Below are 121,896 nucleotides of genomic sequence, written 5' to 3'. Positions count from 1 at the left end.
TCAGACAGACAAGTCAAAAGCTTAAGCACAATTTCTAGAAGAGCCACCATCCTTTTTGCCCTACCTTTGAACTGCGTATACCCATAACTAGGTGGTTACAATGGCAGAAGCTCTGTGCACCCCCAGTTAAGCAGGACCACGCAGGAGGGGTGGTTAAGGACATCACACCCTTGGCACACACCTTCCCAGGCGTTACCATCACCCAGCAGCACCCTTCACACACAGCGCCCACTCCCCAGTTCTCTGCTCCGAGCCCTTGCCATTGCTGCTCCCTCTGTTTTCTGCTCCCCCTGACACTCACACCTCTGGTTCCCATTTCACCCCCCAGCTTCTCCTTCCTCCCTGGCCACAGGAGCCCCAGGACCCCCAGCACAGCAGGCAGTGCCACGAGTCAGCAGCCAGGCTGCAAAAGGAAGCTGCAAAACCTCCAAGACTGCCTCAGCCAGAAGAGACCATGTCAAGGCCCAGGCAACGGGAGAGATGGGTGCAGAATAGCTCAGACTACCCCAGAGGTTAAATGAAACAATCTCATGGTCCTGCAATTTGTTTGTCAGGGATAGCACCCAGAGACGGGACCTGGTCCCCAAGGAAAAATCACTGAGATTGTTCACGAGGTCAGCCTGACTGCAGCATCCTTCCTACATCACAAGTATGTTTGATGGTTGGACTTGATGATCTTGAAGGTCTTTTCCACCCTAGATGATTCTCTTGATTCTATAACGTTCAGCACACCACACAACCTGGGACAGTAACAAGAACATGTAACGTGCTTGAAGATACACCTGGGAGTTGCGCAGTGTAAATGAACTTTGGAAGTGCGTTCCTCTGAAATCTCCCGAAGCAAACTGATCCCCTCAGGGCAAACAGCAGGGTTATTACCTCGAGTTTTGTATTCATATCTGTTGTGGATAAGCACTAAGTAATAAAACAGTAATAAAAAGATGTAACAATTAGAAAGAGTCCATTTCAGGTTTGTACAGCAACTACTTTATTATTTTCAAATGCAAATGTTTGCATTGCTATTTTACAATTTTACAAACTAGGTATAAAAGACCATAAATAAATGACATAAGTTATGTGTACCTAAAATTCATGGAAGGGAAAAAACATTACAAATTAAAACAAAATAGAAAATCTATATATCTAACCCAGAGATCGTTCAAATGCACGAACCAAGAAATGCTGTTAGATTTTTTCAGTATGAACTAAATTATAATATGCCTCATACATTCTAATTTTAACCACAGTCCTTGCATATTCCAACATACTTGCAGTGATACAAAAAAATAAATGCACTCTCTTTTTATTTGTCTGATTAGTATTTCAGTTCTTTTTTTTTTCTGGTTATGAAAATGTCACAAAAGAAAAATACTGCTTTTTAAGTCCCCTTTACTGGTTACTTACCAGCCTTTTGTATTTTATACATATATTTTTTAATACATAGATCCATCACAAAATTAGTACAGCAAGAAACCCGGACAAACATCAACCAGTGGGGTGCGAGCAGGACAATTCCTTAACGAGCAGAGGCCTGTGGCGCCAGCCAGTCTTCTCGATGACATCTTGGGCAGCGGTGAAGCTGCCCCGGGTTCCCTTCACCCCAGCTGCCTCTGGAGCCGTGGCCCCCAGTGCCCCAAGCCTGCGGCCCCTCACTGCCTGCCCTGGCTGCCCCCAGCCCAGCTCCTTCTCCTCCTCTTCCTCCTCCTTCTCCAGCACGGCCACTGGGGGGGATGGTCTTCCAGTGCAGCACACCCGGATCCCCCCATGGGGAGCGAGCCCCCATCCCGCGACATTTGTTGCGCTGCTCTGGGCACCGCGGTTGCACCTCCCGCCCTGCTCCCAATCCCCAGCGCCCGCACGCTCCCTGGGCTCTAGCGCACGGCTCCACTCAGAAACTCGTTTACTGTAAATTAGCAGTGAATTCTCTGAAGGTGGAAGGCTTCTGTAGGTAGCACCAGCAAGTCGCAGGACTGCTCCCTGGGCCACGAGAGGCGCCTCCTCCAGCACTTCACCGCGCGCTAGGAACAGGACACGTTGCAACTCTCTGGCTCACTACTGAAACCTTAACAGTCTTGTTGTGACTGTGTTCCTTAACTGTGCCGGGAGCAAAAGAAGTGTTTTGATTATTAAAATTACAAGATTTCACAGCTTGCACACAGAGCAAGGTGCTCCTGTGAATGGAAGAATTGCATATATTTGTTTGCATTCAACAAGTCTTTAAAACCCTCCTTTGCAGATAAAAAAGGCTACTTAAGAATGCAGTTTGGGGTTACCAGTAGATGGATGTGCAGGTGCTGCCTCCATCAACTTGCCATTGAGAAACTGGTTGCTCTTTATCATAAACAGGGCATTAGTAAGAATAAACAACATTTACGAAAACCTTTAGCACCCTTATGGATCCTGTAATCTACAGCTTGAAAACTAACTTGAAATGGTCCCTCTTTCAGGCCGCAGAACTACTCATTACATGTAGTGTGGCAGTTAAAAATACATCTATAGACACAGAAATTTCAACATTTTCAAATGTGTGTGTTCTTGCTACCACTGCAGACACGAGCTGTTGGCCTGTGCTCACGTGGCAGTGGGACTCCTGCGCTTGCAGGGACGCTTTCGGCACATTCACAGGCAGTTCTACGCGAGGCGACTTGCACGCACACGCACACAGACACACATACGCACCTTTCAGAGGAGATAATAATCCATTATCCATTCAAGGAAAAAAAAATATATTTATATCACTGCAATGGCACGTTTTGTGTAAAATGTCACTTCAGCAATGTATATAGGCAGCTCACAGGAACTGGGTTCTTTGCTGTGGCACCTGGCCTGGTGTCCATGGTAGGATGTGTAGTGTTCTGTCACCTGCATCCGTCTGAGATGCAGCAGTGACAGCCAGGGGGATAAGGAGAGAAAACAACAACATATATAAATAAAATCCAAGGTAGGAAGAGAAAGCAGAAGGGGAGGAAAAAAAATCAAGAAGTCTGCAGGGTTTTGACACAGTACATTCCTCCAGTGACAACTGGGTGCTGAACCTCATCGAGTTAGTTATCTTTCAATTAATCAAAAATGGAGTGAGTGGCAAGGAAAAAAAAAGAGAAAGTAAAAGTCACACTCTCTTCAGGGCCCAATGACTGTTCAGTGCGTGGTTTCCAGGATCAGTGCTAGGGAAGACACAACCGTGGATCCAGAAGGCTTCATGTCTGGTCTGTGTTCCTCCGTGCTCAATATGATCATCAGGATGGGCTATGAGGCCATGAAAGCAAAATCTAATTTCCCTGCACAAAAAGAAAACACAAATATTTAACCAACGCGCAACACAACAGACACGTACACCTGCCCTAGTATCTCCTCTGAGGTTTCCCAGCAGAAGCTGCTGCTCTACCTTGGGCTAGCCAGCACCTCCTCGGCTGGTGCAATCCTTCATTCACATCCATGGAAAAGAGCTGAACTCATTCCTGCCCTGGCGAAGAGCTGACACGGGAGCAGGTCAAGCTTCCATGACACACCTTACAACTGGCTATGTAAGGCACCTGAGCTGCCTTCAGAGTTTTCACTTTATATGGACACAATTTTTCATTTTGGGTAGAAAATACTGGCGTGTTTTGAATGACTGTCACTAGACTCCAAGAAAACATTATTTCAAATTGGCCAGAAAATTGGGTGTATTTTATTTTAACGTAAAAGATAATCTCAACAGAATGCAACAGATCTACAGCAAGGGGAAACTTAAATGTATCTCTGCACTTAAGCAAAAGAATTTTTGCTGCTGAAAGTACAAGTGTCAGATCTTTAAAATGAGTAACTGCTTCTTATGTCGCCTGGCAACGTGACATTAAAACATGCTGGTTTAAGTAGTTTCTTAAAAGAAATATTAAAGTTCTCCAAATGGAAAAGCTTTTATAAGTAATACTGCAGAACAGTTTTTACTAAGCTGTCATGACATGACAGGATCTGAATTTAGCATCCCATAATCTGAACAAGTTGTTTTCTGAGAAAGTTGGGGGTGAGGGAGAGTTAGTGGTTAAAATCAGCAAGTTATTGTTAAAAGTGACAAAAAATGATGTGAGCAACACTGTGGATGCAGTAAGTGTGACTTGTCCAACTGAGTGAGCTGTTTTGGATTTAGAATAAATGCAATCATTAAAAAGAATCTGACATATAAAGCTGCTAAATTATTTCTGAATTTGCTGTCAGGTGCAAAGTGGGACCAAAATATTGCAGATCAAAGAACCAGTTTTAGCACCATCAAAATATAAATCTCACCTTCTTGACATTGTGCCTGGCACAGCTGAAATGCAATGTCTCTTCAGGAGCACGTATCCTAAAAGTCCCCCTCTTCCCCATCACAGCATAAGATCCTGTCACTTTTCTAAGGTCATCTCACCCATACAGTCCTCAAAAGGACTTTAAAAGACATCCGATATGTACAAATCTCTGGTCCCCTTTCACTGACCAAAAAGAGTTACAGAAGCCTCAATATAAATAAAATTCCGGATAACTGGATTTCTGGATAAAATGCTGGATAACGCTTTGTCCGATGTGATCTAACAAGGACAAGCACGTTCCTACAGCAGTCACCTCCACCTAGCGAACTAGGGGATGCTTTCACTCGGCTTCCTATCTACTACTTAGAGGAGTGAGAGGCAGCTTTTCCAGCAGTTGTGGACCACCTTCTTTGCCATACTCACAGAAGGGTGCTCGGCCATGCAGCCTACAGCCACTGGTAAAAGAAACTGAGGCTGCATTTGGTGAAAAATATTCCTCTGTTCAAACTTGGCATATGCCTGGCATTCAGACCCACAGCTGCTTTGATAATCCAGGCTATGGGGTTGGTCTTAAAGTGGACTGTGCACAGAGCCTTTCACATTTCCTTCTACTCCCACTCAGATAAAACCAGTGACAGCAACTGAGACTGGTCTTCCTGAATCACACATACTGGTTCTACCATTATAGACAGGAAAAGCCCTAGTCCCCCTTCTGTGAACACTTATGTGTATACGTACTTTAAAACACTGCTCTTCCTTTTTATGGGATCCACATGTGGGTTTTTCCACCCCAAAAAATAAAGGAATCCCTACTGCTTACACTGAGAAGTGGGGTCAGGCTCTGAGCACTGAACGGCCTGAGGCCCAAGACACTTTCACTGCACCTTGTCTGCACATCCCAGCCTGCAACAGCTTGTGAGCAAGACTGGGTTCTGGAACCCCTAATAAAACATACAGGTTGGTTGGTTTGTCTTTTTACAGTGATGAAATACTAGCAGATTAAGAAATAAAGCACCATGAACATGTTGGATGCTGTACTTCCACTGACCTTCTCCATGTGGCAAAGGGAATCACTTCTTGAAAGAGCAAAGATGTCCGAAAGCTCCACAGCCACGATTGTCACAGCTGACTACTGGCAAGACGTTCACAAAAAGTCTCTATGTGGTAGGATTCAGCACAGCACAACAACAGCCAATGATCTCCCCAGAAGTCCAGTTTTGCCCAGTAATCCACGAGGTGGGTCATTTCATGTCTCAAGCCCGTAAGTGGGCAGATCACTAATCGACAGGCACTGATTAGCCGAATGATATTCTCACTGAGGTTTCTGCAAGGTATTAGTGATGCATCAAGTCTGCAAAAAATATCCTAGGGCAGATTCTTCATTCCAGTGAAAGACGCACAACTGTGGTTTCACCCACAAATAAAACACTATGGTTGTAATCCTACAGGTCACAGGGAGAAGGAAAGTAATTTTTTGCTGTTTTTTTTTTTTTGTTTTTTTTTTTAAAGGACAATATCTGGCAGCAAACATAGCATCAAAACTTGAATGTGACTTTATATTTATATAGATACATGTATTTTACATATCGTTGATCAACAGAGAAGTATGTTCCAAGAAACAATTTGTTCCAGGTCTGGTTTAAAATGACGGCTTGTCATTTCTGGAGGCCCCCCTCCCAACACACACGCTCGGTTTCCACAATCTGTACATCAAGCAATGCTGCAGATCTCTATTTCAACGGGCGAGGAGACGAAGTAAAAAAAGTGCAGTTCTTCAATTAAAGTGCATGGATGAGGTAAACTAATTTCAAGAGTTTTGAGTTTATTCAGTACTGGCTCAGACTGGCACCATCCTGCCGTGCATCTGTTGCATTTGGGTGCGCATGGCTTGAACGCTGCTCAAGATCTTGTTCTGGTGCGCGAGGGCAGTGATCCCGATCCTGGCCAGGTCGCTGCAGGAAGCAAGAGAAGAAGCAGGGGGCTGAGAACTGTGGGTCAGATGCTGATGCAGAGACAAATATTAAGAGTCAGCCACAAGTAACACAGCAAAAGCAAGGCAGATGTACAGAAATGTTTAATTAAATAAGTGAAGGCATTGTGGAGGCATTTTAAAGTTATACTCCGTCCAAATGAAAGGCATTCCATTCCTTTAATGAGTGTAATGATATGCAGCACAAAGCAAAGGAGGCTGATTAAATCCAGATTTACCAGTTTTTTTGTTATAGCGCTGAGTACTTACTCCTGGTTCATATGCACCACAGCCTCTAGGGTGGTATAGCCAGCAGCTGTGAAGTTATCCTTGTATCGCTCCATTTTAATGGCTTGGAGCCAGTCACCGACAGAAACAACCGCCGAGAACTCCGGGGAGCTGGGATCCAGCAGGGCTGTGCTAGGCCTGCATGCCAAACAGTGAAAGGACAGACAGACTGCGTCAGCCGGAACGTGACTTTCAAACCCAACTTTGGTCTCTGCAATGATTATTCTAAGTTATTAGGAAAAGTAAGGGCGACAAGTCGTGCCTAGCGAAACTTGTAGCCCTCTGGACAGCCAAGCAGATCAACTGCAAGGAACTTAAGCAAGTGCAAGGTAATAGGCCAACTTTTGCCAAGAATGAACTTGACCTTAGGTTTTTATTTTTGCTTTCATACGTAACTTGAACCACCACGCTGCTTAGTTTCCACCTCAGATGCAACAAAGGTCATAGAAAACGCTTTTACTCCAAACACCAAAAAGATGGCATTGCCGTGGCACGTCTGGCCAACTGGCCCTGCATCTCACTGGCAGGGGTGGAAGACCAGCCAACCCTGCGTGTGTCAGCCCTCAGCTCGGCAGCTATGGAAACCCCACTGAAGTGTGCGCAGGGGAAGGGTGAGCTCACAACCCGACAGACGGGTTTGGAGAGCAAAACTCAGGGCAGGTTCTGATAAGCCCTGTTCCTAGCCAGGTTCACAGGCAAGCTGGGTGCATTCAATCAAGCTCAGGCCAGCAGGGAGTTAATCCCCTCTTTAATCAACCCATTCCTGACCAGCACGTGTGCCAGGACTGGCGGACTGATGCGGGCTTTGATCTTTGTTTACACTGTGGAATGTGCTTCTCATTCGGCCTTGCACAGATTTGCAAATAATTATTTTCACAAAATTCACTCCACTTATTAGTATCTCATTTATTTTTTCATGTATATTCTAAATCACACCGTTTCATTAAGCCATTATAAATTACTACTGTCTATCTAACCCAAACAATTATCATCTCGCAATTTGTTTGAAAACGCGCATCATCAAAGATTAGGTGTGCAACAGCAGAGTTATGTGCTGCCTAAGGCACTGCGTTCGTGGCGGTAATGCTCGGTACAGCTCTCTTACTAAACACTATCTAACACAAGAGCAATGATGGCAACCTAATTATATACAATTATGATTCACTTATAAAGTCATATATTATATTAATAAAGTTTTATGCAAATTTGAAATTCATATTCCAAAGAAAAAAAATATAAGCATCTAAAAATAGTCATGCATGTGGAATGACCTTAAACAGGCCTTGACCTTTTGCAAAATACGTGTATTTACAGAAAGCACCTGTAAACTGGAAACAAAGCAAAATGGAGTAGGTTCATACGGCAATTCTCAGATTATCATAGCAGATCATATCGTGATTCTCACCATGTAAATTATTTAAGTCTTGAGGGCGGATACATGTTTGCCAGGCTACCGCTGCAATTAGGGCAGTTTGGAAGGTAACTGGTGACAGTGGCCTCACAGGATTAATAATCCCTCTTCTGATAATGCTAATTGTAAGTAAGAGTCCCAAAAGGACCTGGGAGTTTAAAAAATGAAAATAGCCTTTTCAGGTTTTTTTGTACCTTCTCTTCTTCTGAAAAATTTTCCTCTTCTCTTCCTTTTGTTTCTTCCCTGCTAAGCTTCTTTCCACATTTGTTGTAAGCAAATTCACCTTACAAACCAAAGGCATTTGAAAACAATAGAGCAAACCTGGTGTAAATTAGTATAGCTCCTATTACTTCAGCAGTGTTTCATTAGCTCAAACAAACTGCTGATCTGTCCCAACAAAGATTTGTCGTTTCTATAAGTCTGGGAGTTTCCTTCCTACTGTACTTCTTTTGCACGTACCAGGTATACCATGGCTCAGCAAACAAAACAAAACACAAAAGTAATGTGGGATCAGTGGAGACATGAAACTGGCTTTCCACAAAATTAAATTCAAATTCACATAAAAATTAATCCACACCTTCCCAATGCCCGCAAGGTGTTGGCTGTAATGCCATAATGCTCATTTGCAAATCCTACACAAATCTAGGGTTTATAAAACTTGATGATGTACTTTTCCTACAGAAAACCACATCACTCTTGTTACCTACATTGCATTAAGGAAACCCGTTCAAGCCCTTTTACTGAGGTGGGAGAGGGAAAGATGCTGCAAACAGGGCTTGCCCGCATCAGAACTTTTTCAGGACATAGACTGCGTTAAAAACCTGGCCAGCACTGGTGTGATGTAGCTCATTTGAGTTTCCTTCTCACAGAGCGAAGACAGTCTGAGGTGCCCAGCTGGGTTCGGCAGCGTGCCAGGACGGCCTGTGCTCTCTTGCACCGCGCAACGCCTGCTGCGCAGCCCGGCTCGGCAGAGCACGCTATAATCCCGGAGCAGCAGCTTGGGTGACTTGCAGCTCTGCCTGTCACCTCCACTCTGCTCCCCCATACATCACCGATACAAAAGCACAGCTGACCTGGAGCTCTCACTGCCCGTCCTCTTCAGGCTGTTGGGGTTGCGGATGAGTTTGTCCAGCATGTTGACAATCTGTCCAAATTTAGGCCTGTCGCTGCGCTCCTTCTGCCAGCAGTCTAGCATCAGCTGATGGAGAGCAATGGGGCAGTCCATTGGGGGTGGCAACCGATACCCTTCTTCAATGGCTTTAATAACCTGCAAATGGCACAATTAGGAAGACATTAGAGAACATCAGACACTACTCACATCTACCAGCTGAGTATCATTTATCCTAGGGCAATCTGAAGTATGGAAACAAATCCACAATTAAGTGAAACAATATGGAAGATTGCACTCAGACTCAAGCAGTTGGTGGTCTCAGTACTGTCATTTCTCCTCAACAGTTCAAAACTGAAAGGGTACAGCATCTAAAGCAGGCATCAGATACCGCACAGCAATGTACCATGAAAGAGCATCATTGGATAAATGGAAGACAAAATAGAAAAAAAGACAAAACTGTCCTCGATGGACAGAAAGTTGGCAAAGCAATAGATCTACAACAAATCTTTAACATCCGTCAATTTTGGGTACATAGTTATGTTGGTGATGAACATTTTCCCATCATTTTTAGGGGACAGCAGATCATCCCCTCCTTCCTCTTCTCCTGGGCTAGCTCATCTCTGTCAGTAATACAGGCCTGTAGAGAACTTGTTTGCTCACCACTGTGCGTTTCAAAGAAATGCAGAGATAGGAACCCTTTGGTGCAACTTTACCAAAAAAGTTACTGTAGTCCTATGCAGCAGCTCACTTATGCAACTCATACTTAATAGGATCCAGAAAAACTGCAAGCTGCTGGCATTTCGAACCCTCCAGAGACAGCTCCAGAGCTCAGTACTTTGATGGCTTGTTAGTTCTCTCAGGAGAATGGGACATGACCAGGGCTCAATTCTGAGATGACAGGGACTTGCTGAGAAGCCTTCAGGCCTTAATCAATATGAGTTTCCTGGCAGGATTCAACAAGAGACTAAAGACCAAGAGTGCACAGGGACTGAATTGCACTAAATTCCCTCGTTCTGGTCTTGTCCAATTAGTGGCGAAAATCCACTGGGAGAACAGAGTGGGGGGAAAATGCTTGCACTATTAGCAGCTAATCAGTGACCACAAAGTGGTTTTCACAAATTCAGGAAGTAAGAAGATCCTTTTGCCTCCTCTTTATTCAACAGACATGGAGAATAATTTCAAATCCACTTCTGCTTTGTTGTGAAAGCACGGCTTTCACTGCTGTTAAGGAGAAAAAACATGGTATGTCTACGCCAGGTACTAAAAAGGGGATGCAAAGACAGTATTGTTGGCTTTGATTGTCCTCTTCAGACTAGCTGTTTGACATGGTCTAGCACTGCACATTAGCAGTGTGTATCAGCCTAGTATGTTAGCTCCGTGGTTTTTGCAGAGCTCCACTGTGTTGTGTAGACATGCCTGATATAACTCAGACACATCTGGTGTTTTATTTTCTTGCTAAGTCTTGATGACTTCCTCTTAGCAAAGGAAGGCAAGATTGGGTGCCAGAAGAGACATTTCACATCAGAAGGAAATTAAAATTACATCCCCCTGTTTAGATTAAATGCCATCACATCTAGACACTCTTTGAAAATGTTCGGCTCTACATAAGAAAGCAGATGACTTGTAAAATGACTTAACCACTCCCGTGACCATATATATTCAGATTAACATTTTTTTCTTCCTTTTTATGTTTGCAAATTCCATGGGAAAAGTATTATGGATAATCTATGTCTCATTTCCACTGGATTTTTTTTTAATTTAATAAAAAATCTATTAGCAAAAGCTCTTATTAGTATTATTATTAAATATTCTTCTGGAATAGCAGCCATTGTGTGCGGTCCCTCTTGGAATACACTGAAGTAGTCCAGATGGTACACTTAAACAGGACATACATAATTTAAGAACGGTCATTTAGGAAAGCTGCTCTTTAATGTCCTCAGGGGGCACCTATGCAATTGTCACAAGGATGCTCTGATAATCAGAATTGGATTTTGGATGTGTTGTTTCAGATTTCCTACAAGAAATAAAATTATCTGGAAGAATTACAAGTATTTTGGGGTTTGAAGAATTAACTACTAATAGGAAACCCCATTAAATTCAAGTGTTTTTTTCATATAGATTTTCAATAAACTTGAGATTTAGAATCAATATTCAACTTTTCCTTCTCTTTACAGTGTTATGATCTAATAGTTTAAATACATTCATTTCTCTTTTCTCCATTCTCCTCTGTCCTCTGTTTTCTTTAACTGATTAATAATTTTCCTTAAAAAAAGAATAGAAGAAAGATATGCGCACAAGTTAGATCCTAACTAGAGAATCCCCTATTCCCTTACCACAGACGACACTTGAAGTATTCAGGGAACTCTTTACTCTGGAGAGGTTCCCTGGGAAAATGAATCCACCACTCATGATAACCTTTTAAAAACCTGGAGTGTTTTATAACTGCACAGCAACAGACATAGAAACACATCAGGGAACATCTACAGAAAAAGATAACAGTGTGGGGGAAGAAAGTGAGAGAAAAGGAAGAGGAAGCCTCAGAGGGAAACTCACATCTTGATTGGACATATCCCAGTAAGGCCTCTCTCCGTAGGACATCACTTCCCACATGACGATGCCGTAGCTCCACACATCACTCGCCGATGTAAATTTACGGTAGGCAATTGCCTCTGGTGCAGTCCACCTGATAGGGATCTTGCCACCCTGTCACAAATAAAAGAAACCGCAGGCTAGTGAGTCACTGACCCAGTCATGTGCGTGGCTGACACTGTTCTACATTGCCATTACAAATACAAAATGGTTTCCTGTATGCAATTCCAGATTATTCTTTAAAAGGCCTTCACTTTCCCTTTCCGTGCCATAAAACTGTCACATCCAACCAGGAGGCAATGCTGCCCATCTGTTTTCTTTAGTCACATGGAGGGGAAACAGTACATTGTTAAGTGTATTTTTATCAGTCCTCTACAAGATCTCTGCTTAGGGCTATGCTGAAGCATGAGAAAAAGCCAGGAGTTGTACAGTGTATTTCAGAGATTTGGTTGACAAAACAAATAAGTATATGCTGTTAATTGCTATTTCCTTGCTTGCCTGTCTGACCTGTTTGGCCTGTTTCAGAAAGAAATGGGATTATAAACGTTTTGCTTTTCAAAAAGGTAAAATAAAGAGAGGATAAACTGCAAAGATTTATGAATACTGTGGTGTTTCCCATGGGCAATGTCCCAGCTCCTACCAGAGATGTGAGAAGGCAAGCAAGCCCCTGGGCTCTCCCAGTCCGGCTGGGAGGAGTACCACACCAGACCAGGTTGCAGAGTTACTTTTGATACCTGTTGGAGAGAGCTGCCTCTTGTTACAGTACTTCTTTCTAAACAAGTAAGAACACTTGGGCACCTGACCCGGGCCACTGAGGTCCTGCACTGCTTTAAAAGGAGTTCACTCCATCCTGTTTATCCGATTTTGCGTTAGCTGAGCGATCCCAGGCCACAGATTTCTCCTCTTGTTTATGCTAATATACAAGGTGTTTTTAATTGAGCTTTTGGTTTCCTGCAGTTTCATCTGGGGAATGACTTAAGCCAAACAAAGATTTCATTTATTTTTTTCATTTGCTTTCATGCTTTTTTGATTAAGTTTATTTTGGCATTTTTTTTTCTCAGCAATCCTGTAGATAGTTTTTATCCAAAACTGAGTGCAGCATGTGCATGCTTAATTGTCCTAGTATCTCTCTCAAGTGTTTAATATGGACTTGTTCCAAAGCCAACTGAAATCAAAAGGGGTCCTTCGTCTGGCTCCTTTGGCCTTTGCATCAGTCCCTTTGTGAATCAGTTCGTAGCAGCAAGTGCCTCATGGGGCTACAGGATGCTATCACTTTAATGAGATATTACTAACGGGGAGCAAAACGCACCATTCTCTTAAGAAAGGACGCTTTAAAAATTGCATTTGACTGCATCGTTTCTGGTTATGAAAAAGCTCTATTCCCCCTTTCAGACACAGATGCGTAGACATTGTTTATAAATGGTCGTCATTCTAAAAATTGTCAATAAGCTCCTTTTATTTAGCTGTTTGAGTACAGTGGAGTTTATCCAAATTTTTCTGATCCTTCATTGCTGATACCAAATGAAGACAATGCACTGTAATGCAAATTGCATTGATTCCCTCTAGTTTACTCGAGAACAAACATAATACTGTATCTGCACTCACTAAATTCAAAGGGAGGCTTTTCAATCATTTCTTTCTTGTCTTTTTGTTTGACTAAACTTTGATTTCCCCGAATACAGCTTTCCAGACCTCTGCTTCTGCTTTTTCCACTTGCCATCCTTAAAAGTGAGAAATACCAAGGTTGCCCAGCATTTAATAGTACACAAGTCTATCTTTCCCTGTAATGAATGTGAATCCATTAAAGGATGTGTGCTGGGATTAAACTGCAAAATGTGAATGCTGCAAACAAACTCTGCGCTAGGGAGAACAGATGGAGAACGGCAGATATTTAAAAATGAAGAAAATAAGCAATTTAAAAAAGAGACTTAATAAACTGAGATTTTTTTCCACGCACATGTTAATTACAGAGGTATTGGTACAAAGGCTGGTAAGAGTCGAGATGTTGTTCTGTGCCCAGAAGTACTTGCATTAGCACTACTCCACATGCAGCATATTAAAATGGCTTAGCAAAATTAGTGGGATGCAGGGAAATATAGACAAAACAGGAAAGAAACAAACAAATAAACAAACAAAAAGTGAGGCAAAAGCATTTATCACCTCCAAACTTGGGAATGCAGGCCCCACACTATTCCCAGCCCGAATTATTTGGAGTCAAAGTTACGAGATGAGCTTTGTGATGGGCAAAAATTGATTTATTTACTTATTTATTTTTAACTCTATTTTTTGGTAGCACATCTAGACTTGCTGTATGAAACCTCACTGGGACTAGCCAGTTGCAAATAATTATGCGTATGTGTAGATATCAGAAGGAATAGAAGCCCAGGCTCTAATTTCTGGCATCAGATTCTTATCACGCACTCCTAGCACACTGAGGAAACCAGATGAGTACATGGGTCACAATCTCAGAGAAGAAATACTGATGTAGCCATTGATGGAGCAATAACACTACATCAATTTATAGCAGTTATGGAGTCTGGGCCAATGTTTATTTTTATGCTGTGATATAGGTTTAACTTTATGACTGAGATTATTTTAAAACAAACCACTGTAACCTCTCACAGTCAGACAAAAACATCAGAAAACCCACTGGACGTTTTCTCTCCCTCCTTACCCGTGTGGTATAAGCTGCCTCGGGGTCATCTTCCAAGACACGGGACATGCCAAAGTCAGACACTTTGCAGACCAAGTTGCTGTTGACTAGTATGTTTCGAGCAGCTAGATCCCGATGCACATAGCTCATGTCAGACAGATACTTCATTCCTGAGCCAATGCCACGAAGCATCCCTACCAACTGGATTACTGTAAATCTGCCATCATTCTTCTGTGTATGGGGAAAGGAAGAAAATCACATAGCATTAAGCTAAAAGCTACATTATTGCCATTGCTGAAATTGGCCAAGAGAATATCGCTGGATCCTCATCTTCTCCCAAATAAAATGCAATGTTATGTCCCCACTCTCCTGACTAGCGTCTATAATTCACCCGTAAAGTACAAACTCAGAGATTTTGTCACAGCTTCCACTGATGCAGTATCTGGGTTGCTATATATCCAGTTTTAATGAGTCTATAGCATTGCAATGCTTTCAAAAATGGAGAAATCAAATCTGTTCCCATTAAACATGGATTATTTAAGACCCTGCTATTTTAAACATCACATTTATTCTGTATTCATCCACATTGCATTTACTCTGTGTTTTTGATAGGAACAACACCAGAAAAGAGAAAGAATTTCCCAAGTACAAACGTAATTCCTTTTAGAAAGCTGAATTTTCAGTATCCCTCGGCAAACCAGAACAAGAAACCATAAGACATTTCCCAGTATAAAATCTCTTTAGCTTATTATGAAGAAATCACCTACCCTGAGGAAGGCATCCAAGGAGCCGTTCTCCATGTACTCAGTTATGATCATTACCGGTTTACCTAGAGTTCACAGAAAGAAAAACACAATTTCTTGATGAACACCGATGTTAATGGGATAAAAATGGGTTGCACATGATTTTACTGCCAAGACACCTGTCTTGCACAATCTCATTTAATTTGAAAAGCACCAAGCTTATGCCTCAGCTGTGGGGAGCAAGAGAAGAAATATTATAGGTTGGGAACATTCAAAGAGCCCCATCTGGAAGGTTAACCCTTTGTCTGACTCATTGACAAGGTCTTTAACTAAAGTGGCTCCTGGTCTCTAAGGAATACATGAATTGATAATTGAGAGCTCAGAAAAAAAGATCTGTTCAAACTTGACAAAAATCTTTAGTGTAATTAAATTGCTTACAGACTAGAAAGCTTTCCTTTTCTAAAATGGAATTCATGAACGCTTTCGTCTCCCTCTCTTTCAAAAGATCAACGCTTTAGGCGAGTTAGAAGTTGTCAGCAGCTACAAGGTACTCGAAGACAAGAGTGCAAAATACAAACTGTTCCTCTCAACTTTCTCTGTCTCAAGTCTGTATCCTTTGTCTCTCGTTATTTATAAAAAAGCCAAAGCCATTTGCCTCATGAATTCAACTACAGGATAAATGATTCAATGAATTGTGTCACATGAGTTAAGATGCTTCAGCAGCACTCAGCTTTCCCCTCTGCAATACAGAGAACCAAGCCTGGGCAATCTGAAGAGAAATGTGATGCAACTTCGCTGACATGGGGATGCTTTCTAGGCACTCTGCTGCCTATAAATAACAGCAGATATCTAAGTAATGCTTGATGTTGCCTCAAGTGCTTCACAAAGTCATACAGTGCTGAAACTGGAAGCATTTAGGTACATACAAGTAACGCTAATTATTTCAAGGGGTTCATTATGCTCCATATTCAGCATCTGGGTATTTGCAGAAAAGGATCCAGTATCATCTCCATTCTAAAAGTGAGCAATGGGAGTAGAGAAGGTAAGTGACTTGTCAAAGACAGAATGGCAGAAGCCCAGTCCCAAGATGAGCACTGTTAAGCCCACCTGGAGTCAGGGGATCACCTTATCATCAACACCAGGCTGGCATGGCAACCCAGTTGTTTGCTTTAGCTACTCGAACTAGCAAGTTTCTTCTGATATAAAAGGCACTGACCAAGAAAAATGCTTCTCTAGTACTTTCTGTGGCAGCTCTGAAGACGAAAACATTATGAAAACAGAAGGGATCAACGGACACATCACAGACTGCACATAGCTCAATTCTGTCTTGGTATCACGTTTCAGAACTGCTCAGCTTTTCCATGCTACTGTCACCAGCAAGTCTTTGCTCCAGAACAACACGGTTTGAAAACATGCAATATTTTAGCACTGAAAGTTCCCATCCTCATTTATATCTCAGTGAGTTTTTCGTCAAGATGATTTTCCCTTTATTTTTGAGGGATTTCCCTTTTTGAAGCAGTCCTTTTCTTCTTTTTGGGGGGGGTTAGAAAACTATGTACTACAAGGACTACTGACTGGTTTTACATCATTTCACTTAGACCAACATATATGTGAGACACATCACTTATTTCACCAATCATTAATTTAGTTCACCTTTCCAGTTCCAATCTAGCCTTTGCAGGCCACTTACTGTTCCGATTCTCCTTCCCCTTTCCAACCAGTATCAAAAATCTTAGTGTTTTGGTCACAAGCAAACTGGTATGCCTGTGAAATGCCAGTCTGGCAGCTGAACCCTTTCTGACTTGCATGAACAAAGTAGGGGAGAGACAGTATGGCATAAAGCAAACTATTCTGGATGTAGGGCTTAGTGACCTTGGCTGAGTACTCGCATCCTTAAGGACAGAGATGTAGTACAATAATATCCTCTCTCTAATTCACCTTTGCCAGCATTCTTTGGTAAAAAGAAAGAAAACTCCAACCAAATCTGCATGTGTCACTGTTTCATTTATCCTTTGCAACTGTGACCGGAATGCTTCCACTGAACAAATAGAGCTAAATGAGTTTTAATTAACCTCCCTCAATCAAAAGACACTATGTCAACATAGAAAGGAAGAAAGGGAGACTCTTTCAGTGCATTAACACATAATTTCATTACTCAGGCACTTCTTTAGCAGAGAAGAGGGAAAGAGAGAGGAGAAGTTACCATCAGTGAATCAATTATTAAAGTACTTGACTAGCAGCCAATAATGTATTCACGGTTTTTTGCTGCCTCTCTCCCCTCAACCCCCACCTACTCCACTATTTATCTCACATTTTAATTTTCAGTTTATTAAATGCATTCATTTATCACAGCATTCAGAAAACCTATGGAGAAATTGAGATAAATGTCTTCTTAAGTAGCCCTGTTTACCAAACACGCGAGCTCTGAGGTAAGCAAGCTGGCTTGCTGCAGGAGCAGTGCTCACTGCGAGCCAGGCAATGAAGCGTTCTTGGGTCAGGCTGCTACCTCCTCGGCGAAAATTTCAAATCATTTTAATTCAGTGACAACTGCATTATGCAAATGCATACAGCCATTTATAACTGCTAAAGCTGTAATAGCTAAGGGGGTTCAAGCCTCAGTGGGTTTTCAACATAAAGATTCCCATGTTGCCTTGCTTTTACAGAGGTGCTTCAAAAATCATTGCCTGCAGCAAACACTGTGAGCTGACCACAAACACCCCCTCTTTGTTACAGCAACAACAACAAAAGAGAGACGAGAATCAGACCTGAAAAATTTAAACAGAGCATTGTTTTAAATTTCAGTTTTGAGGGAGGCCTTCAGTAAATGACAGGCAAAAGAAACCCAAGCACCTATTTTCCCTAGCAGAATTTATCTTGAAAACCAAACAGTGACACTCAATACGAGCCCCTTTCCACAACTGTTAGAGGGGTGAGATGTCCAGAAACGTTACGTGGTAGAGTAAGCAACCAGCTCCTGCTCTAACAGCAGCTCACAAGCTCACTGTCTGCTTTCTTTTTGCTCTTTCTGCCCTGAGAACAAACCCCTATATGCAAAGGGTCTCTTAGGATTAGCAACCAGTGTCAGGCTTTGCCAACACGCTACCTAGTGCGGTCGGAGTAGGGACAATAACTACATCATTTCAGTGGTGTTTCATCAAGTCAGACCCAAGTGCATCTGTCTCACAGGTGTATTTTCAGTTCAAGCCTGGAAACAGCATCCGGTAAGCTCTGTCGTCTTTCTAAGGCAGGGTTCATGGTACAGTGAATGCTAACAGACTTAAAAATAAATAAATAAATAAATAAATAAAGCAAAAATTTAATCAAACCACCAAACAAAAAAATAAGCCAAGTAATTTCTGCAAAGTGAAATTATCACACCTGTAAATCAGAAAAAAAACAAATAAGAAAGTTTCATACTAAAACAGAATACTTCATTTCAAAGGCTTGCTCCTTACATCTGTGCTTTGCACCTTAAACATATGACTCCGTAGTTTTGTTTTGGGATTTTTCTCCCAACTATTTTAAATTCTTTGCTCACCATCTGCTTTTGCCTATCCTGTAACAATCAGCTCAGACTAGCAAAGATGTGAAAGATGCCTGCTTGGCATAGCAAAAAGGAAAAAAAAATGTGAACCCCTGCTGTATTAATTCCCCCTACAAAATCTTGTACAAGCTGCCTACAGATAGAGTATCAGTTGAAACCATAAACCCATTTATAGCTGACAACGAGATTAATGACTTGTCCCACACTGATTTCCTCCTATTAGCTATCAGTGGATCTGTTCCATCTGTCATTTCACAGGAAAGAGGGTAAAAACACAACAAAACAAAAGAAAAAAAAAACACCCACAGACTTTATTTCTCAGTGACTTCTAAATTGGCCATGTCATGAAAATGACCTACTTACATTTAGTAACTACTCCTTCCAAGTGGATGATATTGGGGTGGTCAAATTGTCCCATGATGCTGGCCTCACTCAGGAAGTCCCTCCGTTGTTTATCAGTGTAACCGGCTTTTAGAGTCTTAATAGCAACACAGATCTCTCTTTTTCCTGGTACTTTGAGACGTCCACTGCATACTTCACCAAATTCCCCTTAAGCAAAAAGGCACAAGAATCCATGATCATGAGCATGAAGCACATGTTTGTACTGTCAAAATGTTAAATCGGTTCATTCTGGGAAACTGTCATACAAAGATCACAGGATCCCACGTTTCCTAAAAGCAAATTTTAAACTATATTTACTGCACAAAATGCAAAAGTTCTGGCACTTACCCACACCAATAACTTTTTCAATCTTTATGCAGGAGGCATCAATTTCTTTGGCAAATTCCCTCACAGCTTGATTTGGATCCTCATATGTAAAAGGATCCACATATGTTCTAACACCTGCAAGGCAGAAATGTTTTATTTGAAGTCACTGATCTACATGCTGCTGAACACATAACATATGAGACTGAAGCCTTAATGATATACAACAGCAAAGAGAGTGCACAATAAAAATGTACTGTAAGCCAGGAATGACTGATGAAAGAAGGAAGGCCTTAATGTATTTTTTCCTCAACGTGATTTTTTTTTTTTAATGTCATCCTTTAATATTTCCCAATATTGACGTAAGGAAACAGCCTTTTGCCAATAAATGAATTTCACAAGTCATTGCCATCAATCACTGCCAGGCCAACAGCCTGGCTATAGACCTGTGAGAATAAAAGATATCACATTTCCTTTTTGGGATCCAAGAGCTCAGGTAATAGTTTTAGTAAGCGGATAAGTGGGGTGGAAGTAACACTAGGATTCAGCCCTGGAAATAGGGTAGCAAAGTTCGCATTTCCTTTCCTGCAGGACTGCCTCTGGTCCATCCAAAAGCTGCCTCTGCAGAATATTGTGGTGAAAAGTCATGCCTAGACAGCCTAGATAGCATGATTTTTCATAGAAATCGAAATCTTTCAGTGGAAAGGAATAATTGAAAAATTCCATGGACCTTTCTCCCAACTCAAAAATTTTACCCAGATGCTTCTATTGCCCCTGTTACTAAAGTGCCTAGTTTTGAAGGAGGATGGTGGGAAGCAAGGAAAACAGAAACATATTCATCTCATGAGGAATGTTATCTCTTATTTGCCAAGCATCTGAACATGGAACATGTTTTGTGAACCGAACCAAAAAAAAAAAACACACCAAGCACCACTGCCTTTTTACCTTGGTTCAAATGTTTCTCCTCATCTGCCTCTTGCTTAGCCTTACTGTATTTACTGCGCCTGTCAGAACAAAAAAGAACATTACAGTTCAAAATAAATATCTTACTTTGAGACAAGCTCTGTCTTCTTAACCTGCCGAGACTCGAGCTGTTTGCACCTGCCACAACCTGTGCTTGGCAGCTCCCCTACAACAGCCCATGACACAACTTACACTTTCCAGAAGGGTAGGAGACTCCTCTCCTCAAACTGCTCTAAGTGTTATTGGCATCAACAAAGCATTAGGGGAAACACAGATCTCCATATTTGCATCTCGGCATTTAAACAAAGAAAAGAAAGCTTGTGTTCCTGCTACTTTTTCTTCAAATGCACATTTGCAATACTGTGAAAAAAGTATTTTTCACAGAAATTGCTTTTTAGCATGAACTTATATAGAATTAGATGCTACGACTGAGGTGCTTTGGTAGATTGATTTTCAAACCCAATTAGGCAAATGCCAATACCAACACTCTTCTTTAACTGCAAATTTAAAGGTGGAAGCAGTCTATTAACGCAGAAATCAGGGTGGTAGCAAAAAAAAACCCTGACCATCAAAAATGCAGATCCTGAGGATTTTGTTTGTTCTTTTAATCACTGTACAACTGAGGGGAGTAAAGAACTCCTGATGTCAGAGCTCCTCTACTAAGCCCGAGCTGGACACAATAATACAGTGTAGTATGTTAATTCTATAGATTATTATTTCTACAAGTACACACATGATTTTGTATCCAGTTACATAGTTAATTAGTCCAGCTTTAAACTTCAGTGGACAAGCTGCATTCATAAAAGCTAATGCAAGAGGTTAATCCAATAGAGAGGATATGTAGCTCAAACAAATGTGTATTGGGATTGCCCAAAATCTAACGGTATGTACATGTGGAGATTTGATTTTGCGTATTCATGGAAAATTCAGAACCAGGCACAAAAACAGACATTGCCAAAGAGAAGGGCTTGTTGTTGTTTACTCCTCAGCTTCCTTGTCCCTATGGAAGTCAACAGCAAATCTCCCAGCACATCAGACCCCAGTTAGCCACTGACAAGAGTTTGGGTTGGAGTGAGGAAGAAGGAAGGAAGAGAAACCAAGCCCAGAGGAAGGACGGTGAGACCGGTGGTGCCTGCAATGCGCAACCTGCTGCCTGGAGCAGGGCAGGAGCCAACCAGGTCTGCTGGGGCCCCAGGCCGAGACTGGGTTAGACCTCTGAAAACAGTGAATAGGTAGAGGAGAAAAATGAGAATAGGTGAGAGAAAGACCTACCGGCAGATGCGAGATTAAGAGGTTAAAATTTGGAGAAAACATGTGACTTTGAGAGCCTTGGTTTCACCTGCCTTCTGCCCGGCCTGCAGGGAACAGCAGCTTCCCGCCACTCTCAGCTGAAAGGCCAAGTCCTAGCTTTTGTCTTTGCAACCCTTTATTGTTGGGGATTAAATACACTATTCTAGTAATGAAAACTATAAATTGCACATGAACAGAAGGAAAAAAATCCAGTTCAACATGTGAAGACTACGTGATCTTTGAACCAAGCCTCGCAGCTCCCAACATCATCAACAGGACTTGTGTTCAGACATAAGAAGCAGGTACATACCCAACCATAAGTGGTTGGGAGCTTTTTTTCTTGATGAAAGTCAATTAAACACAAATGGCGCCAAATCACAAGAAGAGCCTTATTAAAAACCACACTGGATCCAAACACCAATTTAAACCTTTTTTTTTTTTGCCTGAGGACTTACGGCTCTGGTATAAAAGAGCTGAGTGAAACTGAGGGACTACGTTCTGCTCCCAGTGCCTGACCTGAATTAGGAGGAGAAATCTCACCCAGTGCCATGCAGGGCTAAGTCAGCTTAGGGGGGATTGCAGAAAGGGTTTCAGGTACAACATAACTTCTCTCGGAGGAAAGAAAAAAAGAAGGAAAAAAAGAAGAAAAAAAGATCCCGCAATTTAAGCAGGACCCCTTCAAATTCATATTATTAGTCTTCAGATACAGATGGGAAAATGAAACACAAATGGCTTTGCATGAATGCATTTTAAGTAGGTAAAAATGCTTTTAATCTTATTTCTAAAAAGTAAAATCACCCTAACAACAGATAAAAATAACCTTCCCCCACTAAAACCCAAAGACATGCAAAAAGCAGAGGGAAACAAAGGGATTGCTGTTCAAGCAATATAATTGTAGCTTATTAACTTTAAATAATACCTTCCAAACTAACTACCTGCTTCCACCTCTGCCCCTGTCACCTGCTGACCTTTCCTGCCTGGCTTGGGGCAGGCCACTCCTGCCTGCCATTGTCCCCCGGCCGCGGGGCCGCGGCTGCTCGGGGCACCTCACCTGAATGGCAGAAGGGAGCCTTTGTCACAGGCTTGAATTCCGTAATTACAGGGATTTGGGCAAGAGTGATTAAATAGCCGTATTCAGGAAAAGAACACAGAAGCTTTCAGAAGCTGCAGGGGTCAGAGACATAGGGAAATCCACAGGTGGGGCCTGGAGATAAGGAGGGGAAGGCCTCTGCCCAGCCGGAGGTAACGGCAGAGGGTATTAGCACACACTGAGGTGAAGCAGCATGGAGCCCGTGCCCCACAGCCCATGCTGCCGCTTTCTCCACCCCAAAGAAGAGGGCTGGAGGTGCTGCAGTGCTCGGGCACCCAGCTGGTGGGGCGTGCTGAGCCACAACCGGGAGCAGAAGCGTGTTCAGCTCCCTGTATGGAGCAGAAGGTAAAGCAACCTATCGATCAGAATTTCTGATGGTAACTCTTGGATGACCAAAGGAATCTGTAGGGCCAACTTACTCCAGCCAAACCCCTCCAGAAAGCAGCTTACTGTTTTACACTTTCCCAAATCTTTTAAAACTCTGTCACTGTTATTTTACTCTGTGCTACTACAGGGTAGGGGTTAGAAACGCTCCTGCTACCTCTCCTGCATCCTGCTGTATGGTTATGCCCGTCCTAACCTCAGTAAATTTAAACTAACATTTAGGCAGCTTAGTTCTCACATTGACACAAACACCATGGTCGCAGGACAGACCCAAACAGCTTGAGCTGCCTGAAGGCAAAGTCTGTTGACAAATTCTGCTGAGAAGATGAATTTGGGGATTTGAGTAATGACTTGAAAAAACATAATGCTAAATTAGTAATAACAACCTAGAGTTCAAAACTGGGCACCTCCAGCATATGCCCAGTTCCCACACTTGGCTTATGGATGCAGAGAGGCCATGTCCACAGGCCAAAGCACAGTTTTGATTGTACAAATATGACTTCTAGGTCATAGCTATATTACAAAACCTCCTCATAGGGACTGTATGGACAAAGAAGCATTTCCTCAACTGAAGTAATTTTGGAACAAAGTATAATTATTTTGCTATTAACTTCAGCTGGTATAGGAACATCACGAAATATCCCCAAAGCCCACACCTCTAAATGACATTGGTGATGTGGTTAAAATCATTTGTGTAATAGTGAATATTAAAGTCGATTCTGTTTATTGAGAACTACTTCCAGCTACTGGAGAGCTGTGTATTGAGGAAGGCTGCTAATTAACAAGGCACATGCATTAGTATGCACAGAGCAGTTTCACTGTCGTTCATCTTGCTATTATATCTTTCCCCTTCCACAGCTTCCCTAAGACCTACCAGTATGGAACTACAGGGCATCTCTGAACCCACTGCCACCAGACTACTTCTACCTCCAATCCCACCAGTGCTTGGACCAACCTCTTGTCCATACAGCCCACCTGCCTTTATTTTTATTTATTTATTTATTTATTTTACTCTGTCCAAGTTAAACACTTGTGGGCAGAGATAACTGAACAGACAACCTGAGCAGGGAGAAGACCTGGCTGAGCAGGCACCCACACCAGCGAGTCTGTCAGCTACCTGGCTCCAGGCAGCCTTTCCTTTGACAGCTTTATGGCTGATACTAAAGAGAATCAATATGAGGGCAAGGGGCTGACATTTCATTTTCTAAAAAGTGATCCATTGAGGGCCAATCACCAAGCAGTGTTTATCAGCCTTGGGAAGTGACATTTTTTTTATAGGGGGAGGAGGGGAAGGAATCATCTCAAAGCAACTCGACAGGCTCAATTCTCCAAGGTGGCGACTCATAATTAGAAATCCAATGCATCCTGCTATCAATCCTGCCTTAAATAATAAAGTGATCAATAAAAGCGGAGAGGAGATTAAGTCATCAAGCTCAGTGATGCTATTTTCTGTTGCAATGGCTTTTAATAAACCTGTCTCTCCACATTACATTTTCATATGGCCTGTTCTTCCTTCTTATTGCCAGCATGGAGGCTTTGAGGTGAACACCCACAGAAAGCTGTAACAATGCTTGACTACTTTCCAGATATTACAACTATAGTGACTTAACTGCTCTTTAAGACAATTTAAAGTGAGAGAGTAAATCAAGAAAATTTGTGTGCATTTATGGCTGATGCCATTAAACTGATCAACAGAGATTGACAAAATTTGCATCCCTCAGATCCCACACCTCAGATGCAGTAACGATACGTCCAATTTTATCTCTGAATTACACTGAAGCAAAATCATGGGGATCTTTTTAAATGAGACTGAACATAAACTTGAAGACAAACACTCACACTGTGTTTCTGCTACACTGTCCTCCCATTTGCAGGATTGTTCCTGATGCACTGGTTGAATTTGGGAATGAACAAGTACTTGGTAGAAGATTACGGTTCTGCTCTGATCAAATAACCATCAACCCATTCTGCTGTGTTACTGTGTATGATGCTGAACGACTGCAGCTTCTGCCTTACCGTCATTTCCACACACAGTGGAAGGACTAACCCAAAGACTAATGCAGACTCAAACAGAGTAAGACAAAATCACAAGCACAGAAGTCTGATAGCTTAGTTCATAACAGTGTGGTTGTTTATTCCCTGTGTATCAGGAGTCAGTCCAAGAAAATCTACTGTACCCATACCCATTAAACTTAACTTCAAATTACACTAACCACAAATCTCTAGCTGGCTTGATTCTCAGTGCCAGTTATTGGAACCAGCTTTGCATTTCAAGGGCAAATAGAGCTGGAACTATTGCCATTACATCACATGCTGCTGTGGTACTAATGTTGAGAAGATCAAAGCTACATGGGAGAAGGCTTGTAATGCAAATGCACTGTTTATGATGCTAATCAAAGAATTTAGCTTTGTTTGGAGGAGACAAAAAGCTCCCTCATGAAAGAGAGAAGGGGGGAGAGAAGCTTAAGTTCTTACCTCCTGCTGATGACAAAGGCTGCAATGAGAATGACCACAAGAACAACACTGCCAGCCACTGAAACAAGCAGCACTGTGGGATTGGTACCATCGCCAATGATGGGGGAAGGAACTGGAAACAGAAAAGAGAGCATTAGCGTCAGACACCCTCAAAATATCAACCTGGGCAGCACTCAATGAGGCTTTCTGGCTTGTGAAGGTAGTTTAGAGTAGGGCTCAAATCTACTTTCAGGCCTTTATTATATAGTCATTTCACACAATTTTCCAAGAGGGCCCTAATTAGCTGAAGACGTGACGTTTGATAATGATTTGGGGGAACTTCAGTTCACTGGGAACAAGGACTCCCTCTCCTTCTCCCCTTCAGTGTTGCTCAGAGGGTATAATGGCTATTTCTTTCACCTTCCTAATTGCTCTCCACTCTTCTTTCCTCTTTCATTTTCTCAGTGGGGCCAGATGATCACTCCCCAACTGACACAAAGAGTAAGCCATTTTAAAATGTCTTCCGTCTTCCTGCTGGATTGATTATTTTCAGCTGTTAACATCCTGAAGGATGTTGCCACTGACTGGCATGACCTTAAATTGATTTAAACAGACTTTTATGTCCAAAATAAAACAGGCTTGGTCACATCACCTTCCTACCACTGAAAAGCAAACATTTTGGGGGGAAAATTTGCATGTTACCCTGAACAAAAGGAAAAGCTGTACTAACAACATAGTTCAAACATTCTGTCCTTATATGACTAGGCAAGGGAAAGTGCAAATATCTGAGCTGATGCAGGACAGCTAAGTGATCTATGTCAATAGCTTGCAAAGGAGAGCAACAGGGTTCCATTCCCCTGCAAATGACATGCTCCAAAACACATGTGCACACATTAAACAAAATAGACACATGTATCTCTGAAGCATCAGTAGCTTCCAAGTATTTATAAGCTGTATGTCTCCTTAGGCCATTCTGAAGTATTTTCATTGTTAGTGTCTAGAATATAACATAGATGTCTAAGGTCAGGTTTATCACACCACTAAAAGTCATGCAGCCATGGAGGAACATTTTCCCAGAATAGATACACCACAGTCCAATTAACCAACGGGAGACTCCCAACACACAGCTCAGTTACATTTTCACTCCTCGCTCAAAGAAAATAAAGATATCAGCGGGCATGTTACTACCTGTGTTAGTTGTGAATTCAAACGGTCCACTGAAGTCTCCGTATCCTGCTGCTGTCCTGGCCCGCACATGAAACACATATGAAGTCAGGGGGTTCAAACCTTTGATGTCAGTATTCCTGGAGGCTGTCTTCACAATGCGATAGCTCCGCTCATTTTGGTCCTAACAAGAAAAGAAGTGATCAAGTAAAAATGCCTCACTGCACCACGAACCATGGAATCCCACTTCCTTGCCAAAACTGTTATGATGAAAGAAGATGAGTAACAACGATGGAATTCTCAAAATACGTCCCGAGGGCTTCTGCTGTCTGCCTTGCTCAATACCCCTAGCGCTGAGTGCTGCATGGAGCTCTGAGCAAGCCAAATAAGGGTGGTGAGACAGTAGGTATGATGCTCATATATCACTGATTACTTAAGAAATCACACAATGAAATCCTTTGGAAAATAGCCAAGCCTTCAAATATGATCCTCCTGATGAACAAACATTTTACTCATACATGCTGGCACTCTTTTTCTTCCTACCAGCCAGAAGCTGTATCAAAAAAAATGGTAATGTATTTCAAAAAAGAAAATGTTCAGAAAATGTCTTCCACGAACCCAATCTTTAAAATTTTTCCATTTTTGGCTGGAAAATGCATCAGAAAATGCATTAATCTAGTTTCCCTGAAAAATCGGTTGCCTTCTTCTGTGTGTGTTAGGGAAGCAAATACACAATTATCTTTATTAAAAAAAAAAAAAAAAAGTACACATATACATGAGAGAGTGTGCAAGCAAGACCAAGTAATTGTCCATTTCTGCAGAGGACCTTCAAAGAAAATAGCTTTCTTCATAGTTCCATAGCTGAGAAGTTATTTGTAGGAATAACATCTCTGTGTAACTTGGAAAGTATGAAGAATGTAATTTTCTTTCCTTATTCTCTATTAAAAGCCATCCAGCCCACACCATTACTCTAAGCAGAAGCTATTGGCAAACAGATCTGATTACCGTATTATATACTTCATTATTATACTTCTGTCTATGATGTAAAGCTAATGTCTCACTTCTGCCCAACATTATTGATTCTCATTATAAATATGCTTGCTACAAAAGCTCAGTTCCTAGGTAAGAAAAAAATAGCAGAATAAATTCCTACCATACAGCTGGAATAGCCTATAAGTCTTACTATTTCAAACAACCATTCAAGTGCATGAAATCCTTAATTGGATATTATTAAACTGAATCTGTTCAGTTTCAAATGATGGAATACTATCTGGAAATAAACTGAAATGGAATGAAGTAAAAAACTCTTCCCAAATTCAAACAAAGCTCCTCACTTGTCCATTTTTGAACAGTACCTTTTCATAGTACTTGACTTCGTACTCCAGAATGACTCCATTTGGCCTGTCAGGTTCCAGCCAGGCCAAGGCAACGCTGTGCCTCGTTATCTCTTTAGCCTGGATCAATGCAATCGGGGATGGAGCTGCCAGAAAAAAAAAAGAGAGAGAAAAAAAAAGATATAAGCAATAATTTAGTTTTAATAAGACCTTTTTTCTTCAGCACAACACACGCACTTTCAGAAATTGTGTTTTTCTTGTGTGGGGGTTAGAAGCATTAAGTGTTTTTCCTGTTTTCTCTAACAAATTTGCATTTAATTTCTCTCTAATAAAGGTTGTTCTTAGATGCTGGGCCATACTAGACAGTAGGATTTGGGGTAACACTGCAGTTTCCTAAACACCATGATGTTCATAATGCATAGGTACAAACCTTCACAACAGGCTAAGATACTAATAGATTCTGTTTTGTTGTTGTTGTTGTTGGTTTTTGTTTTGTTTTTAAACCTTTGTTAGACACAGCACACAGACTTGTCCCTATGTTTTGGTCCATAATGATTCTCTTCTTCCATGTCCTAAAATTAACTGGTGTTACTGCATTAGCTATTCATTCTACAGGAACTATGAAATTCCTGACAGACCAATCTGGTTTTCTCTAAAGCTGAGAAAACTTTGCCACTGAATTAAGTAAGACCAGAATAAAGCTGAATACATATGAACTGGGACCCTCCCATGAAAACCAGAAAACTTGTATTTCAGGAGTCTGAGCCAATCTGTGCTTCCTAACCTGCCCTGCTTACACCCGCCCATGTCTGTGAGCAGTGCCTGGAGAATGAGGAAGCTCAGCGCCCAAGGGCCAGATTCTGCCTTTGATAGCTCCTTCCCAGCCAGGAGATACCAGAGACTGGCCCATTGTGCACCGAACTGGCATAACCAGACCCCGTCCCATGTGGCACTGTACAGATGTGAGGAACAGAAAAAGCAGGACTGCACTGCCATGGGTAAGGGCTGCCTAGTTTGGGGAAAAACTTGACCTAGCAACGAGCTACACGCAAAGATCCTTTAAACTGTATCTGTGTGCAGTAATAAGGGCTGCAATGCAGAAGATAATGGGAAGCATCTCATTGTGCGCCCTACTCAATAGAGCCCCTGCTAATGCTGAAGTTCAGGTTTTTGCCTGGCTGGAGGACAATGCGTTCTCCCTTTGACTGTGATAGCAGCAGATTCATGGCAGTGCAGGAGGAACGGGGTTTCTGAAGATTTATGAACCCGGCTGCCCCTTTCTTGCTGTTGTGTTGCTGTGTGGTCACGTCTCTAGCCAGCTGTTATCAAGCTCTTTTGATGCCGACAATAGCTGGAATAAATGGTGGAGTCTCCAGGGATAAAAAGGGACATTCATGAAATTTTTAATCTTATCTAACAAAGCTGTCCTGTATAACCAGAGATTAGAGGTCTTCCTAAATTGAATATATTTCTTCTTTTGTCCCCTGAAGCTGTAGACGTGTTGCTCTTTTTTGCCTCCTTCCCTTTCTTTTTGTTGCTTTTTTCTACCCTTAACTTTGGGATGACGATCCATGAAAGCGTTAAAGAGAGAAAAAAGTATCCTTGAAACATATCCTTGAAAACTACCAAGAAAGACAAATAAATAAAACAGTCACAATAAATGAAAGGAAAATTGAATGTTGAAAGCCTCAAACCTACTTGACCATATCAGACAGTTCTGATGGAAGTGAAAATAACCAGTAGACGCCACAAAGTCACCAAAGGGTGTCTCCTCTTGATGTGAAACCATCAGGGAGCTGCTTCCTGATTTACTAGCTGACAGTTTGGCATCTCTGTTAGAAATGCCTCCAGAACCTCTCTCTTTTTCCCTGTCTGTCTCTCACATGCAAAGGCAAATACTGGATGACAGAGGAGACTATAAACACAGCCAACGGGGAGGATCCAGGTGTGCTCCATCAAGTTGTATCTGCGGCGTGACTGAAAACCTGCTTCATAACCTCACCATTCCTCAACAGAGAATAGGACTTTTTTTCCCCTTCGCAGCAAGAATGCCACACAGATAATAAATTACAGATCAGATTTGTTACCCTAAAACATACATGACGTTGCTGATAAACCAACCAGAGAGAAATCTGCTTAGTTAATCCATGCCTCATGCCAGGCAGACAGGCAATTCATTTTACTGAGAATCTTTCACTTATGCTGGTCTGACCTCAAGAATTGCAGAGAGAAAGTTCACTTTCCTTCCTTCAACCTCTTTTTAACCTCCTCGGTATCCCATTTCATTTCTTCAGGCATTTATATTGGAATTTACTGAGTCCTTCAATGTTGGGCTGGTAAGTGCTGTATGGAAACGCATTTCTCCTCTGTTGTAAAATGGCCATTTGCAGCAGCAGAATATGCATTAACTTCCAGCCCTTGTGGAAGATGCTCGGTTTTATACAGTTTCAAAAGTGCTTTCTCAGGTCTCTCAAAAATAGACAGTTGATCTCAGGCACTACTCCATACTGGAATAAACGACCTGCTCCTTGCCTCCAGGACGGGAAAGTACTTGTACATCAATTCCTTTGTTAATTCTTACTATTAGAGTTGTAAGAACAACCCTAGTTTTACCCCTCCTGTCAAATACTAACCATTATGCAACTTTGTGCTACTTAACTTTAGATCTATTCCTTTGCCTCTTATTGTGCGGATGACCATTTGCTTCCTATTTTTTTGTTTTGGCTGTATATCCTGCCTCTCCACACGCATTACAGAAATCCTCAGAGTGCTGAAGTCCAAGTACAGGACAAAGTACCAAAAGGACATGAAGCAGTCTGGGAGCTCTTTAGCATTTCTGCAACACAAACCTAGAGGGGTCTACGGAACAGGATGACTATCCACACCTCTGTGGACCTCGAGGAACTGGACTGTCAGCCACAGGGAGTACTACAGCTATCCCACTGCGTGGATAAAACACTCCTTAACCAACTCTGACATCTGCAAATAGCCCTGCAACTCACGTTTGTTTGTTCGTGTGTTTTCCAAGATCTACCAGGTGACCAGTACAAATTACTGCTGAAGGGCTGGGCTTCTGAGAGAACATCAGGTCTGGGTCTCCTTGGTCATCCGCACGCAGAAGGGCGAAGAAGCCAAGCAGGAGAGTGCTGGACAGACAGGGCATCACTGTGCCAGCTCTCACAGCAACCCAGCCGGCACGGACGCTGGCGGCTCCTGGGTGAGCTTGCGCACAGTATTTACGTTCTTTTTTCTCCTGCCTTTTGCCTCTATATTGCCTCAGAGATGATGTGAAGATAAACATGTAGCAGATTGTAAAATGACTCTTTGATCACGAGCAGAATAAAAGGCAGAAACTTCTCTCACACACGCGTGGGCTAGCTGTTCGTTATACACATGCGTTCCTGCAGAAAACATAGTGAGCATGGCCTGACCCAAAGAACAGTGTGCACAACCGAGTACCCACAAGTTCTTCTGCCCCACGCACACAGGTAGCACGCACCAAGTCCCACCAGAACAGTCCATTTCACAGGTGAGAATGACGAGGCCTCTTGGTGTTTAAAAAGTGGTCCCCTTGAACAAAAGCACTGAGTGTAACTTTTCTTAGTTCAAAGCTCAGCAGTTCCTCTCCCTCAAAAAACTTCACGCCCTACTGATGTGAATGTTGCAATTTTCTTTTATCTACTTCCTCAATAACCTACCATTAAACACCTACTAGTAGTTTTATTACTGCAGTTCTGAGCTTGTGGCGTACAGAGAGAGAAGGAGCACAGATGTACTACAAAAACTTCACCCAAATGCCATAAAGCCATATCCCAAGGCTAATAAGTGCTGAATTATAACAGTTTTGAGGCACTTTAAAGGATGGCAGAGGCAGAGTGTCAGTTTTTCATTACTGGTTCAAATTAAGGGGGGGTGGGGGAGAGAAGGAAAAAAACAGGAAATAAATAGATGCAATAAAGTCTCTGGCATGTAGGCATCCATGAGTGAAAACAGCCCTTTATAAAACTAGGGAACATCAGTACTCGGCTATGGAAGATACACAATGCCCAGTGTTTTAGTGAAGATGCCTTCTTAACCACAGCAGGGTTTACTTTCCACTCCCCATGATTTGAATTTAAATGGATCATGTTTACTCAAGGGGTCTTTCACTGATTGAAAAATATACCCACAGTTTGTACATTATCTCAGCTAAATTCAAATAACATATTTAAATTTAATTACTTGAAGCTTAGGGGTTTTCATGCTTTTCTTTTTTCCCTCAATTGCACACAACAACACTTATTTGTTCTTATCAATGGCTATGCGCTTTGTCAAGCATCAAAATTAAATGCTTGAAAGCACTAATGATGTTACTGTGATTAAGGGTTTTTACCTTCCAGGGTAGATACTAAAAGCTTGCTCCATTATTAATTACTTTTAAAAAAAAGAAAGAAAAAAAAGAAGATTTCTGGGAATCTAACACTGAAAAAAGTCCTTTTGGAAATCCAAACAAGAAAATAAAAGATCTTCTATTAACTGGAACAAAACACATTTAGGGAAACCTGGCACATTTCAAGTTTTCTCTTTAAATATTTACCTTGTAATATTGTGGGTTTTTTACGTGGCATTTTGTAAATTATATTATCAAATAATCTCACAGCAGGAAAAGGATACACAACACAGGGAATCAAATATGCTTTTAATAATTTCTAAAGGCAACATTCTCCAGGCCAGATCCTGATAATTTTATTCACGTAAGAGAGCAACCTACTCCAGTAACTGCTGTGCTGAGTTCAAGTGAAGGGCGAAGCATCCAGCCCCAGAGGGCTGCACGTACCAGACTCTCAGTCCCTGGGGCCATACACCCACACCTCTCTCTTGCCCAGACAAAATTGAACCGCTCAAGGACCCCTGTTTTGGGGTACCACCATCCCAAGCTCCAAGTACTCCCAGCAATCCACTTTGCAAACGAAGGGGAATGCATTTTGCCATGACCAAATTTCCAAGCATATGCATAGCATACGTGTAACCCATATACGCGCCCAAGGACAAGAACATGGAAGGCTTTTGCGTTTGTGAACCTATCTGCACACAGAGTTTAGATGCGGACGCACATCTGAGGAACGGAGCTAGAACCTGGCGTCCCTGTTCCTCGCCGCCAGGCCGACAGCTACGGCTTTCTCCTAGGGGCCGGCATGAGCCTGCAGACTGGCCGTGCACTTCAACAATGAACCGTGCACACACTTCCATTTTTTTCATTAATCTTTGCGAATAAGAGGAGCAAACATTTCTCCCAGTGATAACTGGACCGGGACAGGACTTGGACAAGGACGCAGAAGCCTGATTGCTCAACCGAGCCCCTGGAAGGCTCCCAAGACATTCCCCAGCCCGCTGTCTGCCCACCGTCTGCCTCTCCCTCCCCAAGGAGGGACAACTGGCGAGGAACACCTCCCAGCCTGGAAATGGAGATGCGCCAAGACTCAGGCCAGCGTTTTCAAGCTTTAGCATTTAAAGCACAGACTTTAAGTCTACACCACTGGAGAAAAATGCCTAAGGTTATTCACCCGCATTTGAAAGTCCTGGCAACACAGCGTGAAGCGGTGTGACAGCTGAGCGTGGTCTGCTTCTCTCAGTCCTTCCAGTCAGTCATAACGCTTCTGCAACTCAACTTTCTTTCCTTGTTACTAGAAATTGCACTGCTCAGGAAAAGATCCAGCTCACCCAGAGAATACTCTCACATGACATCTTCATCCCCAAATGAACAGCACACAGCATCCCTCCTTTCTTTCCAGGCCCACAACCCAGAGCCTATGAGCTCTAAGAAAAACAAGGGACAAGCTCTCAAATCCAGGGACCAGCCCTCATCAGTTATGTTTATAATGATGTGTTCATAAAGGAAGGGGCTTGAAAATGAGATTTTAAAGACTGTTAACACTGCATTATTATGTTTTAAACATTTCCTCTGTTTTAAAGTTTTCATTTCTTGCCTCTCCCAGAAGAACCTGCACTGCAAATCTTGCCAAACCACAAAAGCTGGCTCTGACTTGCATCAAATCAAAAGCTCGCAGAAAAAAAAACAGGCTGTTAGCAGCAACGAATAGTAGTAGTTGAGGATTATTAGAGTACTTTATATTTACCATCCTACTCCAGCTTTAGCTCTTGGAGACATGCAGCAACTGCTGAGGATTCAGAAAGAGCCTGGGCATCTTCTGGGCTGTACACGTCAGTTTTAGCACAGACTGCTTCAGCATACCAAAACTGCCCTCATTTAGACCGAACCCAATCCAGGAGCTGAGGTCTGACCACAGCTCCCCATGGCTCACATCAGGAACTGCAATGAGACAAGGGTGATGAAGAAGATTTTGCACACCCAGGAGGCAGCTCACCCCGGCTGCCCATTTCTGGGGACCAGCTCTTGACACCGATATATCGCTTTCAGGTACTGGCCCTCCAATTCTGAAGGCCACATCGTGATGTCAGCTAACACAATGCAGGTCTGGAGTAACTCCAGAGATCTGAATCTGCAACCCACAATCCCAAAGATTGCCTTAAAGCAGAAGAATCTACATAACATTTAGCAAGAGATCCTTATTACAGCTCAAGCACAGGGTCTGTTTAGTCTGAGAACTGCTTGTTTTCTTTCTGCTAGCTTGCTAAGAAATCCTGTTGGCATGTTCTGACAAGGATAACTCAATAGTTGCCAACAGAAACATGGCATAATACTGTGTGTGTATTTCCTGTATGTATGAATGCCAGTTTAAAACAAACAGGAAAACAAGGCTTTCAGTTGGAAGGCAATTTATAAAAATCTGTCTGAACATTACAATCAGCATAGAAACATTTCTAAATGCTTAAACCAGAATGATTAACACAAGGAGGGTGAACGTACTTAGTGCTGTAAATTGCTCTAAGAAATCCTACTGCTGTAAGCAATTTGTTAAGATTTGGAATTAGTCAGCAGCTCTCTGACCTGAGCAGGTTGAGAGCCGCTGGTCACAAAGCAGGTCACTGCCGTTAGCCTTCCTTCCAGCTGAGGTTAGACCCTGACGCAGCATAAACCAAAATAAATCCTTTAGCCTAGAGAAGCTAGCAGTGATGCTCCGCTGCCTTACGCTGAATTGAGAGCCGCAGGGAGAAGGGGCCACACAGTCCGGTCGGAGCGTGCTGGAGCTCTCAGAGCCCTCCTTTAGGGCCCGGAGCAGTTGCAGCTGTAGGCAGGGTCCCACAACCCAAATTTGGGTTGAAAACTTCTGGGAAGCACACGGTGTAATCACCCTGCTACTTCCCAGAGGCTGAGCCCGCAAGCACCTCCAGAAGCCTCTGGCGGGGACACAGCGTGCATCGCCCCGGGGTGCAGCGGCACTGGGGGAAGCAGAAGGAGGACTGGAGACCATAACCTCCTGTTACTAAAACAGACCGTGCTGTTGGAAGCAGGGCATTCCCCAGCCTCTCAAAGTAAGCAGTCCAGAGCAATCTGACCCACTTACCACCATCCCCACAGGCCAACTCCACCTCACCCACACCAGGCTGCTGTTCCCCCCCAGAACCAGCCTGTCCTTCACCTCTGCAGTGCTGCACAGGAGGGGACTGCTGAGCTGTCTTTGCAGAACAACCTCCCTCCAGCTCCTTCCACAAGGAAACCAGAGCTACCCTCGAAGATGCACCAGGTGCCCCCGAATGATGCCCGTGTCCCCAGCCCCTCCTCGAGTCAAGCAAGCACCCAGCTACTCCTGTTCACCGTCCTCCCACAGAGGAGGTGGGCCACGTCCGCACGCGCTTCGTGAGTTAGCCGACAGCGGGGGCACCGCTGTTCTCAAATTCCACAGGGCCAGCGAAGCGTCGTACTGTTTCTGTGCCCTGCAAACCACTTCTTGCGTGCAGCTGTTCAACCACTTACAATAATGCATCAACAATCAATGAAACAATACTGAAAATATTGACTCTGCTCTATTACTATCCCAAAGGGACAACCCTTTGTCTCACGTTGCAAAGAACAGCTCTCTTCTGATGCTTCATGCCTGCATCTGTTAAGAGAAAGACTCACGTCTGCTCCTTGGTCCTTTCTTATCCCAAGCCACCTGAGCACGCGGTTTCCTCAACAGTTATGGCATCAGGCACAATCCACCGAGGGGCAGATGGGGGATTCAGTACCTAAGGCAACACATCTCCTTCATTCTCACACGGTTCCTTTTTATTTACTCGAAACATGAATGTCTAGATATACACCTGTTAAATAACCTCCTCTGTCACTTACTCACAGCATTAAGAATATGAGGTTTTGTAAAAAAAACTGCTCAAAAGCCTCTTTGAAATCCAGACAAATAAAAGCCTCTGTCTCTACTCACTTACATGCTTTGGAAATATTGAAGCATCTTCTAAACAAAATAAATAAATAAATGTTATGACTCATTTTCCCAAAGCAGCATTTTCTATTTTAATAAATAGATTTGGCCATGTTGTCTCATCCTGGCTTCTGAAGTGTTTCAGTAATAGCAGAGAGTTAGACTTTGCCATTTGGGTTTCTCGGATCAATCACCCAACATCAGAAATGCCAAGAATCTTGGAGGAAGAAAAGATAATAAAATCAGAAACATTTTCCTCCCACGGTGACACACCGAAGTGACAGGCTCTAGTGGCAACTGCAGGCTGGGTTTCGAACGTGCCCTCCTGAGCCTGTGGCACCTGAAAGAACCAAAACCCAGGGCTCACCTGACAATAAAAAACATAATTCCCATTTTAACACTTGAGTGTAATAACTTGTTTTGAAGTCACCAAAGATAAGGAACTTCACTTTAAGGTCCATCACGCAGAAGAAGCTGGTGCAGAAGCACCAAGCATTTATGCATTAACCTTTCAGCTGGATGACCTGTACATTTTAATTATATTTGACATTCAGAGAGTTCACGGCAACTCCGGTAAAGCACCTTCAGTACAGCAGTTAGATGGATTCAACATGATACAACCTCCGTCTCTGGGCTGTGGACTCTCAAGATTGAATCAAGGTTTAGGTTTTCTGTGCTCACATCGGTAGCACTTTGTGAAGGACACTGCTCTGACAGCACATACAGCAGTACGTGTCTTCTACATACAGCAACAAACCCTTCTGTGCCATCAAATATCCTCTCTTCTTGAGTGGGAAAAAGAAGATACTTTGTGCTTTTGGAAAAGTATCAGAATTAGAGAGCAGCACACCACGTTCTCCTGGGCATTCCCAACCACAGCTCTTCTCACAGGTCCTCTCATCAAAAGTGAATTAAGCCCATTTTCCTTCATCTGCAACAGGCAGATTTCTTCAGGAAATTAAAAATCCTAAATAGAGCTGCTGAGAGAGAGAACTATATTCTGCACACAGTGCTGCTGGAAAAGCAAAGCTACCTGAAGTTTGTTGTGCAGTTAAAAAAAAAAATAATGTGATGAGGGACAAACTGGGGAAGAGCCTTAAGCTTCCTGAAACACACAAGCCTTGAAATTAAAATCTTAGCTCATGATGTCAGTAACTGATTACATCATAGGTGGCACATAATTAAACTTACATAGGGGTTTCATTATTTTGGGTTTATGCCGGATACTGAAAACTAGTGTATTATTCATTTAAAACTTGTGTCAATTGGAAAAACCCCAAATGGAGTAAGCAATTAAATATTAAAAGTGGCTGCCTCAGTGGAAAATGGTCAGAAAGACGGCTGGTAAAACTTCCTGTGCAATGCAAGTGCCATTACAAAGTCTGAACAGTTTCAATCCTGAAAAAAAAAAAAAAAAAAAAAAAAGGAATAAAAAAATAATCAACCTCCGAAGGTTATGAAGATTTGGGGTTATACAAAGAGATCTGCCACGCTTATTTCCTAGAGGAGTACTGAGTACGCCAGGCAAATAAAAGCCTGTGAAAACACTAATCTCAGATTAAGTCAGCCATCACACAGATAGCTCTGTATCCTGAGCCGGGACTCTCATTTTTAGTGCCAAAGCCGTGGTACAGTGGGAGGAGGACCCCGAGAGCCTTCCCTGGCTCCTGGTGAGAAGAGCCCTGAGGCGCTGCTGGGGCAGGCAGGGCTCAGGAGGGTACTTACGGGGTGCAACTGAGAGGTGGCCAGGATGGGGATTGCAATGAAAAGTACAATCTTCACCCAAAATCTTAAATTCAGAAGTAATTTCTTCTTCTGACAGCATGCAAAGCACTTTTCAGTGTTATGTGTGCCCTCCCTGTAAGGCTTATCCTTTTGCTTTCAGGTCTGTTTTGTCATCTACAGGTCCACAAATTTGATTATCTTCTTACTTGATCCAGATGAAGCCAAGCTGATAACCTCCATTAAGGATCATTCTGACTCTAAATTAGCTAGGAAACTCCTGTGCTGCAGAGCCCCTCTTGCCAGTGATGCTTGCAGCTCCGTGTACAAAAATACTCTCCGGTTAAAGACAAACTGTGCATTTGCAAGCAGAGCTAATGAAGCCTCCCTCCAAGCCCAGTCCACTCCTTTCAAAACCAGTCCTTCCCAGCACGTGCACGATCACAGCTTTAACTTTCAGCATCAGCAGCCGTGAAAGTAAGAGGCTGAAATGCTCTTGGAAACACACCGCCGGGTCTGCATGTCCTGCCTCACGTACGACAGAGAGCCCGCAGATCTCTGCAGCTCCCCAGGACCGCGCTTGGCCACCTTGCCCCCGAGCTCCCAAACCGCGGGACTGAACACTCGGCCACTCGCATGCTGCACTCACCTTCTGCCTTATTTATGTACACGCACGGGAGCCTGATAAACGAGAGGGAAGGATGCAGCCATTCCATCTGCATTCCCTTGTATGCTAAGAAAGATAAATGGAGGCTGATTCAGAGGACAGATTTAAAGAACGCACTATGTTATCTAGACAAGTGCAATCTTCCCAGGGAGCTGTTGTAGTGGTTGTCTCGAGATCATGCCTTTATTTGTTAGCTAAAATAAATGGACACCACACAAAATTCAATTCATAGAGGAGGTATCTTTTCCAGCCCACTATTCCTTCCTATTTTACTTAGCCAAAACTGTCTTGTCCTATTATTTATTGATGTGACCATTTAATAGCATATAGAAAATTAAAAATAATAAAAAGCTAATTAAAAACTTCAGTGCTTTCTTTTTAGTCTTCAGAAATCTTCCGAACTGAAAGACATTTATATCCACAGCACATTACAATTTAAGGGGTTTTCTCTCTGTAATAAACCATGGATACTTTCAATGGATTTTAATGTAGACAAAACCAAAGAGATTTTCTTGCACAATAAAAGCATTTAATAAAAAATCAGAATCAGTCAATCTTCTTTTTAAGACTAGGTGATAGAATTCGATAGCAGTGATAAAAATCCTAATAAATTCTAGAGGAATAGTTCAAAGAGCTGAGAAAGAACTTATAATTTCCTTTTAAGTTCATAAGGGATTTTTCTATAAGGGATGGTTTAAAATGTAAATGACCTAGGGGATAAAAATACAGATGCTGTAGCTTCCTATGCCTCTCTAGACCGTATTAAAAAAATCTAAAACCACATAACTTTTGTTATTAGCAGTTCACAAATTACAGCTTCCATAAACCCTGAACCTGTTTTTCGAGTGCACTGTATGACTGCTGGGATCCCGGTTCTTGAATTTAGTAATGAGGGCAGATTACGTTAATCTAAGGAGACGCCATGAAATCCTTCAAGAAGCTGCAGATAGAGCCTATACATTTGCCTGCTTTGTTTGGGAGGGGAAGCCCAGTGGAGCCTTGCCGTAATAATAAAGTGCTCCCTGCATGCCAGTTCACACGTGGGGCTAAATCTGAAGTGACATTTCTCAATGAAAGGAGCAGTATTCACTCGTGTGCTCAGCATTTTGATGTCCGCCAAAACCTGGCAAACATGATTACAGAGATCCAGCAGACATGCCACAGCTCTATTTAGTCCTCATGGCTCAACGCAATGCTATGCAAAAAAATAAATAAAAAATCACTGGCTGCCTTGGGATGGCATTCTGGGAATAGGGCTTCATGCATATGGATGGGCTTGACACGCTTTTTGCAACTCCTTGTACAAAGGCGGAATATCTGAACCGACCGAGGCTGCTGTACCACCCTCGCCAGGCCAGCTCAGCATCCTGCCCTTCAAACCGTGCGCCAGGGCAGAAACTTGGGCGCTCGGGGACTAGCTGTGTTTATTTGTGCTACTCTGCGTGGCATTTTAATTAGTAACTGTGCGGACTTAAAACCTTTGAATGGACGCACAGGGACAGTTGTGCAGCCTAGCTTTTGTATTTCCACTCTCTCAAAAAAAATCCTGTTTGAGGACATCAGCAGGGGGTTAATGGAAGCTTTGATAAAGTTCTCTGAAGCCTTTTCTTGTTGCTCAACTACAGACTGGACTCTGCTGTCTTTCTGGCTGCTTTCCAACTAATTAATTTAGTCAGCTGCAAAAAGAACTAGAAAAGTTAGAAGCCCAGCTAAACATTTGGTAGCCACAAATACTCCTAGGCGAAGCCTCCTTCCGTATGGAAGTATTTCCTTGCAAACTGTTTAAGAGGAGCGCTCAGGCTGCATGGCAAACTGGGAGAATGAGAAATGTCAGCACGCTGCCGGTGGAAGGAAACGAGCAGTTAAATAATCCACTGCAAATGAAAGCTCCAGGACCATGCCTTGATCTCTGTCAGGTTAGTAACTATTCATCTGTACCTACAGAACTGAGACCAGAATTTGATCGGATTTGATGCCTCTTAAAAGTTAATTTATATAATTACAAGCATGTTCAATGCTAACCAGTCCTGAAATTAAACACCTTTTTCCTGAGGTAACAAGCCCTATTTTCCACAGCAAACCGTGAGATCCTTTTAAAAATGTGACCAAACTTTTATTTAAATGCTGCAATTACTTCTTGGCACTATCTGACACGCAACTTGTCTAAGCTGCTCACTGAACCCTGAAGCTGGTTATTTACTAAGGATCTTTAGAAAGCACTTTTTTTTTTTTTTCCTTCCGAGCAAGACTTGTATTCCCCACCTTGAATACAAATTCATGGAAATGGGTGGTGCAGGTAGCCTTGCCAGCAAGCAGGCAGTTGTTATTTTAATTATTATTTCTTTGTGGAAAGCTGCAGTTACCTTAAAATAATAATGTAATCCCTCCCAACAATAGTTTTCCCGGTTTTGTTTTGAAGACAGTAGCACGTATACTTACAGCTAGGCATTTATTACAGGCCATCAGCTAAAGCCTGGCCAAGAACACGGAGTCGTTAATAAGAAACTCCCACTTGCATCTGCCAGCTTGGAGAAGCTCCTTACTCAGAAACATTATCTTACACATGGAATTAAACGTGCAAGAGGAGAAATCTGAAATGGTCAACACTTGACATCCCCGAGACACTAAGAAATCCCACACTAAACACTGAAAACTTCCAACTTGGAAGTATTCCCGACCGTTTGCTTCCACGCAATTCCCAAATTTCCTGTGCTGGGATCACTTATCTTCCTTGCGGATCTCCCACCACGTTTCTATTTGAAAGGTCTGTGGTTTCCCAAAAGACATTATTTGGTTTGCTTCAGAAGCCCTTGCGGTAACTCCCTTGGATGTAAATCTGCAGAGGGAAGGCACAGCTCAGCTCCCTCGGACACGGCCGCTCGTCCTCCCGCGCCACTGGCACCTCGCCTCGCTGTCTATGGCAGGTGAAACCCCACGGCAGCTGACAGCTCATCCCAGCCCTTCTGCTGGAAAAGCAGGGGAGGGGTTGCTAATTATGTCTAGCAGATCAGTGCAAAGCCTTAGAAAGCACACTGGTTTAGATTCAAAATGAGAAAGTTGCATACAATTAGCCCGGAATTCGGCAAGATGCTGCAACAAATCACCCGGAGTGTCACGCTCACGTATCACCCCTTTTTTAAGTCTCTGCTTACGAGTTTTGAATCTCCTTCCCTATTGAGTAGATGCTTGACACAGCTCCATTTGAGGAACGAGGAGATTGCTGATCCATCATCCTCAGTACAAACACCTTTAAAGCAAAATAAAAACACCCCTTTGCAACTCCCCTTTTTCCATTAGCCTGGCGTTTTGCAGGCAAAAAAAAACACAGCAGCCAGAAGTATCGAACACATCCAGAGCTCTGGACATCTGGCACACACGCCGTTGTTTGCCAAGAGATTATTTTAAATCAGGCTATGGGGGAACGGAGGGAGCCAGGGCGCTGCGAGCGTTTACACACCCCAGACACCAGCACCAGGAGCCCCCCCCAGGTTGTGTGCCCAGGGAAAGGCCTCCTGGAACAGGCTGTTTGTATCCCTTGGCCGCAGGGAACAAGGAACTGGAAAGGGTGGGACCGTGCTGGTAGCAAGTCCTTTGAGGAAAATTACATCAACTCCAGGACCAGCTATCGCCTTGCCCCGCAGCGGGGGCCCTCGCCCACCCTTGGCAGCGCCCAGGATTTCTTAGGAAAAAAGGAAAACCTTTGCAAGGGCTGAGCGTAAAACTGCAGGACTCTGAACAACTAGAGAGCTTGCTACTTCTGCAAGCAAAATTAATTTCTTGGACCACCTCCCTGTTGGTAAGATTCTCAAGATGCACATAGGTATCAATAGCTCAATACTGCTTTGCCTCTGTCCTCCACCGTAGAAAAATCAAAAAATTTTACATTCCCTCTCAGGGTAAAGAAATTATTTGCTGTTATTTCTACTGAAACCAGGACTGTACTCAAAGAACACGATGGAGTTTAGACAATCAGATGGATGGATTGATCTTCAGACTATCTGCTAATTTCTCTTTTCTAGTAGTAGTTTTAACAGTATTCACGCAGTCACATAAAGAAAATTCTGCACTTGAAATCTAGTTAACAATGGCTTTTGATGTTTTGCTATATAGCAGTTCTTTATAGATAAGCTATAAATATCCAGGAAAGTAACACATTTAAAAAAAAAATACCGAAAGCCTGAGGTTTACTGGCTTTGGCATGTTTTGCTTTTGATCTGCCTGAGCAACTATTACTTTGTCGATATATGCAGTGCGCACTGACCAAGGGCAATGTATGGCCATGAATTTTTACTGACTGCAAATTCAGTTCTGCACGGGCTAAACCACGCTGGCAGCATGTAAGACCTTATATGCATTTTCCGTGCCGTTCGGCACAACACGTGAGGAATGCTAATCAACGTTTGAAAGGGAACGTGGGCTTTCAAAGAAGACCCACCGACACGCAAAATGGGAATACATTCCCCCTACCAACGGGTCCAGCGGAACTTGCGGGTCATCTGAAAGCAAGCAGCTCCCACTTCTTCCCCCCTCATTTCTAACTTGAAACATGATCAGCATCAAGGCGGGGTCGGATTTGTTGTTTTTACCAATGGAATTCAGAAGGTCCACAAACAAGCAAGCCTAAAGGCCGAATAAACCCGAGCAGCAGTTGACATTTTCCTTCCCTGCACTGAACGTCCGCGTTTCGGGTTCACCGCAGCTCGGTCATCGCACGCGCCGCCTGTCCCAGAAGAACACGGGATTCACGTGGGTCTTCTCAGCGGGGCTCGGGTCCTGGTGGCACCGTGACCCATTTTAGCTCCTGCCTGGAAGCGGCTGCTGAACAACCGCAGGGCTCTGAGTGACAGTGAGGGACCAGGGGAGCATACAAAAGAGGGGGAAGGACTGCGGCACAGCCAGCCGCGCCGCTCTGCCGCGGAGATGAAGCAGCTCTGAGACAGGCGAACAGACAGCTAGACAGGCAAGGTGTGGGGGATCGGAGACAAAGGAGTGGGGAGGGAAGCGAGAAGAGAAAGAGGAAAAAATGGGACGGGGAGCCTGAAATATTCATAAGAAAGATCCCTTCTTAAACCTGAGCACAGGCAGCGTAAACATTGCTAGTTTTATGCAGGGGGAGAAAGAGGAAGTTTATTTATTTATCCTCTTTTTTTCATCCTAATTGGCACATCCTTCCTCTACCTAGCTGAGATGGTCTACTTAAAGACCACCGAGCCCAAGGTACCTAACAAGGCAACAAATCACCAGGCAGCCTGTTTATTCAGAAACATCAAGCGTTTAACTCCTGCGCGAAAGGAGCAAGCAGGAAGCCCATCCCTCACAAAACACAAAAAGAAGGGAGGAAAGAAAGCAGCAGAATGAGTTTAGATTTTAAATCTCATTTAGAGCTTGTGTAGGTTTCCCCCCACCATTGCTCCCCTGCCTTATGAACTCTTTTAGCATCCGTACAAAAACGTGGTCCTTGCTGTGCGGCACCCTCGGACACGCACGCGGCTCACCTGACAGCGAACCTGGCTGGACACCTAAGAAGTCAGGCTGTAGTCTTTATTAAAATATAAAGTGTGCAGTGCCTCTTTGGGGAAAAAAAAAAAAAAAGAAAAAAGAAAAAAAAAGCTTCCTGCTTGCTGTGAACAACGTCTCTTTATTGAGAGATTTACTTTTAATTTTGAACAGCTTCGCAGAATTATCCTTAGTAGGGGAAAAAAAAAAGAGCCTGGAGATTTTTGAACTGTTCAGTCAGCTGCCTGGCAGGGATTCTCATTGAAACCAGCCTCTTCACAGCACCATATGAGAACTGCTGGTTTGCATCTCTTCCACAAGTCGTTTCACATTTTTAAGGGATGGGCAAAGTGCTGATTTCATTTGAGCAAAAAGAGCCAGCCACAAAAGCCACCACTGCTAGTAGGGACCCTCAGTATCAGTACTTCCCAGTACTCACGGTGATGAGGTGCTAGCTGCAAGTTTCCACAGCTCAGGGCTTCATCCTTTGCTTTTTTAATTTTGTTTTAATCTTATATGGGAAAAGAGCGGCAGCTCCCATCTCAAAAAAATCAAAAAATTATTATACTAAACATGCATAATACCGAGCTGAATTCACCATTCACAATTCTTAAAATGTCACAACACTGAAGTGTTTCACTAAGAGATAGAAATTTTTACTTGGTTCAAAGCCTGAAATTTAGATTCTCTTAAAAAAAAAAAAAACAAAAAAACACCACTATAAAAACCAGGACCTTTTCAAAGGAAGCAGGAAAAATACTTTTTCAAATGCTTTTTGATCCCACTTTGAATGGCAAAAGCTTATTTTCATTTAAACATTTTTCTACAGAATTGGAAACTGAAAAGAGTTTCTAAACAAAGGTGGAAAGCAAACAGCCTCATTTCACTATCTCCAGGAGTAAAGTGGCAAAAGCAAACAAAAAAACACCTGTGCCTTTCAACTGCACCTTTTATGCCATTGCAACACATTTCTTCAATTTCATGCTGAATACACCAGTACCTGATTTCCCATTGTTTTCTGTCTGCCTCCAAACGCATGCCTTCTTTAGGGGCTGGCACCAATGCAAGCAAACATACAAATAATAGGATTTCTGATTCCAACATTAAAAACTGTGTTCTAAAATTTCCATATATTTTCTTCAGATTACATGGTTGCATATCTGGGAGGTCAGCTTGAGACTGTATGTAAGATGAAGCATTTTTTAGTCCCAATCATCCCCATTGATTTTATCTCTAGAATGCACCTCTTGCAAGCAATTCCCCGGGATATGACCCAAAAACACTGCTCACATCACTAAAGAACCATGCTAACAACATTTCATTTCTATCAAATGTTGGAAAGCACAACCATAGATAGCGAAAACAGTAGAGCAGTTTATAGATTTTCAGTGTTGGTAGCCTTGTTTTTATTAGCAAAAGAGAGAAAGAATTTTATTAAAGGAGGAGTTTGGCTCTAATCTTTCTTAAATTAAAAATTGCTGCAATGAAACCAAGGTAGCTTTACATTAGAATGAGAAAGGTGCAAGATCGAAATCATACCTATGGCAGTGCTCTATCATGACATGATTTCTTTATAATGAAATATAGTGAAAGAAAATGAGTGGCACTGGAATTTTACTGTACCCCAGACACACATTTACAATGATTAAACAGATCAGTACTTGTAAAACCCAAGGGTCCAACTTTATAAACCTATACTCAAGCCAAGTAGTTTCACTGAAATCAATAGGATTATTTGCATATGTAAGGACTATTTATCTTAGTTGAGATCTATACGTTTAGATCACACATTTCTATTTAGATCTTCTATGCAGCAGAATACACAAAGATGTATGAAGAACAGGAGAACACTAGCACCTTGGAGTTAATTTTCATGTGTACCGGTACAGTTCTCTCCAGCCCTCTGAAGCATTTGATAGACTGGGCATGTCTCATAATTGGAAATGCTGGCAAAAATACAAATTTCCTGATGTGAAGAACTGCTACTCATGGATAATAAACAAAATCAATTCTTATTTGCATATTCAATCAGATTTTGGTTTGCATATTAAAGCGTAAGATGGTAGAATTTTCACACGGTAGATGGATCCCACTCACTTATTCATGCATATATGCATCCACTAATCCTTACACATGCCAAAATCAGTCAGAAATACTCTCTTTGCTAGGCGTTCGTAGTACAAAAACACTGTCCCTGCTGCTGTTCTCAACTTTCTCTTTTCATATAGCATATGACAGCATTCTCCCCGAGCTTTCTCCTACATCTCTGTAATAGTTTCTGTTCTCTATTAATCATCTTTTCACCGGGCAAAACAATAGTTTGGATTTTTGAATTATAATTTAAAAGGGATACTGTATCACTGTACTGTCATCTGTATGCGTAAAGAACAAAAACAAACAAAAAAAGAACCAGATTTTCAAAGGAGCTTCAATGTGGACTTGACAATTTTACTTTTAACTGTGACTGCAAAATTAAACACACCTCTCACAGTTAATATTGAAGTGCAGTGGACTAGAGCTAGGATTTGCAAGTTTTGATTATGCATACCTATTTTTCACATGCTTCTACTAGCAAACAGAACTCACAGTATTTATGTAGTCCAGTACTCTCAGAACATACAATATTCATATTGTCCCATACACCAGAACTCCACAGATAAAAGATAACCCCACAAGCTACGCTTTAAGGTGCTGAATGCCTGCAATGTTTATGGGACTTGAAGGCAATCAGTGCTGCAAGTGATTAGATAACAGGTTTGACAGTCTTGTAGCCAGTCTGACAGTCTGGATATCTAATTTGCATACAGAAGAGTGTCATATTCAAATGTACATAATTTTGTGCATTAAATTAAAAATTGAACTGGAACCCTGTGCTTGAAATCCTAGCTATCTGCAAACAATAAAAGTTTTCATGTAATTAAATAAATAAAAAAAAAAGATGTGATCATCAGAACTAAAACCCATTCTGCTGCAGCCTTTGCTAGGTCAAACACGGGGAACTGAAAAAACTGGAAGCATTTAGGGTATCTGAAATAATCAGGTATAGACAGAAATAGTGTTTCACTCTCCCAGATGAGCAAAATGTAAAAATCAGGCAGCATGAAGATGAAAGCTCATATGGGATTTCTCAAGTAATGCCAGGTCTGATCAATTGAAATGTTGTTAGCAGCAGGTTAAGGAGGTATTTATTTAACAACAGGACAGAATCTAATTGACTTTGCAGGGAGAAGAGCGCTAGCATGCAGGCAAGCGAGAACCGACTCATTCTTCTTTCTGAATCGTACACAGTGCTGTTTGGGAGCAGGCAGAAGCACAATGCTGCGCTCCCCAGCCGCGTATTTGTCCCTCTGCAAACTCCAAGGGCACGTCCACGTCCACGTGCAGCGTCTCCCTGACAAAGGGCAGAGCTGCTGAGAGGCTCTGGCTCTGTCCCCTCCATGTCGCTCACGGCAGCTGTGCTGTTCTGCTTCTGCAGAATGCCTCCCAGTGTCCTCGCAGTGTGGTGCAGCGCAGCTCTGCAACCAGCTATGCTAGTCAAACCCTCCTCGGTTTTTCTAGCTTTACAGAATTTAAACTATCCATATAAATAACCCAGAAAATAAGGGTTTGACCCAGTTATGCATCCTTGTGTTCATTTGCTCGTGCTAAATTTAATGGAAACCACAGCTTTCCTAAAAACAGGCAAAAGAGACAGGAATAAAATTTGTATGTAGGTTCCTACCTGCTTGGTTAGTTGTCACAGTGACTGACACAGCTTGGTCCTGGCTGGGATTGTGCTTGGAGACTCCATTCACTGCCCAGACTTCAAAGGTATAGTTTGTGTGCGCCAGGAGGTCAGTAATGGAGACCTTGGTGGTTTTCAAGCCGTTCTGCTGGGGGCTGAAGTGCACACCACTGCCACACGACCGGCAACGGCTGAGGTCACCCGCACCGCACCTCTTGCATACCACGTTGTAGGAAATATCTTCCCGACCACCTTTGTTCTGCGGGGGGCTCCACTCCAAGTTCACCGATGTCTCATTGACGTTGGAAATCAGGTTCTGGGGAGCAGACGGAGGGCCTAGAAAGAAAACGTCCACATTATTAGTACCTGGAAAGACTGTGTGTACAATCCCAATGAAGTCAATGACAGCAGAGACTACGCAGAATTTTACTTCTGTGCTCTTCATGAAGATGAAAAATTAACTAGTGAGTCAAACTCTAATCTCTTCATGAAGTAACAGTATTTTCCAGCTCTAAATTAACCTGAAAGCCCAGTACTGCAATCAAACAAAAACTGTATTCTTCACTTGCACTATTTATACTCCTTATGAAATCTTAAAAACGTGTTTGGTCTACTTTACATTCATTTTTCATGATCTCACAAGCAAAGCATTAAATGCACAAAACTCCTGCTTTATTTGAAATTTTCAGGGTCCTCCATTACATACAGGCATATACCCACTGAAAGTCTTGATCTCCCAATATTTTTTCTTTTCTTAACAATAGAAGTGTAGTATTTTCCACACAAATTGATGTCAGATCACCTTCAGCAAATACTGAAGCCAATCAAGCAAAGAGCTGGACATGGCGCTCTGAGAAGATACAACCTGTGGGATGCAGGAGGAAGGCTTGGGCAGAAAGAGAGCTACAGCCCTGAAGGAGGGAGGAGGCTGCAACAGTGCAGTGCTGGAGAACGTTAAAGAATGGAGGAGAAAACACAGTGAAAGGAGAGCTGAAATAAGAAAACGAGAATGAACAGGAAACTATATAGAAGGCTCAGAAATAAGGCTGCATCAGAGATACAGGCTTAGAGAGATCAGCTCTGGCACCACAGAGACAGGAGACTGAGGCCTGTGCCTCGCCAGCATGCTGCCCAGTAGCTGCCAGTTGGCCCCAGCATGGGGACTGGGGGATCGGGGGAGAGAGGCAAAGGCAGGAATCCAGCAAGGCTCCCTCCACACCAGACAGGGCTACCCTGGGCGCAGGGCAAGGGCGGCAGCCCCTCGCTGCCCGTCAGGAACCTGCTGTCACGTTCACGGTCGGCCCTGCCCAGCCAGGCACACTGCCTCCAGCGCTGCCCTGCCCGCTCCGCAGCCAAAGCACAGGCAGAAACCGTATTTACATGCTCCAGTCCCCGCAGGCACCAAACCAATATGCACATCAAAAATGCAGAAGAGCTAATCCTGTGATCCTTAATCTAATTTCAATACAGTTGAGGTGAGACACACTTTTTCTATCCTTAAATTTAACAGGAATGATTCATAGCAACCCCATGAAACAGATGAAGCATTTTATACAACACAGAAAGCTTCACTGATCATCAAAACGCAGCCACTTCTGGGGCTGAGCACAATGGCTCTCTGACTACACGCACAATACTGAGGTACAATATTTTACCTTGTGTCCTGTCCCGAACAGAAATGAAGCAGAGTGAGAATGAAGCATGCAAAATGTAATGATCCAAACCAGAATGCAGTGAAAATGGCAGTCCTTAGTAATCACGCATGGCTAGAGCTTTAAATACAGATGTTATTACTGGCAAAATACTGGAAATGATTTTGTAGGAAGTCACAAATTCAATTTTTATTCAAGACACAGGAGAGCTTATGAAAGCTTCTTAAATTTCCCAAAATATATTTGATGGTTGGAATTCAAAAACATTCAACTAGATCTGCAGGCAGAAAGGAAGGAAAGATAAAGTTCTTACGAGTTTCATTCCAGGTTTTTCATTCTTGTTATTCGTTAAATGTTGTGAAATTGAAAAACAATTCAGCCAGCACCAATAGCTTCATTAAGCGTATAAATAAATTAATCTTAATCTCTCGTATGCCAAAGGTACAAAAGCACCCATCAGGCTAAGCTGGGAACTGAATAAATTGTGGTGAAATTCTGCTGAAACCATAAAGTGACTCAAGTATAGCAGCAAAGAGGTTAAGCCGTCTAAAGGTGACTGTGGTGAAGATGAATTTTGGCTGCCTGGATTCATCAGGGCCTCGACAAGGAAGGCTGAGATCTGAGCACGCTGCAGAGGTGGAGGTTTTGAGGGCTGCATCATGTCCTGGGGTCTGTGCTTGAAGCTGCCAGGACGTAACAGATGTTCAACAGGACAAAGAGTATTTGGATTTTTTAAGAAGCAGCTAGGTAAGGAAAAAAGTCTTAAATGACACAGAGGTCAAATGTACCTACTTATCTTCAGCACCTAGATGAAAGGCTTCTGCTGCAAAAGTGGCTGAGCAAGGACTGTGTCTCTGTGCTCAACTTCACAAATCCAAAATTAATATATTCATTCTGAGAGGAGGGAAATCCTCCCTTCCTGCCAAATCTTTGAAGCACAGTCTCTGGGCTAAGCAGAGCTGGCAGGCAGAATTAGTGCCACAAGAAGACAGAGCACAGGCCAGGCCCTGCGACAGCGACTCCTCCTGCCTGCCGCACCACGGGGGGGGCTGCAAGCCTGGAGTTTGGTTTATACACTGGCAGCACACGGGACTCCTAGGGACAAAACCCTTTTACCCGAGGGTCAGCTAGCGCACAGCGAGACCCTGAGAGGAAAAAGCAAGCAGCTTTTTCTTACGGAGTGCTACCTGGCCGCATCACACTGCCCAGGGCTGGGACACTGTGGGGCCAAAGCCCCCTGCCAGGGCGGCCCTGCTCGGAGGCCAGAAGATGTGCCCGTTAGCTCACAGACAGCAGCCGATTTGGGGTTAATCTCAGACTTGCTCTGACGTCCATTAAGATATTTTCCAAGGCTCTAGGTCCAGTTTCACGTGGGAAAATGTGCCAGAATGAATCAAGCTCCTCAGAAGCAAAAAGTCAGTAATTAGTATGTGGGACAGGGCAGAGCAGTGTCTAAACAGAGACGCAACGAAGCGGAAAACCAGGGAAGCAGATGCTTGCAGGTCACAGAGATGAGCGCACCACCTCCAGCATGAAAAGGAAGATGCGGGGGAGTTTCCAAATGGTGGGCTGACATTGCAGTGAGGGGAAAAGCAATTTCCTTTCTTTCTGGAGCATAGTTGTTAATGGAGCTGTTGGCACCGGGAGTGGGGAATAGTTTCAGATTGATGGGCCTGGTTTCAGATGTTGAAACACAGGGCGTATCTGCTCCTTCAATGGTGATCAGGATTTGCTTTGTTTCTGACAACAGAGCCACTGCTGCTGGAGGAGAGGAAAACCCTTTCATGGCCGTGGGAGGCTGGAAACGCCAGCACGGGGGCACCGAGACAGGGACCTGCGGAGCTGCCCCATTCTGGCACTGGGGGGACCCCAAAGAGGACCCGGTTTGACCATGGGACCTGAGAGCAGTATCCCTCACCCACCTATTCAGCAGCACCATGAGCAGACACGGGGGAACGGAAGTTTTTAATTTTATTCCTTCTTTGGGCTCCATAAATCGTGCTTCACAATAAACCCATCGAAATCAACTGAGCCATGAAGCAAATGGAAAGGCCTTGGGTGGAGCAACTTCGCTGTGTGTGTCTGTGCTCAGGGAAACACCAAAGAGTCTGTTTAGCAACAAATAATCTTTGTCAAGCTAATCTTGCTATCTTCCTCAACCCTCCTATTAGATTTACTTAAATGCATTGGGCAATGCAGATTGTGTATGGCTTTCCCTTGCTGCAATAGGCTACAGGCTTTATATCTTTTTATCTCTCTTTCATCCACAGATAGACTGATCTGTCTGTCTTAAGGACACGTACCCCATGTCAAATGAATATTCAGGAAAACTAGAGTCTTTAAGGAGTTAACAGCATGAGCACTGACTTGCACTAAGGATATGTTTTCGCAGTCTTACCTGCATTTTAACTTTCCTATCGACCACTATTTCTCTCCCTCCATTCCTACAACGTACTAAGGTCCCACTCCCAGTCAGAGGCCTCGTGAAAGCCGCTGCAAGGCTGATAAGAGGCTGTTGAAATCCATGACAAAGACACGAATCATCACCTGACCAGCTCCCTCCTTCCCACCCTGTGCTACCTTATCTGAGCCATCTCTGTGGATTAAAGGTCCCCCTGAGCAAACTTAAGGAGCCCCCTGCCCTGTGCCAGGGACTGACTGCTTCCCCAGAGAAGCCCCAGGCACGCTCTGCAGGACTGAAGGAGCCCCTTTGCAGCGCGGACACAGCTGTCAAGTGAAGCAGGGTGCAGACGTGAGGACATTTCATTAAGCTGTTTGTTTGCACGAGAATAACGTTTAGCCTTTAAGACAGCTGCCCTACACGTTGCAGGACCGCTAGAGGTTGCAGGCTCAAAGTGTGCCCGTTGTTCAGACAGCAGCCTGCCGAGGAAGTCACCCAAAGCCCCTTTCTTCCTGCCACCAAACAACAGTACAGCCACAGGAGGTTCAACCCAGTGGAGGTGGCAGGAAGAAGAAAGCCCATCCTCAACGCAGCGAACAATTTCAAAAGGCAAACAGCACAAACAAGATTAGCAGCAACCGAGTGAAAGCTCCTCCTGCCCTCAGGGATCCATCTCGCCCAGACCTCCAAGCGTGCCAAAGGGAAGGTGCCAACAGGACCCTCAGCGCGCCCCGGGACGGAGCAGCCACGGGTGCCCCAGCACTCAGTAAACCTTGCTGAGCACTGAGCCCGAAGGAGAAAGCTTCCTCCTGAGCAGACTGGGTGTACCACAGACCTGTGGGGAAGGGGGTGCTGGAGCTGGAGGGCCCCCAGCCAGCCAGCCAGGCACAACCTGCCCTTCCTGCAGCTGCGAACCTGCGCAACTGACAAATACCTGTGGAAAGAACTGCCCTAGGATCTGAGGGCAGAACTGTAAATGTGCTGTGCAACTGCATTTAAATGGCTGTAACCAAGGTTTTAATATCACTGGCTTTACATCTTGCTTTTTTATTTTTATTATTACTGATCTGCCCAGCACAGTGCTTCTCTGAAAGCCTCTGTGGGTGTATGCAGTAAATTCAATTACAGTTTTCTACATCCAGACCAGACAGACTTGTTTGACATAGAGAATACTGTCTTCACTAAACCAGTTAATTTAGTTCAGCAACAGTGTATGGTTAGAAGGCGTGGATTAAAGGACAGTGAAAGGAGACGAGAAATAAATGATTCCAGGCAAAACGCCTCCCAAGTGACTTTGCTGTCCCACAAAACAACAAGACACGAAGAAGAACTTGCAGCTGGGTCCTGTGCTGCCCCAGGCTGACAGAAGTCAGAACCCCAACACTGACAACCAGCAGCCCCATATTTTGGGCAGGCCTTTAGAGCAGCCAGAGCAGATTTCATCCCCTGTTAGGTGCAATGGTGAACAATGAGGAACAATGGTGAAAGAACAACTTTTGTTCACCAAAGCTATATGTGACTAAAATTTTTTTTTTTTCTTTTCCCAGAGGTCCCATGGACAAAGCATTGAAGACAACAAAGCTGCAAGGCTTTGGCCCGGCCAATTTTAATGGACCTGAGTAACCATTACAAGCTATTTTCACAGGTTGAAAAACAGAAACATCACAAAACAAACCAGAAAGCACTTCAGCAGAAGGTTCTGATACTACTGACTTAAAGTGAATTCAGGACTTTGAGAAACCCACTGTGATGGCACTGAAGTAAGGCTCTCTCCAGCCATCCACAGCTGTCCCAGCCCAGCCCCTGGCAGAGGGCTCCGCACCAGGAGCTCCTTTCTTTGTGCTGACTGCGTCCTCAACCACTGATGGTGGTAGTGGATTACTTTGGCAGCAACATTACCCATTAAGGACTACGTAGATTTTATCAGTATTTGGACTGTAACCACATCTGTTTACTATTAACCTATGTTACGGTTAATATTTATTACCTTGAAAGATGTATCTGTGGGAGGACATCTATTAAAAACGCAAGCTGAAACCCACACTCTCCACGGAAGTGCTAATGGAGATATTTCAAATATATACCCTCAAGAAGCCAAGACTTCGTTATGAGCATCCTGTCAGTCACCAGATCAGTGCATTTAAAGTGCAGGCTCTTTTAAAAAAAGAAAGATGCTTTCAAAACCTATGTACGCAGCTGAGTAACAAGCAGGATGAGGTTTTTCAGACCTGGAAGGAGAAAATGATTTAAAAAATAATTTAGTCTGTATGTGCATGTGTGTAAAAGCACATTTCTCTATCAGGTAACGGATGCCTCTGCAGCCAGGGCAATGGATAATTATTTTCAAGTGGGTTGTCACCCTGCATTCAGCCTGCGTTTGCCTGACAGTGTGAAATCGGAAGGAAGCTTCATTGGCAATTCCCACCAGACATCAGAAAACCTCAAGCATGTAGAAAAGACTTTAATCTTCTTTAACCATTCCCACACTCTCCTTGAGGAAAATATCAGCTCTTTTTTGAGGCAGAAAAAGCAGACCTTAGCTTGATAAGGATTAAAAATTACTCTAACACTAAAATAATATGATAGCCTGCTGCAGTTGGAAGCTTTTTAACTTCACCCTCAAACAGAGAAAACTCTATAAATGTACTGTTAAGTGCAGCAGAGTGCCAATTATATGGTTGTTAATCAATCAGACGGACAAGTAAGCTACAATGGGCCTCAGACCAGGACTAACAAAAGGATCCTCTTTACGAGCCTGCACCAGAGAGAAGCTGACCCTCTTCATCTGCAATAATTTCAAAGGGAACTCAGGGTATTCAGAAATCTTGAGCTAATTTGCTATATAATAAACAAGATTCGTACAACAGGGAAGACTACTATGACTCACTGTACTGTAAAAGCAGCCTAGTATGAACTGGACTGATTTGAATCAGCAACTTTGGCTTTGGTTATACTACAGACATGCAGTCAAAAGTTAAGTCTTTGATAAGTTACAGGAACAGCAGGCACCTGGAAGTAAGCTTCCAACTACCTAATAGCAGGAAAACCTAACTGGAAATGCAGTATCAGAAACAGTGAGAAGTTCAGCACATCTTCTGCTATACAAGATCTGAAAGCCAGCTTCTGTGTACAACACAGCAAGAATAAAGAGAACAAATACAGAGGTGTGCAGCAGAAAGGATCCATACAACGAACAACTCCAAAGATCTGTGGAGCATATCTACAGAGAGCAACGAAATGTGACGGGAAGTACATCACGTCCCTTTGAAGGGGTTAGCTAGGGTTCCAAGAGGCAATGGGGCTGCACGAGGGCTTTCTGCTGTCCTGTCAGCCTTGTCAGTGTGACCACACTGCTGCTCTCTCCATGGACCTCACGATGCCGTTACTGCACAGCGAGCCTTTAACAATTCTAATCAATACTGTAACTCAATCATGAGCCGAACATTTGTCTCCCTGGAGGCAAGGCTGAGTGTGAAATCAAGAGCTTACTATTTTTGGAGTGGATGCAAAGAAAGTAATTATTAAATAATCAATTAAACTCTTTAAGTTGCCTTACTGAAATGTCTGGCAAAGTGGTGCCAGGCACAGCCTTCAAGAAAAAGCACCTCAGCCTCCTCTTTCCATTTCATAAAGCTTCATTAAACATGGACAACTGTGGTGCTGTCAATAAAGCTTCAGCATGTGAGATGTCAAGCCCTTCAGATAAACCTTTCTTGTTGATCTCTACCCATCTGAAAGACAAGTTATAATGCAGAGCAAACTCCTGGGCTGTGTAGTTTGAGCTCAGAAGCAAAGCCCACGCTCTCCTGTGACAGTTGTGTATCTTGTGGCCACTAATTGCTTCTTTCAGCAGTTGTGGACAGGTCTCCTGTTGCTGCGGGCCAGTTTACACAAGTGCTGACAGTTGGGGAAACCCTCGCTTCTTGTCTGGCTGGCTACTCCTGACCATTTATCATTATAGATCATGTGTTTTTACAACTGGTGAGACTAAAGTCAACAGTCTGCAAGACGCAGCAGCCACTTGAAATATCAGTCATCTGCTTCCCCCTCCCTCCTTTCTGTGCATGGTTAGCATTGCAATGGGGTTTTAATAAGGCATCTGATTTGGTAAACAATTCTTAATTTATTTACTTGGGCAAGACTCCTTTGACTTCAGTGGGAGTTCTGCCAAGCTAGGGATCTTGGGCCGGTGCCAGTGATAAAATGCCCATTTCACTGGCATGTACGATTTCCTATTTAGTTGCCAAAGAACCCTGGTTACCAGCTTCACAATAGGCTTTGTTTCCTTTACATGGAGAACAATGCAATTGATATTTCCTCTTCTCTCCAGGCAAAGGGAGTTAAGCAAAGAGGTCCAGTTACTGCTGGCAGAGGTATGGGAAAACTGATGCTTGCAGGTGCTGCTCTGTGGGCTCTGTGTTTCTCTCCCCAAAACTGCCAAACAGGAACACTTTGCATTGCCACATATGCTAAGACACATTACATCTTCTCTAATATGCTGTGCTGCAGACAACGTCACATGTGTCCACTCATTCTTGCAAGATAAAAAGAAAAATTCCACTGTGAATACCAGAAGGTTATCTGACAGTTTGACAGGAAAGAAATCCAACCAGAGAAACATGTCATTCTGTCACTGGCCCAACTGCTGGATTTCTTATTGTTAGTCCTCTAATTTACTCCAATGACTCTGCAGAACTGGGGCCTGACTAACCAAATCAAAGCCCCCACTTAATTGAGTAAATGTCTCAGTTAATTTAAGGCTCTGAACAGAGAAAATCAGAAGACAGCTAATAAACGGTTGCTGTATTTAAAGGAATGATGATTTTAAATCTACTGATTATAAACACGCATTGTCAAATTACACCCGTCTCCTCTCTTAAAGCCATAACCACTCCCCTTCTTATTCAGTGCTTTCTCAGTTCCTTCAGTCTGTCTCCACAGACGACAGGACAGAGCCTTCTCCTCTGAGATCCCCATCAGTCACAATCCCAGCCCTTCCCCTCGGTCTGGCAGCGATGGAGGATCTATTTTCCCAACCTACCTGTAAAAATTGTTCTTTCCATACCGCTCACCCACTGCTCTCTCTCACGCTGCAACTGCCATGCTGTACCTTACAAGGCACTCTGACATACTGTTTACACAATGAACAACCTTATAGGATGTTTTAAGAACAAAATCATTTACTAGAGGCATGGACATACAGAAAGGTGCAGAAGAATTATTACGCAGTACTTTTCACTTCTGAAGGTCAGGGGCTGTGCTGGCAGATAGTTCACGTTATAGAGAGGGGGCTCCTACAGAACCAGGGCCAGAACAACTGTGCAAAGCCCTGCGTAGGAAGCAAGGCAAAGCCAGTGCAAAGCTACCTACAACATACCAGCCATTATATGACCTTGTGCTGTATCCTACGTTCTTACTCTTCTAAAAGCCAGAGCACTGATAATCAGCGTCTGTCTGGAAATTCAGAAGAGGCACAAGTTAAGTTGAAGGAAAAAGAGCGCACTTGTTTATTTAGAAGTCTAAGCAATCATAATAAACATATGCTCAAATAATCAGCTCCCGTGTAATTACTCATTTGCAAGCACAGTTATTAGGTAGGTAAATTCACTCTTTTTTGGAAATGCAGGTCAAATATTTATCTCTGAGATACATTAAATGCAACACAAGATTGAGCTAAGGGCATATATTAGAGTGTAATATTTACGAAATTGAAGTGTTTAGACCTTTCAAACCTCTTTTAAAACCTTGACCTTGGAAACAAATAAGGACAGTGTTATTTTAATGTGCATTCAAATTTTAACAACACAGTCACACAGCTCTAGTGGAATCCACATCGAGTTTCCACTGTAGATTGCTCATCATTTCATTATGGTTCATTATGCTGATAACTGTCAGAAAGCATTAGAAGCAGGGGCCTTGAGTAATAGCACTGAAATGGTAATTTAAAAACAATATACTTTCTGGAGGAAATACAGCAGTGCACTAAATTCAATTAGAAGAGGCGAATGTAAAGACAACTAAGTGACGTTTGCTGTTTCAAGTCAGGCTCTTCGATTTCTTGATAACCTAAACTGGAGAAAGACGTTTTAAAGCAGGCACTTTTCTCTTGCATCTCACTGAATTTGCCCTCATTATCTCTAAGCTTCTCTCGTATAAACTGTCTTAAATGCAACCGTTTCAGAAATATTTCAGGCCACGCCAAAATACCAATCAACCAGTCACTGTTTGGGTGGCACAACGGACTAAATTTTTCAGGGTCATTTACTGAGACAAATTTCAAGCTGGACAGCCTGTGCTGGTAATCTCTCTTTTGTAAAGGGCTTCCAATTAAAAATCATTAATAATCGGAATCAACCGGACAATATAAACAATACAAAACCATCCCGTACTTGCTCATAATGTGAGCATTGTTTGTTAAGAAATAGTCTGAGAACCCAACTCATTAATGGTGGGGACGTGGGACCAACGCCCATTAGCTTGGGCAGGAACTGCACCTGCCTGCACCAGGCTGCAATTCAGAGAGTCTCCTACCCGCATCCTTACGGAGAAGGAAACTTGGGAACAAGGATCATGATTGAGACTGATTGTTCATCAGCCTTGGGGATGTGTGTGCTGGTAAGGCAATTTATTCCCCATTAGATTGCTAACCCTATGAAAAGCCCACCCCCTCAGCAAGCACTGAAACATAATGAAGGTCTCAGTATTTGCCTTAATGCAACTTTTGCAGTGCTTCCAGAAGGGAAAAACGTCTGTGTTTTCCACAGTTTGTGCTCGAGTGTACTACGGGTCAATCATACCACCTCCATGCCCAAGCACACAGCTGACAAGCCCACTGTGTCTCAAAACTCAGAGTCTAAATTCTCGACTTAGGTCAATGAGGCAGATCCAGGGCAGCTCTGCTCCTCAGTGGTGACAGACACGATGATGAATATCCCCATGAGGCAAGAGTGAGGGAAAAGAGGCACCAGTAAATGTGTATGTCAGGGTTTCTATGCCCGGCCTTTCGACACAGCCCACCGTCTCCTATGCTCACATCCAGCCATGTTCTGCCCTTTCTTGTAGGAGATTTAAGGCAGACATAACCACTCACTTCTGCAGAGATAAATAGAGCAGAATGCTAAAAATGGAGCACGAGTTATTTGTTGAGATTGTATGCCTGGCTTAACTGAAGGTTAGGTACAGTTTTTACAACTCAACAAGGGACAGAGATGTCAGATCGTGGTGTTAAGGAGCAGGAAAACACTGGAGCACCTCTTCTGACCAGCGCATCAGGAAGCGGGTATTACTCAGTACTCGCCGTGGGAGTTGTGAGAAGGGAAAGGAAAGGGAATTCTCCAATTCCCCTTCATCCACTAGCACAGTCAGGCTAATGCAAAGTCCTAACAGTCCTCCTCCCCCAACCCACAAGGCTAGATAAGTGACGAGGCCAGCCAGTCTATTACTAAAGGAAATCAATAGCCAAAGGTCAAAGCTCTACACAAACACATCCTAAGAAGCCTGAAGTTCTTCATCTCAAAAATTGTTTAGAAATAATAAAGAAAGTATCAATCCTCAGTCTATTCCAGGTGTTCTCTCCAAATTACCTGATGTTACTTATATTCACCTGGTCTAATAGTTCTCCAAGTGAACAGAAACCTGATTTTACAGGCCAGTGGAGCAGAGTCTATCTTTTTGCTAGAAGAATGGATCTCAGGTACTGCGTTTTATTTCTTCATTAGTGTGCCGTCACACTGAGTGATTACTAAATGCTGGGCTGAATGAGAATACCAGGGTTAAAGAGAGCATAATGAACAAAGAAGGTGCCTGATTATTATGGCTGTCAGCACAAGGGAATTGGGTTTGTCACCTGGTTTAACCAACTGGTAAGAACTGATTAGAGTCTGAATCCGTCTGAACGAACCTTTGATGTTTATGCTCCCTTCCGTCTCCACAGCTTGTCAGGAAAGGCGGACAAACGGGGAGTTTCTTCCGGAGGTGATTCCTTCAGCAGGAGCCCTTTAAACGGTTTCTGTCACTTGCCTCAACTTGGGAGATGGCCACTTGGTGCGGGGAGCACGGCAAGCAGCGGCCCCCCCCGTCCTTGTGCGCCTTGGGCCTGCGCCACACAGGCTGTGTCGTGCCCGTGCAGGTACTACCACCACAGCCACGTTCAAGCTCTGCTGAGGCAACCTCAAAGAGAAGGTAGCAGTGAGCAAAGCAGCGGGTGGGGGAGCAAAGCTGCCCCCACGAGCCAGCTCAGAAATAACTTCTGGATCTTCCTTCACCTTGGATCACAGAAAAAGCAGCTTTTAAGCTGCTGGCGAATTCAAAGCTCTGAAATGGGATCTCCAGAGACAGGCCTGTTTCCCAGGGCCAGACGGCCGTGGGATCGTGCTGTCGGCCTGCCTCTGCGTGCCAAGTCCTCGTAGACTGCTGCAGAGATGAAGACTGAGAGCAGCACCGTGGCCCTTGCCCTCTTTTTCACTCTTCATACTTGCAGTGTAAAAGACCAAGATCAGGGACTTCAACTTTGACTGACCTCCGAAGACCAGAGGGGGGAAGGCTGCCAGAAGCAGGCCCAAGACTTGACAAAAAAGGGCTAAGCTTGCAGGAGAACATGCTGCAAGCAAACATACATATCATTTGTTCACAATTCCCCCATCTGGAAGCGTTTTGCTCTCTCTTCAGACTTTGGTCCCTGCACATGCCTAGTTAAATCCAACCAGCTGATTACTAATTTGATTTCGGTTTGGTCAGGATATCACTCACTGCAACCAGGGCTTTATGAGAAACTTTTGCTGGTATAATGTTATTTAGGATGTATCTTCTGACAACAGTTTTATTGTTGCAAAAAGACATTTTCCCTAACAAAATTGTCAGGCTTTACATCTTCCAGTGTAAATTGTGTTATAAAAAGCATGATCTTACCCACTTCAGCGAGGTTTCACAACACAGCTAGACCTCCATCCCCAGTCAACGTTTGGCAAGGGTTACAGGGACCTCTCTGCTTTCCTGCTAAGCAAAAGCAGCTGCTCCTGGCTATGCCCAGACCTGCTTAACCACCACCCAGCAGAGCTTACAGCTGAAAGGAAGGAGATTGCTGAGGAAGAGCTCAAATCAAGGGGGTGTGGGGAAGGGATGAGTGCTGCTGAGTTATGGACATGCTTTGTTTCTGCCTTGTAAGGGAGAAATTAAGATTTAAACAAATGTGAGTCATCTCTCTAAAATGAATTTGGAATATATTAAAACGTTACAAAAGAAATATCTCAGCCTTCCCTCACAGACACACACACACACACTACATAAATATACAGCTGAGCTCCAAAAATCTGGAAGCATTTCCAATGGCTTTCAGGGAAAGCCACACATGGATATCCCCTAGCTAAACACAACCCTTTCACTTATTGTTTCAAACTGCTCTGCTCCTATAGAAACAAAAACCAAAGCTCTAGATGATCACGATTTAACACCAGGGCATGTCTAGAATCCCAGGTCTTTGGCTGCCTAAACCATTAGCTGACACAGAGGACAAGGAGCTGTTCCAGTAACTCTGCGGGTGCGCTCAGCGCGCTACGCCTCTTACTCCCCATGCTCAAAACGTTCTGGTGGAACTAAAGCATAATTCCATTTGCTGTGCATGATGTATTTATATACAAAGGATAAAATAAACCCTACTTTTTTGGGTTTGTTTCATTATGGTTTAAGATTTATTATTACCATTCTTTTCAGAAGAACGCTTTTTTTATGCTCCTAAGGATCACCAGCAACATTTTGAGTAAATTAGGTATATAATATTTATAATTTCATTAAATATTTACCCTATGTAATATGAGAAAACCTGTCACAATTTCTAGAAATATCAACATTTAAGAAGATGAAAGGTGATGTGATCTGTGGAACAGGTGCTCAGACTGGAAATTAGACCTGTAATTAGACCCAACTCTGTTATTGACATCTGCAAGTCACTCCTCTTGCAGCTCCTCATTTATTTAGACTGTAAGCTCTCAAGGGTCAGCACAATCATGTCACTGTTAGGAATTCTGGGCTGAAACTTAAACGTTTTCTCTCCCAGAAGATGATCCAAAATGCGGACTGCAACTGCAAAGGACTGCAGGAGCTAGCGAACACTACTGTCAGAAGTTGGACACTTCCTAGACAGCTCTCCAGGCAATGTGTCACCCATGCACATTTGAAGAAAGACAGAGGAAATAGATGACGAAAGGGAAAGAGACTGTTTAAAGACAAACTTACGAGTGCAGGGCATGGATGCAGCATCATTTTCAGCTCGGAAAAAGCCCCGGTCGCAGGTGCAGGAGGTAGAGCCTTCCCAGATGGAGTAGCTGTGAGGCGGGCATTTGGCACACGCAGCATCTGTCGAAAGCGCCTTGTAGTATCCGATTTTGCAAGCTACATGGAGGAACAGGAAGGGAGAGTGTTACTTGCCCAGGATGCGATCATAAATTGCTGGCTTACTTATTCAAAATCTAGGAAGGAGACATTTCAAAAAGATCTAATGATGTCCTCTTAGCCCCAGGTGAAGAATTAACAATCATCACACTCTTAATGAGTACTCCTATGTCAGGATATACTGATTTCTAATTCCAAGAAGAGCCATTCTAAAAGCTGGCTTGGAGATGGTAAAAAAAAAATTACGGTCTTGTGTTGACACTGCCAGAAAATCAGCTGCCTCTTTGTGCTTACCATGGAGTTAACACATCGCTTAACCCATGTCCACCTGCATTCACACACACACAGAGCACAACAAAAGGGGTGCAATTGCTTTATTCTATGACCACTTAAGGAATGGCAGCTGACAGCCAAACACTGCCAATTTTGAAGAGGGAGTGGGATAGGAACCCACTGCGATTGGCAGCGAGGCCCTCAGCCTGCCATGCCCGGAAATGGCTCGTCTCCCTCCTGGCAAGGCAGGATTCATTTGGCTCCTTCCCCCCCGGGGAGGAAATCAGTGATGCTCTCCCTCCCTGAAGCCAGGGCCCATCAGTAACTGCACCACTGGCACGAGGACCCATGTGCGGCTTGGCAAGCTTTCCGTGACATCATCTTCATAAATGCAATGCTTACACGGATGGCTACTTCTACATCACTTGGAAAAAAACTCATTAGTATCACTAATAACACATTTTTAATAGCGGCTAACAGGTATGTCATCCCAGAAACGACCCCCTCGGCTACAGATAAAAGCCCACTGTCACCACTGGCATTCAGCGCTATGGAGAACAGAGAAGACGTGAGCACGCAACTGTGCAAAAAGGAAAGGTTGTTCCAGCATTTGCTGCATGACTCACTCTTGCCACTTATCACCTACAGTACCTTTAGGGCTCGCCACACGCAGCTTGCAGCTCCCACCTGCCCCGTGCCCACCCTGGGCCCCCTTCTCCTGCTTCGCCTTCCATCGGCCCCTCTCCTCCTTCCCTCTTTCTTTTATGAAGCTGTCCAAATTGGGAACGGGAAGGGATTTCAGGAACACATTTATGAAGAGGCAAGTTCCTTCGCACGCTACCCAAAGCCATTTCTGGCACTTCCTTACCGAGCCCTGACTTTAGGACATGCCGTGCGCCACCTGTAAAAGCGCTGGGACATGAACCCGCTTTGGCTGCCCCTGGACCAGAGGATCTTACAGGAACACATCGCTTGAACGACTAGGACTTATGCTCCCAGAGTTTATATACGTCACACAATCAGGTCAGGTTCAACACGCAAGGTGCTTTTTGGCCACGCTTCCAACGGCCTTGGGGATCCCGTGAAAAACAGAAAGGGGAGCGCTGGAGGGAGGAATTGCAGGGAGGACAATTACCTTTCCTTTTATCCTATGACTGCAATGTGTGGAGAAGGAGCTGTGCTATCGCTACGTGTCCTCCTGTGACAGGCTGAACAGCAGCAGCCAAGAGACAGGTTCTGATCTGAGATCTCCCTCCCAGTTTTTGTTGTTGTAGCTCAGATAAGAAACATGGCCAGGCCCGTGGACAGCCGGAGCAGATACCCACGGATGGGATCCTATGGCCACACATAAAGAGAAGGGATAGGAAAAAAACAGTACAAGAGGAGAGCAAGCTAACTGCTCCCATCCATTATTCAAGTTTTTTAAAATAAAACACGCAAACTAACATTACTTTGAACATGAGCATGACAGTACACAGAAATTATTAAATGATGAGCCGCCTTGTGCATTTTCACAGTATTCAAGTACTCAGAGACAAACAACCCTGCACAAAGTGGAAGGTTCTGCACTGGCTGTAATGTGTTATTGGAAAGGTAGAAAAATGTCACAGGTTTTTGGGACCATTCCTCCCCCTCTTCTTTACAGGTACCAGATGGATACAGTGGGTACTGCAAGGTCAACAGACTCTAATCCAAGGACTTTTTCCCCTTTGTTTCATGCGCTGTATTTTGTTTTCAACTATATTAAGCCAAGATCATTAATATTTCAGGACCTGAAGAAAGCTCTCTGAAGGCAGGGGCTGCTCCTAAAGCACACACAGCCATTTTGCTTCAGCTGTACAAAATCAGTGGCTGCTGAGCAGTTCGCCGTCTTCATTTTAGTGTGCCCGTGTCAGCACGTGGCAAAAAACAGCCTTAGAGAACATGGTGCATTAAACCAAGAGACCTCCGTGGTACCGTCACTTAAAAACTTGAAACTGATCCTGGAGGAGCAGCTCTTCGCATGAAGAGCTTCGCTCTGCTCAGGCTGCGGACAGGCTTTTGGGGAGGTTACCAGTTCAGCAGGCAAACAAGCAGCCTGGACAGAACCTGTCCCCTGAAATTCCTTACGGCTTGCTCAGGACAAATCTCCATTCTGCTGCTTTTCCAGGAAGGATTTGCCGGGTGAGACAGGGCATGAATGGTGTCCTTACACAGCTTTCGAAAGATACCATTGTAAAAAGATTAGTTCACATGTGCAATGCAAACTTTGAGTTCAATTCCTTAGCTTTGCCTTAATTAGTTCTTGCTGTTAGCTTAAAAAAAAAAAAAAAACAGAAATCTTTTCTCACATTCAGATCACCCACAACCATAACAAGGTTACAACCATCTGCACAATATCCAAGGAAAATTCTCAAACAAAAATATTTTCAATATGAGAAAGCTCTCGGCTTTTTCTCAGAACAAACCACATTGATTCTAAATGGACACCAGCATGAAGTAATTACACTGATATCTTTGAGTTCCAATGTGTAAATCTGTTTAATTTGTATTTCTCCTAAAGTGAGACAGGATTTATCAAACATTGCTGGTCAGCACTATGTGATTTTTTATTTTTATTTTTTTAATTTACCAGTGATACGTGTTCAAACTGCAAAAACTGTTCCAAAGAATCATGGAGCTTCAGTCAAATCTCTATGCAAATTTTTCTCAAGCTGTTCTTCAAACTCTATTTTCTCATTAAAAGCTGATTTTCTGACTCTTATGGTTTTCTTTAAAAAAAAAAAAAAAAAGAATGCATGTGTGGGCTGGAAAGTCTGCTTGCTTGCTCTCGCCAAATGCTATTTTCCATTAGAAAATTTCAGCCAGCAATTTCAGAATTTAAAAACCTATCTCATAATGGATGTAGTCCTAGTCACATTGTAGTCATAGCTACAATAAAATCTAAGTATTAAATAAACCGTAAATCCCTTTTAAATAGGCTTTAATTTTTCTCTGATTTGGGGAAAAAAATCTTTAAAAAGCTTTCTTCTTGCATATTTAAAATTGTTCAAAAAAAAAAATTGGGCACACGAAGCCTGGGCTGCAGAGCCGTCCCCTTATCACTCACTATGCCGAATCCGCGACCTCCAAACGCGTTCTGCAAGGGAAGCGCCCGCAGCCTGGATGGAGCCCAGGGTGGGAGCAGACCTGAATGAGAAATGGGCTCCCGCGGCGCCCCCCTGCCCAGGAGGAACCAGCGTACCACTAAGAACATTTATTATCACAGGCAAGCGAATAACACAGCTAACAATCTGTGGGTTTAAAGTCAACGAGGGTAGCCAACTTTGATGAAAAACCCTAGAAAAATATTCTTGGTTAACTGAAGGACAAAGCAAACAATTTAAGAACAGATATGTCAGTGTCAAGCTCATAAATTTCATCGAGAAAAGAAATTTGTGCGTCAAATACTTTGATAGCGTATTACATGTTTTTCATCAGTGGTTACTTTTTCTACAGCTCCTGCCCGTGTGAAAATATTTTAAGCTCTTGTTTTAATTGCACCCTTAGGAATAAAAAGTTAGTTTTATTTTCCCTGTCTAATGTTCTTCCTATTCTTTAAAAGGATGGATTTTCTCTCTCGGATTGTAACAAAACCACATCTGCCACATAAGTAGGCAGCATCTTCTCAGCTCTCTTTTACTGTTATTACCATTTCTGAGCAGATTTTTGTGTGTTAATTATAGAACTCAATTGTTTGGATAGCCTCTTTTGATGAGCTTTCTGCCCCGAACCATGAACCCCTCTGTTATTGTACAGCTGTTTTAGTTCCAAATGCTCATCAGGGTTTTCTAATTGTCAAGCTGTCCCAGTGACTAGTTCTTTTGACCTAAAAGTCAAAGAAAGGGAGTCACCCTTGTCTCCCCGACATGAATACCATGGGAGTCCCAGTGGCCCCCCTCACGCCTGCGAGACAATGCCTTTCCAGATCATTGCCACTACAAGCATAATTGGTTTTTGGGTGAAATGAGAAGATTTTAAATAGGATGAATTAATGAGTTTCTTGTAAAATTAAGTCGTTCTCCTGGTCCAATCTAATTACTCACTGTAATGCCCCTGAGGGTGATAAATAAAGGTCCTTAGAAGCCAGCGGGTGAAAAGAAAAAAAAAAAAAGCGCCTTCTCTTTCTTAAAAGTCAGGTTGCAGAATTAGATGCGATGTACCAAATGCTGTTTCCAAGTAAAGTCAGATTCCTTTGATGTTCATACTGGAAGATCTTTACCCCCTATTTTGCCTCTTATTAATAATGACTGTATGATCTCTACAAATTAAAATGAGCTCCACGTCTTTAACTCCTATCTCCAATGGGAAAAGCTGAGCCTGTATTTCTGTGGCACTAATGCCGCGCGGGAACACCAACGCAGCCCCACCAGGGAATGACGACTGTTGGACTTTGGGGGCAGTTTTACTCCACTGGGTGCAAACCTGGGAGAGGCTTAACCAGAGCTTCAGAGGCACCTTCACCCGCCCAAGCACCCTCACGAGGCACCGCGGGAGGACTCAGCGGAGCTGTGCTGAGCGATGGTGGCCCTGCTACCGCTCCTTGGCCAGCAGGAAAGGCTTGGCTGCAGGCAGCGGGATGCGGAAGAAGGCGGCAGTGTCCCGAGCACAGAAAGTGCAGTGGCTGTAGGGGGTCACAGCAGCACGTGGAAGCCTTCAGCAGCCCAGCGGTGCGCTGCCTCAGCCTGGTTGGCACCCATGGTGAGGCTGATCAATGATCGGCCAGATGTTTTTTGCCCCCTGGGGAACAAGAAGCTCAACTGCTTACTTGTGTGGCAGAAGCAAAAAGACACGAGGAGCAAGGAACTAGGGAGATCTTCCCTGGGGAAATGAACCACTGGCACCTTCCAAGATCCCTTCTTGAATCCTCGGGAGAAAAAGGATGAGGTGCTGACCGCTAACTGCAAGCCACTGACTGCCACAACCTTCCAAAGCCGCTGGGCAGCAGCCCTGCACTGACATCAGCCAAATCCCTCAGCACCCTCAGGCGCATCCCATCAGGTCCCACAGACCCGCCTACGTCCCACGAACTTACGCGGGTGCCCCTCAGCTCAGCCTCCTGTAACACCTCACTCGCACAGACTCTGCTGGACCTGGAGGGCCAGGCAGCCAACCCAATCGGTAAAACCACGGCAAGACAAAGCATCCAGCATACCTCAGCCTTTCCCGTGCCCCGGGTCACTAAGCCACTGAGCAGAAGGACGACCTTTTCCTCAGCCTTCCTTCTGGTGTCTGCACAAGCAGGTGCCCTTCACATCCCCCGCCAGGTCCAACTCCAGCCAAGCTTTGGTTTTCCTTACTTCAGCAAAGTCCTGAACAAATCTCATGAAGTCCAGGACTTTAATTCTTTTAATATGCAAGAACTCCAGTGAAGTAAAACAGGGGGAAAGGAAAAGCCTGTAGCTCAGCAAGGTGCACGAGCACAGCAGGACAGGGCATCACTGGCATCGTTACACTCCCACATCTGTGGTTTAGGGACAGAGTTTGCATTTCATAGGCTGTATCAGTTCTCCAGGTTTTACTGACACTACACTTGCCCTCTACAGAAAATTTTCAAACTTGTATCTCACAGAAACAAAATATAGTTATGCTGATAGCCCGATCATTTTAAAAGCTGAAACCTACTTGCTTCTATTAGTCACCGTTTTCTAAGGAAATGTGCTCGTCAAAAGCATAAAAGAAAGAATTAAACATATATGTAATTCATATGTTAAATAAATTCAATAGGCAGATACACGGAGAAACTAAAAGATTAAGAGTTAGCTTTTATTCTAAAAACTATTAAGAATTATTCTTAAGTTTGCCATGCAGTTGATAGATCAACTGCTAAAAAAAAAACTCTCCAAAAATATACACACTGAAAATATCATATTTGTATGAATTAGCAAAAATAGCTTACATATGCAACGCCCATCTTTGCTATTACTGTATTCTACTCGCTATGCTTTGTAAGGTGGACGTTTTCCACATCATGATCGCTACTGATCTCTGATAGTGGCCTGATCTTCCATTAGCACCGTCAACACTGCCTGCACGAGCTGCTTCCAGCCCCACGCTAGGAGGCTTGGCTGAAAAGGCTCCATCATCAAGACATTATAAAAGGAAAAGCAGCCCCTGGACTTAATATTTGCCGCATTTATTTTACTTTTTTGTCTGAAATTAAAACAAAAAAAAAATAGCTAAAGATCTGCAGTTTGAGTAAAAACAACAATGACAAGAACACACAAATCCTTTCTCGGTGAGAAGGCAGCACTTTCCGTGCAGAAGGAAAATCCCACGCTGCTCGGCTCCCCGCAGGAAGATGCTTGCTAGGAGCGGTGGCAGAGGCAGGAGGCCGACACCCCAGCCACCTGCAGGTGTCCCATCCCTCTGGCGGCTGTCCCACGCAGCTCGGCAGAGGCCAGGCAGCAGCACGACAACTTCAGCGCCTTTACGCAGTTCAATGAATAGGGACGTGCTGCTGCACTGGGCGCTCACCACCTCCACGGTTTTAGTAAGAATTAATATTCTCATTCATTTATTAATCCGATAAAAACAGAGTTAAGACATTGTTTAAATGTGTATTCAAGCAATAAGCCCTGGTGTGGTGAGTCCCCTCGTCCCAGAAGGTGACGTAGGGCTGCTGTTCCTCGCTCAGCGCGGACAGCACGGGCGCTGCTAACGCCGCGTGCAGGTGCTGAGAGCATCGTCGGGAGGCTGCGGAGCCAAGCCCTCGGACGCTCTGCGTCTCTGCTCGAGCTGCGGCCGTGCTCTGGCACAGGCTTCATCTAACTTTGAAAGTTTAATCACCTTTCTACAAGCTGTGAGGTTTAGGAGATGAGTCAACTAATCAGTTTCAAATAATTACTCAATTAGAAAAACAAGTTGACACTTTCCCCCGAACAGAAGCAGCAAGAGGAGAATTTCTAACAGATTTTTAAGCGAATCTAAGATTTTTTTTTAAGAAACAGAAGAATAATGGATTTCTTGTTCTGCTAAGAAACTAAATTTTACAGAAAAAAAAGCACATTATTACTAAAGTTTTACAATATACTCTAGTGAAAGCTGATTAATTGTCCTAAATCTCCACATTAACTCTAATCCTCTTGTCAGGAGACCTGCTTACAAGCTCCTCTCCCCAGCCGCCTACCAGCACTGATGGGAGCAGAGATCTGTATCTCAAAGCACTGTCCGGCCAGCCTAGGATTACCTCTCATCTCCTGAATTTTAACAGCTCTGTAAAAAGGCAATTAAACTTCCTAAATTAGATAAAGCCTGCGATACAGCGTAGTAGCAGCTTGAAATGGGAAGACCTAACACTATTAACACGGAGCCCCAACATTACTGTTTAATGCATCTGCTTGCTCCTAACCTGGGCATCAGCTGTCATCATCTGAAGTCTTGTGCTAAAAAAGAATGAGTGCTGGTGAGGTGTTAAAGCGCATCCAACGTGTTATTTTCGGTTATTTTAAAAGTGCCTTTACTTTATATACGCTAACGAGGAATTGCAATTTGCCTCGAGTAATTATTACATTAATCCCCTCTAAGGAATTGTCTATTGACAAGAATTTGTGGATTCATCCTTCCTATAAATCCTTTAATGCTGCTTCCTTTGTGCAAGAGGAATGCCGCTCACTGCAGCAGAGCTGGGATGTTTTCTGCTACTGTTTGAACTTGTATCACCACTGCGACGGAGCCAAGTCCTGCCAGCAAACCAGAAACTAGCTTCTTCTGCAAGTGCACGCACACACATCTGTGTACGCACGCGGCTTCTTCCTTTTGATACTTGGGTTAACTGGGAACCGTCCGGAACAAAGTTCAAGCCGATCGCTCTGGAGCTACAGCAAGATGCCTTAATATGGTTTAATCGTCACATCCTCTCTAAATGGCTGTGCCACGCGCCTTAAAAAAGAAAGAAAAGCTATTTTTATCTCCCCGGAGAATTGCTTGACACAAAGGTTTTGGAAGATGCCTAAATATAGACAGTTCTGGTGAGATCAGGGTGTATGCAACAAGATAACAACTGCACTATTTTTGACCGTCTCACACAGACCCTGGAACACAATGGCTTCAAACGCACGCTGCGTCGGCTCTGCCCAGCTTTAGAGAAAATAGGCAGAGGTACTTCTGGGAGCCTCCCATCAACATCACTGTAAAAAACTATCAATCCTCTACTAAGTAGTACATCAATCAAAATGGTGGCATGCAAATCATGATCCATTAAGTACTTCACACTTGATTACCCATGACATTTTAGAGAGGGTCATACACTGATGAGTTGCTTCTCTCTTCTTTGCCCTTTGCTATTTGGAGTGCATGACCACTTTTAGTTCATTACTGATGCAAAGATCATCATGAAGCTTAATTTCAACAAGAGAGGAAAACAGCAGCTCGATTGTTTGTCCTTTTCTCCTTCGACACCCCAAGCTGTAGGTTTCTTCATTCTATGCAGATCGCACCTTTTTGGAGGAGGTGCCCGACACGGGGCTGTGCAGGTGCACGTTTGTTTAGATTTGGCGTTCTCCACCAAAGATGTTCTGAAAGCGAAGGAGAATGACTCAAACCGCCCACCGCTTCTCTTTTTTCCACAATTCTAGCCTAGATGTGAAAGCGAGGCTGCAGATTTGCTCCACACTGGTCTAATTCACAAAACCAAAAATACTCAGGGAGGCATCTGGAAGCTGTCCTTCTGCACTTGCTCTCATTGCAGCCTGATGCCTCGCAGCAAGGTGAGATCTCGTGGCTATGGGGGGCACCTTGGTGGTCTCCCTGGTCTAACTCCTGGCTCTGTCAGACGCTGAGGACAGCGTGCCTAACCTTCCCCGTCCACATTCACGGGGCCGGTGAGTATGGTGGTTTGAAGAGGAAAAACCATTCTTTTTCTTTCCAGCTGGTCTGGCCTCAGCCTCTGCTCAGTAACCTCCAGGTCATCTCCCTGAGGACGTCGGGTGCGGACAACCCCTTCCCACTGTGGCAGGAAAGCAGCAGAGAGCAGAGAAGGGAAAGCAGGGCTGTTCCTTCGCGCCCCTTATTTGAAGGGAGCAACTGCACAGACACCCAGAGCGTAAACTTCAGTATCCCTGCCTCAGTTTATCCACTTACAAAGTGGCAATAAAATTCACAATAGATGCGTTGAAAAGCTGTTGTGAGGTTTAATTAAGCAATAAGTGCGTACAGAGCACTCGGAGATCTCCAGATAACGAGGCGCCCGTACGAGAGAGGAGGTGATTACTTCTGATGAAACAAAATCTCATGGCAACAGCCTGGCAGACTCAGCAGGGAATATCCAGGGCTGTCTCAACTCTCCTCTTCCAGCCTTGGCAGAGGAAGCTCGCGGAGGTTGTTTACCTGCTCTTTTGCATCACAGGCTTTGGCAGGATGGTCGGGAGGAAGGCAGAGAAATGCCAGCATGGGCTGAACGCTCCGAGCTGTGAAACGCTGTCCCTATTTAAAAATCAAAAGAGCCGTGAATCTGCTCCTGTCAACAAGCCTTTCAATAGAGAGAGAATAATTTAGCAGGAATAGATGAAATCTCCCACCTTAGGGTGATCTGGGTGGCTGCGAGGGGAAACGCATTTTGGCAGTTCCCACATTCTTTTGTCAAACGTCTCTTGTCTGGGAAAGAGCGGAGTGCCAAAAGCCCTTGCAGGTGAATACCTTGGCTGTTTCAAGTTCAGTTGATTTAGAGCAATAGCACGTTTATCTGGGTGTTTGGAAAGTTATTAATGAGATCAGCAAATCCTTTCCGTGTATAAATTATAAATCACCTTCAGCAATGCCACGTAAATTATCAAGTCAAGTGCGAACACGCTTATTTATCTGTGACAGTCTTTTATCACCAACAAATAAACGCAAGAGAGAGAATTATCTGCGGAGAAAGACATCCCTCGGAGCACAGATGCCCAGCGTTAGGTCCCGACTGGCAGCGCAGGGCTCTCTATCGCGACGCCCCGAGGGGTCAGCGAGGAAGAGCGATGGAGCAGTGTGCTCGAGCCTCGGGCAGGTGCCGCAGGATGGCTTCCAGCTCGCCACGACCGCAGTGCTGCAGTGCTCGCCGTGCCCAGAGCAGGGGTCTGCAGCCAGCACCCCTTCCCACCATCACATCTCCTGCTGAGACGGGTGCTGCAAGTCTCGGGCTGGCCTGCAGGACCTGCTTTAATGGCCCCAGCAAAAATGAAGCTCCGAAAGAGAATAACCAGACTTACTCTGGTTTTATGGGTGGCTGCCAGGAGTTTTGGATAAGGAAAATAACAGCATGAGCCGAACTTAGCTTTTAAATCCTCTCCTATCCTGAATTCACGAGACAGACCAGGTGCTAACTCTTTTTAGCTGAAGTACAGTATCTTCATATTGCGACGCAGCCCATCCATCTTCAGGGTCCAGATAACCCACAGATTTACAGCACAGCTGCTACTCTAAGAGCACAGGATTTGGCCCAGTTGTTCAGCAGGCATATTGCTCGGTAATATTTGAAAGCTTTTTTGTTTGTTTGTTGAAATGTAGGCAGCCATTTGATGAACACTTTAAGCCAAGCTTTTCTTCAAGAGTTCTGGGATGAGAGAAGCTTCATTTTGTATAAGGCATATAAGTAAATGAAATTCAACAAAATCTCAGGGAAACAAACTGCAGAACCTGATGTTTGACATGAACAATGATCGCTGCGATGGGTCTCCTCTCTACCAGCACAGCCTTTGCCCAGCAGCCGCCAGAGCCAGGGGGAATGCAGAACCAGGAGCCGGGTGGCAGGGGCCCTGGGCTCACCCCAGGTGAAGCACCTTGGGTAGGAACCTGCCCGGCCTGAACAAATCCATCCTGACCGTCAGCTTACACAGTGGCAGTGTCTGCTGCTCCCAGGGGAGATGGAGCTCACGGTCCAGGTGTTTACAGAAGCGTACAAACCAAGGCAGGCCAACAGCATTTCTAGGCGAGTAGCTCCTGCTGCAGTTAGGCGCCCGTAGCTGACCCAGTCACCGAAGCAAAGACTCCTCAGGCGTCTGGGTTACTGCGATGAAGAACAGGAGGTTTCTCCCCTCTGGGAAGAGTTCTCATTTCCCTGGGGGAGCTACCACAGAGCACCACCAAGCCCCTGGAGGACCCCAAGGGCACAACCCAGGGCTGGGACACGGCTGGCCCCGGGTGAGCAGTCTTCTACCCGGCAATGGGGTAAAAGAAAAGCTTCCTTTCCCATTCCTGCATGTTGTCATGTGGCTGCTAATTAGGAGAAAGTGGCAAAACAAACATAATTTTGCTTGTAATCTGGAAAAGCATCTTCTACAAAACTATTGGCAAATAAGCCTGACAATAACATCACATTTTTGGCTCAGAAGCCCTCATAGCTGACATGATGGATCTATTTATTCAAATATCTACATGATACATAAATTAGTGCAAGATAATAAACACAGAAATTAATTGTGGTAAGCAACAGCTATTTAGAAATGGCCAAAAGCACCACTGACTTCAATCCAGGCCACAAAAATTCACCCTAGGAAAGGAATTTGGCCCCAAGTCTCAGCGAAGCCTCGCGCACCGGCGCGTGACTCACACCCTCGCCGATCGCCCCGCGCTCCTCCTGCTGCGATAAGCGCTATCAGCTCACGGCTCTTATGAGGAGCACGACTTATCTCATGCACTATACCATATCGAGACTTAATTTTGCCTCAACAGTTAACACAGGGTGCTATCAGTAGTATCCCAACTGCATTTCGGATCGTCTAAGAGAGCGAGGTTTTAAAAATACTGTCAGTAAGGGAACCTCATACCTGCTCCACAAAGACATGCGGGTCTGCAAGGCCAAGGCCGTCTCTTATCAGCGCACACATCTCACTTTCCTTTAGGTCCCAAAATCACACCGAGTAACCTCTGCTTCCAAACCTCAGCCGAGCAGAAACGTTCCCCTTTCTCTCTCTCCCTTTGTCAGCTATTAGTCAGCGCATCTCAAATTAGAGAGCGCCACGCTGAAAAGCTTCGCTGCCTTCCTGGTACGTCTGTGACTGTCAGGCTTCATGCGTGCAATGTCCGATGAACAGTCCTCGAGAAGAGCCCCACAGCCATCGATGGCCATCAGGGACTTCTCCCCTGTGCCCACCCCACAGCAGCGCGACCTGCACTTTGCCTCTGACCCCAACAGCTAGTCACTGTCAATCTGTTCAGTTTCCCCAGGCAGAACTCCTTTGAGGACCGCCGTTTGCTTGAATTTTCAAACACAGCATCATGAGATTACCAAATCTGCCTTAGCCCATCACGACAACACAGGAGAATCTGCACTTTTGAATGCTAGTGCTCAGACCAGTATAATAATTTTCCTTGTTTATTATTTGCAATTACTTCAAACCTTTTCTTGCCTGCATTCTTTTGTTAAGAGATTTACACTCAAACAGGCAAACTTGGGATTTTCTAACAGAACCAAAACGAGAAATTTGTTCACAATGAAAAATTGGGGCAGTTGAGCAGCACAGAGTGAAGAAAAGCAGCGGCTGCAATGCATTGGTTATGGCGTGTCTGATGTGTCAGGTTTATTCCCTAGATGTATTTTTCCTTTGTGAAGGTGCAGTCAAACAGCAGCCACTAATGGGCCAGTAAATTTGCACTGTGCCAGGCAGAGCTCCGAATGCATGAGATCAGCCACTAGCTGGGGGAGGGGGGAGATGGATATTTCACCATATTTTACTTTTATGCATTTGCTTACATTTTGTAGATGTGCCACTTAAAGAGAGCTATTTTTTAAGTTGTGCCCAACTCATCATGGTACATAAGCAATCTTTTGAAAGACCCATATGAATCACCTTTGTCAACAGTAAGTGGGTTTTGACATTGCGAATGCTTGGTGACATTACTCAGAAATACACAAACACGCCTTTTCCTCAGTGCAGTCATTTTAGGGCTTCAGAAGGGTATGACGTTTAAACATATAACTGAAGGAGAGGAAATGACACATCTAAACTAGAAGTACCCTACCCCAGATTGCCTTCAAGCAACAGGGAAAGTTGCTCCCACATAGGAGCAGTCACGCTGGGCTCATCCCTGGCCTTAAAAAACCAGCTCATGATGTCCCCGTCCCATGGGCAAGGGTGACCCAGGACAGTTTCTACCCCTGTAACGCACAGGACACCCAGACACCGACCAAGGACGCAGAGTACACAGGACAGAAGAGCTGCCTGCTGCACCAAGAGCGTTCCCAGAACTGCTGCAAAGGAGCAGCCTCAGCATCCACTTTAATAGTTACCGAACACTGGCAGAGCTGACGCTGACTCAGGAGCCAACTGCACTCCGAATTCTGCAATCGGGGATTAGGTGCGCTGCCTCCGAGCTCGTCCACCTCCTTACACGCGCAGCCGACAACAGAAAGCATTTGCAATTCAAAGCACTCAGATTCAAGGTCAGAGTTTTCCAGTCTCAAGAATTCTTCATACGTGCAGAGTCTAAAGCACCGATCCCAACAGATTGATTTTTTACCATCTCTCTCAGGAAAGCATATATGAAGGCGAGCATTATTTCAGCTTCTTGAGGGGGACTTCCCTGTCAATGTGTGTTAGTGACTTGTTAAACAAAATGTTTTGCAGTAAATCACATGGAAATGTGAACTCAGCAAATGCCAGAGGCAATGACAGGCGGATACAAATGACAATTAGAAAGGTGTGTCCGGATGCTTGAGGTATGAGCAATGATAAAGTGCTTGTGAAATTTCACCTGCCTGGATTGGGACAGAGGTTGTGGCCTTGGAAAAAAAAAAATCAGATGTGCTAATTAAAAAGAAAAATATATGTCTGAGCAGACATCCAAATATTCCAGCCTCAGCAGGGAATAAAACCTACAGATTGTGGGAATTAGTCTGAATCAGACCTCATTAAATGGTCACAGCAAGGTTGGAGAAAGAGAGTACAAGCCAATGGTTACTGCAGGCATCTCCTTAGCTAGTGAAAAAAAACACAAATTCTTTTCACATAATCACTCATTTGCACTCATGGGTTTCTCAAATGGATTTAGCAGACCTCTGTTCACCTTCTCTGTGCTGCTTTTGACTTTTTAGAAAATATACGGAACTGATAACAATCCTCTCAAATTCTGAGAAAGAAAAGCAAGACATACTTTAGCTGATTAAATGTTTAACATTAACAACATCCATTACCATCACCAGCAGCTAGCGATGACTAACAAAGAACATGAAATCACATTACCGCATTCAGCAAACCTTTAGAATATGCCACTTTTCACAGTCAAAAATAGCATACCTTACCAGCCCAGACTTCGTCAGCCCATTCTGTCAGCAGTAAAAGCTGTTTTCTAGGCCACAGCGTTTTCCATTAGTACAATGTGATTTGCCACAGCATTTTTAGAAAGCTGAGGTGAACGTGTGATACAGAGGGGGCAATGAGTAATCCAGAAATGAAAGTCTTAAACTTCTCATGTAGGGCAAGGTCACAGAACAGCTGCCTATGGAAAACCCCATGCAGAGTCACTTGCATACCACGCTGTAGCTGTGTATTCCCAGGAGCTTTACGCTAAGGATATTTTAAACAAACTTTAAAACACCTCTCAACAAATGATTTTAAAAGGTGGACATAATGACTTCTCATATGGCTTTATATGCTTGCGCTTATAAATTCGTCACCTGGGTAGTTTTATCTCCCACATTAGCCGATGTTTGAGAAGTTTTGATCATTACTCACATTGTTTGAGTGTTATATCTGTTCCTAGTAACAGGGGGAAGAAAACAAACCAAAACAAAACTGACGGTATTTTTGAAGCTACAGTATCTAGTTATCTAGAATAAAATCCTTCCTGAATACTTGTAAGAGATGTCGTACCATGCAGAAGCAGTGATGAAAGAACTGGCAGCGTTTTTTGATAGAGAAGATAATCATTTATAAGCTACTAACAAACTAAACAAAAATTAACAAGCTCCATAAACCAATTAAAATTCAAAATGTAAAATGGATGTAATGACTCAACAGCCTGATCACTACTCTCATAAAACCAGCTTAATAACATACGGTCTGAGTCTCTCCACATCGACACCAACATAAATTTAAGTAGCAAATTGAAATTCTCGTAATTAATGGAGTTTCACTGATGTAAAAGCTGTAAGACAGGAGAATCAGACCCAAGGGCTGTGCACAGAGAAGACTGACACGAAATCAGATTTGTGCAACGCACTATGTCGGAGAGTGGCTGTGCTACATGTCACTGCATGGGTTAGGGGCCAGCTATCAGGAGCGTGCTGCAAGATCTGTGCAGCAGGTGCTGCATTATCGAAATCTGTCTGAAGGCAATTAAGTGGGCACTGTCACTCTCATTTAAGAGTCCATGCACATCCTCCCTGGCAGCGAGAAAAAAAAAAGACGGAATGACGGCCTAAATATTCTCCAGTGGGTTTAAAAATAAAAAACAACAGGAAAATACAAGGCCGGGAGGGACAGAACAGCATGTAAACTTCCTATTTCTGTACTTTAAATCTGTCTCATCACTAGGGAGGAGAGCCCTCCCCTGCTCTGTCCCCCTTTCTGCACTTGGCAAGTGATAACTGCTTACACCTTGCTATATGCAACTCAGACTTGAAAAATAATTCTACTTCTAGACTTAAAGTTTCAAAGATGTTGCAAGTCTGAATACAATACATCTGTCCTCATCTCCCAGATAACAAAAGCAAGGCTTTTTCAGGTGTTTAAAATAATCAATAAACATTCTATGCATGTTTAAGGACATCTTCATAATGCTTCTTTATAAAGACAACCTTGGCCCTCACAAGAGAGGCTCTTCATGATCTTAGACAAGACAGGGTATATTAACTGGGCAATGCCTCACATTTATGTGGGTTTTGGTTTGTTTTTAATTTGGAAAGGCGCTGGCTCTCACTGCATTGACTGGCCATTTGCTAACTCTCAGTGAAGGAGGAACATAATGGGGGCGTTTGCAGGGTGAATTTCAAGCATGCTTAGTTGCCACAGTATGGTTTGAGCAGTGCTCCTGAACCATAAAGCAAGCTGATAGGTTGAGATTTAACAATCTAGCTTACCTGCTGGATGTCACTGACCGCCTGAGATCAGCTTTTAACTTTGGATGGAGGAAGAAGAGTTCAAAAATTAACTAAATGCTCTGTCAATACCTGTCACCAAAGACTCTGCCAGGAATGAAGCAGCTATTATTCATCACTTACGCAGCCCATATCAAAGTTAGCCCTCAAACTCATGCTATTAAAGAGTCCAAGCTACGCAGTAATTTGGGGCACCGCTTGCCTTCAGAGAAGGCAGGCAGGATGTTTAAGCAAATGTTGCAGCCCATGCATCAGAAAGCCTCCAGAGCTGGGGTTTGAAGCGAGCAGCTGAGGCTGTGCACCCCTCCTTCGCTCCAACCTGCCCTCCCTGAGGCTGCACCCCGAGCTGAGGAAGCAGAGCTGGGCCAAGCAGGAGGAAGCACGGCACCTCTGAAGTCAGGGGCTGCTCAAGGAGCCCCAGGCTCCAGGCATTAAAGGAAGCGGCCTCAGGCTCCTCCTGGTCTGTGCTCATCTGCACTGGCTTCTCAGACCAGAAAACTTGCTGAGGGCAGCGGCAGCCTGTGAGCCTTGGGGCTGCAGGTGCTGGCCCTGCGGCGCTCGGGGCTGCGTGTGGGGGACAGCCCTGTGGTAGACACAGGGTCTTACAGTGCTGCCAGATCTGGTGCTTATCAAAATCTGGTCCTTAGCCCTACTCCCTCCCTCCCTGCCTTTCAGGATTTTTGGACCAAACCAGTGTCAGCCAAATACCTTTGCTATCTGCAACAATTTGCTCAGCTGGTACTGCCCCAGCACAGCCAGCAGCTACATGCAGGGCTTGCAATGTTACCCCCTCATGTGTTCACAGCCATACCTCATCTTCCCTCCTCAACAAGGAATTTTTAATCACTGCAAAATAAATGCAAAGAACCAGAAAGACATTTCTTTCCTTTAAAGACTTTCTGCTGATAGCAGAAAAATACTTCTTGTGACTTAATGTTTTTTAGAGTTGAGCAATCATACGTCAGTTTACAACAGTCCTCTTTCAGTTTTCCATTATTTACACAATCCTTTCTTAGGAAAACAAGCAGATACGCCTGCAGGCAGGCGAGGGCTCCCGGCTGACGGAGTCAGGCCCCCACACGTACACTTCAGGCTGTGAGTGCTGCGCTCCTGGCGCCTGCCCCACAGCCAAGGCCCAGGCCTGGCACCGCCATGACAGGCCTTCTGCGCTGCTGCAGGTGCCCCTGCCGACCCCAGCCCTCGTTTCCTGCTACTGCCTCCTTGTAGGAATGAGATTCCCAGCAAGAGCTCCCAAGAACAGCCTCGGGTACAGAACAGTGACTAATTCTTTACGTTTCATGTCGTACATGGAGAACCCCTAACACGCAACAGCGCTTGCAATCCCTTCCCGCAACACTCTGCATTGCTGATGTTTTTCTCTGGAAGGGTGTTTCTAGCAATGTCTTCGGGCAATTAGAAACCCAAATTGCTTTCCCCTTTCCCATCCTGCAGCCCCAGGCTGGCTGGGGCAGCCACAGAGGTGAGGGGCACCTCAGGAGTCCCCAGAAAAAGTGGCCTGCAGGATCCACCAATATTAACCAGCATGTGGGAGCTGGGGCAGGAGGGCTAGTAAGACACCGAACAGTTAAGCAAAGAAGGAGGGCTTATGCAAGGAAGAACATCACAGCAGGCAGGGCAGGAGAAAACTGGAGAGGTCTACATGCTGTCCCTGACGGTGTCTGTGAGTTTTCAGGCAGCACTAATGGGAGAAGCACTCAGCACAAAGCACCTTCAGCCCTTCACATTTACACAGAACAGAGTGATGTTTTACTGTCAGGTAAACAGGGTCACTGTAAATGCATCATCTATCATTGCTCTGGTATTGCGAATAACACATTGAGCCTCTTCAGAACTCTAGAATAGTCTTTATGAGTTAAGAAACTTTAAAATGTTCATAGTAAAATCAGTATGATCTGCCAGCTACAAAATACACTACCAGCACATTAAAAACTAAAGCCCTATCATTTGCTAGAATTCACTTAATTCAAAAGAATAATCTTTCTCTGGCACTTCACTAAGCTCATGAGTTTATGCTACCAAACAAAATGAGTGCTGTAGACTGAAGTTACTCTTTGATCTGGAAAATAAATCCGTAGTGAATTCAGGTTCAATTATAGCATTTAAACATATGACATCCACAGTACTGTAACAAGTTAGCAACAAATGCCACTTTCATATAGAAAACATGCATTAACATGCACAAGCTACCAAGAAAGTCAATTGGTTCTATGCAGGTTTATCAAAAAGTATTTTGGCACTTTTATGCAATCTTTTATATGTATTTGTCAATACATTATATTGCAGTTCTAGTTACTATGCACAATCCACTACTACAAAGAAATTTCAAGTTTGGTGTGCTGAAAAGTAAAATCTGCTTTACTGATATTTGTGTGCGCGTGCTTACATGCATATTCACAAATGCAGTTGTTGCTACTGCTGAAATTTCATTTGCATGCAAAATACCTCTGGTGCAAATTACCAATAACATAAGGGAGTCCATGAAATGTTAAAGACTTCAAAGGATGAGAGAAAAACTATTTGCATTTTGGGATTGATCCAAAGCACATTAAAGTCAAGGGGAGTCTTTCCATTGGCCACAACAGATGTTCTGACTCGAGGAAGTTTTGATGCAAGTTATTGACATAACAGTAGACCAGCAAGACCACAAAATCCATTTTCTGAAGAAACTCAACATTAACATCGATAAATGCTGATTTACTGGTTTTTGTCATGGCAGTTGTCTCCCAGATTCATCTGGGACAATCCTTGCTGCATCTCCTGCTGTCTGCAATGCTTCCTTCTATCTGGATACCCCACATTCATTCCAGTTTTTACACCTACACATTTTTTTCTGTTGACGGCTTTTACATTCTTTCTCCCTCTGCAGATACCTAACTTTGTAATAGTGTTAACTAATTCCACAAAAGGGACTTATGAGACAAGTACCTGTAAAGGACAACATTAAAACTGCCAAAATATGTTTTGATAGATCGCTAACTATAGAGCATACAGGTATCAACTGCTTTCGGTCTTTGAAAAACTACTAGTGGCTTTCCTGACAAAAACAGACAAGAACAGCTAGCAGTTTATTTGAGAATAATCAGCTTAATATTGCTTCTGTGATCTATGTTCCATTCGATCGATGTTTTAATGCATCTTCTCATTTGGCTTAAACATAACAATGCCCTCTACAACAGGGCAGAAATACTGTTCAAGTGAAGGATGGGAAGCAGAATGTGGTAAAATAAAACAAGGGACTGAGCTTGCACAAATGCAGGTACCAGGAAGATAAATAATGCCATGTTTATTTAAATAAGCTTGAATAATTTATTCATGTTAGAAAGGAACATTTTTCCTGGCATGACCCAAAACGAAATGAACTAGTAAGAGGAGCATTTCTCTAGCAAAAATGCTATTAACAAATGCCATATCTATTCTATACGTGTCACCAGTAAACAAAATCAACCCCTCTGCAAGAGAACAAAAAACGCACTAGAATGTAGTGTGCATTTTTCTTCTTCTCTATACTTCAAAGTCATAAGCACTCCTCATATTTCACGGTTAGAGGTTTTATTTCTTGGTTCCCACAGCTCAGGTAATGATATCGTAACTCAAAGGTGGTGTAAAGCTCGCTATAGCTCTGACCTCGTAAACAATTTTAACACCCTTCTCCATACCCCAACAGATATAGGACTGTACCTGAGCAGTCAGTATCTCCTTAGGAGTTACCTGTTTATTCAGCTTGTAAGTGAGCTCGTGCTACCCATTAAAACCAACCTGGATGCAAAGAAAAGGTCGCCATTTGCGCGCAGGAGGCCATCTTTCAACAAGCCAAGAGAAATTTGCCAAATACCTGAGCTGCGTGGGAGGGAATGGGAAATTAAGCCAAAACACAGCACAGCCTCACACAGCAAGGCACACGGCACCACGTCTGAACAACATGACGGAGGCGTGGGCACTGCCAGGTGCCTGACGAGGCCCTGGTTAGCTGGAACCACCTCGTTAGCAAACTTGGAAACTGAAGTGTGGGGACTGAGCTCTCAGAGCCCAGAGACCTCATCAGATGGAAACAGCTTCTCTTGGAGGCAAGAAGCCATGAGGGAGTGAGACCAGGTCTCTATTTCTAGGCCAGAGCTTGAGGGCTACATGTCAGCTACAAGAAGATGGTGATCCCATAGCAGCTGTCCAAGAGCATTTACTGCAGAAGTCAGGTGAGCCCCCCAGTTAGTCTATTCTCCTGCCCCACAGGAGGAGAACATGTACCTAAACCATGCCACCAGATTTCAGCCGTGTTGTTCTGAAAATCCTCCAGTGTAGAGATCCCTCCATGTCCCAGGGCAACCTGTATTGGCGATACAAACTTCTACAATTATGATTTTTTTTCCCCCTCAGGTCTAGCTTAACCTGCTCTTTTTTGCAATTTAAGCCCATTATTTCCTGCCCCATTACCAGCTCTCTTCATAGCCAATTCATACACACCTCTGCTTAAAGAAGAGAGACATTTCAAGATCTCTTCAGCTCTAAGCAAGTATGAACTTCCAACTCCTTGAAGAGATCTGAACAGTAAGTGCTAACATAGCCCTCATGGCCTTTCTGCCCGTGTATTCAGGAATCAAGGTCTGAACTAGTTAAAGACACCGCCTAGTATTTCAAGTATTTCCTCCTGGAATAAAGCCAAAAACATTCTAGGTGATGTGAATAGGAAAATCAGAATTCACTACCTTCGGAAAAAACTATGAGTAGCAAAAAGGAAAGTAGTCCCTTAAAGAAAATTAGGTACCCCATATCATGTGCATTTTATCTGTTATCAAAGGTCTACTTGCAAGACTCATGACTGATGAATTCATGGCATTAAACAGTTTCTTTTGAGAAATCACATACAGGCTGAAAGAAGGATACAGGAATTAACAGCTAACACAGAAAGAAAAGGCAGGTCAGAGCAACACTGGACAATATTGGCAGTAAGTCTACAGAGTGCGTACACTTCAAAATTAATTTTATACCGAGCTTGTGTTTCTTCAAAGGATCTTGACTAAAAACCTGTAAGAGGACAAGGGGATATTCTCCAAACATGGTTGTGATGTGTGATTTTCTGAGTGCTTGCTTCATACAGCTTATCCATATCCTCACCTCTGCAGCTGACAACTTCCCTGTACAGAATCCATCAAGGTGCTAGCACCAGCCAGCTCCAAGTTTACAGACTGCAGAAAAACTCCTGGGAAATATTTAAAGCTTTCTTCTCCCCAATAACTGCTAATGCTCCAATGCTGCGGCAGGGGAGCATAGCAAGATTTTGCCTCTTTTATCGTAAGGAGGGCTAGGGTATTTCCATGTTTGCTTCAGATTGTATTATAATGGGCAAATTCTGCCCGCCCTCCATTGTACTTTGATGACCTCCAGTCAATCCATCCAAGAGATGAAGGTGTAATATTTGACCCAATTGCATTTTAAAGCCCACGTAAGGCTCTCACACTCTAAGTCGAGACAGGCAAGTTTTGTCTTTGCCCTACCCACAAGTTACTATGACACAATACTTATGACATATTGCAAATTTCTGAAGAGTTATTCCTTCCAAACACCTATCTTCCTTGTTATTCAGCTGGCTGAAGGGCAGTTTGCTGTCATTTATGACGGAGGCACAGAGACAACTGAATAGCAATTACTCAGCATTTGTTAAAACGAAGGCCTCACCTTTAATAATTGCACAGTCACATTTCTTTGTGCAGGGTCAACCAGAAGTCCGGAAGGGAGACTTGCTGATTGACACAAATATGTATTTCAAAGGGCAAACTACAAAGTCAAATAAAAGGCAGTGTTTGCCCAAGAGTTAACTTAGCCATTTGGCATTAGCAAAGAGCTCAACAATCCCACGGAAAAATGTCTGTTCTTTGCTCTGCTACAGTGCATTTTTAACTCAAACTTTAATACAGGTATATAGAGAGGTCACATTACCATGATCCCTGCAGAAGGTTAGCTAAATGCACAACCACAAGAAAGGAGTTAATAGTGACCTTTGAAGAAGCAAAGCAACATGGTGGGCAGAGCTCCATCTCCTGAACATACCCACAGTGAGCAGGCAGCAGCTAAAAACTCGGTGCAAGTCAGGGCTACAGAGCTCCTCTGACTGCATGGAAGAACAAACCAAACTCCAACAAAACAGGCGAGATGGAGAGGGGACCTTACCTCACACTTCCATACACCAATTACAGCTCATCCTGAACCCAAAAGATCAGCTCTGCACAGTCACTGATCCAGTGCAGCCTTGAAGGAAGGTGACGTGATGCTCAGTAAGGCCACATACTGCTGCTGGGACTGCACCAATCATGTTAAAACAAGAGCAGGTCCCCACAGTTGTGGCCCTGCAGCGCTGGATCAGACCTGCCGTGCACCTGCTTCAGCCTCCACTGGGAGCCAGCGCTGCTCACCGCTCCCAGCCGTCAGTGCCTCTTGCCTGCTCAACGCTCCTGTCCCTTCTGCTGTCACTCCGAGCTCCACTGCAGGTGACATGCAGGATTTTGTTCTCCTTTCTCTCACAAAGGAAAGTGCTTTATCCACCCTATAACTATGAATGGGTGCTTTCATAGCACCCAAAACCCTTTGAGCTCAATTTCCCAAGCTATTAGGTGCATTGAATTCAAGGTCACTGGGTACATTAATTCTGGGTACATTAAAACCAGGTACCAAGCGCTCGTCTTCAAAGAGGCACTGAGAACTTTAAGGTGAATCACCTAGATGGATAAAGCCTCTGCGCACAGGCAGATTCAGCCAAAAGAATGGAAATACTCTCACGGGTGATTAATGACGCACCTGAAGTTATACATGCTGCCTTCACATCTTTGTTGATTCCTTTCAACTTTCCCCCTACCTAGACAGGCCTTTGAACCTCAAAGCGTTACTGAACAATGTACTTTATCAGCCATGTCTATGTGTACGCACATTCACCCAGCACTCTCAAAAATGTCGTGTCCAGCCTTCAGTACTGGAACCAATAGTTAAACTGGCATGCATTTTCAGAAATCATCTAAATTTGAGTCAGCATGACAGGAGTGGGTATCTGGGATCAGCGCAGGAGATGGCTTCTAGCATGCCATGGGAATGACTTCAGTAGAAAACTGCAAAAAAAAATAAGTTACTTTGCATTAAATGTAACTATTGCTACTCTGAGATTAAATATTACCTGGAAAGTACTCATTAACTGCAAAATCCTTGATTAATGAGCAGGTGGAGTGTGTACAGGGACCTTGTCCTGATTTCAACTGTCTTGTTAGCTCTACCCTGGACACTTCTGATCACCACAAAAATAAACGAGGAAATCCAAGAACTAATTACGAGTGGACAAAATGTGTCAACCTAATAACTGTGTTATGGTACTTCAGAGATTAAGAGGAGGTTGGCAGGTGTGCAAAATGCCAATACCAAAGCCACTAAAAAGAAACAACAACAGAGTTTAGCTAATCTCCTAGCATCTCTGCTGCGCGAGACCACAGGAAGCCTCCCAAGAAATTGTCTCCTCTTCTGAACAGCTCAGGTGCAATTTGGGGGCACTGCAATCGTTTGTTCATTGCTTGAACATTGTTGGATACAGGAGGAGTCTTGGACTCTTACCACAGCTCTCGAGGAGGGTCTGTCTCTGCCAGCAGGAGGGCACCCAAGGCACAGTCTCGGGGCAATGCCCAAAAGCTTTGGAAAGGCTTTTGTCAGCACACACAAGTTTGGGGAGCAGAGAGCCAAGGGCAGGGGCAGAGGAGCTGACCCACAGCTACCAGCAGGTACCAGTGCGGGTTTAAGGCACACACACCAGGCTGGGGAAGCCAGAACCATCTTCTTGAGCTTGTCAGCAAACACAGTTGCATCTAAGCACCTCCTGCTGTAATTATCCAGCAGCCGCTGCCCCCAAGCATCTCTCTGAAACAGCAGGGACTACTCACACACCTTCTTAATTTCTGTTTACTTGTCTCTTGAAAAAGCCCAAAAGATATCTTCTACACGCTCTGGCTAAGTACAACAAAACGCAGTACTCCAACATCTGAAGAGGAGTTCAGGCAACTTGTGCCCTCCTATTGATCTCCTAGCCCTCCCTTCCTTCTCCTCTAATCCTCTCCACAACTGCATGAGCAGTAAAAGAGAAAAAAAGGTAAAAAAATAAAATTGATTTTTCCGAAGCTGTCAGTTCTTCAGATCCATTTTCCAATGGCCACCCTCAGAAGAGCCCAGGCACCGGCTCACGCCATCCCAGCTGGGTGTCCCTGTGCTGGATGGTGCCCCAAAACAGGCTGGGGCAGGGGCCCAGAGCCACCAGCGCTGCCCAGCCCAGGAGCTGGAGAGGAAGGTATTGATCCAGTCCTTTCAACACACAGCCGTGCCTACCGGCTGCTCCAGGTGCTGCCGGGCCAGGAGCTTCAAAAGGAAACTGTTTTCAAAGCAGCGATGTCTTTTTCAACTACAGAAAACACTTAAACCCAAAACCAAATGAATTCAAGCACCAAGTTCACAGAAGCCTTGGTTGACAGTGCTCCTCAGCTCCCCAGACAGAGATGTTTTATGTACGGAAAGACAGACTCGTTAATTAATGCTATTACAATGTGGCCTGGCAAGAGGCCTCTGGGACTTAAAATAAAGAAATCCACACCCTTTAAGTAAACACTATTATAAAGATAGCCTGCATTAGTATCAAAAAAAATGCAACTAAAACCTCTTCAAGTACTCCACTGATTTCCCCCCCCACACGCTCACTTCTCAGAATAAAAATGAAGTCTACTGAAAAATTAAGTTTCTGTAATTCAATTCCTCCAGCATCAGTGCTGAAGAACGTTTTGGCCTCCCTTAATGTCGATAATGAAGAAAATAATGCTGATTGTTGAAGCCATTCGGAGCAACGAGGAGGCACAGCAGAGGCCAGACAAAGCCCTCTGCATGACAGGGGCATTATTAAAGTATTAAGGGAAATATTCAGGAAAGCAGCAGCAGTATTGACTGAGGCCTCTGCCACCATCACACAGGCTTCGATCACTAGCTACATGCAGTGCCAGGTGTGGATACAACAGGATTTAATTGGCTGTCTGTGGATGTACCAAGCAAGATATGTTCCTTCCACAAGATTTACAGACAAGTATTCAAGTAATCAAGTATTTTCTGTCAGCATTTGCAGCCTGCATTACTCTCCGAGTAAAACCGAAGACAAGCTGTGACAACTAGGAGAGCCCTCCAAGCTGGAGACAAGAGGCTGTAGCTCTACCCACGGCACACGATCCTGCCTTCAAAGCTCAAAAAGCTCCAGCTTGACTTTGGGTCCAAGCAGGGAGCTCGGCGAGTGGCCGGGATGCCGGGCCTCGGCCCACAGGGCCCGCATGGAGCGGCAGGAGGCCGGCCCGTGCTGGCGCAGACAGTTACTCACAGGAACGCAGCGCGGAGAGATAATGCCATAAAATATGAACAAAATGGAACTTGTTTCCTTGCCACTAAATTGTTAGCTTTATGGGACTTCATGCTGAACGGTATGAAAAAAAAAATCCAATTTGCTTTGAAGCGCATTAGTCTAACATCCTAATTATTGTTTACATTGCCATTTGCCTTCTATTAAGAATTGAATAATTACCCAGCGCTTCATAGTTTAAAAATACAAGCAAACAGGATTATCTGGGTAATTAAGACACTGTACTGCAGCTTTGAACTGTGGCTGTACAAAGTATCCACATATACAAGGAGAAATGATAGTTATCAATTGCCTTATTTAAACAGCATTTTAAGGAGTTCCAGCATGCAAGACTGGCAACTTATGAGGAGAAGGTGACCAAATCCTTTTGATGAGTGTGGGGGGGGAAGACATTAAAAAAAAAAAAGCTTTCTTGTATCTAGGCAGAACCAGACAGGCTTCCCTCTGGCCTTGCCTCAGCCACAGCCATCCCGTGTGCCTCTGAGGAAGGCACCTCACCTTCCTCCCTCCATCCTCCAGCAGGAGACCATCAGTCATCACCATCCTCTTCCTCCTCCCCAGGAGTGCCACCCCTGCCCAGCCTGCTGAAAGCACGACCTCTGCAACATGTGCCCTCCCGCAGCAGGACTCCAGTAAATACACCCCCTCCGCTACACAGATCTGTGAAATTAAGTTGGTCTACATACACCCACTGAGGTTTAAACCCACCCCCAAAAATACAAAAGCAAAAACAGACCAGACTAATGGAACTAAAGCAAATAACAACTGTACAGTCTGGCTTTTTTTTTTAAAAAAAAAAAAACCTTAATAGCCCATCCATATTGTACTTTAAACAGCATGGTCTCCCCTTCTGGGTGACTATTAGGGCAAAACCAAAGTTTTTGCACGTTCCTTTGTTGTTTTAAAGAGCCTTTCCTCCATTTAATTATGCCACCAGGTTTCACACTGCGCACTTTACTACCCCTGTGAAATTACCTTCAAGTTAAACACTAATTGGGCATCAAAAAAAAAAAAAGGAAAGAAAGAACACCACCACCACCCCCAAACCTTCTTTTTCCCTTTGGTTTGTTATAGGACATAGCCCCAACACAATCAGGGTCCTAATTTCATACCACTGATTTATAAAGACACAAAATGAAAACTAGGACTTTAAAGAAATACAGTACATTCATGCAGCATGTGTTCTAGCTTATATCAATAAACCTTTCAACAAATCCGTTCTGAACAAGCCTGTGTTTTGGGAGCATTTAATGAGCCTCAGCTTTATTTCAAGCCAAAGGCAATTTTCAGTAAAGTTGAAATAAAGAAAAGTTAAAAAGAACAGAAAGCCACTAAAACCAAAAATAAAACAAAACATGGGTTCTTGTGTAATCATGAGGCTTAGGAAAGCAGAACTTTTCTCACAGATTATTTTTGTGCAATAAATAAAGACAGCAGTTTCCTTTGTGCATGTTTACCCGAGTGCTACCAGCCGCCTCGTCCCCTGTGCACCAGACTACCACCACGGGCCAAGCCTGCTCCTGCAGCCAGGCCAGCCACGTGAACAGCACCGCACCAGGGCTGAGCAGAGCCTCGATCCAAGGCACCGAAAAGACCATGAAGCGTAATGTTTTTGGGGCGTTACGTGTGTTTGTGCACACTTCTGGGGCAGGAGGGATGCCGCCGCCTGATGTGGGTCATTCCCCCGGCTGAGGCTGTAGCTACAGAAGGGCCCTGTGGTCCCCGGCAAGCAGCTAGAGGGGACCACAGCCAGGAGCCCGCGGCCCCACCAGCCATGACAGACAGCGCTGCCAGCACCTCCAGCAATCGTTTCCCAAACAAGCCCAGGGCGCTGGAGCACGGCACTTTCCCACACGCCGGCTGGAAGCGGGCTGCAGAGACTGGGGGAAGAGCGACAATCAGTCATAGTCGGGAGGAGACCCGGGACACAAGGAGCACGCTGTGCAAATATTACACTATCTCTTAAACAAAGAATTTAAATCAAAACGGAATGCCATTTGCATAAAATCCAGATCTTTGAGCTTCGCATAAACAGAAGGAGATTTTGGCTGGCGTTTCCAAAGGAAGCTCTTATCTCCTTTGTGAAATGGGGAAATGGGTGTGCTACTTTGCATAAGGGTGTATACAAAAGATGTAAATGAGGAGTTTGCTTGCATGCAAAAGATGAAGTGGCCTGACAGCTGCCAATCCCCCTTCACAGGGAGAACTTCCTCAGTCTCCAGCCGGAGGAAAAAGAAGGGAACCAAAGTGTTTGCTTCCCAGGGAGGTGAAACAGGCTCTGAATATTCATAAAGTGTCCATTTAGTCGTGGGAGTGTTAATTGTCTCTGATTCACAAAACTGGGTGACCTCACCTGCTCCCCAAAACATATCAAAAGGATGTGGCATAATGGAATGAAACCTGATAAGATACTCATCTCACAAGTTTGGGGGGCTTTTTGATGAAGCCTCCAAAGACTGAAGTGTACTGCTGAGCATTTCTTTAATCATTTCTCACAAATGCAATAAAGACCAAGCTCAGTGGAGCATGTTATTAGACAGATAATAACCCTTACATAGCCAAGATCTAAATCCTGAAGTCATCACACACAAGACAAGTTGTCTGGAAAGTTGCTGGATTTAAAAAAAACAACCAACAACAGCCAAAAGAAACATTGTCATAAGCCTCATCAAGGACTACCCAGAACTACCACGAAATTCATACTACAACAGCTCATCTGTCTTCAATAGTGAGGACTGAGCTGCCTCTACCAAAAACGTCCAGAATAATGAGCAGGTGTTGCTCTCCTATGTAGCAGCAGCAATTTTGTCAGCAATTCAGAGCTAAGAAGTATGAGCTTTTCTCCAAGGAACATATAAAGGAACAATTGCTTGATAACAACAGTGGCTTGACTTCTGAAGGGGCCGGCGAGGAATAAAAGCATTAAAGAACCTGCAGGACATTTAAATGAAGGATCATAAAATACCCTAGTTGGTAAAAAAATAAAATAAAATAAATCACTGAGGGAGCAACCCTTGGAAGATCTGTTGAGCTCCACCAGAACATAATATAACCAAATCACTTCTTGAAGAGATAAGCACCAGCTAAATTTGTTTCAGACAGACTGTGTTTCAGTATTGCTCCCATGCCCCTCCTGGTAGCTTCCTTCTTCTCAGCTCCATTTAAGCTTAACATGTTGAGTCTGTGCATTTTTTCCCCCCTGCCAAAAATAATCAGCCCAAAAAAAAAAATCTTTCTGGAATCTCAAATCAGCACAGTCTTAGTCACCCTTCTGATTACCCTTTTGTGCAGCCAGACTGTTCATCAGTGTTATTCTGACAAAAAAAGTTGTCTATGACTAAAATGGGAAAGCACACACAAATTGCTTCACTTCCCCACCCTGACAAAACCCACCATCCAAAAATCTTATCACAGAAAAGAATATAATTAGACCGTAGTCTTCTGATATAAACTGAACTGCTGCTCTCAATGATCACAGTCACTCTTCAAAGCCTCTGAGATAAAAAGAACCTTATCATTCAAATTATTACTTCTTAGGGATGCTTTTATCAAAGTTAGAAGGAAAATTCTAAAAACAGCAGCGATATGAGAACGGGATTGAGCCATATTTTAAATGACACTGGATTTTCTGCCAATTGGCCAATTCACAACTCAAAAAAGCAAGTGTAGATGAAGACAAAGCTGTTGGCTCTCATAACCTTTACAATATCACAGTAAAAATCTCAACTGTCTCACATATTTATACTAAATGGCAGCTCTAAAATTGAGATTTGTAATTTCACAGCATCAAAATCATCACAGATGGCTACAGTCTATTGCTTCTTTAATCTGTCTTTTCTCCCTTCCTGCTTGTTTCCCCCTTCACTGTTTGAGATAAAAAGATATGCAGTTTATCATGAGGAAATCATAACTAAATGCAAACCACAATATATTAAAGTGTAACAAAACAATCTGCATAACAATGATACATACAAGCAAATTTTAGAATAACTTCATGTCTCAACTTTACCCTAAAGCACTAATTACCTTAGCCTTGAGATGTGTCACCAGTCAGGACAGTTTCTCATTCCATCAACAGTATTCCACATTTTCGCTCTCCTGAATGGACAGCCATTAGCACGAGAATTTTGGGGAAAAAAATACAGGGAAAAAAAGAGAACAATAGGAAGCTCTCTTTTTGCACTGAGTTCACAGCTACAAATGCAGCTGTAAGAAAAGAATCAGTGCTCATCTAGCATTTTTACTTATCGAGGCAATGTTACGGAACCATCCTTGTTACACCTGTGAAGTTTCTCAAATAAACATGAATTAAATACTTTGCTTCTTTCCCTTCCTGCGCACATATATATATGCGCGTGCATATAGATGTAGATACATGGATGTTCAGTAAGATGATCAAAGTCTGCTGGAAAAAAAAACAGCAGCTGTTTGAATGAAGGACAGGCTTTGTGTAATCAAACACCTCCATACCACACAATTATTTTTTATTTTAAATAAATCCTCGCCAAGGTCAGAGAGTCATTAATGCCCACTACAGGAGCCACTTTAGAAGTGAAGTGCTTCCCATTATTTTTCTCCTACACACAGCAGAAGTTAAGCAAAAGCAGCTCCAGGGACAGCACTCCTTACACAGCACTCAGAGGGTGGAACGAGTCCACCCGCGGCCTGCGGGGCTGCGCAGCTGGAGGCTGGTCCCAGGGGAGCAGGGGGAGCACAGCCCCTGCTCCTCCGGCCCCGACCACTCCTGCCCACCAAGCTCTTGTCAAACTTTTAAGATCTTAATGAATCCTAACTCCCCCCCGAGGATCACAGGGGAAGATGGATGAGGGAACGGACAACCTCTGACCTTTCCTTGTGTTCATCCTGCCGCAGTCAGCCTATTGAAAAACAATTGGGGTGGAACCTGCTCGCCAGCCCCGGGCCCAGCCCGGCACCCTTCTACAGCCTTTCACAGGCTCAGCCTCTTTCCTCCACCCTGCCCGTGCTCCAAATCCACAGGAATCCTCCTCGCTTCCCCCCAGCAGGCTGCAGAGCAGAACACCGGCTCCGCCGTGACGCAGGGCAGGGCACAGGGCGAGGGGAGGCTCACCCCGCGGTGTCGGAGGCCGCCCCGCCGTCACTGCCTCGCTGGAGGCCCGAGCAAGCCGCACGGTTCTGCTCGGCTTCAGGAGCTCGAGGAGCTTCCCGGTGAGCCGTTCTGGCTGGAGAACGGCAGATGTTAGGAAAAGGAAACCGCAAGTAACCACTGATGAAATGGGCTTAGCGCTTTCCAATTACTTGCTGGCTCGAATCCTCTGAGAAGAGCTGGCACAGGCCGGCTCCACTCCGGCGAATGAATCCAAGAGACAAAGTTTCTTCCCCTGCTCTAGGAACGAAGCCACCTGATCTGCCTCCAGCCTGGGAACCCGACCGCCAGGCTTCCTGAGCCCCAGCCTTCCCGGCTGCAGCTAAGGGCCGGCAGGTAACCTGACCTGACACATTCATTTCTCAGTTCAACGACAGAAAAGAATAAGTGAAAAAGCAGCCCACTATCACCTCTGCCCACCAGCAAACCCCGAGTGCCTTCCCTTGAACATGGCAGCGCTTGCTGTGCAATTAGCTCATCACGTCCAGGCCGCTGAAGAGGAGAAGCGTTAGATCTGTGTCAACCAGCGTGACCGGGGTGACCCAACAGGCCTTCAGGAGAAGGCAGGACAATTTCCAAGCAATAAACTAAAACGCATCCCCCCGTTCACTTCCTCCTCTCGTTTCCCAGGCTGTAAATGTGTGGAGAAGCTTTGCTGGAAGTTACGGATCTATTTGAGGATAACAACACCTCCTCAGCCACCCATGGCTCTCCTCAGCAGCACCCATTCAGTACCACGTCCGTGGATTTGCATCTTTCATCGTACGCAGCTTTTCTTTTCAAGCTTCTGTCTCGCAGGACTCCATAGGTAGTAATTTAAGCCAAACAGGATGCCCCCTCATCGCGCTGCTCATTTTTCAGCTCTCACTACATACAGCCCATGGCAATCCTGCTCAAATGGAGGCTGAGGTTTATACTTGGTGCTTTTTTCCTGCCAAAGCTTAATTTTAACGTGTAATAGGGAACTCCATATTGACTGTAAATTATCATTTAAAAGAAATTAAGCAGAACATTCAAAAGGCTCTGTTCTCTTGGGAGTCTAGCACAAAGGCAGTCAGTTGCTTGCTTTGCTATCACTTTCTGTGTCAATGACCTGCGAAAAATGCACCAAGAGGATGTGAAGCCAATACATTTGGTACACTGGGATCCAAAACACCTTTACCAAAAAACAAACAAAAAAACAAGCAACAACAACAAAAAACAGGTTCAAATCCATTAAGGAGCTGAGTACCTTCAATTCAGTACCCAGGAAAGTTAAGGCCACTGAACTGTGCAAGAAGCCATTCCAGTTTGATATTAATTTATGCTTACACAAGCAAGAGTTTAGAAGCTGAGGCCAAAGATATTTTATTTATAAACTCTTCTCTCCTACCTTAACCTTCTACTACTTATTTTTCCAGGAAGGGGAAGTGATTAGAACATAGGTTTTAAGGTGTTGTTCTGCCTCCCCTTCTTTTTTAGGATAATCTGTGTTTTCTATAAACTTTAATCCCTAATTCAGCAGGGCACAGGATAGGGGGAGGGAGGGGGACTTTTTGCATTTTTAAGAGTATCCTAGCACCTCTATTATTAAGCTAACAATGGAGACCCTCTGAGAAATTAAAATATTTAACAAAGGCAGCGGTGTCAAATATCAAAAGGTTATTTAGCACTCAAAAATTTGCAACAAGTAAAACACCAAAGACTTCCCCTTCCTAAAGAGCGAACGTAATCCAGCTAAAACTCCTGTTCCACCCCCCCATCCCGACTCTGTTCTCACCCCACTGCATTATCCAAGGGAAACTTTGTCAGAATTTCCTGTGCTTAACAAAGCTCACTCCAGATAAAACTTAAGAGTTCTCCCTTTAAAGGATGGCAGCTCAGCTGAGCTGTTTTTGCAGTCATTCACATTTTGGTGACTGCTGTGAGCCAATTCAAATTGAGGTGCCTGCTAGAAAGTGCATTTTGCCTTCTGCCTATTACGGCAGCATCATTTGCTTTGCACTGTATGATTCTTAGCCTTGCCACCTGGAGCTACTGGACTTCTTCATTAAACCCCTCTGTCCCACTGCATCCCATAGGGGCTGCTAATTACTGGCTTTATTCCATTTACTCTCATCTCCGATTCAATTATGCATTCTACTAAGCCCTAATGAAAAGGACAATATGGCTCATCTTACCTTGGCATTCGCCGTTACGCTCTTCATAGCCAGCATTACACAGACAGTTGCCAATGGGCACCAGCCATTCACCATCTGCCCCGCAGTACATTTTTGGCACATCCTTCTCTTCTGAGTTGTTGACACAGGAGCCGCGAACCTCCACCAGAGAGGATGTATCAGCCCCGGTAATGGTGTCTGGAAACTGTGCCAGGTTTCGAACTGTCAACGGGCACTTCTTGTAGAAAACACGAACGGACACCAAAGCAATGCAGGCTCCGACGTCCTGAAAAGCCAGGTAAAACCCTTTCTTGCTGAGAGGTCCCACGTCCCGAATCTCTGTATTCAGCTTCATGATCCTGTCACCAATGTCCACCTGGGTGAAGCTCTCATCAGCGGCGATGGTGTCAATCTTGGCAAACTGGCTCTCTCGAATAAAACGCTCCTTATCGTTGTTTGATTCATAGTAATAGAGGTTGAAAGTCTCTTTGCAAGTTCCCATGACACCTGGCAGGCTGTTGCAGTCTCTCAGCGTGAACTTGATTTCGATATATACCCTCTGAGCCCCCTCACGGGGAATCCAATCAGTTCGTAACCAATTATTCTGACTGGGCTCCATCACATTGCAGACTTGATAGGTGCGGATCGGAGTGTTTTTCTCATCCATAATGCTCACTTCCTCCCACTGCGAAGAGGGAAAGGAGAAGAAAAACACATCAGGATTAAATGGAGTAACAGAGCTTCACAGCAAAATTAACGTCCACATTTCTGGCATCACTACCACGGACCTTAAGCTGTTAAGCCACCCCTTATTAGTTCTGAAAGCTTCCAAAGCTGGGCTAGCAACATCCCAGGCACGCAGATGGAGCAGCCTCTGCTGTGGAGCTGGGCAGAGCAGCTCTCTGAAGAACCAGGTCCTTGGCCTGGGTGGCACTTGTGGGCGGAAGGATGGGCAAGGAGACCACACCACTGCTCTACCAGCACGCTGCCATAGCACTGCTATCCAAACAAAGCTGCTTATTATTGGCAAGGTGCGAAAAGAAGGAGTACTATACACCTTTGTCCTCAAGAAGTCTCAGGAAATACCATCAAATTTATATTCTTAAAATAAACCAGAAGGTTCAAGGATAGCAGCATGCTTTCGAACTCTTGCACCCCTCAATCAAGTTCAGGCACCTTCTTCAGAAGTGTGAAACTAACAGGAAATTCACAGCAAAAATACAGCAATCCAAGGAAGGTATGCAAACAAGACATCTGGCCCTAAATCAGCATTTCAGGATGAGGAACTTATAAAGGGAAAGAAAACAAAAACAAAAGCTTTGATTTTTTTAAATTATTTTTATTTGTATTTAGTATTATCAAGCAAAGTTTACTACAGTGCTTTCCTGGGGTGAGAAGAAAGGAGGCAGTGGGGGCATTAGCAAGAGAGACAGAGCTTTCCAGCAAAACCCCCACAGTGCTTCGGTATTAAAAAAAGAATTTTTTTTTTTTTAAAGTGTATTGGAGAATGACTACATACTGCCTGGGTTTGCAAGCTATACAATAAAGCATATAAAAATTATCCTTGAAAAAAACAGCAGTAACTTTGGAGAGTCTTCCCAGAAGTGCCTTTCAGAACTACTGAAGCCGTGACTTTGATAAACAGAAGCCTTCTTAATATTAAGGGGCTTCTTGTATAATATCCTGCATTCTTCTCGCAAGGACTGCTCTTATGCAAGTGATTTTTACTTAAAAAGATTCCAGCTTAGCTGAATCCGTTTATAGGATGACAGTAGTTAGCACCATGAGTCACTAGGAGCAGAGAGAACAATATTTTATTTACTGCCTCGAGATAACTGCAAATTAAAGCAAAAGCGGGGGGGACTCAATACTCAGCGTGTCACTCCTCTTCACAGAAAAAGGAAAAAACAAATCTTAAAAAGTCATCTATCAATGTAAAGCGCAACACATTGTAGTAAGAGGACAGAGCTGTTTAATTTACAGCTGCCACAGCGGAGCTCACTGTTACAGCACTGTCCTGATGATCCATCACCTGCCCTTCCGCCTGTCTTCAGGCTGTCCACGCTACCTGTGTTGTGTGTGGTACAAGAGAAAGGAAGAAGCAGAGGGAAACAATACTTGTTGATGGGATTTCCTTTGCTTCGTTCAGACAATGGAGGATGCCGCTCTAGGGTTCAATAGAGACCGCTGAGGTCAATGGGCAGGCTACAACTAAATTCAGCAAGTCTGGGATCGGGTTCTCAACACGCCCAACTCCCAGCAGAAGCGTTTCTCATTTCGGGAGCACACATACACAAACCAAACCCGAGCGCATCGTCCTGCCAGAGCTAAATATGACCACAGCCCCAAAATTTCCAGCCACTGCAAATGATTTGTAACTAAGTATGTGGTCAGAGCTGTAATTTCAGCTTGAAAGAAAAAGTTAACTTTTATAATTCAACTCTTCCCACGGTTTAATGATGCAGAGTAAAACATTCTGGGCACAAAACCTGCTTTTCAACTGTGAAATGCAAGAGTAAATCATTAATTATATTTATAATGCAATTCACTAATTCCTCCAGGGCTCCTGTGTATTTGATTACAGTTAGTCACTGCTAAATGACTACGTTTATCTGTAGCCCTTCTTATTCACACAACCCTCACACCGCAGGAACCGCCTGGTATATATAGATCTAGAAAAATATCTTTTGTAAGAGACAAAAAGGTGCACACAGCTCAAGAAAAACTGGCTCCGAAGGACAGAGCCTTCCCAGGAAGATAAAGAAAAGAGTTCATTGCTGCTGCTTGAAATAAATCTGCAGCATATGAAGTCAAAGCAAATGCTTTCCAAGCACTGCATCTCAGAGACAGACCATGTACTCTTAAATTTTTCACTACTGGCTTAAAAATAGAACACACGTATGTAGTTTAGTGAAACGAGTCACGTCCACAAGAAGAGCACACATTTCCTTCTCCAGCTTGCATAGAGCTTCCAGAGGAAACATTGGGGGGGGGGGAAGGGAGAAACCAACAGCTATTAATAATATACAGCTGTCCCCGGTCATCTATTCGCTACTGACTTAATAAAACTTATACACCAGGTCCTGTTTTGACGTATAGGACGGGCATCCCTTGGAGAGCCTCACGACAGAGCCCGTCCTCATGCCTGCCCTTTGGGGGGCACAGGACTAGGGATGCTCTCCTTCGGGCAGGGCTGCACCTTCCCACCCCGTCCGAAGACCAGGACAAACGCCTGCTGCCAGCAGCGGCCCTGCCAGTCCCCTGCCAAACGCCGAGGTCTGGGGGCAGCGCGGCGTGCCGAGCCAGGGCTGTATCAAGTTCATGCAGAACAACAATGGGGGAGCAGAACAATCCCCCTTTCTCCCATGTTGTGGCTATTCAGAGCTTATGCATAATGCATCACCAGCCAACGCAACCTCGGATTCCTTCCACCCGCTGCTGTTTCCTTAGCTCTCCATCTAATTACAAGTGGGAACACACACACACAAAACTAAATTTGCAGGTTTCCTGAAGAACCCAGTGCTTTGCTGTGCACGGGTCCCGATCTCTCAGCACTTATTTTTCAATCAGCTTCACTTAGTTACTTTCCCTTGAGCATACTAAGCTGCTTTATTCATTTAATATTAAAAGGATTTGAGTTTTTGTTACTTGGTTGGGTGGGTTTTTTTGTTTTTAAATTACCGTTTGGGGTGCTTTGCTGGCATTTTTCTTAAATCATTCACTTTAAGGCAGAGCGAGCCTTCCTAATTGCTTATTAAGAAGCCTCAGGAGAGCCCAGGCAGTGCAGGCTCCGCCGGGCCCCCCCAGCTCCGTCCAAGCCCGGTGCTCCCAGGAGTCTCGCACGGAGGCACCCTGCGGGACGGGGCACAGGGCAGCGAGGTGCCCCGACACTGACGCGGGGCGAAATTAGCAGAGCCGCCTCGTCTGCAGCTCCCTCAAAGCCGCTCCGAGCCCCAGCCACCTGTGCACGAACCTTATCGGCATCCCATCGCAAGCGAGCGGCGAATTCGAGCAGCCTCTTACAAATCACCTCCTCACTGAAGTCCGTAACAGGAGACCCCAGCGCTGCACCGCCGAGCTCCGGGCGCTTGGGTCTGTCCGTCGGGACGGGGCAACGCGGGCTGCCGGCAGCCCCAGGCGCGACACCTGCTTGGGGAGCTCCTGTTGGGGAGCTTCCCCAACGAGGAGCGATTCCCTGGGGCGCCCGGGGAAGAAGGAGCCCGACCGCCGCCCACCGGGGCGCCCCCAGGCCCCCCGACCCCCCGCGTACCCCGCGGGACTTACCCCTCCTTCCAGGGGGCTCGCTATCCAGCCCAGCTCGCCCTGCACCGAGCGCGAGTCCAGCAGGGTAACTGCGGAGAGGGAGGCACAAACACAACACGGTCAGTCCCGGCCGCCCGCGGACCCCGGAGCAACCCGCGGGACCCCGAAACCACGCTGCGGGACCCCGAACCGCGCCCCCAAACTTTCCCGCCGGCAAAGCGGGGCCCCGCCGCCTCACCTTCGTTGGCGGGGTACACCCGGGAGCCGGTGACGGCGCCGCAGACGCCGACGAGCAGCGGGAGCAGGGCGCAGACCCGGAGCCCCGCCATGCCGCCGCCGCCGCCCGCTCCCTCCCAGCGGAATCGCCGCCCGCGGGCCGCGCGGCGGGCATAGGCACGGCACGGCCCGGGGGGCGGGGCAGCGCCCGCCCGTCACGCCCCGCCGCCAATCGCCGCCCGCCCCGCGCCGCTCGCCCCGCCCCCCGCCCCGCCCGCCCGCCCCGGGAGCGGCCCGGCCCCGCCCCGCCCCGCCCCGCCCCGCCCCGCCCGGCCCCAGCGCTTGGCAGCAGCGCCACCTGCCGGGCCGCGCCGCCCGCCCGCCATCTTGTGCGGGGCGTCCCGGCCCGCCCCCTGTCACGGCCGCTGAGCGCTGCGGAGCGCCGAGACGTCCCGTTTCGGGGCCAGGTTGTTCTGGTCGCCGTGCCAGGGAAGTCACCTGCCGTAAAGCTCGAGATGTTTGGAACCCGTTGGAATATCTCGGGTGTATCGGTGCGATTTTAACGGGTTAGAATTTTTCACGTAAAATAAACACAAAGCAAATCAGCTGCAAATGTAATAAATGAAACGGTCACAAATCTACTAAACCCGCTACGTTTTGGCCCTAAGAAAAGGGTCTTTTAAGAAGCCTTGCCAAAGTAAGCACCATTTCCATACTTTCCGTCATTTCAACGGATCGTAAAAGCGCAGCTTGGTTTCGACAGATGTCATCGATACTCGGCCTGAATTCTGTTCGCGGCTTCACCAAGTAACTCCCCGCTGCAGCGAAGTACCCGACATCAAAAGTTATTCCTTAAATCGCTCCTTCAGCCGCCAGACCCCTTACATTCTGTTAACGGCCCCGAAGGACGCAGCCGTCCCGCTGCCCACCCGCTGCGGGCACAGGGAGCTGCCACGGGCACTGACCCGACCTCCACACACCACGCTCCCGCTTGCACCACGCCAAGGGCCACTTCAGCACAGCTCCCAGGACAGAAATTCGTCTGTTTGCCGTCCCGGAGCCTACGTGAGCCTATCTGCGCCTGCAGCACGTGCCACGCCGTGCTGAGCGTTGGATCCTGCTGGATCCCTAAACACCAAGGGAATAGACGAGCGTACCAAAAGTTGGCCGCTGGCACACGTGGTTCGTCTTGAGCGCATCCCCGCAGCCAACAGCATTTTTAGCAGCGGTTTCTGCTGGACAGAATTGTTTCACACACACGTTGTGCACCAGTAGCTGCTTTATGTTTGGCCCAGTCGCCGACCCAGCACGCACACCGCGATGCCTCGCTGCCCAGAAGGGCTGGGGCTCTGCCGGACACCGCTCCTTTCTCTCTTTTCTTTCTCCATTTTCCTACGTCCACCCACTCGTGCTCGTCCATCTCCCCAGAAGCTTTCTGCTGTCAGTCAAGTGACAACCTCAGTAGGAAGCTCTGTGTGCTCGTGGGCCTCCTGGGGCCCAGCACTAGGTTGAGATGGGGAAAAAAAAAAAGGAGGACAAAGAAGCAGCGGGGGGAGGCAGCGCACGATCTTCCTTTAGTATGCAACTCCACAGCCTGCGGAGAAAAATTCACCTGGCTTCTCTGAAAAGCATTTTCCCACAACAAATGCGAGCCCACTGACTGCTCCCACCCGGCTGAGGCTGCAGCCAGCTCTTTGGAAAAGAGTGTGAGCCGGGTGGGCAGCGAGGCACTCAGCCTGGGCACCCAAGGGCACCGCGCACCCCTGGGCACCGGGAGCAGCGGCCGTGGCTGGCCCCTGCAGGTGTGGGGGGCAGCCTTTCCCTGCCCGGAGTTAGCAATTCTTAGCGCACCTGTGAGTATAAAACATTTGCAGATAAATTGCTTGACAAAATTCATTGTTAGCTCTTGGAGAATAACAGCTGGTTACACGACGTGAGCGAGATTTGGTTCCTCACTCAGGCGGTGTTTGCGTTAGCTGGAGCTGCGGTCTGTAATGCAAAAAGCTGCACCAGGAGACCAGCTAGGGGAAGGCAATACGCGTTTCTACATGCATTGAGCTGGCCGAACGATTTTGTTTCGGGTGGGATTACCAGGAGTTTTGCAGCTGACCTCTGTAAGGAAAGGATCGGGTTTGTAGTTCATTTGCAAATCCACTCTGCAAAAAGTGAGCTTTAGGCACTGCAAATTACATACACTTCCTTTTCTTAACCACGATCACCATCACAATAGTTTGCTATTTATTACTGCCTTTATGCTGATTACAGGGACTGTGACAGTGTATTTATTCTGACGAGGCACATGTGACGACTTGACAATATAGAGACAGACAGACACATAGATTTTTTGCCTTTTCTAACCAGCACCGCCAAGGAAAGCCAGATAAACATAAGTGAAATGTAACAGGATTTTAATGACAATTGAAGCAGGAGCTGTTGTTACACTGCTCCTTACAACATAACTCAAGTCTCCCAGTTAGTCTAAAATTTACACTATGCTATTACAGGTCCCTGAAAGGAAATCCCGTCACCAAAAATATTTACAAAACAGGAGTGTTTATGATGCAGTTCATGCTTCTGAACATAAACAAGCACTAAAGGGCACTGGCAAAACGTAAAACCTGAAAAGCAGCAGAGACCTAGCAAAGAAAAAAAAAAAAAAAAGAAAGAAAAAAAAAAAAAAAGAAAGAAAAAAAAAAAAAAAGAAATGCCCCAGAATGTCAAAGAAGGTATTCCAGCTTTTCACCTAATAAGCAGATCAAACACTGTAAATACAAGTGCCCAGCTCCGCAAGGTAAGGCTTGGTTAGCTCCTTGCGGCTGCCAGCCTCATTAAGACCAGGAGGCAGGCAGCACTCTGCAGTTTTTTCATGGAAAAGTGTGACCAATAAAGCCGTGCAAATAACTGCACGGCCCTGCCGGTTGTTTGCTGTGCTAGCGCAGATGCTCGGCAACCCGGAGAGGAACGCGCGCACGCACGTTTCATTGGAAGGTTATTTAAAGCTGTGGCGGTTTGCAGATACCGTAATTGTTACAAAATGCTTTCGAACATCCCCGGCTTTGTGCTGCCAGCCCCCGGCAGCCGCGCTCCGTGCTCGTCTTCAGCCGTCTGGGCGCAGCATCGGCGTGCCGCCCGTGGAATCCGGGGGGCTGTGGAGCAGGCTGCTCACACTGCGCCGGGGGGCGGCTGCAAGAGCTGCTCTGCTCGTACAGAGCAAGGGTGAGCTGGGCAGCCCGGGCCAAGCAGCGCAGGGCATCGGGCTGCAGCCAGTTCAGAGGAACCTTGGCTGAACGTGAAGGGTAAAGCTGGAGTCTAAGCGCAGGGAACTGCAAACTACATCCAGACCTGTTTAAAAGCTCACACCCGTTTTTTGCAGTGAGAAGAGGACTGGGCCAGACAGACATGGGTTTCCTCTGACAAGAACAAGGTCACAGTTTAAGATTTCTGAACTGGATTCTGGCCTGTTCTAAGGTGAAGTCAAATTTTTGTAGTAGTTTGGCTATGAAACTTTCATAGGTATGCAGAACTGGGCCCTTTGTGTGGAACATAATAAATCTAAAATTAATATAAATGAAAAACAACTATGTTCTGGATTTGTTTTCATACTGAGATTTTTTTTTTATTTTTTTTTTTACCATTTTTACTACAGGCATTATTAAAGAAAAAAAGAAAAAGTGCAGGGTAACTTCTATTGTACCACTAAACATTCTGTATACATGCCTTCAGACGTAAAGATAGTTTTAGTGCAAAGTCTCTGAATCGTCTTTTTGGCAAAATATTCTAAAGAACAGCATGTCAGAGCTCTAATTCATGGTTATTCCGTGTGTTTGTAGACAGCAATCTTTTCAGAGATTATTTATGCAATAATGGTACCAATCAAGTTGTACCAGAGACAGGTTCCCTACAGAGCCCTGAAGATTTCTGGCACTTCTAAGAGAGTGTAAATCCTAATTAACTCAAAGTAAACCACGCTCTCTCAGAAAGTCCACCCATTATGACGAACAAAATTTTTTGCAACCATATAGAGGGAAATTGTTTCTGTGTGTAAAGTAAGAAATAAAAACAACTGCTTCTTTTGTTTGTTTGTTTTTTACTGTGTTCTTTTTTAGTAGTAAGGCAGAGAAGGAGTCTTTGTCTTTCTGTAGAAGGAAATATAAAACCCTTGCTTTTTGTTCCAAAAAATGGAAAGCATTTGTGCATTTCTGCCATGAATGTAGGATTGACTGATACATTCCCAGGACAGGGGAAGATAAAGGTTGGGAGTTTGCACCCAGGAGAAGGGCTGCACTCTGACTTCTGCGCAGATTCCTTGAGAGATCGTAAGCAGCCGTTACAGCAAAACTTTGGAAGTTGGATGGAGATGATTAACTCAAATGCCTGCCTTAAAACAGAGATGCTAAATAAATATCAGGTCAGAGAGATCTGCAGGCATCGCTCCACTCTTGCAAAGAAGATGGAGAAGTACAGCTTCATTCAGTAACGTTTATAAGGCAGTATGGGACCTTATACCCATGGTCTGTAGGCTGGCCAACCTGAAAGCAATAATGCTGAGCTCATCTCAATCTGATGCACGGCTTGCATTTCTCTGTCCTTGTTATGGAGAAGCTGCAGGTACCAAAGAATGGTCATTTATTATCTAAGAAGTGATTTGTTGTATTCCAGGGGAACCACTAGCTGGGGAAAGTGAGTACATGCATGTGCATGTGTTCTAGCGCAATATTTACACTGATTTTATGGCAGAATATTGCGAATTCTAAATTAACTTCATATGAAGCAGGATATAGAAATGAAAACCTGCAAGAAGGACAATGAAAAGGGAAAAAAAAATGATTTTACATCAAAAAAATGGCAACCATTATTTTCCTCAGTACTGCCCCTGATTTTGGAAGCGTTCAGAGAATAAGTTTGTTGTGCTGGCAACACAGCCACTACATTTCCTTGTTCTCTTTTTATTTATACCTATCTGCTGGCTCTTGTCATATACGGAGATACTCTTGTACAGCTTCTAGCACAACCACATCTCCAGCCTTCTCTTAGGGAGCTGAGGATCCCTGTAGCCTTAGAACAAAAGAAATGCTCAGGTTTGTACCTGCATCCTGCGTTACACGGGCATGAACCTCATTTGAAGAATTTTTTCTAATTTATGACATACAAATTAGTCCCTCTGACTTCCTACACCACTGGCACCATCAAACAATTTCTCTTTGGTTGCAACACTGTTTGCCAAGTCCCATTCCACCCCGAGCTTTCCTTAGCAGTAACCCCCTCATTCCGTCAGTGGAAGTCAGCCCCAAACCCGAGCAGATTTTCCTGTGCACAGGTCCATATCAGCAGCAGGGTGCAGGAACACATCTCTGGACTCGACCCCGAGGCTAGGTTTCCATTAGAAATCACTCACCGGTATTGCTTTACTGAGTCACTCTACTGTCACACTTTCCTAATACACATGTAGCTGGTATTTCCAACAGTTTTTTCCAAAATATTTTCTCTCACAGTACCCTGAGGAAGACAGCAAAAATATCACCTCTGGGGAGAAATGTGCAACTGCTATGGCTGGTACGGCACAAAACTGCCACCCTTCCCCTCGGCAACCTCCCATGCTCACCACCACCACCGATCTTTACTCACGTTGCCACACTGGCCACAGTTCCTCACATCAGCTAAAATTAGCAGTGGAAAACTCGCCTAACCTACTGGAACAATGGGCTCAATTCTAAGGAGGAGTGTGACTAACTGTTTGCCCTGACCCATTGCGATCCCTTGTCCCCCATTTCAGGGGCTTGCCCAGGACCAGGAAAACAGCCATTTGCAGCGTGTTGGAAACAAAAGCCAAGGACCCTTGGTAAATTTTTTGTCCGTTCCTTATAGAAGCAGAAAACAATGCTTCTGCACAAAAGGAGCATGCGTGGTGAAATGTATGTTTTTTCTTTTCTTGATTTCTATCAGAAACTTTCATCATAATATATCTTTGGGACAGATCAAAGCACAAGACAATGCAGACTTGTTTGAGTTTCACCCACTGTTCAAAAATATCCAAAAATGCCAGCAAGTCACTCCAATAAAGAGCTGTAAAAGTAAAACAGATTCCCAGTGGTGACATCTGTTAGTATAAGGATTATTCAAACATCTCTAGAGTTTTCCTAAAAAAAAAAAAAAAAAAAAAAGCCAGAATGGCTTCCTACCAAAAGCCAGCTCAGTCTAATATCCTTCCCTGGCTAAATCTACATACAAACCGTATTTCTATGTTTTGTTGGCACTAAGAAACCCACATGCTTGTCTGGACATGGAAATAAAAAGAGATTGCCAGGGAATTTAAAAATGCATATACTGGGGAACCAGTTTAAACTGACCTTGGGCTTAGAGAAATACATTTTTGTGAAGCTGAGCACGATTGTCAATGCACGGTACAATACAAAATACATTTCTGCTGAAAGCAACTTCATTGCTCGATGCAAGATGGTTTCAATTTGAGAAGATACCCGTGTGATCAGGTGGTCTATAAAGGAATACCGCATGTCTCTTCTGGACTTGCTTTACATATGAATGTGAACACACATGCAAACATACAAAATCCAAATAAACATGTAGCCAGGCACATGGACGGAAGAAAAACTGAGAAGGACCCATCTGAAACTGTGCTGTAAGCAGAAGGAGAGGCTGTAAAGCTACTCCAGCATTGTTCCCAGCCACGTAATTCTCCGTTTTCCTCCTACCTCTCAGGTGGCCAATGCAGACCACCTACAAATTCAGCTTCGCTACAGCATCATATACAAAATGTGGGCATTATTCCATTTGTGTTAAGGAAGCCAGCTCATGCCAGTGGAATTGCAGCAGTAATGATGTGAGATTTAATACCAGCAGCTCTACACCCCACGTGCAAATCCCATGATGGTTTCATTACACTGGGAACTTCCTAGCGCCCGTAAACAGATGAACAACCTTTACTTACCTGAGGATTGCAGTGATATTCATAGCACTGAGAATGAGTCCATCAGAACTGAGCAGAGTTACTAAGAAACTTAATTTGGTAGAGATTTACCAATACACCAATGAAATTAAATATACGAAGACGGCATTTACCCTGATTCCAATGCATGATGTTTGTGAGCGTTAATGATTTTCTCCTTTAATTAAAATTTACTTTTAAGTGCTCTCTAAATAAAACATTGCTGAAACGTAGCATATTCTGAAGAGTATCACTTGCGCAAAGCTTTCAGAACCAAATCATTGCACCTTAAAAGGCATTATAGGATATTTAGTCTAGAGCTATCTCGCAACATGCTAGCTGGCTGCTTTGTTATTTCAGCTTTAAATGTTAAACACATGGAAGCAACATAAAAGGAGCTTCCCTGTAAAGCCTATTTTCCAAAATCTATCTGTTATTTAGAACCCCATAAAGATCTATGTGTATCTACCCATCTGCAGCCACATTTATTTTTACATGTTTTTGAGTGCATATCTCTCAGTGTCGTAAGGTCTTCATAAATAAATCAACCTACTTAGATCCGCATGCTTTGAATAACAAGTCAGCCACCAAACCAGCAGATGGATACATTTTTAATTAGGTAAGCAGTCAATGCCTTTTGGTTTGAAAACTCTCTTGTTTCTCTTAAAAAGACGGAAAGTAACCAAATTAAATCCAAAATTACAGTGGGATGGCATAGTGGTTTTATTCTGCATGTAGCTGCAAATCAGCTTAGAGCCCAGTCTGTGTGACAAACTTGAAGAAATGCAATATTTTATATCAAGCAAACCTCAAAGTGAAATATTTAAGGATCTTGTAAGAATACGTTGTAAACAATATGCATTTTTCAATAACACATGTGGTTGCTTACGCGATCTTCTCACTTGAGCAAGACTCTCTGATCTTAATTCATTTACTGTGTTGCCTTTGCAATCTCTCAAGCAAAATATTTTTAAGCAGCAACTTTTAATTTACATAATCAGACATACTTTCCTGAATAACATAGAAGAAACTCAGAATTAACAACATCTTGTACTGCTTAAATAACCCATGAAAAGATACTTCAGCAGTTCCAGTTAACTTCTTCCCACAAAAAGGTTTTCAGTTTTGGACTTGGAACGAAATCTAGCATGACGGATACACGTCTTACTCGTACTGAGCCTCCCACACTCTTCTGAACTTCCCAGGCTCTGGAAGGTCCAGGTAAATCCTCCAGAGCACACCAGCCCTGCAGAAGGGCTCGCCCATGTCAGGGTGCCCCAAAGGAGACCTCAATGCCCCAGGGACCTCCAGGGCACCTCGCTGGGGCCAGCAGGGAATGAGGCAGCCTGGAAGCGCCTCTCCCACTGTCCCCACCTTGCCTCTGCTTGACATGTTTCCTCTCTTAGCTCCTGTTAACCCAAACAAGGCCTTTAGTTCTTTTTCCCATAAATTTGGGAAGCCTTCCTGCGGCTGAAGCAGCCTTCTCTCACTCACCTGAGCTAGAGAACGGAATGCCATGGGTGGCAGTGAGCGCACTGCCTCTCCTTCGCTTGAGGAACAAGTTACAATGCCTCTTGGCCATTCCCAACAGAAAATTATGATCACCCCAGTGTGACCCAGCAGACCAGATGACCTTCCCTTGACTAGCAAGCCTTCTCTGATGGTCAGCAAGCCATGGGTTGTCCATGGGCAAAAGAGAGCCTTCTGCTTGGCTGAAACTGCCGACGCACCACAGCTGGTGTGCACCGTGACCTGACCCCCGCTGCCGTTTCTCCATGCTCAAGGCCCAAAACTTTCAACAGAATGTCAGTGCCCACTGCCAGGATCTTATGTTGGTACCGAGGCAACAGAATAAGGTTTTCTGGATCCTCATTCATTTTTATGTTTACCAAAAGAAAAAAAGGTATTTTAAAATTCACGTTAAACTCCAGACATAAAATCTGATACTTAAAGAACATGGCTTAAAAATAAATGGACCAGATTTAATCTTTGATGTCACTTCCTTGGATTTCATGACACAACACCTGAGATGGATTTTTTCCATTTTACTTCAGCTCTTTTTCCTGCATATGCTCATGGTAAAAAAATAACCAAGTTTCCCATATGTCAAATAATAAAATTTAGTTCTATCATTTCTTTCTATCCCTTTACAGTTCTTTTCATTTGACTAAATGGAAAATACTATATCTTTAGAGCTGACTGGAAAAGAAATAAAGGCCTGACTCTCATCCCACTTTTATGGGGCTTGTGCTGATGTAATCGTACTGATTTCAAGGAAATTGCTTCAGATTTGTGCCATTACTTAGATCAGAATCTAGACGTCCATGCACCCTGAAAATACCTAGCTCTGCTAAAAGGTTCAGGATTGCTCTCAGAGTTTTACATCCTGGAGTATAATTGCGCTGTGTAAAATAACATTTGTTAAAGATCAGATATGAAGCATAAAGATGGCAATTATTTGAAACTTTAGGATATAATATTTGCCCACTGGTCTACATGGACCATTATGCTTAAAAACTGTAGCAGTGCAGGAAATAAAATTTCTCTTATATGTGGTAGGACTATATATTCTTACTTGAAATGAAAATAATGTAAAACGGAGAATATAAGAAGGGTGTGCTGAAGCCAAATTGTATTGTTTATAAATTCTTTTTAGCTGATAGTTACTGTCCTGTACTTCAGTTTTCCTTGTGCCTAGTTTGAGATGTGTTATAGGTCCCAACCAAGAGGGAAGGAAAATGCTGCAATTTCACAGTCACCTACGTGTTTTTTTAAAAACTCAAAATTTACAGCGGCCTGTGCAGTGGCCAGGGCCCCCTGAGCTTCTGGTCCCACACATCATCCTGCACCCACGTACACCACCGGTGCTCAGGACTCATCCACAGGATCTGGAAACTGAGAGGCCAGTGAATGAGAGAGGGCACCAGGCCCACCAACAATTTTGGGGGTGGGAGAGCTGGAAAAAATGGGACAAAAACGTCCTTGTTATATTTCAGCATCAGCTTAGCAAACTGCAGCTCAGCTTCACAAGAAGAAGAATAACAGAGCTTGAGCCGTTTGCATTCAGATGCGTTTGCACTGGGATTTGTAGCCTCGCGCTCAGAATGCCCTACAGACCTCCGATATGGCACCGCTCAACCCCGAGGAATAAACCCCATTACACAACTGCCACACTCGTTGCTTTAATACTCCGTAGAGTTTCTTGGTAGGACATATGCAGTGGATAGGTCACGTTTCTTTTTACAGGCAAGAGCAGAAAGATGGAGCCTTTCTATCTAAATGAAGGGACTTATGATTTATATCGACCTGATGATCAATATTGGAATAAGTTAAAGAAGAGCTATGCTTACTCCATTTAGCAGAACTTGAGACCAGCGTTTTTAACCACAAGGAGAATCAGAGTAAATTTCAAAACAATGCTTTTTGTGCTTATCCTCCAACCCTGTTCTGATCTCCCCTACCAGATCCTCTTTTAAGTTAAAGTGTGTAAGAACACAATAATATTGCTTAATTTTGTCTGCCTTTCATTAACATTTATATGAGTTTATGCCATGGTTTTTACTGTTTTCCAGCTGATAAATGTTTTTTTAATATTGTGCACAGATCATTTTGCTTATAATCAAGGAAGGAAAATTAAGTTTAACATCTGAGAGCTTTAGGCAAAAATGTCAGGCGTGGACCAGATGACCACATGAGAGTTGCAGACTCTCTTTGTGCCCCAGATTGGCTGGTATTGTTTTGATGCTGTTGCGCTGGAGCAATAGCACTAACGTAATTATGAGATCAAGCAACATCTGGTGGATTTGGCACCCAGCTCACAATCGATTGTTAGTTCGGGTCAAAGGATGAATGCGCCTTAAGTGCACGTTAGGGTGCGCAATCATAAAGCTCACATTAGAGGGGAAGGAGGAATAGCGGCATTCTTGCGTTTCATCGCCCAACAAAATTGATGGCCCACAAAAGAGCAGTGGCACAACACACAAAAGTGATGATGCCAGAGAGACTGAAGCGCTGCGGGCGGTAGTTGACATCTTCTGGCTGTGGGCTGTTGTGTGTTGTGATTTATGTCACCGTAATGATTGATTACTTTCAGATCATTCCCATTCTACCATATCTCTGAGAATTTCCTTCTTCTTCAAACATCTTTTTGTTCCGCAAGCCCTAGGCTGCAGATGGCATCAACCCACGCATCTCCATTGTTTGAAGCCTACAAGAACTCCACCATTCTTTGGAGGAATGCTCATAGTTGAGGAGCTAGTGTCCAATTAAGTCCTGAAACTCTGGCTGCAGGCACTTTAACCTTTTTATCTCCTTGCTCTTTTAGGCGTGCTGTTGTGTGCAACAGTTACAATTCAATGATACCTAAAAAGTCATCAAGAAAGAAAATCAGGAGATATATTTTTCAGGTTACCATAAAGTACTTCAAGTGATGGCTACAGCTGCATCTGTCACGCCTCCATAAAGGTTCTTCTGATCATGTTTCACAAAATGAATTATCATCTCTGGCATGCAGTATTACAGCAGACTCAGGGTAAAGGCAACAGGCTAAATTTTCTGCATGCTGGAAAGCAAAAAATGCCTTCAGGATGCTTATGCAAATCATCGGCTTCTCTGATATCTCAACCATTCTGTGTGACATGTAAAATATCAATGACTCAGTATCGGTGTGATGGGAACAACAAGAATTCAGGGCTTGTATCAAGATAAAACTGAATTTTAAAATATATTTTTTATTTTGGCAGATCTAACATGGAATGGTATCAGGGGAATTAGTACAGTGGAAAGTGAATATCTTCAAACCACAACAAGCAACTACAGCAGACTTTATTAGTTTCTATTTTCTTCTTCCTTAGGAAGCAACAACACCAAGCATATTTGCTGCTAGTTTAGACACTGACAAAATACCCAAAAGGACTCACATTTTGCCACATTTCACCGCGCCTGGCTTGCAGACTCTCCAAGTTTCCACAAAAGGCTTTTTCTGTCATATAGGACCTCTCTGCGCACATGCAATACAGCACTCTCTGGAGCTCTGTGCACTCTCCCTTTCCTTTCTGGAAGTCCTGGGAGATGCAAACAGATATACCACAACCCCCCAGAAATCCTGCCAGCTGTGTGTTCCTCAGTGTCAAACAGCACTGCTCAGGAACAATACTAAGAAGTATGAGAAAAAGCTTTTTCTTTCCTCAAACCACACACTGATTTGGTTCTTGGGCAGGATGCGACAAGGTCCAACGGGTTTCATTTACCAACGATATCTGTTCAGTGTCAATAAGGCAGAGGGCTCAGCTCCTAACCTAGTGAGGACTGAAGATGCAGGCAGGCTGCGGCACAGCAGTGCTCTTCACCTGCCACACAAAGAGATCTCAGAGGCTCTGGGGCTCCTGTCTGATGAGACTCCAGTAAGCATCACCTGCACCAGGTGTGTGCCATGGTGGTGTCTATGGCACGGGCATCAAAAGCACTGCTTCCCGCTGGACTCCTGAAGGCCTGGTAATACCAACAAAACACCCACAGTGCTCACATTGTGCCCAGAAAAAAGAAAAAATTGGCTGGAGAACAACAGCTTGAGAGCAATAGGTCAGCCTGCGCTGGCTGAAGCTACAACTCATTGACCTAGTTCTTCAAACCAAAAGGATCTTAAAACAGACTATGTCATATTTACATGGATGGAGCTAATTTCTCGTTTCCAATGCTGCTCATCGCTTGCTTTGTTTAATTTTTGCAAGGGTAGCTATGGATGCAAGATATTTATCAATGACTTCAAGCCTGCCTCTGTCCTCAGAGTAAAGATGAGAGGCACTGATCAGGCTTTTTCTTTTCTGTTTTTCTCTTTTTTTTTAAAATATGTCGGAGGAGTTCCTGTGGAAGCAGTTTATGTAAGTGGGTCACAAAGAATGAAAGCTGTCCTTGGGCAGTCTTTGAACAGACACAGATATGTTTTCCTCCTTATTTCTTTTTCAGAGGAATGGAAAATATAAGTCCCTTTTTTAAAGCAGTATTTTATTTCTGTCAGGCTCTACGATTCTGCAGAAACCATGAGCTTTGCCGAATGTAATTCAAATAGCCCTCGATACACACGCTCTGGGCCCGGTTCCCACTTAAACTAAGGTTTGCGTGGTCTTTACACCCACCTTAAAACTCTTTCACTGCTGGAATCACATCGAAAGCTTCAGACTTAGGGAGGAGGCAGACCAAAATATTGTTTAAATGCCATGGATGCATAAAGCTTCTCAGATGCAAGTAAGGAAAAAGTGTTTCTGAAAGAAAGCCCGTGAGCCCGTGTGCCTGCCGTGGTGAGCGGCTGCACGCTTGAGTGCCCTTCTGCAGGGCAGGAATGGCCCTGCACTGCCCCACCAGACATCTCCATCTTACCTCTCTGATAAATTTAATATAACCTAGCTTAAATAAGTCAGGAAAGAAGGAGACATATTTAGAGAATGCATCTATAGCTTTCTCTTACCTTACTGCCTTTTGACGCCCTAACTCAGGTAATCACAATCGACTGGAACGGAGTACTTGCCTAGCTGCGTGAGCCGACGGGGCCGAGGGCCTCTCCGCAGTTGCTGGCAGCCCAGAAATAGGCTTGGCAGCCCTCTCTCACCAGCAAACAGACCAAATAATCACAGAAGATAAAGTTTGCCCAATATCCAGCTTACTTCACTGCCCAGCAATTGTGCACTGGACTATCAGAGACAAGGCTGTGTCTTTCAGCAATACTCACGGCTGAGTGTCAGATTTTCAATACTATGTAAAAGGTAGAGACTTGCACACAATTAATGCCCCTCTCTCTGCTACACAAACTATGTGCTCTTCTTGGTACTGTTTTAATGAAAATCAAGAGTATGGCTCTTATTCAGCCAAGCACTTACGCTTAAGTATTCACTATAAAAGTACCTCTCTTGACTTCCTCGGGATTATTCGTGTGCCTGCCTTTGGCATTTAAGTACTCAGTTGAACCAGAGCCCATAACATTATCTAATGAAAATAACTAAATATATTAGACACACAAAATTTGTGATCACCATTCCTGTCGAGCCCATTTTGTCGAATGGATCCCATTTATAGAACAAAATGGGACAGAGTTTTCTATTGTAATATCATCTGAATCAAAATAAAGAGCCTGAGGACTTCCAAATACGGGACCGCAGAAGGGCTGAGGTTGGAAGTGACCTCTGGAGGTCATCCTGTCCGATGTCCCTGATCGAGCAGAGTCACCTAAAGCAGGCTGCCCAGGACCACAGGCATACTTGTCATTTCAAACGGATGTGTGAATACTGTTAAGACATGGCAAACTAAAAAAAAAGGATATTCATTTTTTGGGTAGGTTTACTGAAGCCTGATAGCATGGAAGTCCAAGCAAAGGCTTGCAGGAGAACAGAAATAGTAGTGAGCACTGCAGAATAAACTGTACCCTGTCTCTGATCTGACAGCACCTGATGCCCTTAAGTTGATAAATCATAAATCATCTTGGCCTAAAGACTTGACAGTGCTCTTTCTGTGAAGTAATACCTCCTGCAAAAGGACAAAATCTTCTCTCAGTTGAATCTGTATTTTCATTCGGAAAGACCTCGGGGACACAATGGAAGGTAGAACTGGGCCTACTGTGCTGATGAGAACGGAAGAAGCCATCAACTTCTTGTCTAAGTTAATTATTTTTTTGTCTGCTGAAAATTATCAATTTTTAAATTTACTGTTACACCACAAAAATTCTACAGTACCTGCAAAATGCTTATATGCAGCCCAATCAGTCTACACCTTTATAACGGAAGCAGAAAATGTGCTTTTAATAGGGATTTTGCAGTGGAGACTGTCTATTGTCATGCAAAGCAGGATTGCCACCGCAGATTCTACAGCTCGCAGATCAATACGAGACCTGACGCAGGCAGCGCTTGTACTTTCAGCGTTGGACTCAAAGTCACGGTCAACAGAAGGCATCAGCAGGGTAGGACCTTACAGAAAACGAAGCCATCAGAAGAATAAAAGGAGCAGAAATATTCATCTCTAGACTGCACATACTTCCCAGTTCCCTACTGCATTTTTTTTCTGTACAAAGGAGTAAGCTACCATAATAATAATAATAAAAAAAAGCAAGCAAACAAACAAAACCTACATCTATATGCTAAGCACAGTTTCAATAATGTTTCTGTGAAAATAAGCCCTGCCAGCAGGCTCACTATACACGCTTTCCTCTTTTTCCCCCCTCTTTCAAGTGGGAACAGGACTGACATGCGGACCTGTGTCTGAATTTCTGCTTCATACCCATAGATAGAGGGGTATAAAAATAATAATCACTCTTAAAACTCCCTGGGTTTCCACACTCCTCTCATGCTTGAGATGTTTGTGGAGAAGGAAGCACAGCAAGGATTGACCAGTGTGTTCTCAGGAAATGGACAAATTTGGGCTACCTCCACTAAAAGTCAAACAATGTTCTGTTATACATGATCAGGATAACGCTCATCAAGTCTTTTCCAACATTTTGCCATTTCAGTTCAGTCCCTGTAACCTTCCTTATATACCCTCCTCAACAACTTGTTTATTTATTCAATTTTTGAGGAAGTTCTGTGGGCACATGTGCATAGGAGCCATAACAATCACAAATACACTTGCAATCCCTGAGGAACAGATTTAGGGAAAAGAAATTTTTCATGTTCTGTATGATTCCTCTACGCATTAAGTTACTTTAACGGAAGTGATTGCTTTTGTCCAAGTGCACGTGTAACAGTCACCACGTTTAACCTTGGAAACGGCTGCTGGAGAGCCACACATCTCCCAGGGTTAAAGAACAGGGTCTGAGGCATCTTCCCCACAAGATCAGAATCTTTTTAACATAAAAGGCTGGGAGGTTTTCTCTGAGCTACTTCGATGGCTGCCGCCCCGCGCTGGGCCAACCAACAACAAGCAGCAGTGCAGTAGCTGGGGGCTTTCCGCCTTTCCCCCCCACTGCAGAACCAGCGCCCTGTCCTCCCTTCGTGGCACGCTCAGCGTCCCACAGAACGGCTCGTTTCTGCTGAATTCTCCAGGCACACAACACATTCTGTTCTGGTGAGCTCCGCACGTCTTATTCATGGTAATTACGCTCACATCTTTGATCTCAGATGAGATCTCTTGTGCATATTTTGTTCTATTTATGTCTTTGATCTTGTTACTTGTTTTTCCCCTGTTTTTTCCCAGTCACCTGTCTTTTTATTTGAAAGACATTCATCCTACATCACTTTAAAGACAAAAGGTGAAACACTGCCACACGTATCCCAAGTAACCTCGCGAAATATACAGTAGTACCAAGCAGTTTTTTGAGCAGAGCGCATCTGGTTGTTGTCTCCCGGTTTAAAAGAGCAGCAGCACATCACGCTGCTAATGTCAAGAATGCACCTAGGCAGCCAAAAGTGATATGTGGTACCGAGAAGAGTTTATTAAAAAGAAAAAAAAAGAAAAAAAAAGCCCAGTTACTGTGATGACTGCAGTGACAGCAGATCACCCTGGAAGAGAGGAGATGTGGGACCCACTGGTGTGCATGACAAAATCTGCACTCATGGCAACAGGCGAGTGGCGGGGGGAGAGACCCACAGGCAGCATCCCTAGCAGGCAGCATCCCTCGCAGGCAGCGCATCCCCCACGGGCAGCACATCCCTCGCGGGCAGCTCATCCCTCGCAGCAGAGCACAGCTCCCCGGCTAGGCTTTGCAGCTGTCGAAGTGATGGAAAGCCTCAGCCTCCAAAGCACCTTCACAGTAGACTTGCCCCACAACAGGCATTTACAAATAAATTGAAAAGAAGAAAGAAATCTTTGCAGCTTTTCAGGTGCTCGTATGATGTGCGGTGCTGGCTCCATGTGCTCGGCAATGAGTGCTGCTGCAGGCCTGCAAGCATGTGCCAGCTTTAGCACTTGAAGGCAATGGGATTTGGATTTATGGTTGAGAGTAAAAATGTAATACTGTTTTGCTAAAGCTGGTTCTTCACAAGGCATCAAAGCAGAACAGAGAAGTAAAATTTCCAAGGCTCAGAAATCGGTATAGGAAGATGACCTAAATTTATTGTAGTGTTTCATGGAGATTAAGCTGAAAGACTAGGTGGGTCTCCAATTATGAGGGAAAAAAGTATGGATAGGTAAAAGCTACCATAAAACAAGTGTCTCCAACCTCAAATTCAGTCAAAACTCACTTCTCTACTGTGAAACAACCGGCATTTATCATTCCTCTCCACTGTGTTGGCTTGGCTAAAACTACAGAGGAATGACAGACCATATCTAAGTGACAGAAACATGACAAGTATGCTCTGCTCTCCCTTATCACCTCGCAGACAAAATCTTATATCAATAATAAATACAGAATTGCCACAGGAGGCTACAGGGCTGGTTAAGGATGAATGACAGTTTCCACCTGAGAATTTATATAGATTAATTAACACTTTTGAGCCAGAATTTCTCAGGCTACAGGAAATACGTAGAAGAGGGGCAGAAGAGTTCATCGGTAACGTTGTTTCTAAACTCCAAAGTTTATTTACCAAATGTATTTACCAAAGTACAATTCTCCAGCAGCCACATGTCCATACGATGCTCTAATACTGAAAAGCTTATAAATCCCTGTTTGGTTTCCCTTGAAGCACATGGAAATTAAGGTAAATCTACGGTAACAAAGCTACTAGTGCCATAGTCTCTGCCGTGTACGTGTAATTAATCTCTCTGAGATCTCAATTACCTCTGTACTTGTCCTGTCAGGAAAGTGGAGTTACTATCCCAGCGGGAAATAGTATCACATCGCCTACTTTGTGCAGGTTCTCTCCATGTGACTAATCCTTCACCCATGGCTATAGAGGTGCAGGTCTCGGTTGTCAAAAGCCCTGTGAAAACAGCAGGCAGAGAGTGCAGCTCCCAGGTCATCCCTAATCCGATACAGGTGTCACTGAAGTATGAGCAAAATCTGCTCTTCAGTTTTTTACTTAGGCATAAACAGAGAAAAAAAAAAAAGTCTTTTTCTTTAAAATTTTAAGATGGTGGACAAAATATCATAAGGATAGAATTAAAATACTATTATTAGAATAGTAGTATTTTGAAAGATAGACAAGCGTTGAGTAATTTCAATCTCTATTTGATTGCCTTAATTCCAGCAGCACAGAGCAATAACACGTTTGCTTTGTGCTGGAACTCCTTCTGTCCTCCTCAGAAGCAGGACTCCTGTTTCGTCCTGCCATCCAAAAGCGTATCAGAGACCTGCCTTTCTTCCTGCGGATGAGCATTTCCCGGCTACTCTCATCTTTTTTACAGCAGCCCCTGTGAGCTTGTCGCAACCCCCACCTTTCTGTTGGCAGGATCCCTCCCTGTGCTATCGATGTGCCTCCTCAACCTAAGCTGCAAATCGTGCAGCAATTATATCACCCACTGTCTCGATGGCATGCAGACATCACAGGTCTTTTGCAGCCCAACACAATATTTGGCTGGAAAATCCTTACTTTTTAAATTTAAGATAAATGGAAAGAAACCTCCATGTGTGATATTCCATTTAAAAAATAATCCCTGCATGGGAGCTTGCAAATCCTCGTTTGATTTAAAATCAAAACTCAGACAGAACAAAGATGTTTAAATCCTCCCGTACGTGTTTTTTCCACGATCCCTGTAATATGGTTAACGCTACCACCTTTCAGAAACTATTCCAAATTCTCAGTCATCGCTCGATCAGACAGATTTCCCCAAATCCATCCCTCTTGCCCCGTTTTAAACACCAAATCATTAAAAATAAATCGGAGAAAGAGGAACTCATTAGGTTTAAGCCGAACCCCCCGTCCCAAGGCAGTACACCACTCCAGACGGCCATTTGCTAACCTGAAGAAGATCTGCATCACCGCAGCTGAGCGCTATTTTACCACCACCATTCCCTCTTCCCCACCCATCGCGGGTGGGTTCATGTCCTCCACCGGCCCCCATCCCACATCTCCTCTCCCACCCGGCTGGAGCAGAGTGCCCCCCAGCTCCGGCAGTGCTTCAGGCACTTAGCCCACCTGTGGCAGCTTTAGTCATCACTTGTTACAGAGGACAGAGATACAGAGAGATATATTTATATATTTAACCTTTTGTGTGTGTGTGAGGAACAACATGCTCCTCCATTTGAACATCTGTTAACTTTTAACCACTGTTTCTGCTCAGGGAATATATAGATTCCTCTTCCACATCAAAATATATACCTGCTTGTATAATACAGACGAGTCTATCATCTACATTCATCTATATATTCCGCATCCATCTATAGAAAATATGACTGCACTGTTGTAACTTGCAATTATTTCAACCTTTGCCGTGACAGCCTCTTACCAAGAAACTGAACTCATTCAAATGAGAGAGACAATTAAATGAAGCGATACTTTTTGTCACCCCAGGAAAGCTGTGGTCATTTCAGACCAGATTAAAACTTCAGTTCTTAATAAAAAAGTTCTTGATACCAAAAGGTTCCAAATTTTGTGATTTTTCTCTTTTGCAGAAATATTCAGTCAAAACATTTTGGCTGCAACGAAAGGGGTTAACAACTGTTAATGCCTTTCAACAGCAAAGATTTACATCATGATCATTTCTTCTCTGTGAGAATTTCATGTCTTAGAAAAGTATCTTAATTTCAGATTGAATACAATGGTTCAGGACTATAATTACCCCCCCCTTCTCTTATGGAAATAAAATTCATAATTCTTCCTGTCATTTTTACATATTATAGTCATGTCATCTGTAGTTTTAAAGTTTCTTTTTTAAGGTAGTTACTGGTGGTATAATAAAAGAGAGAAAATTAATTTCCTGTAGTTTGAATCAAAGTGCCCTGGTGTCTCAGGATGCAACGTTATAGTAAAACTGCAAAGTTAATGGAATACTAAAATCTGTCAGTTGAGCTTCTCGGGGAAAAATAGTTCATCGTCTGAGGATTGAGTGCGCCATGGCAAAAGGGGCTATGTAAATCACCAATTAACTGCACGGCATTAGGATGCAAGAAGACCTGTCCTTCCTGCTTACAGAAATGAGAGCTGTATCACAACAAGCGAAAGCTGCTTCTAATTTTTAGGTAAATAACAATTACCAGCTCCTTTTAAATATCATACGGCAATAACAGCGCTCACAACACAAACAGTTTTTCCCTGCCTTTCCTGCAGTGATTAAAATGTTGAAGGCATCACGGCGAGTCCCCGAGCTCCTTGACAGCTGTCATTGCTATTGAACACAACTATAACAGCCAGAGAGAGCTTTATTGGTAAACTGCTCTGTGCTGCCACAAAGGCGGGCTCGCTGCTCCACGCAGGCATCTGTTGCCATATTTTGGAGCTTTATTCCTTCTCCCTCGGACAGGGCTGGTGATCTGGTGCCATGTGCGATTTCTCCCTCTTCATCAATACCATTTGGTGAGGTTTGCGCCACCAGGGCTTGAAGGTTTTGTTTCCAGGAAAATGAGCAAGGAAAATACATTTTTGCCGAGTATAATGGTCTCTTTCTGCTCCAGTCATGTGCAACAACAGAGCTGAGGGGTTTTCAATAGTGAGCGGTGTGACTTCTGTGTTTAAATATAAATGCACAGAGTTTTTACGAGAAGTGCTGTACCCTTCCAATTTACATCTTTTTTTATGGTAGGAAGAGGAGAAAGCTCCACCACAAAGAGCAGCCAGCCCCACGTCTGGCTGTGCGCGGCCCCGGGGCGCTCCGCCAAGCATCGCTCCTTCTTCCTCGCCTCCTCCAGCCCACTGCGCGGCCCACACACCACCCCGACAGCTTCTGGCCTCCCAGATCTCCTCGGACAGAGGGAAGCCCATCTTCTGTGCTGCCCAGATTTTACAAATGTCAAACCGAGGAGCAGCGAAATAAGACTACCTGCTCAGCTTCACCAGGGAAGCCCGTGACAGGGCTGCAGGCTGAGCCTCAGCTTCCCAAATCCCTCATTTAACAGGGGGGTGTTGCTGGCCTCCCTGCCAGCCTACCCCATCATCTCATCTCATCTCCACCCTGGGCAGGCCAAATGTCGGGAATCCCGTGTCGGGGGTGATGCAGTCGACCACAGCCACCCCCCGCAGGTCCCCACCGCCTCGCCAGCCCCGTGCCCCCCCCAGCACACCGCAGTGCTTCCCAGAGGGCTCCAGCACCCATCCTGGATCCCTGGGACGCTTCCTCCTCCCTTCCCCACACCTCCCCCGTGTTCGGAAAGCAGTGGGGCTGCGGGGATGGCCCCACAGGATGCAGGATATCACTGGGACAAGGGACGGGCATTAACCTGCACTGAACATTTGGCCAGGGCAGAGGCAATAGAGCCCAGGTGCATCAAAAACTTTAGGATGTTCATGCCAGATGCCCCCAGAATGATAACCAGGTTGTAGGTAGAGCTCTCCTCTGCTAACAGCTTCCCTCAGTGGAAAATGGGGAATCAGGAAACAGCAATGTCAGTCGTGAAGACAAGCACTATTGAAGAGTCTCAAATATGTATACATCTTAGGGTGCTGAAAGCAGCTAATAGCAACCTGTACTTATACAGATCTAATAACCCCAAAAGAAATCTTAAGAACAGCAGGATTCGAACAGACACAAAAGTCATTTTTATTCTCTCAGCCCAGATAATGCACTCGTCAAATCTCTTTGCACAAAGCAATAAGCAATTCCCGTTTCTGAAGAAGTCATTGCCTGAGCGACATTTTTAAGTTACAGAAATGTGATGTCTTTTCTACGCTCTGCATCTTTAAATCTGTCAGACTACCACTATCCATTTGAGACTTATTGTGCTCGTTCATGTGTGCAGACGCACACATTGTGTCGTGGAGGCTGCGGCACGTTCTTGCCTGTTTGGTGTTTTTAAATATAAGATAAAAGTTATTCAGAGTGCAATGATCTATTTATTCTTTATTGAAACATGTAAAGCTTTAGCTACCACTGAAATGCAGTCGTGTTTGAGGTGCAGTGTGAGAGCTGCTTAGCAGCACAAAGGAGCACCAGCACTCGAGCTGGTTAGGAAATAGATTTTCTGTCGTGCAAAATAGTCCAGGATTTCTTCTCCTTTGTTGTTGCTGTTCTGAATCAGGGCAAAAAGATACATTTCTAAATGTTTTCACATGGTGTTTTTCTAGGGAAGGGAAATTATTTTTTTGTTTGATGTATCAGTCCTCTTCATTTTTATGTAAAATGGACATTTGAAACCA

The 121,896-nt window shown here is 44.2% G+C and overlaps 1 protein-coding gene across 3 annotated transcripts; it reads right to left on the bottom strand.

Moving 5' to 3' along the window:
* Positions 1 to 969: 969 nt before the first annotated feature.
* Positions 970 to 99,988, bottom strand: EPHA4 (EPH receptor A4). 3 transcript variants are annotated; one of them, XM_083848593.1, is made up of 19 exons: positions 99,830 to 99,988; positions 99,613 to 99,680; positions 95,350 to 96,013; positions 62,174 to 62,329; positions 47,888 to 48,226; positions 27,982 to 28,106; positions 26,651 to 26,810; positions 25,484 to 25,595; positions 20,227 to 20,285; positions 19,306 to 19,419; positions 18,940 to 19,125; positions 15,057 to 15,118; positions 14,311 to 14,520; positions 11,601 to 11,750; positions 9,010 to 9,203; positions 6,508 to 6,663; positions 5,317 to 6,220; positions 2,680 to 3,278; positions 970 to 2,094 (listed from the first exon to the last, which is right to left on the bottom strand). In XM_083848593.1, exons 1-17 carry the CDS (start codon positions 99,918 to 99,920, stop codon positions 6,106 to 6,108), a joined length of 2,961 nt encoding a protein of 986 aa, XP_083704719.1. In that variant the 5' UTR covers positions 99,921 to 99,988; the 3' UTR covers positions 970 to 2,094; positions 2,680 to 3,278; positions 5,317 to 6,105. The 3 variants fall into 3 exon arrangements, with proteins under 3 accessions (XP_083704719.1, XP_083704718.1, XP_083704720.1); XM_083848592.1 differs by having other exon boundaries at positions 970 to 3,278; XM_083848594.1 differs by lacking the exons at positions 970 to 2,094; positions 2,680 to 3,278; positions 5,317 to 6,220; positions 6,508 to 6,663 and adding an exon at positions 6,693 to 8,219.
* Between the last annotated feature and the right edge of the window lie 21,908 nt (positions 99,989 to 121,896).

This window comes from Anser anser (genome assembly GCF_964211835.1).
Source record: "Anser anser genome assembly, chromosome: 9".
Classification (NCBI taxonomy): Eukaryota; Metazoa; Chordata; class Aves; order Anseriformes; family Anatidae; genus Anser; species Anser anser.
The sequence above is the reverse complement of the archived record's forward strand: the minus strand, read 5'-3'. Positions and strand labels throughout refer to the sequence as shown.

Excerpts from the sequence above, each read along its gene's own strand:
- EPHA4 (XM_083848592.1), bottom strand. The coding sequence starts at position 99,920 with ATGGCGGGGCTCCGGGTCTGCGCCCTGCTCCCGCTGCTCGTCGGCGTC. Across the intron at positions 19,420-20,226 it reads GGAGAAACATTTGAACCAAG|GTGTTAGAACATATGTGGAT; the intron begins GTAAAAAGGCAG and ends TCTGCCTTGCAG. Across the intron at positions 11,751-14,310 it reads AGGCAGCTTATACCACACGG|GGTGGCAAGATCCCTATCAG; the intron begins GTAAGGAGGGAG and ends TATTTGTGACAG.